This window comes from Etheostoma spectabile, chromosome 10 (assembly GCF_008692095.1).
Source record: "Etheostoma spectabile isolate EspeVRDwgs_2016 chromosome 10, UIUC_Espe_1.0, whole genome shotgun sequence".
Taxonomy (NCBI): domain Eukaryota; kingdom Metazoa; phylum Chordata; class Actinopteri; order Perciformes; family Percidae; genus Etheostoma; species Etheostoma spectabile.
The window spans coordinates 5,104,595-5,248,773 of record NC_045742.1 but is presented as its reverse complement, the minus strand read 5'-3'; the positions used below and the strand labels follow the sequence as shown (position 1 = coordinate 5,248,773).

General features: G+C 39.9%; 1 protein-coding gene and 3 long non-coding RNA genes across 7 annotated transcripts; 2 read left to right on the top strand and 2 right to left on the bottom strand.

The window, feature by feature from the left end:
- Positions 1-35,761: 35,761 nt before the first annotated feature.
- Positions 35,762-93,967, bottom strand: LOC116696851 (complexin-1). 4 transcript variants are annotated; one of them, XM_032528066.1, is made up of 4 exons: positions 93,665-93,967; positions 92,588-92,706; positions 44,857-45,032; positions 35,762-39,486 (listed from the first exon to the last, which is right to left on the bottom strand). In XM_032528066.1, exons 2-4 carry the CDS (start codon positions 92,616-92,618, stop codon positions 39,292-39,294), a joined length of 402 nt encoding a protein of 133 aa, XP_032383957.1. In that variant the 5' UTR covers positions 92,619-92,706; positions 93,665-93,967; the 3' UTR covers positions 35,762-39,291. The 4 variants fall into 4 exon arrangements, with proteins under 4 accessions (XP_032383957.1, XP_032383958.1, XP_032383960.1 ...); XM_032528067.1 differs by lacking the exon at positions 93,665-93,967 and adding an exon at positions 93,091-93,316; XM_032528069.1 differs by lacking the exon at positions 93,665-93,967 and adding an exon at positions 93,076-93,152.
- Positions 63,453-74,256, top strand: LOC116696853 (uncharacterized). Its single transcript, XR_004333847.1, has 3 exons — positions 63,453-63,533; positions 73,471-73,478; positions 74,247-74,256. It is a non-coding gene; the product is annotated as an uncharacterized LOC116696853 (long non-coding RNA).
- Positions 93,968-96,179: 2,212 nt separating the features above from the next.
- LOC116696852 (uncharacterized) lies at positions 96,180-103,158 on the bottom strand. The gene is made up of 3 exons (XR_004333846.1): positions 103,146-103,158; positions 99,657-99,663; positions 96,180-96,413 (listed from the first exon to the last, which is right to left on the bottom strand). It is a non-coding gene; the product is annotated as an uncharacterized LOC116696852 (long non-coding RNA).
- Positions 103,159-118,452: 15,294 nt separating this feature from the next.
- LOC116696957 (uncharacterized) lies at positions 118,453-130,900 on the top strand. The gene is made up of 3 exons (XR_004333870.1): positions 118,453-118,473; positions 123,849-123,855; positions 130,798-130,900. It is a non-coding gene; the product is annotated as an uncharacterized LOC116696957 (long non-coding RNA).
- Positions 130,901-144,179: the final 13,279 nt, after the last annotated feature.

The window sequence follows — 144,179 nt, the reverse complement described above, 5'->3', positions numbered from 1 at the left end:
GAAAACAACCATGGCACACAGCCTACTGTAGTGTTCAATTTCACACATAACATCCTCACTTGGAGCAAATAATCACTGTCCATCATTAAAGGGGTGAACATTTTTTGCATCAGCTGTGTGCTTTGGGCATCAAGTGGTGTTTCAGACTGGACGTGCTGCGATGATCGCTCAGTTCACAAGGACAAAACACACAGATCACTTTGGTCTTGTCAATGGAACCATTTGGCAACTTTTAAAAAGTAAACTTTCCATTCAGAATCTTATTGGCATCCATTTTGGCGTCTTGCGCTCGCCATCCACTCAAAACGCAACGTTACTACTCTTTGGCCGACTCACAAGCCCAAACGGCGTGTGTACGGTGTGCCTGTTGTTTTGTGTTAACGTTACTAGTTGTTGCAACAGTATGTGAAAAAACTACAAAGTTTGCTAGGCCAAAAAGAATGTTAATCTCGCGATAAAAAGAATTGACGCCATTAAAATGAGTTTACGCTGTTAATAAAACGTTCAACTGACAGCACCACTGAAAAGTAAATGTGGGCAAGGTGGATAAGGTGGCTAAGGTGGGTGCAAACTTTCATATAGTCTCACCTTGACGTAATTTATAGTTTTGTGCCAAGCTGGACACATGAAAGGACAGAAATGAAAGATGAAAAAATAAATGGTTTACTTTGTGGAAAATCTTTGCAATGGGACTTTAAGTTTGAAACATAGACCACACACAGATTCAAAGATAAGTAAAATATAATGAAAACATAAAACATATGCCCACCACACATAAAACTGTACAATAGGTGACAGCATAACATAAAACCTCTTGCCATCCTCACCCAACTCGTTAGTGTTTCAAATAACATCACCACCATTTGAATTGTCGATCGGATGCAAGTCCCCAAAATGTGAGGGAACACATTTGGTCCCCTCAATGCAGTGAATACACACACACACACACACACACACACACACACACACACACACACACACACACCCAACCACACACCCACACACACACCACACCACACACCACCCCACACCACCCCCTATTAACCATTTTTTGATTCCTCAGTGAATCATGACTAAACCCTCATGCCCTCCAACCCCCCCCCCGAAGTCTCACGGGCGAACCGAAGCCCTTGCAGTTGATCCCTTATCCTTATCTTAGAACCGACTTATCCACTAAGTGTGTGTGTGTGTGTGTGTGTGTGTGTGTGTAGTACTGCATTAAGTATTAGGTGCAGCAACATGTGCAAATGAATGTGCTCCAGCACATAGTGAATATGTATTCATTTGAGCAGAGCGTTTGTGGGGAAAGTCTTATTGTCTGCACTCCTTTGTCTGTGATAATGAGCAGTTTTGTTCTCGGTGTTTTTGTCATCGCTCCAGCCGTGTCTCTGTTCAACTCCCAGCAATTCATCAATATGAAGAAATGCTACCTAATAATTCATGTTTGGTGTCATTTCATCAAAAAACAGACAGTGGTGTGGATTGATTTGTCAGCGTTTACACTTTCAACATCACACACTCTTTGAGGTAATAAGTCCCAAAGTCTGTGTTTATTCATTTATATGAGTCTTGTTTTTACTATATCAGTGACCGTGACATGTCTAAACTCATCCAGGTCTGAAGACAACCAATGACTTCTACTACTAAGGGGTTCAGCATTAAGTAATAATGTCAAACCTATTACAAAATTGTTTGCCACAGACGTTTTCCTGATCAACTGACTGATGTTTGATGTGATTATTTTCATGAATAACACTATGGCAGAGATTTGAGTGTGATATTGAACAGTTTCTAATAAATTTAAAAAAAGGACCACCCCGAAAATATCACAGCAGTAGCTTCTCGGAGCCTGGTCATTCAGCCAACAAATTTCAGGAGTATTTACATGTTGTGGGCAGAAGCAGGCAGCTCTGCGGTGGAGAACACTCTCAACACGGAGGTGGCAGAAAGTAAGGGCACTATTTGGCAAGAACATAACGTCTCTGGGAATACTTAATGTTCCTCTACCAGAGTTTGGTTGAGAAGGACAGATGAGAAGATTTTTAGATCTGTTTTTCCCTGCAGCCATTAGCACACTAGATGAGCCAAATGTATTTTTAAGTGAATTTTCAACAAGGCAATGACTGTTCTTTACATAAGAGACAAAAATGTATTCAGATAAGATATAAGAGAAAAATAAGGTAATGTAAAATGACACATATACTGTATATACACATAGCCTTGAAAAGTTCTCAATAAATCAGAAAATTGCTTTTGCAAAAGATAAAAAAAATCATTGTTTATATCTAAGCAGAATTACTGTAACGTATTGTATCATTGCATTTATTGCAGCATTTCACAGCTTGCTTTGCGACAGTGGCAGGGACCTCTATAAGTGGTTGTTATTTGTTGGCTGGGGTAGGAAATAATTAACTTACAACTACATTTGTCATAGAGAAAATTGTGTTTTAATAGAAGTGTCTAAACAGACTGTACTCATGAACCATTCGAACAAGAAGCTACATAAAGTAATGAATGTAATATGTAAATAGTTTTTGCTGTATGCACCACAGTGACTGCTGCTGTATCGCTGTTGACCGCGTAGGAACAATGTCAGGGTGGATAGGTCCATCAAAAAAAAAACAGCAACCTAACCCTAACCCTAAGTTCCTGGGGAAAACATAAGACGTTCACCCAGGAAATGCAGGTTCCTTGGGAGTGTTTTAATCTAAACTACAACATTTTTCCTTAAGGTTTTGTTGCCTAAACCTAACTGTAATGTTGGCCAAAACAACTGGCAGCCGCCTACCATTAACCGGTTCTTGGCTAACTCAACTACCTAGTGCTGTTGATTTGGCAACATCTAATGGAGCTCTGTAGTCGGCGTCACTTGACCAGCCCGCAGTTGCCTATTTTTCTAAGATATCATACGTATTGATGTGCATGTATTTTTGCACAATATCCTACATGCTGTTCATGAGAATGCGTTGGTCGAAAAATAAAAAATAACTAATGGAACTGCTAAGAACTCACAAACATGCCACCTTTGATCAGGATTTACGTTGTAGTACATGGTTAGGAATCCTAGTTGTAATTTAAATTGATTATTTACGGTATTTCACAAGAATTTTTTTACCCTTTATAGTCTTTAAACAATCTTAAATTATATTTAACTTTTTATTATCTAATGCCAACTTAATAATTCATTGCCCATTAAGAAATTAGACCTTTTGACACTAGGCTACTTACTGGTTGGTAAATTAAAGAAGTGAAGGATGTTGTCTTAAACTTATTCATCAATTTCAGGAAATTAGTCTTTCCTCTTTTAAATCACTGAGGATAAAGTAAAAGCTCAATGTCATACATGAACATACAGATATTAATTATTCAGATGTTGCAACACAAATTCAATACAGAATAGACAGAACATGTATGTTTTAAGTTGATTTTTAACATAATTGTCCTTGTATGATGAAAGTGGTCTTCATGTGTCAGCAAGGCACCACACTGCTCCTCTGAAGCCTCCTCTCTGCACCGTTATCTCTTCTTGGGAGTAGACTGTTTTTCATTCAGGGTTTGTTGAATGTATAATAAATGAATTTCCCCTGAACAATCGCTTTTATCTGTATACACACGATCAGTGCAGACAGCATACCCCACTCACTGTTCTTCTTCTGCTTTTTTTTTTGTTGCTCCTACATTTACTCTGTCTCCTCCCACTCCGCCTCTTTTTTCTCTGCAGAGGGGAAACTGTAAAGCAGCCGCAGCTTCAAACACCATATTCAGTCTCAGGGACAAAGAGGAGGGTGGTTAAAGGGAAAAAAGAAAAAGAACAGTGCTCTTTAGTCAGGGGAAACTCAACTGAGAATGTACGTGACTTATATAAACATTCAACTGTACTGTTGTACATGTTATCACAATTACTGTAAATAGGTTTCAAACAGAGGACCTTAAAATTAAAACCTTGTTTCAAAAAACTGGTTCACACAATAAAAAAGAAAGAAAATAATGTTCTTTTCATCGGATTTCTATGAATTGGGTGAAATACTGGGTGGGTGGACCACTGTTTGTGGCCCAAAAATCGCAACAAAGAGATAACATGCAAAAAAAAAATAGATATGTATAGCATCTCTGTCAAGGTTTGGCACAACATAACAAACATAGACGCATGCACAAACACTAAACAGCACACGGCAAGTGGTGCTAAATGGTTAGAGCGTTGTGCAATAACAGCGTTTGACATGCTGCAGGGCTTGGGTGCTCGACAGAGGGTAATGGCTTTGTAGAGAATGTGGAGGTGCCATCGCTGGTAATCCCGTAAGGGAATTGGGGCCATTATGGAGATGTAGTCTGCAGCGCCCTATCCCAGCTCTGCAATGTGGAGAGTGACCTCCAAGCGCAGGCAAGGCAATTAAAAAGCAAATGAAATCCATGGAAGAGATCTGATTGGATTATTTTGGACATATCTGCACAGAGAATTCTTTGGCAGGATAAAATGAGGAGGGAGCTGTAGCTATGGCACATAGTGGGAAACCTATTTTTGCCCCAATTACCGCCGCTTTCCCTGCCTGTGTCTTTTACTACACAGACGGGAGGGAGTGCACCATAATATAGCACTCAGGGTAAACACAGACTTGTCGTTGTCTTGGCTCAGTAAGCTTTGGACCACTGCAACATCAAACCATCAATAGACTTCAAAGCTCTGTCGTCATCAGAGAGAGTTTCCTATCAGGTGTAGTGCCTCTGAAAGGCCCAGACATAGTAAACAGTTTCTTTGCATGTGTGTGCTCTCTAATGACCTTACCACAAATCTGTCCTCAGCTGTGCTAAAAAAATAAGGCTAAAAACAAAACATAAAAGCAAAAGGCTTTTCTACACGCAAACACAACCCTATACTAATAGCTCCTGTAACATTGGCAGAACATTCGGGGTCAACACCTGAAGCCTCCCTCCTGTTCTCTATCTGTAGCTTTTGGCATGTAGTTTTCCCATACTTAGTTTCCAGAGTTCATCTTTTGAATATGTATGGTCTATTTACTTAAAGGTATGTCTTCAGGGCATTTATTCAAAGCCCCACTGTACTTATAAGTCATGCATATAGAGATGTTCTTAACTTGGACAAACCTATTTGCATAGATTAAATGTCTTTATAAAGCATTGGGCTCCTATATACCAGCATGTGTTGCATTTCATTGGCTTGGTAGTAGTTTTCAATAAGCAGGAAGGTTGAGTGTGCTGGCAGTGAATAATGTAACATTTGAATGTTGATTAAAGTGGGTGTTTTCTATTTTACTATCAAATTAAGCAGTGGTTCAGACCCACACATCAACTATCTAATACAGTGAATTCTGCGTGAATGTCACAAGAGATATTGTTTACGTAGCTGATGAGCACCATATTTAACATGGCATCTCTATATTACTCTGTTGTTTGCACAAATGCATGTTTAGAATCTCAATTATGCTAAGGGAGGATGAGACCCCTATGAAGTGGTTAACGCATGATGCAACATTTGCAATATATAAGAAAGTCATACATAAGAAATTCTCTCCACCATCCAAATAGTTTTTAAACTAAAAAAAGATTTAGTTGGTTGGTGCATCTCACTCTACCGGTCTAGTGATTGAAACTGGTGTTGTTCCAGTGACAACTCATATTCGGTTACCTCCAGGCTGCAGCTGACCTTTAATTCAGTCAGTAGCAGAGTGACTATTTCTGTAAAGATCCCAAAAGAGCTTTCCTCAGAGACAGTAGCCATCAAGACTGAAGAAAATACAGTTAGAGAAGCCTTTAGTTCAGTTAGGGATTTGCTATATGTTGACATAAAGACAAAAAACAAACAAAAAAAAATCTTTCTTTTCATAAAGAGTCCACCACTTACGTGCCATTGAGTAGCCTAATTATTCTGGAAATAAAGCATGCCATTACCGTATAAGCCTGTAAATAAAGGGAGGGAAAACTGAACAAAAACAGCCAAGGGTGCCTCAGGCTTTCCAATGAACACAAAACTGGGGATTTCTTGAGGCGTAGGTGTAAGCCAGGCAGGGATCATGTATTTGACACTTGCCCAGAGGGGGGTTTGCCCTGAGGGAGGATGGTTATACATGTATTCACCCTGCCAGTGAAGCTCCTGGCTGGCTATCTACATCCCCAGACCAACCGCAGGAGCTGATGGTGACAATAATCAGTTGCATAAGAGAATTGGTCATTTCTTTTGGGTGGTGAAAATACATTTTGTTTCTACAGTTCTCTTCATATTGCCCTGGGAAGTAGATATGAGAAACAGATGAACTATGGTACCTCCCTTGTCACTTTTTTGGTGCATACATTTGAATTTGGAACCTCCCTTACTCATCGAGACAACCAAATATGAAACCTCACAATACGTTTTCATTTTTGATATTCATTACAGTAACTGCACAGCTGCAGAATCCATGAGACAATCTTCAGTCTAGAAATGATTAAAATGATAAATAACACTAAATGGATCACCTCTGGATGGAATTTCAATGTGATAAAATAAAAACACCAACAAAGAAGAAGGATTGGAGACACTGGAAAGAGGATCTGATAAGAATAGCATCAAAGCCTGTCTACGGAGAGCCTGTTCACTCCCTATTTAGACCTATTTTACAGAATTTGGTGGCAGTTCCACCAGAGTTCCACTGGAGGTGATCACAGGTGAATGCAAAAGGAATGGGACTCTATGAAGCTAGGTGGCTAAATTTGTCTCTCTTACCTAATTGCCGTTGATAATTCTCAGAATGGTTGTAGTTTTTGCAAGTTCAACATGGATTTTAGGTTGAAAGTTGAATGAATGAGTACTTCTGTTCTTTTGATTTCTTACAGGTTGAGTTGTTGTTGCCTCTAACACGCTAGCATTCTGCTAATGAATGCTGATTGGTAAGGGGAGGACTGATTACAACCAGAGATCCACGCTTGATGGCATCCGAAGTGGAGCCAGAATGTAGTAATGAATATTTTGTTGTGGTCTTTAAAACATTAGCAGACCTCTTTCTAGCACGTACAGTATATTGACAGGGAGAGCCTAACCTGTCAGCTGTGTTGTCAATGCCTCGAGAGAACAAAGGAAGTGATTTAGAGCTTGCCATAAAGCAGTATCTCCGGCTGTACAATGTTTATGATGTCATTGAGATTTAAAAAAGGCTTTTTAGAACAAAAAAGCCAATTCAAAAAACTCTTACATCCAGCAGTGTGTATTGCTTTAGCTTCCCCTTTCAAATGCAACATTCAGATTACTAGACAAAACAATTACATCCTGGATTTTGGGGGGTGTTAACTACATAGAGTCCCATTCATTCTGCACTCATCTGTGAGCGCCCCAAGCAGAACTCTGGTGGAACTGCAACCAGTTCAGAAACGGAAGTATTGAGAGAGTGGAACTTCTTTCCTTATTAGAAATTCTTTGATAGCATCTAGGCTTTGTTTTAATCTGAGTTTGTCAGTTTTCAGGAAAATGATAAATTGAAAACATCAGGAAGTGTGTTTGGTATGTTTCTCCTTAGATACTATAGCTTCTGTCACACTGTAAATGTTTGTTTTGAACGGGCTAAATGTATATTACAAAGCTTAACTGTAAACAAAACATTTGCCTTGTATTTCTTAAAAAAAGCTTAATAATGAATCAATCAAACAACTTTTGCAGCAGTGCAGGGAGGAACATCCTCTTCTATCACCTTCTGAATAAACACACACCGAGACCAACCCCACTCTGGCTACCAAGTTTTTCTTCAGTGAATGCATTTCTGCTGGTTTTATGTATTTTAAAACTGGAAAAACACATTTACAATCTCAGTTAACACGAATGGCAAGTATCCAATTGTAGAACTGTATGCTTCAAACTTTGATGTAAAGTGATTCTTGTTCTGCTAGAATTTGAGTCAGATGTTATAGACGACGGCTTACTGTACATTGTTGTCATCAGTGTAAATGGACCATGTCATGCTGTTCATGCAAGTATGATGAAAACTTGTTTTGACAATGTTATATTCTTGGTGATGAACTGGACAATTTCTCAGACCTTTTAATTTTTGCCTTACATCCGTGTTGTAAAACATGAAAAAGCAAATTTTCAGAACCAAAGCCCAATCTGTTTCTAATCCTTTACCAGTTGCTCTCTGCCAAAACATGGACATTGTCTAATCCATTTACATTGTATAAACTGAGAACATTAGAAGGTTCAGCTTAATTGTTTTCTTTGCAAATAATATAAACAACAAATGCTAGTGCAATGGTCCAATCCAGGCAGTGGATGAAAGACATCAGACTTTGACTGATGGAAACCATGCTTCACCTATTTTGGGGACTTTTAATCTGTTAAAAATGTTTCATGTTCCTCCTAAAATAAATAAACTATTTGAGAAACCATTGGATCATAGGGAAAATGCAATGCCTTTTCATGTATATTTTTGTATCTTAAAATACATTTAAATGTTCAGTAGTACAGGATAATCAAATATTATAAAATGTTTTCAAGTTTGACAGTCAGTTAGCTTTGTTAATTGGTAAAAACTATTTTGAAGAAGTCAGATGTAACAAAGGTTAGGTCTCCACCAAGCAAAGTAAGCAAATGCAAACCCTAAAATGTTGAAAAATAGCATAATACCTTCATATTCTATTGGGACTTATCTTCTCCTAAGTGTGTAGTAATACGGTGTAGGCTGGGAATCTGTGGACAACAAACATTTGCATAAATATAATAACAAAGAAACATAGCACGTTGTGTTTTGGGCCTAATAAGGAGAAGTCCTATTAAAACATATTTGCAACATAGTATGCCGTCAAACATGAAATATGTGATTCACATGAAGATATTACTGCAGTAAATTAGAATTTTAATTTAATAATTGAATGAATTAAATTTTGTTTGTGAATCCAACATTGCAACACAAACATCCTCTGACGTTAGGTAAAGAGAAAGACGAACAGAGATGGAGATTAAAACAGAAAAAGAAATTAAACAATTCATCAATTTCAATTCCAGGAATCCAATTATCTTTATTGGTAAATACTTATGATGCAAAATTAAGCTCTCCATCAAAATAATCAATTGACATTTTACTTGCCAAGTGCTATGGTTTATTGATGACAGAAATTAAAATGATGGATGTTTTAAACTGTAGTCCATTATGCTGTAACTGGTTTAACCTCTTTGGATTTCTATGCAGTATTCAGTTACTATAAATAAATAATTGGCTCCAATTTATTTTATATTTTTTCTACCTGGAAAGTAAATTTTGACATCCAGACATTTCAACACCTAATTAATTATTGAGTCATTGGTATTGATCGATATTCATATCAACCTCATCATTATTATATGCTATCAAATTAAGTAAATTATGGCCATTTTGTGCCATGAAATGGTAAAAATAGTACTTATGGCAGCTGGTCCTTTTTCCGAACTGCAACTTGCAAGATGGTTCCTGTCTGGTGTTATAAAGTCCCCCCAAACAACCTTCATGGGGCCCTGCCAGGTGAAAAGAACTATTAGATACTGAGTGAGATAAAGAAAAGCTAATTTGTATCATTGACTGTGATTTCTGTTTCACTCCTCTTGACAGCTGGATGAGAATTGAGAGGCAGAAGCCCATAAATCAATCCACCGGGGAGTGTGCCTCGAGACAATACTTTCATGGCACACTGCAAGCGCAATGCTAAATTGATTGGATAAGGACCAAGGCACAATGAAGAGTCAATGCTCTTAGTGTAGCCCGGAGTAGAGAACAATGCCAATGACACAAGCTTGTGCGAAACAAAATCCTTCCGAGGGAATGTAAGTCAACATCGAAGACTTTCACTTTCAAGTCTCAGATAACGAACACAGGGTGTAAGATAACAGGCCTCCTTCAGATAAAGCCTTTTAAGAACCACACTTCCAAGAGAAGCGGCTCATATTGAAAAAAAAAACAAAAAACTTTAATTATACTGATCTAATGGATGAGTTTGGAAATGCAATTTGTGAGGTTTTCTTGTGATTAGGAATCCAGTATCTCTTGACTGTAAGAGTTTATAATTAACTTTCAAATGCAAAGTAAAGATCTCATATCTATAAGACTACTAACCCATAATTACAATTACAAGATGCTAAGTCACAAATATGAGATATGGAAGTTGTAGTTACAATAAACAGTCTGTTTTTTTCTTCCATTGCTGAATCAAACTTGCTCTTGTCCGTGAGAGAGACCATATCCAAAATATTTTCTTTATCGGACATTAACTGCTGGCTCCAAATGAATCTAATTGTAAAAGCGGATGGAAAAAGTTTAAACTACAAAGTTGGGATGTCAAAAGCAAAAGACTTCTACTTAAATGTAAAATAAAAGCCAAACCTAAATGCTCTACACTTTCCTTTCAGAAACCTGTTGGAGATTGCAGTGTCCATTAATATTTAAGATATAAGTGTTGAAAGCACATCAAATGTAGGACAAAAAAGTAGGAGACTAGTAGAAATTGCATTGGACCAAAAATTGTGATTCCAGGTATTTCCTAATAAAAAAAAAGTAATATCTTTCTTCATTCTTTGTATCAGATCCCATGGGCAAAAGACTACAGTTCCCTTTTGAGTCCCAAGCTGGAAAGGTTAAAGAGCCTTTGCCTCAAAGGCCAATCCACCAGGGTGGCAGCCTGAAGGTTAGAGTAGCTTCTCAGTAGACCTATACACCAACTACTAATAAAACATATTCCAATTTCATTCATGGAACTCTTGTGAAAATGATTCTATTTTCTTGTGAGTATACACCATGTTTAGCACAGCAATGATTTGCCAGTGATGATAATACACTTTCTAATAAATTAGCAGCCAGGGAAAGACATCACCTAGAAGCACAACCACAGCCACAGATTGGACTGAACAGAGGCAAGACATCAACTAAATATGTCTGGCACAAGAGCACAAAAGCCAACTAACAGTGTGGATGTGAAAAGCATATTACTGTACAATCTGAACCAACATAATCAGAGTATTGGCAACAGTAGCACTGTTGAACATGAGTGGCCTTAAAGAGACCGCTTTTTTGTGTTGGATATATGTTATGTCGTAGCAGTGCCTGACCTTGAATTTGGAAAAATTGGGGATACAGTAGAGCGTTGAACCCATATGTTCCACTTACAATTCCATTGAGTTGCTTTAAAATCACTTTTCCACACTTTATGGCAATATCACATATATAAGATGGATCTGCTTGCTCAAACAATATATTAAACCTTGCCTTGTCTGTGTTGTGTGGAGTATTAAAATCCATCATGCATATTTTCTGGAAATATTCTAGCTCTCTTACACATTCTTTCCCCAAAAATTGACACTGGTATACTGTATGTGCTATCTGTCAAAACATTGGCATTGTGTGTAGAATTTAAAAATAAAAGTCTGTGGGTTTTAACCAAGTCTTAGTTTCATATTATGAGTTTTTACAAATAAGATCTACAGGTGTCTTGGGTACGGCTGAAGAGGTTAAAATAGATGTTTTTTAATGCAGGCAAGTAATTGAAGCTAATATGCCTGCCAGTGTACTTTTACATACAACTTGCAAGATTGAGAGCATCTATAAATGAGGGTTATATAACTCAAGACGTGTGTGGCTCCATTCCCTCTCCCATCCCTCAGTTCTTCTCTTTCCTGTTACTCCTCAGCTTCACCGTCTTTTCTGCCCTGAGGCCTTGTGATGACAGTCGACAGGCACCGTGGTGAAGCTGGCTGCCACGCTCGTTTTTATAAGTGTCAGGTGGTTGACTACAGGGACAGTGGGGTTTGACTAGCCATCTAGAACAACTTACATGTTACTGCTGCCTTCTGAAAGCCCACACATCTATGCAGTACTCTGTGAAAGTTTGTGGCAAGCTGCTCAATCAGATCGCAGAATTCGTACCCATGAGAGCTAATTTTGATTTATCTCTTTTCACACCTCATTACTTTTTTAAACTTCTATGCTCGAAGAGAGAAACTTATTTCTGCTTTCCTTTCAGTTGTTTTTGGATGGAAAGCAAAAAATAGTCCATCTTATCCTGGAGGCTATGCCAATTAGGAATTCAGGAAACTATCGAGGCAAACAGAAAAATTCTAAGACGTCTTGGGGTGTGAAGACCATCTACCTCGGCATGTTTCTAACACGGATGTCTCCTGGAGGCATGAAGATTGGCGTTCAAGTTGACTGTAAAATCTATATCTTGTCAGGCACAATTACACAGGTTGTGGTAAATTTAAAGGTGCGCTGCCACATATATTTCGTTACTTTGTTATAATGTCTGAAGATCTACCATGGACTCTGTAACGTTTTTTTGTGGAAAAAATGCCTTGGTTACCTTGTTTCAAGCCATTCTAGTGTGGTCCAGAAAGCCTGCAGGAAGACTTAGCTCCAATTGTTCCAGTTCTCATTAATATTTAATGAGCTATGCTGCTTGGCTCTGATTGGATAACAGCTAGTCAATGAGAGCCTGGCTATCAACATACTTTACCTAGCACAACTAGGCGAGCTCATGAATAGCAATGAGCTCAGGCAACATGACATCAGACTGACCAGCTTTTATAATTGGCCTGATATTTCCGCTTATTTCTTTTCAGTGGCTAGAGCTGACAGAGGAGGTAGCAGTTCATCTTCAAATTCACAACATAACACAAACACATATGGACCTGACAGATTTCAAAAAATGCAAGTAAAAATGTTTTTTTGTGGCAAGGCACCTTTAAGATGACCCATAAAGGACCAATTTTAGAACTAATATTTTAAGTTGTGACTGTCAAACATCAACAGATTGTCTTATCTGTTGTAGCCTTTTATCAGAATTTTCATCAATTCTTTCCTCATAAAGCTTCCTTGCAAATAGATTAAAACGATATTATTATTTACGGTTTTGTAAATAAAAATTTATGAAAAAGGAGGCGAGAATAATTTTAAAACTTTGTATACTATGTGTAATGTCTGTTGTAATAAAAAAATGAGAATCTTTGAGATATAGCAAAGGATGATGGCCTAGTTTGTTCCCCATGAAAGATACTGATTCAAGCTCCTAATATCAGAAGGCAATCATTGCATCTTCGTATAATATAGCATGCCATGAAAACTTCTGAAGCATTAAATTGAAACAGGGTTGAACCACATAATGGCCCAGATAAATCAATGGTGCCATTAAAACTGTGATGAAAGATGAAGAGATAATGTTATCCATGTGGAGTAAGGGTTGTTACTGAATGAAAACCCTTTTGCAGGTCACCCTACTTTGAAATCATCGATTTGTGCACCAAGCATTACCTGACAAATGCACCGATACAGTTTTGTTCTGCCGCTGAACAGCACCACTGCAACTGTTGGGAACTGAAGAAACAACACTGTTATTTTTTATTGGAAGCCAGAGCATTCAATTTGCAAAATCATAGTTTAGATTCAATTTTTGAATGTTTAATACCATTCGTTTAAAGTGCTCATATCATGCTCATTTTCAAGTTCATAATTATATTTAGAGGTTCTATCAGAATAGGTTTAACTGAGCGCTCGGTTCCTCAACCGGTACCGGTTTGTCCACAACGTGTTTTCTTTCATGAGTTGCAAGCATTAAATCGTCACCAACACGGTCATGCAGCACACCATTAGAAAGCTTAAAGTCTCATGATTCCATCGAGCCCACACACAAAGCATAAGGTGACTCACAACGGTCATAATCATGTTCTGAAGTAAAGAAAGACCGAAAGATTCGAGTATAAAATGACCGTGCATCCCTACCTGTCTCCTCGTGTCTTTAATCACAGCGGTGAAAGATCGCCAAAAACGTGGTATTCCTACTTCGTAAACACTCCAAGCTATTAGAATATCCAAGCCTTGTAATCCATAATTATCTGGTCCCCTCACAATCTGGTAGTTTCTGGCCAAGTTTCGACGTAGAGAAATCTAGATAGCTCATCATTTCTCGGTTTTGATTGTGTGTATCTTTTCCCCTGTGCGTCCCTGTGTGTCCCTCCGCACACGGTCGAAATCTCTGGCTTCTGCCCTTTCCACTGATATCTGTCCCCAGCCAATAGCATAAGCCTATCTCAAGAAATCCTTCAGACCAGCCAATCAAATCCCACATTCCCCATTGGGCCCACGTGGGAAAAACTGACAGCAGATCCGACCAGTTAGAGAAAGAGGTCATAAAACTGGCATATCAGCCAATCAGAAGACGAGTCGATTGATATCAAACATGGCCAACAAAAACTTTCCCTGAGAGGGTCTCCAGCCCATTCAAACCAAAAATATTGCCTTTTTATGGCATTTCACCATTTCATCAAATTATGATTACTTATTCCTATAAATCTATGTATGTACTTCTTTCAGGTATATGTGTGAGTGATGTAGATGTGTTTTTGTATTTCAGAAGTTTTGTATTTAGCACTTTTTTGGCTTTTTTAGAAATTAGAAATTAGACAAACGCACAGACATATCTGTAGAAAAACATTCATATAAAATCCATTTTATAAGTAATTTTCTTCTGGATTTTTTCTGTTCTAAGTTGAGACATGTGGCTAGGGTACTATTTTAGTATATAGCAGTTGTAATCTGCTTACAGTAGTGCTTTTTATTAATTTTTCAGATGATTTACTTGGACGGAAATAGAAATTCTGTGTTCTAACCTCTGTAGCTCTGTGTCAGTAAGGCCTAGTGTCACAATGCCACTAGAAACAACAAACTGAGAGTGTTAGCTTCACAATGAACTCAGGGTCATCACAGAGGGCCAAAGCATGTGGAAACAACAGCATGTTTTAGGGGGTAAAAATTTAGGCGAGAAAATCATATATTTTCAAGTGTATCTGAAGAGGTTGGTTTAATTTTCAAAAAACTAACTTTTTGTTATACTGCACATTGCTGCAGCTCCTATTTTCACCCTGGATGTTGAGCTCTCTGTTTTAGCTACAGAGTGAGGCATCTCTCTTCTGTTCTTTGTTGGGAGTCGCACATGCGCAGTAGCTAGCTAAGGACTACTAGCCAGTCAGAAGCAGAGGACGAGGGCGTGCCACGCTAGCAGCTAGGCGAGCAATATAATGTGTTACAAAGTGACGCATGTTCATCACGGAAGTAAAGGCTGGGCTACAATAGAGCTGTTTGTAAAAGTTTGTGAACAGTGTGTTCTGTTGGAATTTGGGCTTTTTAACTTTGTAAATCTATAACATGCAAAGAAAGATATATAAAACAATAAAAGAAAGGGGAAAAGCCAAAAAGCATAATATGAGTACTTTAATCAGTATCTATGCATGGCAACACCAGTACAGCTAAGGTTAATAGATGAGGTTAGGGAACATCAACCAGGGGCGTCGGACTGGGGAGAAAAGGGGACTGAGGCCCATAGACAATGTCTTTATACAGGGCCCAGCCTTTTGGGCTATGCCCCTGACATCAACACTAAGGTTTTGGAAAAGTTGCAGTTGTTGCCAAATGTAGTAATTATATATTACTGCTCTCAGCTATGATTCAAACTCACTTTTGTACACATGCATCCACAACCTTAACAATTTTTATATTCCCTACATAAAGTGTACATACATTTTAGCATTGGATGTAAATCACGTCCTGCAGAATCTGAACAGTCAATAGGATTGCACTTACAAATTCAATTGAAGTTTCTCAGGTTCCATGGCTAAGGGAGTGAACAGTGGCTGGTGATTGTCTGGCAATGGTCTGGCACCACGAAAGCTATTCAGTTTCAAAGAATCATTTTAGTGTACATTTTTGTTGAAGGAGATAATACATGTCTTTCGGCTCCAGATCAACTCTATGATGTATTTGTTAGGACGTCCATGTTCAAGCAGGGCCGTGTAGCCAGAACTATACTTACCCAGGCCGAGCAGAGGTATTGGAGGTTGTTTGAATGGCTGAAATTCCGCACTATTTTGCTGTTATTATTACCTTTATGCATCTTGCTGGACAGATTTTAATAACACAATTGCTTCAGTTGATTCTCTCATTGTCTTGACTGTTCCATTAGAGCTGTCAAAGACACAAACTCCACAGGGGAAACAACAACAACAAAAACAGCCAAAACACAACAATAGCTAACAAGGAAAAGTTGCCAAGGTCCGTACCTCAGGGACCTCATTGTGTCCTAAATCCCCCCCCCCCATTCCGCAAAATACAATGTCACCTCTTTCAGAGCACACTTTTCTTCTCCTCCAAATATGCAATTAACTGGGGTCATTCTCCATGGCCAGTGGTGTCAGTCAACAGTGCAGGTCTGCCACAAATAAATTAGTCCTTGTGGTACCTCCGCTCCCCACATCAAACAACACACAACTAATTGGACACTTGAAAGGCAATGAATGACAATGTAAGTTGAATGTTGTCTTTGGAACATAATTGGAATGCAAAAGAGAAGCCCCAGGAGAGCCATCTCCACCTAAGTGCTTTCCTGGTTTATTTATTAACCTTTATCGCTTCAACAGATGAAAAACATGAACTTCTTAGGTGACCTTTCAATGTTTTCGGGTTAACTATGCAGGAGGAAGTCGGGGGCAATAGAATTCACCAGCAGCTTTGAGAACGGCAATGAGAAGGTCACGAGTTGACTGTCAAAATGTCTGAAAGTTTTCCGCCGCCTGAGTGTCAGGTGTGAATAATGGCACGTCAGATATCCTTTCGCACATCGTTGCAGCTTTTTGGTTCCCAGCTCAAATTAATGAGCCTCGGCGCGAATAAAAGGCGGGAAAGATTGATGCACCGCTGTCCTTCATGAATCACTGCCTCCCATGCCTGAATGATAATCCTGCCCATCAAAACTGGACAACAGAGCAGCTGCACTCGGTTTGGAAATGAGATCTCCTTCTTTCATGCTGAGTCTTTGATGCCTGAACAACTTCCGAGTCTGTCTGTTGAAAGAAGTCAGACACACTTTTTTTTTAGAATGTAGGTTCTGCTGTTTTACTAATAACTGGGCATGACTGATTTTAGGGCAGACACATGCTATTTTAAATGGTATTGAGTTTGATGTGTTAAATGTTCAAAATACCTCTGCAATACTTTATTACAGACAGTGAAGCACCAGAGAGGCTGAGTGCAGCCTTGAGATTAGAGAAACATGCTTATGACTGAACCCCACTGACTTTTTGGATAAAACCAAAGAAGAATGTCTGTACTGTGAGGGCAGGCTGTTAAAAGAGTATTCTTTATGTATATAAGTGATATTGGATAGAGCACTACTTTATTGGACAATCAGGAAAAATGTACTGCTTCCAAAGTTTTGCATGCCTTATGCAATCTTGGCCTTGGTATCTTGGTATTTTTTACTTAAAATAGGAGTGATCACAGGAAAGCCCAGCTGAAAGGTTTGTCAGGACATCCTTTGTCCACCCTATTTTGAGTGAGTAAAAAATAAATAGCAAGCCCAGATTTTTTTGCATTCAGGACCTGCTTTTCTGTATTTTACGACTTGACTTGGGAAAGCAATGACTTCATCCAATCTCTGCCATTAAGGGTTACTTTTAAATTCAATTCAATTCAATTTTATTTATAGTATCAATTCATAACAAGAGTTATCTTGAGACACTTTACAGATAGAGTAGGTCTAGACCACACTATAATTTACAAGGACCCAACAGTTCTAGTAGTTTCCTCCAGAGCAAGCAACAGTGCGACAGTGGCGAGGAAAACCTCCCTTTTTCCGAAAATAAGAGAAAGACATTACATAATACCTGCACCCTAGGAACCCTTCCACAATGAGACAAGATATTTTAGGAGCCTTGGTACATTAATTTCCCATTTTCCTCTCAATCACATTGCCGTGTTTGTGTTTGGAGTGGGTATGCACCATAGGGAATCAATTAAATTATGCATGGGGACAAATTGATACTCTGAGCTAAAGGTGGTTCATTAATTTCTCTCCTCCATTTTCCTGTTATGATTCAGATGAATAATTGAAAATTCAATATTGTCATTGTCACCAAAAACGTCTCTGAGCGCAATGACAGTCCCTCATTTTAAGGCATTATAAGAATGTCATGGACAAAAATGGCTGGAAAGAATGACGATTGAGAGCAAGGGTGTCAAACTTAACTTCCCCAAGGGCCACACTATAAAATGAGAATCACATCAAGGGCCAGACTTAGAGTTTATTGCTTTTATGTCATGGGAAAATCAAATATTTTTAACTGTATTATTGCATGTCTCATATAGCCTTCTCACTCAAACAAAAATGTCAAAGAAAATGCCAAAACATTTGAAAAAAAGCATAAAAAAGTTTAAAAAGAAACGTGAAAAGTGACAAAAAGTAGGTGTATAGATAACTTAAATGTATATAGGGGCCGGGTCACAATTAGCAAGGGGCCGGATTTGGCCCGCAGGCCTTGAGTTTGACACGTGTGGTTTAGAGGATGGTTCCACAGTTCTGCTTTTATCCATCTCATCACAAATTCTTTCAAATTTTACATTTTAATTGCCACTGCCGTCGCCACTGTAGTGGGGATGCTGATCATTTTACAAAGATTTCCCACTGATGTTTCCAAGGCTTTTTCTTTGCATGTGTGCCTTGTGAGGGCTTTTGCCAGCCTCATAAAATGTGCATTCATTCTGTGCTGTTATGAGCTGTTATTTCATATCACTTCAGATATTCATCCGCTATTTGGAATAAATCATGTAAATTCACATTGTTGATTGTTCAGACACTGTGAAACTAACAAACAGGAAAGAATATATTCAAAAATTGACTGGTTTGTAAGAGAGATTTGACCCTTATATCATTTAACTCCATAACTTGGGACACCGGCACACTCCTAACTATATATTATCCATTTATTTGTTTAATGTATGAATTTAATAATTTTGAAAACGTTTAGGGGAGACATAATAGGTGAATAAGGAAAATATCTTAACTAATTTTTCCATGAAACGTCTCCAGTTGATTACTGACATATGTTTTTGCAATTAAACTTTTCTGAATAGATTTTTAATACAAATGGGGGGTTTTTTATCAAGGAACTTAAATTTTAAATTTTATCTAAGGGGGGCTAAGTTTTTAAAATAACAAAGTGTATAAAAAAAACCCCCTGAAGTGTTTTTTGAAGCCCCCCCCCCCCCCGAGGTGAAATAAACATTTTATGAAGCAATAAAACAAAACCTCAAAAAAAAAAAAAAAAAAATTTTATTAGTTTTGCCTCCCTTTAAAATGCGGAAACCCCCCAAAATTTTCTTCCTCTTTTTTTTCAAAAAACATTAGTAGGAAAAAGACGGGAAAGGGGGAAAAAAAAGCAAAGCAGGAAAGGGACGGTGGACTCAAACATGGCCGCTGAAAAGGGACTCCCCCTGCAAGGGGGCACGCTTTACGGGGAAAGCAAAGGTGCCCCAATTTTTTCCCATTTAACCAAAAATCTGAATCACATTTAAAAATACTTTGATCAAACCCCATGTAAGGACATATTACGCAAAACCCTGTGATAGCAAACAAGGCAAAGGGTTTCCCAAAAAGGAAAGAGTGGCATGGTCAGCGAGGGAGTCGTGACTCCGCACAATCCATCTTTTGGGGGTTTCCCAAATTTTCCCCACCCACGCAATTGACGTACGGGTATACATGGTCCGGGGTACCGGGATTTTTGATTTAAAGGCAAGCGTATGGATTTTTCTTCAGAAGCCACACAGGCCCTTTTAAACACTCCAACGTCGGTAAAAATTTTTTACCATCCATCCTGGGGGAGCTCAAGTATAAGTAGGCCAACATGTCTGACAGCGTGGTGAAAGACGTCCCTCTGCCTGCTGGTGATAATTCTCTGCATTTGGACTCCACTGCATTAGATATTAACTAGCTCTCTTTCGGCTCCATAGTCGTAGCTTTGATGCCAGGTCTGCTTAGCGTTTTGATGTCAGAACAGAGAAGCCTGCAAAAAGCATGGTTTGGCAGTACTGGTTGGTTCAGATGGTGGCTCAGGGGGAAAACTATGCCCGATGTGAAGACCCAGAAAAAATAACACTGATCAGTCTGTCTGCTTGATAACGTGAAGGAGATGGAATTTACTTTAACTTTACAGATGTCATTAGTTATTATTTTCATATTGTTTGTTGTTGTTCTCTGTGTCTCTCTCCCCCTCTCTCCCTCTTTCCCTCTGCGATGCGTCCCCTCACGCGCTGCACACACAGACACACACACACACACACACACACACAGAAGCAGGCAGGCAGACAGACATACAGACAGCAGTCCCTTCCAGCTTCTACCTCAGAAAGTTTTTCTTGGCTTGGGTGGAGGTGAGTGATGATGAACAAAGGACTAAGCAGCCGGTGCCTTGAGTTTACAGCTAATTGTTGGAAAGACAAAACAAATAGTTAACTTCTGTCTTGCTAACATGTATGAGCTACTAGCTAATGTAACAAGCTAGCTAAGGTTTAGCTGAGGAATCATGTCCCTACAGGCTATTGCACTGCACTTAATGGAGACATTTCAGGTGAACAGCTACAGTACAATCTGTATGTAATAACATCATTACAATCGCCACATTGATATGCATTTACTAATTAAAATGCGCACATTTGCATTTATTTGACAAGGCACTGCAGGTAAACAGGATAAACAAAACAAATAAAACATATTAGCACAAAACTTCCCCAGTTGATGAGTTGAGAGTCTTTCTCCCTTAACTGTTAGGTACGAGTGAGAGAGTCATGAGTGCCACTAGGCGTGCAGCCTGGACCGGGCACATATCAGTTAATGCTTGCTGGATTTTGCACACAAGCATACTTATCAGTCTGGGGGGAAGGAGTTTGCTCCAGCTTTTACCAGCTCTGTGGTCTCCCACGGTCAAATCTTTTCTCAGGTGGGGGCTCTGGTGGATCACTGCAGCACTTTATGTCTTCCTCTTGTTTAGATTTGTCCCGTGTTCTTGGCAGAGGGAGCAGATGTGATAGATAGATAGATAGATAGCAGGGCTGCCAACTTTTCCCCAAACCTTGGAGTGAGATTTGGGGGGGCCAACCCATATTTTGCCGCGTACAAAGCAATTTCTTTGGGTCTTTATCCTTTAGGGTTTAAATTGGGATTTGTTATATGTGGGGGGATGGGGCTCTCCCTAGGGGGGTCTGGGGGTATGCCCCCCCAGGAAAAAAATTTGAAAAATAAACCATTAAATGGCACTTTCTTGAGAGTGTTTTGCAAAAAAAATGGAGAAATCAAGTTTTACATGATATGTGCAAAACTGTAGGGTTAAGAGCCTTTGTGTTGTTGTAGTATCAACAGGTTTTAGGGCATTCAGCATTTACATTATTAACTTCTTATGATATAAGAACTGACCCACACAATGTGCCAAACATAATGAACCACATGAAGAGACAGCATATGTCATGGGTCTGTGGTGAACAGGTCCAGGGGTCCCTGGTGTAGGGACCAGGGACCCAAAGTTAAATTAATGTTGAGGGATCAACTAAGACCACTGAAATTCTAAAGAATGAGAACCACTGAGTTGCATAAATTCTAATCCTTTAACCTTTGTGCCAATGTTCAGTAATGTTTGGCTGTCATCCTCTGTGCCCCACTTACTGTTTTTACTTTTTTGTGAAAATAAAGACTATTTGTTCATTTTAAAAAACATCAAATTAATTATTTACAGTTACATTTAGAGATGCAGAGGTTAGAGATGCACAATAGTGGCCCAACGTTGCAGTATCGTATTTATATATATATATATATATATATATATATATATATATAGATATATAGATATATATATATATATATATAAGATATATAGATATATAGATATTATAGTATATATAGTATAGCTCAGATGTGTTTCACCAGATTTCTGCTCATATTTACAACTTTGTGCACATTCAAAATATAACTCCTCCCATCTCTGTTGTCCGAGATGTGGAGAGTTGTAATATAGTCTGCTGTGCATGTCATTCCTCCGGTGATATGGTGGATCTAATTCAGACCGTCTGACAGACGCAGAGGCCCATTTGGGTCTCTGGTCTCTGACAGAGTTTAGAGGTGTCCGTACGCTGCTCTTTATCGGAGGTCTACGCATGGATGCAACGCGTCACTGCCCACAGCAGAGCGAGTCCACTACAATGAACTGAAGTTGCTACACCAGCCGCGCTGCTCACCTCCATCTTTACAGAGAGAGTGGTCACAAAGCGACGGATGGTCTGTGATAATCAGAGCTCATACCTGAAGCGCCGGTCGGGTCTGTGATGCTCAGAGCTCATACCTGAAGCCGGGGAAATGCACCTGGGATGGCTCGTGAAAAAAATGTTCTCATTTTGCGACAATTTGAAAATTCCACAGACAGGGAGCGCTCTTGAACCCACTCACACTCTCTGAAAGCACAACTAGTCTATCACAAGTGGCTCAACAGGTAAAAACATAGATAAACTCATCTTTCATAAATTTGACCAACTGGGCTTACACTTCAGCGTAAGAAATCGGGGGTGTGGCGTGTGCGCGTGTGAAACCAGTCAAATGCGTGTGTCTCACGGCCAATGCGTGAGAGTTGGCAGCCCTGAGATAGATAGGTATATTGCCACTGATTAACACTTCTGGATTTAAGTGTTTAACTGTGTTCAGAAGTTCCATAAAGCCCAGTTTCCGCAATTCAGACTGTTGCTTTAAAACATCATATGACCCTACATGCAGTATAATGTTCTTCACAGTTGGGTGTGCTGCCACGATATCCAGGATTCTTTGGGTCCAGTCAGACACCATGTGTTCGGGAAAATAGAGCATTTTGGTGTTTTTACTGCTTTATAATCTTATACAGCAGAGTCACCCACAACCAGGGCTTGAGGCCCAGTTGTAAGCTGTCAGTCCTTACCCTGCTGTGTGACAATGAGAAGCAATCCCGGTCATCAGATGGATGTCCAGCATCCTGCAGGAGAGGAGCAAATCTCTCATCCAGTTGCACACTCAGTTGTTGGGGAGGCATTTTGTTACTAATTTTCCCTTTTGCAGCTGTCCACGGCTGTGTCCTACTAGGTACGGGGGTTGAAGAGGCGCTCTGCCCGGATGATAATGCAGGCCAGCCGGTCGTATCACAAATCTCAGGGCGCTGTGCCCTGCCCATAGGTCGTCCTCCCATTTCCCAGGAAAATGATTTAGTCTTAGGCTTCGCACCAGAAGAGTTCCAGGGAGGACTACCACTTGTTGATTTATTACCCGTTCCACAGCCCTCCTGTTTCTTTGTAGTCTTGTTGGTGCTAATTAGCCGTGTGTTAGCATGCTTTTGTCGATTGTTTTGGGTCCATGGTAAAGTGGTGTCATTTCCTCATGATCCATTCACTTCCACGTTCAATTTGAATCGGTGAACCTTGGTTTCCAGAAGTGCAATCTTCTGAAGGAGTTTGTAGTAGTCATTCACGGAGAAAGGAGGCATCTTGCTGCTAATTATCTTTAGCTACAGTCACTGTAGGACAGGCTTGAGCTATTGGTAATGTTAAAATATGGCAATAGCCTACTATGTCTACAAAAAATGTTTAGTCCTGTGATTTATAAGTTTCCAAGAGCCGCTGCTCATAGTTTCTCTCAGAGGAAAAGCAAGATTATCAGCAAAAATATGCAAGCAGAAGCAGGAGCAAGCAGCAAAGCGTCTGCACTGTAAGAAGCCTTAACTTCAACCTAAAACTGTCAATTGTGACCGTTGTAAATGCATCAATTTCCTATGATCCTATAATTCCTGTAGTCCTATAATTGAAACTTTATATAATTTGAAATATGGAAATCATTTGGATTATTTGCTTCTGAAACAGGTTTAATATTCTTAGTGGATTTTTTTTCTTGGTTTTAAGAAAAAAAAGGTTATAATGTTTCAGTTACTGACAGAAACAAGATAAAATGAGATGAGAGAATAAGAGAATGAGATAGCTTGTGTCAAGCTGGAATTTATATCAGATAATAATAAAGGCTTTCCAGACTTTTTAGTAGGCCAATTAAAGGCGACATTTAACAAAAGACCGAACTTAACAAATAATTTATAAAAGTATTTATTTTGCATTTATATGTTTGTAACATATCAGCCCTACGGTAGGTAAAGTCAAAATAATGCCTTTCCAAGTACTGTACAGTCACATTCCCACTTGAATAACTGGGCCAGCTTCCTCCTTCTCTTGTACAGTGATAATTCTTCTATCAGTGTGTGACAAGATAAAAAAAAAAAGTACTTGGCAGCTGTCACACATCATCAGGGAGGGGGAAACCAGTCATGGTAGGAGCCCATGATGGAAAATTAATGAGACCTTCCCTGAACGCCATCACAGTTTTGTCACAGCTGGACTCTGAGTGGTTCAGTGCCCTCATTGGGGAGATTTTTCCCTATAAATCTTGTTATTGTGCATTCATGGTTAACTATGGAAAACCACATGACTGCAGTTAGCCATGCTTCGGTTAGCTGAAGATAATTTAAATCACAGTGAAACAGTGTTCTGCTAGAGGAGCTGCTACTCTAATTTCATTCCAGAACATCCACCTACCCTTCTTACTTTAACAGGATAAACAGTTAATACAGAGCTATGCTTTAGTCTGCCTGACTGTGTCTCACCCTGGTGATTTGACTATACCAGTAATTTACTGGTGACTGAGAAACCGTACATGACCGGGGGGAAAGTACATGTGTGCCTTCCATGTTTCAGGATCTGTTCACTCCGCTGGTTCCCACAGAGGCCAGGGCAATGCCTTCTCTCTGCTGCCTTCAGGGCACCGGCAGACTCACTGCTCTGTATACAGATCCAAAGCTGGTGTAAAGAAGAGAAGACATTTCCTTCTGCACACTGAAACAAAATGCAAATAGGGACTTTGTCAATGATATCAAGAGAACTTGCACAGAACTTGCACAATAATAAAGAAAATAATCCTAAATACAAACTGATTCAAAATAAGAACATTGATTTGATCCTCATCAGCTCTTTCCTGCCAGCTTTTGTTGAATTTTGTGAATGCATGCCATATGACCAAATCTCCCCCATTCATTTAAAACATAAACAGGTTAGATTGTTTGCTCAGCTTTCAGAAATCGACGTCTTAAGTGAATAAGTCAATATACATGTTAACATTTCATGTTAACCATCTGAAATATTAGAAAATACAGCAGAGGAAGTATCTTGGATATGATCAGAAGCTCCAGAGCAGGTACTAATTTGAGCTGTATCAAGTATGAACTTTCATTTCAATCTTTTAGACACTGTGGCCAAAGTCCTTAAAATGCTGAGAAACATAATAAATGCTTCTGAAAAAAAAGAAACTACATAAATCTTGTGGACGGTTGTGTTATTGAATTCAATGATTTATTCTTTAACTTTTGAGAAGTCTGGTAAGATACTGTAAGGATGGGTTTCACAACCCTTCCAGCATTTAATTACACATCATTGTTAAACACTTGATTATAATCAAGATAATTATGGATGAAATGAATCTGAATATTTATAAGGCCTAAGAATAGGCCACCGTGGAAGGATACTGGTGTCAAGCAAGAACCAAATTACAGTTAAACGAGCAGGCTAATTAAATATCTAAGAGAAATGTCTTCATGAGGGTGCTTAAAAACTGCTACACTTCATTTTATGTTTAAATCAAAGTGTAGGCTATATGTATGTGCCTCACACTCTAAGGTATACTGCACTAATATTAAACAGAATAAGTTAGGATTATTCCTTAGAAAAGTTTGGGAACTAGGTTAACCCAAATTTGAGTCCACAGAGGATAACAACATATTGTAAGTCTCTTCAGAAAACAACAGCAGCAGATGATGATATTTCCAGCCCAGTCCCATGGCAGTTTGTGAAATGATCATGTTATTTAGTTTATTGAATTGTGTACAGGTCACATTGATGTTGTTATTTCCGTGTATTCAATTTTGAAGTAATGTATTCAATGGGAAACCTATTTCGTGATCACAGAACAATTACGGTGACGAGTCGTATTGAAAAGCTTAAAATCCGTGCAGGGAATTTTGCTCAAACAACACAGGACTTTTATCCCGGAGACTGGTGATCGTGTCCCGCGTGTTGCAGTTCCTTTTCGCGTTATTCTCTTCCTAACCCCAACCGTCCCGTTGTTGTCGATGGGTCCTGCGTGTGACAGTTCATTCCGTAGTTGTGTCCGGCGTGTGGCATTTCATTTCCCCGTTGTTGCGTCTCCCAGAGCAACTCAGCGTCATGGCAGTTCGTGAAATGGTCGCATTTGAAAATCAAGACATGTGCACGTAATAAACGAGAAAATCGTGACATGTACACAAATTAATAAATCAAAATAACATGACAATTTCACGAACTGACGTGAAACCGGGTTGGATATTTCTAGTGCACGTGGAAATGTGTATGAAAATCCTGGGATAAATCACCTGTGACCATGCAACAAGAATCCATCCATAACATGTCTAGACATGATAAATAGCAGCCAGAAGAAACACGATTTAATCAGCCTCATGGAGAAAACTTGGTGTCAGTCCACGACCAGGGACAGAGGCCCCCTCGAGGTTAATCTGAACTTTCAAAGAAATCCAATTAACATGGCAGCACCAAAGAGACAAACACTTGTGTGGCATCTTCTCTATAACACTGCTTGTGTACAAGAAAGAATAATGTCTCACCACGACACCTAAATAGGGACATAGGGCCCAGTTGCTGCAGGTGTTATAAAAGTCAGCGTATCTTTTTGTGCAGTAGAAATGTGGGGTCTGCACCGACACAAAGACTCTTTGTTTATCCACTTTGTTTGTTTGGATGGGGTCACATTGCCATCTGTCTCTCTGACAGAAAGGAAAAGATAAGACCACAGTGTAGGATCCACAATTGAATCGTAACACAATAAGAACTGAGTTGTACTATAATTAGATCTCAGATACCAAACCTCTGGTTACTTCCTCCCATGGGAAAAAACAAAATTGTAAACCTTCAAAATGTTTTTCTTTTATGACATCTTTTGATTATTGAACAGTACGTGTAAAGAACCTGATTCTAAAAGGATACAAAAATAGCTCACTAGTTGTTAAAATGTGCTCCCAAGGTGTATGAATTTTTTGTCACCTGTTTTGTTTTACTCCTCAGTACAACACAAATGTGTTGATGACTGTTCCGTTACTTTCTTTTGAAACCTTATGAAGGATGCAAAGAAGTCTACTACACAACAACACCATCACAAAAAGGGTACTATATATTAAATAGTCTATTTTGAAGGATATTTTGCTTTAGAAGTGCAACTTGCTAACCAGCAGACAAATCAAGCAAATATGCCAGACACACACACACACACGTACGCACGCACGCACGTACGCACGCACGCACGCACACGCACACACACACACGGTTGGCTTACTGAAACTTCATGAACTAATTGGAATGATAAAGGTGTAATGGTGTGGTCACACCGGGTCAAAGATGACTGCAGGAAGGAGAGGAAATAATAATGTGGACAGTTAGGTGGGGGTTCGCAGAGTTAAAAGAAGTGACATCACTTGTGTTTGTTGACCATACCTTCGTTGGGCCTTTTAACTATAAAGCAACAAGCTAGCCTCGAATAAGCTAATCTTTTCAACACAATTCCTTCAGTCACACATAATTAAATTTAATGAAATAAACGTAGTCCTCCCAAATCTGTTGTAAAGGACATTTTTGGGTATTTAGCGGCAGACTATGGTTGTCAAGTAATGGCTCGTCCGCAACTTCAAGATAAGATTTAATTGTTGCTGTTTAATAGCAATGCAGCTAGGTCTAGAAGGTTGGCCCAATGTTTCCGAATTGGAGTATTATTATTATTTTTTTAAGATTATTTTTTGGGCATTTTAGGCCTTTAATTGACAGGACAGATGAATATATGAAAGGGGAGAGAGAAGGGGAGTGACATGCAGCAAAGGGCCACAGGCCGGACTCGAACCCGGGCCAGCTGCGTCGAGGAGTAAACCTCTATATATGGGTACCCGCTCTACCAACTGAGCTATCTGGGTGCCCATTATTACTATTTTTAAATGGCATTTAAAATGATTAGAAACCATTCTTCTAACTACATTTTTCTGTGGAAATATTGCAGGGATTTGGCAAACTTTGAGGGGATTAGTCTTATTTATTTTCTGGAATCTAGTGTGACACGAGTCACAACTTCTGTACGCTCTTAGATACTCCCTGTGGTTTTTATGGGGACTGTAAGTGTGAAAGTGCCATGTCTTCCACCTTCCAATATCCCAATTACAACCCAGTTGGGCAAATGGTCCATAGCTGTTCTTACCTCCACCTCCACCACCCATGCTCAGCCCACATCAACAGCATGGCAGTTCACTGCTCACAGTCTACCTCAACCTCTCTGTTTCTATTTTTAGGTCCAATTTGAACTGTGAGAATGTCCGTTGTTGCCCTGCATCTGCTGAGAATATTGTATGTGTTTCAGTAACCAACATCTAATGCATTCAAGCAATAATATGCAGTTTCTGACTCACTGGCTTAATGAGCAGTCATAATAATTTTTGCATATTTGAATGTGTTTAATGAAAGGGCCATGCGTTGCCATGATGCCACCGCTCTAAGTTTGTATTTAATTAAAGAAAAGTCTTTATTGAGTCCTAATACAGCACAAACCTAAGGAGTGATGTAAGATTCACTGGTACTACTTGCTACTATTCATATGTTGTAGATCTGTGAACAGTGACTGATGAGACCTAACACTCAAATGATCTCTACTCATCTGCTCTATCATTTATGGGTCAAGAAATCCCCCCCAGTCCCCAGAAGATCCTCCTGAATGTCACCATAGCCATTTCCCCCACCTTTGTCAGTTGAGTCCATAAACATCCGTTTGGTGTCACAGATTTGGGATTGGCCCAAAAAAAAAAAAAAAATATATATATATATATCCTGTCGTCCCATTTTTATCTCCAAATGAAGTGTTTGCTAATTGTAAGCGGACGGTACTTGTCTATAAAGAGATGTTTGTCTTTTCAGACTTTAAAGATTTTCACATTACAAGTAAAATCAGATAATTTTATATTTAGTTAAAGGAGAACTTCTGTGTTTAGCTTCCAAGCTTTAATGATTCAGGTAATGCTTTTTTTATTGGTTGTACTGTAGAGCTGTCTGGAGATGTGCTTTGCATCATAAACAAGACTGCAGACTTTGAAAATGTTAATACTGAGATACCCCACAGCATACAAATGAATGAATGACTACTACATCTGAATGTTGAAAATCAGCATAGTTAACCATTTAAGGCCAAAATAAGGCACATTATGCTTAAAGTGCTCATATTATGCTCATTTTCAAGTTCAGATTTGTAATTAGAGGTTATAACAGAAAAGGTTTACATGGTTTAATTTTTAAAAAAACACAATATTTTTGTTGTACTGTGCATTGCTGCTGTTCTTCTTTTCACCCTGTGTGTTGAGCTCTGTTTTAGCAACAGAGTGAGGCATCTCTCTTCTGTTCCATCTTTGTTGGGAGTTGCACATGCGCAGTAGCTAGGTAAGGACTACTAGCCAGTCAGAAGCAGAACATGAGGACGTGCCACGCTAGCAGCTAGGGGAGCATTATAATGTGTGTTACGAGGTGATGTACGTTTGTCACGGAAATAAAGGCTGGACAACAATTGAGCGGTTTGGAGCAGTATGTGAACAGTGTTTTTGGTTTAAGATGGTAAATGTCAGGGAGGGGGGGGGGGTTTGGGCTTTTTCACTCTGTAAACCTTAAAACATGCACAAAAAAGATATATAAAACAACAAGGGAAAGGGAAAAAGCCAAAAAGCACAATATGACCACTTTAAAGTAATAGGTAATCTGCCTTTAAAGTACATGGATGTCTTACAATACCATGCATTGATAAGGATCTCACATTAATTGACATCCTCTTTTATCATGTTTTTTTTTGCCTGGTGCTTCTTACACAAAAGCCAGCATTTCAATTTCAAAGCTGCCCATTTACTTGAAGCAGTACAGGGACCCTCTGCATAAATCTTGGCCCATCTCTTGACGATGAAACAAATGAGTGTCTTAAATTAAATTTGAGACAATTAGGCTGCCTGCTACATGTAATTTGTTTTCTGGATGGATCAAACGGTCACAACTCAGGCCTGGATTAGAGGAAATGTGGGCGGAATAAGAGATGCAACAAGGGAACTTGGGCTGAGGAGTCCCAGATGTTTCATCAAACACTTTGGTAATAAGATATCACAGTGTTTCCAATGGCACCCAGCACCATCTGTATCTATGACTCACATTTCCTTCTTTTCTCTTTCGCCCTGTTCACTACTTGCACAAGGCCTTGATAGCCATAGAAAGCAGGATTTGTTTTACACAACTCTGTGTCACAGCTACTTCAGAGTCAAAATTCAGATGTCAGGCTCAGAGCATTACCCTCCGTTATCTAATTTCCATAGACGACTGGCAGTTCAATTTTGCAGTTCAGCAGAGCTTAATCCAAAGGAGCACTTTCTGGGAAATAAGGCTGCAGATTTAGCGCAGCAAAATGTGTTCTAATATTAAGTGTGTTGTGTTGGAAAGTAATTACAGCATGCTGAGAAATAGACTCAAACTGTGCTATGCTACTAGTAGGCCTGTTTATGAACAGATCATGTTAACTACAGTTTTATGAAGGGTGGCAACCAAGAGCTGAGAGACGGACAAGTAGCAAACACGTTAGAAAAATGTACGAGGGGAAGATTTTAAGTTCCCTGTGGAACTCATTAAGCATTAAGGTACCATGCATTTCTGACAGTAGAAGGCAGCTTATGGATGCTTAAAATATATTAAGGAATGACTATAATGTATACTGTTCAGAAGGAGAAAGTAGTTTTGGCAAATTTTTGACCTATTCTTCAGCAGTCAGTCGAGCTTCTAAGGACCGTGGACAACGCCAACCTCATTGGGATTGACCATCTTGTGACTTGGTGCAGTCAGAACAACTTGGAGCTGAACACAGTGGAAATGGTTGTGGATTTTAGGAAGAACACAGCCCCACCCGTCCCCCTTCAACCTGTGTGGTCGACACTATTGAGTTCTTCCACTTTTTGGGCTCCATCATCACCCAAGACGTGCTCCTGCGTTGGCTGGTTGCGCCATTTTAATGTCCAATAAATATCACCCACCACCACCACCACCACTAAACACTCAACAATCACACCTGGATACATGAAGACAGAAACCACTAAAAAGGCAATGAATCAAACACAATTTCAACAATATGGCATATAACGGTTGGTGCTCTAAATAGGATTACCACAAACAAACTGATATTCGGAGGCACATATGTTGAATGTGCACCACACCTGGTATAATTAAATGTAAGAAGATTTATTTTTTGGCAGACAGGAGAAGCAGCACATCAGAACAGTATGGGAGTGACAGCTTCCCTGAAGGAAAAGTTATTGAAGCGCAGCAGTATTTATAGACATGGCAAAAAAATTCTGTTTACTCCCTTCAAATCCTTAAGGAGGGGCATGCAGTATTCATTCTCCAGTTCTACATCTTGTATTTTTGGAGGACATTTTATGTATAATGCAAGGCTCCACATGCGATTAGACGGTTGAGATGTTGTGTGGCAACATCATCATGTGCCAGCTAGCACTTAACACTCTAAGGAGAAATGCTCACTAATTGAGGTCAAGAGTGCTCTTTAACCATTTAAAAAAAAAAAATCCTTTTTAGCCCATTCGTCTGCTCCTTTTCACACAATGAAATGGAGAAGTGTCCCATTGGAGTCCTGTGCTGAAATTAAATGCCTTATAATACATCAGACCTCTTGTCACTGAGCTGAATGGTAAAGCAGCTCCCTCGTCTGTCGCTGATACGGGAGGGGCAGGGCTATTTTATTCACTAAACGGACCTATTATAGCTTCATCAGAGCCGCTGCAGCTGCTGCAATCTCAGGTCAATAGACTTGTCAATCAGAGTTTCACCGGGATGCTGTGATTGGCTACACATCAAGGTCCCATGGACTTGAGCTGAAAGGTGGAGGAAGAGACTCTACTATCAGTCAAACTAATTACATTTCTCAAGCGTGTATTTGCATATAGTCAAAATATACAGAAGAGAGTCTGTGTGCATATGGTGTGTCAACTGGATGTATGAGAAAGTAAACAAAGCTCTTTTATGGTGGTTGCCTGTCTCTGAGCATTAGTCGGAATATGGAAATTCAGCACTGCTGGCCATGCACTGTTGGTCACACTGTACATTTCCATGTACATCTGAGACCCTATTGTGGTTCACACTGCTCTCACAAACAAAGCTATGTCATTTAAAAGCATACATGCTGACTTTGTTGTGTTTATGTGCAGTCTGTTGTCCTGAGAACTGTTTACTTTTAGTCATTTCGTCATCTTTTTTTAGAGACAGAGCTTTGCCAAAAATACACATGATCTCATTGATGAAGGCAGATGTCAATGGGTGGAGCAGCTTTACACAGCGTTACTGAAATGATAATGAACTAAATAAAAACACAACTTTCATGCAATTACACATAAAATTAGGAAACATTCATGTCATGTGTAATAACCTTATAAGATCAACAAGCACATTTTTGGACACTGCTTAGTGCCAACGGGGGTAGTAGTTGGGGAAGGTAGTTTGTCTTTTTATGTGTGCCAACAATTGTGTATCACATTCAAAATGGACACCAGAGAATGGAGTTCTTGTCGTAAAGCACCTTAACCCTAAAGCAAGACTACAGAAGAAGAAATGATACATTCAAGATCATAGGCAATAAAGCAGACCTCAGCTATTTTGGAAATATTCAGGAGTTTTGCCAGTAGCTTAGAGTGGCTAATTTTAGATGGCTATCTACTGACATTGTAGAGTTGTGTTTGGCAAGTGGGTTGAGTAAATTGTGTAAAAGAAGTGGGTGCAGCCACTGGGACACCACCCATTGGTTTGTGGACTACCCTATGCCTCGAGTTTTGCCGTCTTATTCTTTATTTCTTTAGCCATAACCTTATTTGACCTAATTTGAAAGAGAGGGTGGAGCTATGCTCAACATACCCTGCTTTATCATATACTTGACTGTAAATGGGACCATAATATACTAAATTACCACCATGTTGTATTGAAGACGAACTGCAACTGAGAGACCATAACCTCATTGTAAAAATGTTGGGTCATTTTCTCATAGAATTCTATACAATCATACTTTTTGGCAACCAGTGGAGTTGCCCATTGTTGGCCATTAGAAACGATACGAGTGTAAGGCAGTTCCTCATTGACTTCACTTTTCAGGATCAGAGGTTGTGGCTTGAAACCCACTCTCATCGTCTCTTAGTCCAATTAAATTGGATTATTTCTGCTTTCAAGGCAGTTCTGGAAAAAAAAAGGGCAGGGCAGGGCAGCACCGCAGTCGAAATGCCCTCAGTGTTCTTTAATATGCCACTATTGTCTGAGGGTTAGGTCTTCAGAAAATTACCATATTGTATATCAGCAGTCAACACAGCCTGTTGGTCACAGTAATTCTGTTCATGTTTTCTCATGAAGGAAAATATCTCCATCCATAGGAAGAAAACAATCCTTTTCCAGATTTGAGTTCCAGTCTGTGCACACTGGCTGGTTTATGGGTCTGGTGCCCAGTGGAGAGCAGTTAATTGACATTGACTGTTGCATGTCTACCAATAGAGCCAAGCCCCCCCCCTGCAGCCTGAGTGCTGCTCCGAAAGCACAGAGGCAGCTCAAGCTGAAAAGGCTACCTCAGAGCATAAATACTAATGGAATTGATTTATACCACCATTTCCTGCAGGGAGAAATCAGGAGCAGCCTGAAGTGGTGGAAACGCAGCAGCACGGTGCAACCCACAGAGGCTCTGCGCTTCTGTCACTGGATGACCAGTTGGTGCCATTATAAAGCTGCACTAGAAAGATGGCTTTGTGAATACAATGGCACACGAGACGACTGGAAGAAGAGAAACAAAAGGAAGATGTTGTTGGTGTGGATACATTTAATTTTCACCTCCAAAAAATGCTTGGTGAAAGGGCCGGTGAGGTATCCAAATGTAGTTTTGGATGGCAAAGAAAACTGTCACCTATGCAGTTTCACTTTTATTCTATTGTGTGTTACTAAATGCAGCTTGAGGAGAGTTAGTTATTCTGAGTCAAGCTTTATTACAGCTCATAGCTGACAGGCTAAACAGTAGCCACAAAGCAGCCATTTACAAGGCTAGTATCCACTACATTTTTAATGTACAGATCATGATCATTAAAATTTATATAACTTGCGTCCAAAAATGAACATAAGGAAAGAGAAGGTAAACATGGGAAATTAAAAGGATGACATAACCTGAATCCATGCAATGGCACTATTCGATATTTTCAAAATATGCTATTGTTGCATTATGAGATGTGTAGGATTACTTTATAGTGACTAGACATACGAAATCAATAATCATTTAGCCATTTTCCTTTTCTTTTGTGTTTTGTTTTGTTGAAGTAACCCTTAAAGCAGCATGGCAGAACGTAAGGATGAAAAGATCAGGGTGGCGGATTATGTTAAGACATTTTCGACTTTAGATCAAGATATTTTACTATTTTACTGAAGTTTTCCCACCTTAACCAAGTGTTTAAGTTTCCTACCATAACCATGTCTTGATTATACTGAAGCCGCACGTACCTAATCGTTTACTATACTTGTAAAAGTGGAACTATAAAATGCACAAGACAACTATCAGTCTTGCTTCTTTGACTTAGATCTAAGGAAATAGTCTTGAAATCTTGTTTATAACTTCATTTGCTGTTGTGGACTACACCAGGTACGCTTTTTATTCATGGGAAGCAAAGAGATTGTAGTTAACAGTCAAACTTAATACTACTGGTACCATGCTAATAATAACAACAACAACCCGTCCCTGGGATCTCTGTTGAGGAACTGGCAGAGCATAAATGACTCAACATCTGTTGCAACAGACAGTGAGAATGATTTTGTTTCCCCCTGCTCTGCAAACCACATGTGCTTATTGAAGTACGGCAGCAAAACACCATGTTGTCTGCTGTATCAGGGACATTAAAGTACTTATTTATGTACAAGCTGAACCACAAAATAAATGAATGTGTAGTTTTGCCTTTTTGTAAAGACACAGCCGCACCTATAATAAGATTAACATGGCAGCCAACCTTTAAAAGTGAAATGTACTGATGTATGAGTGGAAGGGATATAAATGACAACGTTGGCCCAGTACATGCTAAATGGGATGACAGCAACCTTTTCCATAGAACCCTGAGTTCAAATCCAAACCAATATTCTGACAAGTAATAAACCTGAAAATGTCGAAGCATCATAATCAAATAAATTTAGCTGTTATGCCAACCTCCTTTTTGTGCTGTAATTAAACCTAACTTTGAAGTCAGCGCTGTCCCTAATCCTTTCTTGGCATTTCTCCATTATTATTTAAATCATCATGTTTGATTTAAATGGTATGCCGATCACAGACCCACTTATGATGATCACACTGCGATGAGAGAGATGCTATTTGCATTGCTTCGACGTCCCTGTGGTGTGCTCACTGTGACACTTTCAAAAGTTTGAAAAACCCTCCAATCACGATTGGAACAACACAGTGCATTCTGTTTACAGCCCTTTTCGCTTTTATTGAATAGATGTTGAAATTCCTTCTGAGAGAAAATGCAACAGCCATGATAAGATGAAAAACAGGATTGACTAACAGAAAAAGCAACATGTGATATACTGTACATTGAAGGTCTTTGCACATATGCCATGCAATGGCACGTGATCCGTAACACACGTCTTAGTCCCACAAGTCAGCGATGATTTTGCCTCCCCAATCAGAAATACACTGTACGTCACTATGACTGCTTCCATGTATTGTTTTTTTTTTAATTTTACACAAAACTATTTAAATGCAGAAACACAAGACGATGAAAAATTATATGAAATCACTTTATTCTCAGAGTGTGCGGTGATTCCATTTTTGCAGGAAAGTTACAGACTGAAATATCTGTCTAAAATGGCATGCAGTGAGGCTAACAGGTGGAGCTCTGAAACACATAGAAGACACAAAACGATTATCAACAACCTTGCCTACGTCGCACACCATAAGCATGCATACATTTTGTCAACAAATAGGGAGATAGAGAGAGGAGGGAGAAGGGTGAGAAGATTTTGCAGTACAAAAGAATGCAAATTTCAAAAATACCAACCACCAGAGGACAGAAACAGGACTGGCTACAGACGCGAAACGAAAAATACAGCACAACAGTAGCATCTCTCAACACGTACAGAACAGAGGAAGACAGATGCAAAGAGAGAGAAACATCAGACAGTTACATTCAAGTCACATCAAAGGAGCAATTTTTTTTAAGTGTCATATTTTTCAGGCAGTTTTTTAAATCATTAATGGCTGTATGAGTGGCACAAATGAGTGACTTCAAACTGAAGTGGATTTCTGACAACTTGGCGAATACATATTGATGACGCATGACTTGGGCAGTTGGTTTGGGCAGTAGTCTATAGGCCATTTAGAGCTCAACCAATTGACATTTACAAGATAATGACGAATGGGTGCATGATGGTGTTAGTGGATGAGATGCAAAGGGTTAAGGGATTTCAGAGCACACCAGTTTGGAAAAGATTCACTGGTAGCCCGATGAACTGCTCACACTGATGATGTTTGGTGATGAACTTTTCGTTGCTGGGAAAGTCCTCTACTTGGGTTGACTGGGCAGTAATCATAGCTTTCTGGAATATTCTCGGGCCAAAGAAGAGTCATTTATAAATAAAACTTGGTGTACAGTATGCTTGCTATGCCACTGGCAATGGAATGGTTCAATTTAAGTCCAAGGCTAATAATGCTAAGAGAAGGCTAGTTATGGTTTAAACTTCTATTCAAACTCAAAGCTAAAATACCTGAGAATTTCAGAATAAATAACATGCAGTAAATAAATACAATGAAACCTCTTGACTGAGCCTACAACTACCAGCACTATTCTTTGGTTTGATTGGATAACTACTCTGATTATGGATTCATGTGTTGTTGATGCTTGGTTCCATAACTGCAAACAACTATTGGCTGCCAACTATATGCTAACACACTGAACGGAGGCTGGCAAAGGCAGTTTACTAGAACAAGAAAATCACAAGAAGTTCAATAAATGTGCTCTACGGGTGACCTCACTGTGCCCTCGGATGCTTTTTAATATTTTCAACATGATAACAGAGCTCACAAAGCGCTGGATTTACCTCGTCTATGCCACAAGAATGCACACGTTCAGAATGAATGGTATTTCATGCTAAGCTATAGCTCAATAAAAACAGGCAATGTGGCATTGAAGAAAACCTTGATGACTCTTACAGCTAATGTGCTCATGTGATTCACAAAAACATTTTCTGACAAATTGTATCACAACTTTGAACTGATCTCTGCTAATAGCACATTTATGCTTTCCCTTAAACTTTGAGTGGGATTTTCTTTTCTTTACACGGCAGCTATAAATAACTCTGCATTTAGTTGGTCTAGCCGTGAATCCTCATATGTATATTTCATTGTAGCGACTTTCAGGCTATAGCAACATCAAATGTAAGTTTCATCACGATACTTGTAGGATAACAAAGGCATCGACGGAGGCCGACTGTAAATATCCACGTTCATGAGTTACCAGCACAAGTCTGGTGGAATGTCGGAAATATCTGGAATGTTCTAACAAGACACTGTGGAATGAAGGGCATGAAACAAGACACATGGAGAAACCTTAGATTTCATCCTAATATGACCCCCCTTTAAATTTGCCCCATTGCATTTACAAGCAGGACAGATTGGACTCTACTGAGCAGGTAAACGTTTTCTCTTGTATGGTCATGGAGCTTTCATGTTTTTCTTCTAATTTCACATTAGCATGTATTGTCAATGTCTGCCTTTGAAAAACAGTTTGATTCGCCGTTTGGCTGGTGATATCGAACACAAACCCTGCTTGTGCTCAAATTCTGTAACACACGACTGAACATTTTTGACTACACAAAACAAATCCCCTCCCCCCATCCGTTCTCTTTTATAATCAATGATGTCTGACCTACAGTATACAAAGGCTTTACTGTCACTATGCAGACACGTCTGTGCCTTTAATGTTGACTAACACATTACTGTAAGGAGAACGTTTAGACACACAACACTGAAGATTGTCTGTTATTGCTGATTTAGGTTCAACCAACGGACACAGGACAACTTCATCTCGAACAATATATTGCACTATTGTCACTGTCTGTTCACATATAGCGTGTTCACAACATGGTTGTGTTTGTGAAGTTTTGTTATTCATTTTTTTTTCTTCTTACTAAAAACATTGATGGAAATGTCAACAAAAATCCAAATGAACTAACCTGGTCGAAGATTTACACATGCTACTGCCGAAGCAGAGCGAGCGACACCGGCCACAGAACGTAAAAAAACCGGAGTTTTCAAACAGAAAGTGAATTTATAGTAAGAATGTCATCGAACTGCTTTGAGACAAACGTCACGTATGGGAAACAGTCATAGTTTTCCCCGTGGAAGAACATTTCACACACAAAGTCAATGATCTCCAACTGGTGGACGAGATGTCAATTAAATAAAAATGGAAAACCAGTTATTGCCTCAAATATTATATGTATTTCGCTTTATCATAACAAATGCAATGGTATCCAAATGTGTACTTCACTTCACAAAAGTTAACTGCATGCTTATAAAAAGAAAAGTGAACAAAACAAAAATGTGTCATTTTAAATGAATTCCAGCACTTTCTGGTTTTGCAGGCGATGTTTTGACTCTACCAGCGCTCATATTACACGTTCACAATAAACCAAAGAGAACATAAAAGGGAACACTCTACAGGGTGAATCCTCACAACGGAAAACTAATAAGTATAGGTATTTATATACACTGCATGTATCAAATATTAGCAAGAACAGAACAGGAAAATTCAATCAAATTTTGATAGGATTTGGATCATTTCCTAAAAGTTAAAAATATGGCTTGTACTCTTAGTCATCTTGTTATATGTCATATTTCACTCATATATAATTCTCTCTTTTTTCATAACCAGAGGCTATTTACAAACAAAAAGGGTGAATGATGGGTGATATATGATTTCATTCTAAGTGCCTGACATTAAAAAAAACGTGGCATAAGACTTGCCTTGAAGTAAAGACATCAGATCTGTGTCGGTGTTACATATACATTTATAGTAGTATAAGTATATATCACCATCAGAGATCTGCTATTTTAAATCAAGGACAAAGTCACGCCAGGTTGCTCCATTACAGGAAACTTAGAAGTTGGGTTAAAGGGGCTGGAGGGTGGAGAAAAGTGTGATTGCAGGTTTAGGCGGGGCAGGGTGGTATACGGCAGTAGTCTTGGTTCGATGAACGTTACGCACGTTATGAAAGTTGATCAACAAAGTTAACCACATTTCACCCAACACTGTTACTTTTTATTGAACATATCCATGAGCGGGGTCGGGATGAATTTCATGACCGTATCCACGATGCTCTCCTCTTCCTCCTCGTCGCCGCAGCCGGTGGGAACCGCCTTCTTGGGACGGGTGAGGCTGCCCTCGGAGGCCTGCTCCATAGCAGCCGCTGCCTCGGCTTCCTTCTCCTCCTTCTTCTTGATGCCATACTACACAGGACGGACATAAAGAAAAACAGGCAAACGTATTAGGCCCCATTCATATTTATTGTTCGAGGGCTCACTGGTTTGAAGATAAATCTTTTTTTAAACAAATTCTAGGAGATTTAGGAAACACGCTCATGTCCATTCTTGCAAAGATGTAGATTTGATTTAGATTAAGACCACTTTCATTTCTGTCCACTCCCTATGAAACTAGAACCGAGAGGTAATTAGTTTAGCTTAGCATATCGACTGAAAGCAGGGGGAACTCCAGGAAGTCCCATCCCTTTCCATTAAACCACAGTCTTTCAGGAAAGGCTAACTGCCCCCCCCCCTACTTTTTAGTCTGTGAGCTAAGCTAGGCTAAACGTCTCTTTGCTCCTGCTGCATAATGTGCGCACACACATGAGAACTCTAAGTAAGTTCAATTTCCAAACTATTTCTTTCCGCACTTTTGCGCCGTCAAATGTACATTGTGTCCAGTAATGGGCTCTGGTTATGCTCCTACTGTGAAAGTGCAACATTTAGCCATCAGCTCTAACCATAACAGTATTTTCATTTGTTGCAATAAATGGTTAAATCTATGACAAAAATGTTCCTGTCTGAATTGATTTCTATGTTTAGAATAAAGGTGGGAAGAACTTTTCCCCTCACGTCAAAAAGGAAGCCTGGTGAGCCTGGTACTCACTCCCTGCTGAGAATACTGTGACTGACTTCAAAATGTGGCAATTTTTACTTTACTTAAAAAGTAGAGATGCGTGAGGCGTGAAATGATCATTTTATGCAATTGAGGTAAATTTGTTGAAAATGATGGGTACTTTTGCGAACTAATTCACATTTCTTCATTTGCATAAATTAGCTTCAGGCTGCTTCCTCATTAAGTTTAAGCACAATGCACTGCAGCTTTTTTGGGGTATTGCATTAACAGCAGTTACTATCGATTTCTTAAATTAGAGGTAGGCTTGGAGCTGAAGGGAAATGTTGTTTCCGTGCGTGTGTGTTTGGCAGTCCACATGGGAGTTTTAACTGCTGCTTTGTCTAATTTGACCTTTTTGGATATTTTATGGACCAATTACAGGCAGAGGCGCATAAGCCGAGCAATGTACAATGCTAACGATTAGCTTACAAAGCCCTGAGCCACAACAGACTTCAATTAAATCAAGACTGTGTTTAGAGGAGAACGAACACAAAAGTGCAATTTAAACATAGAAAGAATAACAACAGCTGGGAAATATGTTCAACGCCTTACTCATAGCTGTCTTGTGCAATTTGATAATCTCTCTGTAATACTCAGCTGGCAACACAGATTCACCTACAATAACAAGTGGACACATTACATCAGCTGAAGAAGCCTGTGTGAAATGATCCAAAGGTCTGGAAAAGCTACTAAATGGAACTTGTAGTTGAGATTGTTTTGTCAACTGCTACTTTCAAGTTGGGGCGACACAATGATGCAATGGTTGGCAAACCCGCTGGCCGCGCTTGGGGTCCTTCTTATGTGTGGAATTTGCATGTTCTTCCCGTGTTTACGTGGGTTATTCCCCAGTTTCTCAGATTTCCTTTAGGTTAATTATTGACTCTAATTTCCGTAGTGAATGAGCATGCATTGTAGTCTGTTTTCTTTATGTCAACACTGTGATGAACTGGTGATCTGTCCACGGTGTACCCCACCTCACCCAGAGTCAGCCCCCCACCCCCCACAATCCTATGATAGGATTCCTATTCTATTCCTATATAGGATGATTGGTTACAGATAATGGATGGACGGATGCTTCCAAGTTCAAGAACCAGTTCAAGAACAAACTTTCAATTTCAACTGCATCATGTAATCCCATTGATGCAGCAATATACAGTCTAAAGCAGAGGTCTTCAACAGGGGGTCCAAGGACCCCTAGGGGGTCCTCAGAGTTACTCCAGAGGGCCCACAAAGAGTTAAAAAAATAAAAATAATTCCTTAACAGGAATCCAACCTATTAATGTAAGCAAATATAAACCAGTCTATTTGTAAAAAAAAAAAAACACATTGATGATAGGGTTACTGGCCTATAGGTCAGGTAGTCATCCACAGATACAGTTATTCCTATCTAACGTTACTGTGTCACATTTAATAATAAATCATGATTCATAAAATCCTGCTAAGTTTTTTTATTTTAACAGCTTTGCATTCTTTGCACTAAAAAAGGTAGAAATAAAGTCTTTAGGCCACCCACATGGTTTTGTTGGCCCAGTTTAATATGCATTATATTGATATAATGCATGTAGTAGGCGGTCCCTGATCCGTCTCTCTCTCATTTCAGGGCTTGAAAAATGTTGAAAACCCCGGTCGAAAGAATCCCTCGCATGCTGATATTTTGGAGAAGGTTGTTGTACAATGACAACATGAAACAAACAAGTCTGGACAGGCTAAGACGATGTACCACTAATGATCCATGTCAGCTTACACACTGCTCCGATAATTGAACTTGAATCTTTTATTAATATGAACAGATGGGGAGTGGATGATATTAGTTCTTCAAGATCATTTCAGTGTCATTATCTTGATTGCATTTGTTTTGATGAAAATGTTCTGGATCTGGGTTTTACTGTTACCCAAAGTACAGTTGGAGTAGAATGACTACAGGTGGACTGCAGAGCGCAGGAAGGTCAACAGGCTGAGTGATGGTTGATCTTGAGGCAGAGATGTGGAAAATGAGCTGGACTCCTCCATGACCTCTCTGCTGCACTCCCCAGTGCCGGTTAATGTGATTCTGCAGCAATAAATATTTTAGGAAGGAAGACTAGTGTCGATTTCCGCTGTGAAGATGTTTTCATGGCGGGGGCAGTATAATCATCTGTGTGTGTCTTTTTAGAGTAAAGTGAAGAAATGGGGTTGCTGAGGGAAAAGTGTACAAACTAAGGTTTTTAAATATTTTGTTGCCATTATTCAAATTTGTTTGTCTTTTTATGTTTGCATCCAGCTCACTTATATCTGCTTTTTAAAAAAAAGAGAAGGGAAGGGAAATAGGAGTCATTCTTTAATGTGTACGTGGCTAAAGTCTGGAAATCATTTAAAAATAATATTTAAATTAAAGAATGTTTGTAATGGAAGACTTTCAAGGCTAAAACACACTGATAAATAATAGCGTCTGGCTGCTTCACTTCTGGTCTTATATTTTGCTTAACACTAAATTTGAAGGATTCCTTCTGCAGCCAGTGAGACCATTCGGGCTCCATCTTCTTTAAGTTCTATATCCCCCTGTCAGCTAATAACGCAGCTTTGTGATCTCAAAGGCAAATCGTTTTCCTCAAGAAAATAGTAAAAGCATTATATGCCAAACCAGTTCCTGCTATAAAACTATAGGGTCAACACTTAATCAGCAGGAATCTGCAGCAAAAAAAATCTATAAGTGAAAGACAATACAGATGAGCAGGTGAGTTTAGGGCGTGTCCAAATACACTTTGGTTAGTTTGACGTCTGAAAATAGGGTCAAAATGGTTGCACTTAATGTCTTCACTAAGTCATAGGTGTGTTCTGGGCGTAACATGCAATAAACCAATCAGAGTTTCATCCACCCTTCCCTTAAAAGCCAGGCGCATTTGTACCTTGGCGCATTGCTGTTATGATGATGCATTTGCACCGTGATGGTGCATTTGTTATTTAAACGACGTTGGGGGACGTGGGCGCTGGACGGGAAATTGACAACTGTGTCGGTCTTAAACTGTGTTGGGCTTTGCAAAGGGCCCATAATCTAATACTCTTCATCTTCATCTCTTCATCCTCTGCATGCTTATGGCTACATTGACAACAGACCATTAATAAGTCACATGACATGAATGTTTTTATCCTTTTTGTAGGAAATATTTATAGTATGTATGTAAATTAATGACTTATTATTTGACAGTGAAGATATTCCAACCCGGATGGAGACGGATATAATTTATCCATCTTTGGAATGACTTCTGTGAAAAAAACAACAACTTTGCACTAGATTTGATGAGTGGAATCATGTGTGTTAGTTTGATACCTAAGAAATGTTTCTTCCAGACTTTCTGACAGCAACAACATGGGTGTGATTGGTTGCTGGATATCTCCTCTGTATCTTCCTCTGCTGTCTTGTTTGTTCTCTGCTTTGCCCCCTCTGCTTTGTTCTCTTGCAATCTGTCTTAGTTGGTCTCTTTCTCACCCTCAGACTTGTTATAAAATTACAAAATCCTGCATCAGTTGAAAGGGAAGACAGTCATGCTTAGTCAGCCCGTCAGCACTCGCCATAATCAAACACTTTCCAAAGATATGCTGTCATATCGCTCCGTCTCCCTCGTCTCTATTCGTTCCAAAACCAAACTAAAGGTCCACTGGATGTCAGTTTGAGGATCAGTTCTGCATTTCAAAGATAACTTCACAAGGGCTACACATGGAACAGCTTTAAACCCAGCCTGAAAGCTCTCAAAGAGTGGTCAAGTCAAACATTCAATAAAGCATGTCGAAAGGAACACTTGACTGCATGCTACAGACACTTTTGACGCCAATCATTATTTTATATTATATTGTATTATACATTTCACTACAGATGAATTAAATAGTAAGCATGACTTTATCAAAGATTAGATAAGATAATATTGCAGAGACAAAAAAGGGGTCAGTCAGACAAAATAATCAGTTTGAAGCTTTTAAAATGGAATTCCATCACCAAGGAACCCTGTTTGAGTTAAAGGAACCACATACAGCGCAGGTGTGTTCATGAACCTGACCCATCTGCAACATATGGGATGCTCCTCACAGTACAGAGAACTGCTTTAGATTACCCAGGTTAACTGCGAACGTTCTCTCTGCAAAGACACGCTGCTGATGAGTCTTTAAAATAAAAAGTGGAATTTAATTAACCGCCACTGTATTATGGAACTGGCCAAAATGTTAGGGGTAAAAACTCGACATCTTAGCCAACAACATGGCTGCAAAACATGTCTTCCTGTAATGAACTCATCCTTCAAACACCCTTTAGTCGGATATTGTAGGGACATTTTTAAATAAAATCAATACTTTTCAGAAAGTTAAGATACACATATCTGCAAAAGTTTAAAAAAAATGTAATCCAGGCAACATTAAGGGTTCAGTACGCCATCAATCATACAAATAGAGATAACGGTGCACACTTTCAAGTCTCTCTACAAATGCATTCATGGTGTTATAATTGTGTGTTATGATTGTTTTTTTACATAAAAAGTGACATACATAGTTGTGTAAAGAATTAAAAGAGAGCTTGAAAAAGACATTCAAATCCTGTTTACTTTCACAGCTGGCCAATCACTAATTAAAGTGGGCATATTCGTCTGTTTGTCAGTTTTGGAAAGCCCGATTCAGATGCTGTCCAAAGATTCCACAAGCCAACAAGAATCTTTTACCTTATCTCTAATGCCCTGTCGAAGGTTTTCTCTCTCTGCCTCCATTTTTGCATATTTGGCCTTCCTCTCCTCCTCCTGTTGCCTCAGCGCCTCTTGCCTTTCTTCCTCTTTTTTTGCAGCATCGGGATCCTTCTCCTCTTCCCCACCGAGCATCTTGCCCATGTCTTTGGTGGCCCCTGTTGTTGGTGGTAGAGTGGAGAGAGAGAGAGAGAGAGAGAGAGAGAGAATAAAGAGAGAGAGAGAGAGAGAGAGAGTGAAAAGGGAGAAATAAAACAAATTGTCAGGCAAAAATCTTCAAACAAGTGATACCGGCAATTCACAGTAATTGCACATAATAGATTACAGTTATTGGCTGTTGCTAAGCATTTTGTGTGCACAGTTATACATGTAACATTTAGATGATTCAATAGACATTGCTTTGTATTTCAATCCATTTCGGGCCAGTGAAAGAGCACCACAATCTTCCCTCAAGTGAACCAAAGACAAAAGTGTCTTTGTGTCAAGTGTGACACAAATAGATGGAACAAGAGGTGAGGGCCACGAACAAGACTCTGAGATAAAAGACACTGCAATAAATTATTAGCAATTCTCTTGATTGCCTTTGTGCTGCTCACTTTGTCCTTTGATATCTCCAACAGGAATTTTAAGTGTCAACTTGGACTAAGGGTCAATCCCTGAGAACAAAAGTCTTTGAGTGCTGTTGAAAGAACCATAATAACCCCACACTGGGGGTCATTCTGCTACTACTCCCATCGTCTGTCTGTATGCGTTAGATAGGCTAAACAAGAGGTCAAGCAAATATACACTCAGTCTTATATTCTATTTATTACAATTCAGACTTGTAGCTTTGTACTGCTAATTATTTTGGAAATTAGGCATTTCCTATCATTGCTCTGACTCTTACTGGCTCTGGATCGGAACATCAGTTCATGTTTTAAGTGTAAATGGTATGGTCATTTTTCTGATGATGGCAAAAGACGGTCTAGAAAGATGCAAAATAGAAAAGTCAGTTTGATTAAGTCCTCTTCTTGACGAGGACTGGTTTAATGAAACACCTGCAGGCATTGGCAAAGCTGTCTCAGGCGCTGACACCATGCTGTACCTTGACTTCTTCTGTCTGTGTGGAGCATCTGGCGTGTGTTGCAGGCATCAAATGACATGCTTCACATGCCATCACACAGTCGGTGTGTTTTTGTCCTACTACCCCAGGATACCTAGGACCTGCCATGTCCAATGCGGATCCAGAAACAAGTACCCAAGGAAGGTTGTGGTGAAGACCAGAGTTCTCAGTCTGTTTTATAATTGCCTATCCTTAACCTTACACAATGTGTACAACCACAACCACTCCATAATGTTTGCTGCCATTCACTCTTGTGCAACACGAAAACAACATCCACAGAGAGAGACAGAGAGACATGGTCCTTCACAGAAAGCATTTTGTTTTGTCAGTTCATAAAGCAGAACCTTGTAGAGTTACTTTCTTGCAGTAACACTCATAAGAACTAGTCTTAGAGAATATTTCTGTCTGCTTTGCCCCACGGTCCAAACCGAACTGCTATATGGGCCTCCGAACTTTCCGCCTGATTTGTTGCTGGTAGCTTGAGGAGATTTCACAAATCTGGTATGGATAGCAAGCTGACACTGTTGCAGAAAATCCCGTCTCACATCAGGGATATCAGATTCTTCTATGTCCAAGCTGAACAGATCAACTTTTAAAAAATAAAACTGGTCAAACTTTGGCGTCTGACGATTCTCATTAAAATCACACGACATGATGACAAGAAAGTACCAAGGTATACTGTATCTCATGAAGTCCAAGATACATGTCATGATCTATTTTCCCATTCTCATTAGAAATGATGGCTACTAAAATGTAAATTATTGTAAGTACAGTGTATAAAATTAGGTTACAATATGTATATACACTAATGTACCATTTTTAACACATGATTAACTCAATCTGAATCTGTTTAATCTTGTTTAGTTAATTAGTACAATTGTTCTCTCATTAAAAGAGAAGTATTTTTCAGTATACATTAGCTGTCATATCAGACAGATACACCTCTTTTTTGGCGCCTACTCCTGATGTTTTTGACTTCTTTGCAACTGATGGCGTTTTATCTCTTGTATTTCACATGTTGAAGTGCCTCTGCCAAGCTTCCACATGACTAATCTTGATGCTCAGGGCTAATTAGCTCATCTGATTGTAACAAAGTTGCTGTGTAGAAGCGTGAGACAGTTGTCGTTCCCAAAAGCCTTGGTGTCGTCAAACGCTGCCAGCTGTGGAGTCTAGGAATAGTAAGCAGAGCGAAAAAAGCTCCAGAGGAAAAGCTGAAGTACTCAATTAGAAAGAACAATGAATAACTCTTCCCTCACCCCAATTAGAGCAATTCAGTACTTAAAATGGTAGACAAGGGCAACTGCAAATAAAAGGTTTTAACTGGAGTTCTAAAATCTCTTATGTGACAAAATCTAATCTAAATCTAAACCTATCAACCAGAACCATTCAACACTTTAAGTAATGTGCTGGTACATCCCAAAAATAGGACCCGATGGGAAGACAGTCGTGCTTAATAACATCCCATGCAATGGCTGAATGGACCAATGAATGGCAAGGAACCTAAAGAAGAGACTGATTGAACATCAGATGTCTGTGAACACCAGATCAAAACTAGTCAGGACATCAACTGGAAAGGGATCAATATTACTTTTTTACTTGCTTGTCTTTCACATGACTCAAGAAAAAAAGAGTCTACAGTCCTTCTAGCAGCTCTGTGATGCCGTAATGCTCATTGTAAAGAAACCCTATCCTTTAAATAAAAACTGAAACCAAAGTATAGGTTGATGGGGATACAAGTTGAGAATTTCACAAAAACTCACAAAGACAATGTCTACATTAAATTGCATGGTGATTACAGCAACAGTTGATTTGACATTTCCCTCTGAACTGTACATGTCAATCTGCTGGTGGTGCTAGAGAAAAACGTTAGAGGGTCACCAAAGTCATTATGATTCATCCTCTGGGTACCATAAATATCTGCACCAAAGTTCATGGCAATCCATTTAATAGTTGCCGAGGCATCTCACTAGTACAAAAAAATTCCAACCTCACATGAAATGAAAAAGAAAAAGTCAGGCTGAACAGGCTTCTGTGGATCCTCTGTGGATCACGAATGTCTGTAGAAAATGTCACGCCAATCTATCCATTGCCATCCTCAGAAGCACATCGCTAGGGTGGCTAAAAATGGTTTTAAGTAATTCTATTACCACACAGTGCAAACCTAACATGTGCAGCTTAAAAGGGACTTTTTTTTTTAGGTCAGCTGAGACCAAAGGGGTCATTTTAAAAGTAGTAGAAGGCTTTCTCTGCTTAGTTAGAATAAGAGTAGAAACTGAAAAGGAATCAGCGGGCACTTTGGAAGTTATGGATGATCAGGTCATGCTGTGGATTAGACTGGGCAGAGTTACATAAAAAGCTGGCTTTAGATTTCGAGAGCGTGTGAAAACACAAGGGGAGAGTGTCTGGAAGTATCTGTGGTGCTCTGTGTGTGTGGATGAGGCTCTGCTGGGTGTTAGGGAATGGGAAAAAAATGTACAGCTCTTAACTCTGTGCAAGTGTGTCACTGTAAGTGTGCACAGCCACTGTGGGCTGTCAGAGCAGAGAGTACAATGGAGTGTGTGTCCTCCAGGTGTGTTGTAGTGTTTCCACTAGTGTGTGTTTGTGTGTGCATGAGTTGCATGATTCATGCTGATGGACGGGTGAGACCACAAGAGAAGAGTCCCCTGTGGACAGAAAAAGAGAGAGAGGGCTGACATTGAAGATGGAGAAAAACAAGGACAGAGGAATGAGGTTAACTACTGTAGAATGAGAGTGAAAAAACATTACACATTAATTAGAAATTAGCGTAACTTTTACAATGATGGAAAAGAGCACTGAGGAAAAAAGAGAACAGGTGGTATTCAGGAAAGAGAAAAGAGGAATAATTCCATAGAAGAGTGAAGGGGAATGGTGATCGAAAGATAAACGAGAAATCCATATCAAGGAAAAGTCACGAGGAACAGCGAGAAGATACAAGGAAACAGGCAGATACAGAAAAATGAGACTGGAGGGCTAGAAAAAGAGAGACAGATTGAGAGAAAGAGAGAGAAAGAAATATGAAAAAAGGGAAAGGGTGTTGTGAGGATCAGACGGAAAACAGAAAAAAAGTGATAAAGCAAGAGAGAGGAAACAGCGGGAGCAGCTCAAGGACTCTGTGTCCCTGCCCTCCCATCTGTCATCAGTCCTCAGAGTTCCTGCGGCTGCCGACCAAGCGGTTCCCCACAGACCACACCAACCATCCAGACCATCATCATCAGTCTCCTGCCCGGGGTTGGGAGGAAAGTGGTTCCAAAACTAGATGACCACCAAGGGAGCCTTATCGTAAAGCAGAAACATTGGGACTGGGTACAGTGAGAGAGCATGCTCCAAATGTTAGACATGTCATTCTGTCTCTCTGTGTCCTCCGTGGGTTGTATCCCAAAACTCTAGTCATGTTACAGAACCACAGTGAAGGCAAGAAAGCTCTTCTTGACCTCTTTTAGCAAATTGTTTTAGTTTCACAGACATGCCATCCTCCTTGTTGTAACAACAACAAAAATGCATTTGCCATGTTGACCGGCCACAAATCGCCTACTGAGTATACTGCAGTATTTAAGAGTCTGCTGGTAATGGCATAACTAACCGTTAATTTAGTATGCAGTATGCAATACATTATTGAGTGTATAGTACCCAGTATGTAGTACGCAGTATGTTAGTATACAATTAAAAAAAAAAAAAAAACTGGTAAAGAAAATGAAGCAACTACAGAACCAACACTTGGTGGCGACCGAAACAGAGCTAAAAGCAGAGTGAATACAGGATATTGATGTTTAGGCTAAAAGGCGGAGAAAAACACAACTCTGATTAATGCTAATTTTGCTCTGTGTCTGCTGGATGTGTAAATAGATAATTGCTGAATGGTCTGCCATAACAACTTGCATCAATTTTGGGGTCTATCTTTACATTTGTAACAACGATGCTACAGATTTAACGTCATAATCTGATAAATCTCACACAATTAATTTTTATAATCACCTTGTGTGCAGTTAGGGTGTAGCTGAGGTACCAATCTGGTATCAGTGTGATGTTTCTAAAGTAAGGAAAACATGTTCACCGATCTCGCTTACTTTTTAAAGGTCACGTACACTCTCAGAAATAAAGGTACAGTGAGGGTGCAATTAAGTTTTTGAAGGTACAAATTTCACAAATTTAACATCAAAGGTACAAACATGTCTCCAGCTGAGTACAAATAAGTACATTTCCAAAGAAAATGGTACACAATGCATTATGCATGCTGAAAGGTACATATAGTTACCCTTTGAAAAGGTAAATTCTCATAAATAAAGTAATTGTGAAGGTACAATCTAGTAAATGTAACATTAAAGGTCCTATTGTGTTCCCAAGGTACTAAGAAGTACCTTAATGTCATAGTTGCATTGTGATGCTTTTATAGATCTGTGAGTTTCGACTCCTACACAGAGATTTATTTATGTCAGACCTTGAAAAGATGAGAAACAACTTTCGATAAAGCTGCACTGAGTCACTTTTCCCTATTTGTCTGTGCCGGTCCTTGACAACTATTGACTCAGTCAAGGGGAATCATTTGGTTTTTGGAAGACAATGTCCTTTGGGTAAAAGGAGAGGAGAAAGCCCTGCAGAAAATTGCTTCTCCATTGGGATGACCGAGGGTCGATTATTTTATAGCTGAATTCTGGCAAGTTTAATCTCTTCTAAAGTGTCTTTGAGCAAGAAAAAGAGCTCCTTTACTGTGAAAGGTGTAGTTTGCACTGACAAAAATCATCAAACATTCATTTCATTATTGGACTTTTGTTTGCATTTAGTCTAAAATCTAGGATTGAGGGATAAATAAACCAAAATTTACACTAAAAAAAAAAGTGACTTAAAGGCAGTGGATGTGTAGGTGCCAAACGGAGAGAGGCCCTCAGCAGCACAGCAAGTGGAAATACAGGAAGCATGTCAACAATTGAAGTATTTGGCAAATTGGAAAAAAACGGAATGATTTGTCATGTGTTGGAAAAGAAATGAAAAGAGGACACTAAGGAACCCAACCCTCCTCCACATCATACCTCAGGAAATCTCTGGGGTACAATGGGACATGGAGGCTTGAGGGACATCATTGCTGCGCTTTATCACCCGTTCGCAACAATTATCAGTGGAAGACAGCCTCACAGAGTCTGTCCTTGGCGATGAACGAGCAGGGACAGGAGATATTTATCACCTCTGAGGTAGGGACCAAGGACGAGGCAGACCATGCACACGCACACACACACACACACACACACACACACACACACACACACACACACGCACGCACACACAGGCACGCAAGCATGCATGCACGCAAGCACAGAGATCAGGTCACCAAAACACTTGGATCTGTTTGTTTATCTTAGCACTATGTGTGGACAAAGCACATTCAACTAGATTAATGACACTATCAATCATGAAAATAAGCAAATAAATGAAATGTACATTTGATTGAAAAAAATCTGAAACAAATTAATGATCAGAGCACTCAACATGATACAACCAATGTACCCAAGAACTATTTCTGATTGAGAAAGAATCCCAGTAAAAAATATCCTTAGTTATAAATCAAACCCATGAAAGATTTCATCAAAAAATTAAAATTCACCAAGTCAAAAATACACCAAAATGCAACAGGATGATATCACTTTAGCAGCCACTTTAATTACCACGCTCATTGGCTTACTATTTGAAAACTGGCTTTGTGTGGTATGTAGGTCTGATAGCTTCGTCTGGCTCTCCAGATAAGTACTACTGTATTTGTGTTGGAGCATGCTCTAACAACCCATGACAGCTCGGGGTGGCACGTTTGGTCGCGTGCCAGAGATCATGGAGAGCAATCGCAGAACTTCATAAGCAATTACTCAAGCGTCACTGCAATAATGAGTCACGGAGGGGACGCCGCGGCAGGCTAAACCCTCCATGGGCGACATGGAGAGCCATGGGGGAGATAAAACACAGACAACAGAGAGGAAGGTTTACTGCTGTACAATATGTCATTTACACTACACCTTTTGAGGAAAAGTGCCCACCATGGAATTTAAATATTTGGTTACACTTTTCTTGAAGATATCTACATAAGAGTGACCTGACACTGTCATGAACGTGTCATAAACATTATAAACAAGTAAAAAAAGTGACATAATGACTTAATGACATAACACTTCTTTTAGTAAGTGTCATTTGGATTTGTCATTACAACTTATGGTTAGGGTTAGGGTTAAGGTTCATGTGTCATGGCTGTGTCATAACTGTGTCATGTGTTCATGACAGTGTCATGTCACTCTTATGTAGATACCTTTAAGTAAAGTGTTACCAAATATTTTTTTTTCATATTACTTAGGTATAGTTTTATACAGTGTGAGGGAAAGAAACGTGTTAATTGCTTATTAGTTTTGGCATTAGACGTCGATATTTCATTTCGGTTATTCAGTTACTGATCCAACATAATCGTTGCTATGCTTTTAAGCTCTTTAACCTAATATTTGCCCTAATATACAAGTTTGGATGACAGGAAAGACATTTAAAGTTTACACTGTCACATTTCTGAGTTGTCTAGAACTGGTTTTTTTTGGTGATGTACGGGTCTCCTTTACTTTAATCAATATTTATTGGTTTAAGGAAACAATAAAAAAGCTAAAAAATAGGTTATTTCTTCTGTTCATCTGGGCAAACTGTTCTTTACACATTGTAATTTGTTGAAAATGCATGTCATACATTTCAGGTACATAAGTGTTACATGCAGAAACTACTAAACTAAAAAATACAAAGAACTAACTATTTGAGAGGTTATAGTGTTAAGACAATCACCATTATTTTTGCATTTGTATTTGTCTGCATGTGTGTGTGTGTGCTGTTGCAATTCCTGTGTGTGTGTAACAAGCATAGTGTGTGGCCGCTGTGCAGAAGCCTAGATGCATTTTACTCATGTGCTGTTAAATAACAATGAAATTCTTCGCTACTGACTTTAGACCAGGTGTTCGTTGGTCAATGGCGCGATCTCTTTCTGCTGCCGCAAGATAGCAATACGCCAAGAATGCACCTGAACACACCTCCCTGTAAGACCACAGCGGCCATGGGCGCAAAGATGGGCGCAGGTGCATTTGCTATTTAAACGACACGGGTGCTGGACGGGAAATTGACAACTGCCTCGGTCTTAAACTAGCAAAGACACTTGCGGCAGGTCTTGCGCTGCACCGGGTGCAGGATGGGGCCCATGAAGTGGCTTTGCTCTGTGCTAACGATATCAATTCAATGTCTCAGCTTTGGTCATCGCCCTGCTGAAGTGTCCTTAAGCAGGTTACTTAACACCTGAATGCTTCAAGGGCTCAGCTCTATAAAACACAGACCTGTTAGGGCTGACCCTGACCAACATGAAGACAGTCAGGGAAAGGAGATTGTTTGAAAATCCCGACCAGCTATGTCTGGTTTTTTGATCCCTGTGTGTGCTTACACTAAAAGAAAATACCTGAGAATAGCTCACTAAATGCATTTATGAGAGACAGAGGTATTAATGCAGACTTTAACATAATGAGTTGTGCAAAGTCTTTGTAAATTCAAGGACAAACATTTTGGTTTAATACGTACACAAGTATGAGATTCTCTTGTTTTAGTGGTTATTATTAAAACAGAAAACCTCAATCATCCCTGTTCTGATGAAAACAGTTGTTTTCCTTATCGGGATTTGAATATTATGTGTGTAAATGTGGATACAAGTCTTCCAATATGATGGGAACTACTTCCTTTCAGCTGTCACAGCCCCTCAGAGTTTAAAGCATGTGCATCTGCCGTGACAGTTCAATGAACTGCATCAGGCTAGAGATCTTTGATGGTGTATAACCTTGGAAGTAATTCACATGACATCAGTCTAAAAAACGCATGAGAAAACATAAATGGTGTCTTTCAGGTGTTCATTCTTGTTCTATTACAACCTTTTTAGCTTGTGTCTAATTCATTCTCTTTTAGATACCTTCATATTTTGTGTAATAATGTATTTAACTTAATGTTACTTCATGCTGTTACTTTGATACGTTCCTACCCTCACCTATGGTCATGAAGTCTGGGTCATGACCAAAAGAATGAGATCCCGGGTACAATCGACCGAAATGGGTTTCCTCAGGAGGGGGGCTGGCGTCTCCCTTAGAGACAGGGTGAGAAGCTCAGTCATCTGTGAGGAGCTCGGAGTAGAGCCGATGCTCCTTTGCGTCAAAAGGAGCCAGTTAAGGGGGTTCGGGCATCTGGTAAGGATGCCTCCTGGGCGCCTCCCTAGGGAGGTGTTCCAGGCACGTCTAGCTGGGAGGAGGCCTCGGGGAAGACCCAGGACTGGGTGGAGGGAATATGTCTTCAACCTGGCTTGGGAACGCCTCGGGATCCCCCATGTGGATCGGGAAAGGGAAGTTTGGGGTTTCCTATGCTGGAGCTGCTGCCCATGTGACCCGACAACGGATAAGCGGATGAAGATGGATGGATGGATGGCTAGATGGATGGATGGATGTTTTCATCCCACCTTTTTTATCTGCTCCACGTGTAAGACAAACAGTAGCTGTTTGCACCCACCAGACAAACCCCTGAAATATCTAATATCAAGTTCCTGTGGTTTATTATCCATGTTGTAACATATTATATCTACTACATTTGCTATTAGAATTCTTATAATTTTTAATTTTAAAAATATTTTGTTAGCATGCAAAACGTTACAGTACCTTCCAACTTTTAGCTGTAGTCTTTCAGTGCCACGTCATGCCCTAAAAGGGATATTCCTAAATTTAGTTTTTAGATATTCATTTACTATCTTAGTCATATATTAAGCTACTTTAGGGAACCCAAGACTTTTGCAACTTATTTCAAGCACCAAAATCATTAATTTTAGGCTTGTTTTCAAAAGAGATTTTAGAAATTTCAAAAAGCAAACAAACTTTTCAGCTTTATGGGCCAAATTATCTCTTTATTCATTGTTGTGGAACAAATTTGGGCCTCACTGTACAGAAAGCTGAGTTTGTTGTGAACATTTTGATGTGAAACACACATTAATATGCATATACCCTTTAAAAGTAGAATTTAAAAAGATATGCGAAAATGTCCTTTGACCTCAGAGGTTAAGTACACTGTTCATTGATTAAAGCTGTTATTATACCTGTCAGTGTTTTGCTGTGAATGAACAATGGACCTGTATAAAATCTAAATTAACTATCAGATGTAGTTTTTATACTTGTAGAAAATTAAGTTTTTTCTTTGAAGCTTTTTGTTTTATGACCAGTTGTGAATCAATCTAATAACTGAAATCCTGTTAGTTCACTCCCACTCACATTAAATAAGGCCTAATTATAGCTGGTTGTTGTGTGTTGCTGCTGTTGGCTTTGTTCTGCCAGGTAGGAGACCTGAAAGCAATTATGTCCGAGTCAGATGTGACAAAGATTTGTTAAACTCTTTGTAGAACTAAATAATTGCTTCTGATAATTGCCTTTGAGCAGATCATACACAAATGGCAAGTAAAAGAAATGAATAATTAGATCTGTCAACTAATTATTTAGAAAGCTATTCACTGATTTTATATACTGAACAAAATTATGAATGCAACTTTTGTTTTTGCCCCCATTTTTCATGAGCTGAACTCAAAGATCCAAAACTTTTTCTATGTTCAGAAAAGGCTTATTTCTCTCAACTATTGTTCACAAATCTGTCTAATCTGTCTTTTAGTGCAGAGCTTTTCAAAATATCTGTTATGCTAAAACTTTGTTATACATCAGTTTTTTTGCAGGGTGATTTACCTTATCGCACCTTTACCTAGTGATCTTCACACCCATTTTCATTTGACCTATTCATAGACTTCGTTCATACCGAGGTGTGACTTCTAACATCTTTGAATCCTAACATACCAGAGCCAATTAACAGATTCATTTATCTCCTGCTGGTATAGTTCTGTATGCTAATTAACATGCAAATAAGCATCAACTGTGCCTGAAGCTGAACTTTTCTAAAAGAAAATACAGTATAAACAGTATATCCCAGCTCTTGTGGATAATTGAGCAAAAGCAGCATGGAATATTGATACTTGACATGGATTGTGTATTCCTTTTTTTTTTCATGGCAATCAATTCAGCTGGGAAGATGAGTATTTGTGTGTAAGCAAAAGTGATATTGTATTCAGCATAGAACTGGTAGTTCTCAGACAAGAGGTCGTGAGCTTCAAACTGCATGGCTCGGAAAGGGGATTTTTTCTCACCGTCAAACAAGATCTATGTTTAGGGGAATCCATCAATACTAGATTTACATTTTCAGTAGTAGTATTTCCCACATGACTACAGATGCTAATGCGGCTCCCTCTTCAGCTCGGCAATAAAATTCCCCCATCACCCACGCAGCTAAAAGACTCTTTCACATTAATACAACAGTAGCATCTGACATGGTTCTCATTTTACACCGGCAAACTATCTGAAAAGCAATAATCCGATCATTGCCATGATGGCATCTGTGGGATAGGGATGTCAGCTAAAGGCTAAATGTGAGACAAAAGATTTCTTGATGTTCATTTAAAAAATGTATAAAACATCACTGGAAGTCATAAACCAAGCAGTGAGAGGTTTGGAATCTCAGCCTCCTGCATTTCTGGCTCGCCTAGCGGTCGAAAGAGAAAAGATAATCATAAGGTACAGAACTTTACAGGTAAGTATTTCAGTTTTGCATACTTGAGAATGGATAAACTACTTATGTTTTTAGAAGCTGAGTTGTTTTTGAAACGTGTTAGCCAAGGTAAACAGGAAGTCTAAATTGCATTTAAAATTGCAGTACGGACTTGCAGAAAGTCTTCTTTTCAAAGCTTGGAGCATCGTTGAGAGCGCTGCGATGCTGCTGTCACCTGAACTAGGCATTACCACGAAAATCCCCATGGAGCTAAGCTGGCTGAGATCCTCCTCGGGTAAGTATTCTCAGCATTATGCATGCCCATTGATCCCTAACACCCAAGATTCTGCTTCCCTCTCAACCCCCAGTTGTGCTTTTAGCTTCAATTTCGCCTCCTGCTTCTATGTTAATATCAAGAACTATGATTCAATCCTCTATGCCTCCTGATGGCTTTGGAAAGCCTTGGTGTATGAATTAGCTCGACGGATCTATGGCTTCCTGCTATGCATAATCAGCCTCGCCTCGTCCATCCCTGCCACTCTCTGTGTATACTCATCGATCACATGGGGGAAATCTGATTTCAATGATAACTAACACTATAACTCAAACATGAGATCGTGGCAACCTCCGTGCCATCCCCCGTGGCTCGGATTTGTGCGGCTTTGGAGTGTGTGAAATATGAAAATGCAATTCATGGCAATCTCTCTCACAGCATGAGCAGTCACGCAGGAGCAAAGACAGTGCGTACATACAGAGTAGCACAGTGGAGCGCTGCATGGCTCAGATTAGGTTGCAATTTCTAAATATGCATGCACAAGCGTGAAAAAGGCCTGCCATTCACATAAATTGTGTTTATCTGCAGTTAGACGGTCAAATGGCTTTACACACCCGCATTTTAACATGTTGATGTGATTTCATCACGTATGAGAAGTGATGCCACCAACGCATGGACATCCATATCAAAGACAAATACAGCTGTCAGGTACACTTAATGTAGGGCAGCAAAAAGCACAGCATTTTCTTTCAAATGTTAGTTAAAAGTATAAAGTTGTATGAAAAAGTGAACAAATGTCTACATTTGACCAAGTAATTTCTAGGTAGTTGAGTATTCGTAATACATATAGTACTTCACTACATTTCAGTAGGAACATTTGCTCCAGCTATGTATATTCGACATTAACAGTTAATGGGCCCTATCTTGCACCCAGCCCAGCCCAAGTGTCTTTGCTATTTAAGACCTACACAGTTGTTAATTTCCTAGCCCATGTCGTTTAAATAGAAAATGCCCCTGCGCCCATCTTTGCACCCTTGGCCGTGCTGGTCTTACAGGGAGGTGTGTTCAGGTGCATTCTTGGCGTATTGCTGTCTTGCGGCAGCAGAAAGTGATTGCGCCAATGACCAACAAACACCAGGTCTGAAGTCCATATCGCAGCATTTTATTGAATTTGCTTGTTACACACACACACACACACACACTCACACACACACACACACACACACACACACACACACACACACACGGGAAGTGCAGCAGCACACACACACACATGCGGAAGATTAAAAATAAAAATATTACGGTGCAATTTCGCCATCATAATAGCAATGCGCCAAGGTACAAACATGCCTGGCTTTTAAAGGGAATGGGAGATGACATTCTGATTGGTTTATTGCACGTTATGATTAATGAAGACACTAAGTACAACCCTTTTGAATCAAGCACCTGCTGCACAGACCGTTTTTTCCGCTGTCAAAATGGTAAAAGTGGATTTTGACACGCCCTGAACACACCTGCACCATGCGCTTCACACTGTGCATTTAGATATTTAAAATCAGGCCCAATGTTTGTAAGATAAAGAAGATCCAACACACAAACACATGGTGTTCTCATAACCAGATGAACAGTTGGGCGGTATATGATGCCGGTATAACGATCTCCACAGGGGCTATTATCCTGCCTAAAGAGTACTTGACCTATGCACTTTTGATACTTAAAATCCTTAACAAGAACCCATACTTTGTTCTGCACAAGCTTGAAAATGATAAACCCAAAATTTAAATGTTATTGCTCTTAAACCTTTTTAATTGCAGCGTGAATGTGGTCTTTTTTGAGAGCATTATTCTTTGGAGTTTACTATTAAAAAGTCAAGAAGTTCAACTAGTAATGCTTGATTAGAATTTGCAGAGGCACAAACGAAACCTATCTATTTTACATGCACTTAGACAAGGAAAGATGCAGTAAGAAAGAATCTTCACATAGACACTAGTGTCAACATGAGTCATCTCGTTACCTCCTTCTGTTTCAAGGCCTAAAAGTCCTTCTGTCTAGAAGTAAAGGGACGAGGGAACTTTAAATTTGCAAATCAAAATAGGATCATATCCTTTCCTTGAACTCACTTGCTATATCTGTTGTATTTTATGAAGAGACACCAGGTGTTCCTCATATTTTATACATTCAGCGAGACTTGGTGAACACAAAAGAAAGTTAAAAACATTCTACTTGAAAGCCAAAACCGTCCCTCATCCACAACTCTGACTGGCAGATGAGATGAATGCAGATTCACTGCAGTGTGTGGCCATCAAAATATTTTTATGCCTTGTCACAGAGCCAGCTGCAAAGTCTGATGTCAAGTTCCACTTCTGATTTATTAGAGCACAATGACAGTTGTACATCTGAATTCTCTCTCTGTCTCTCACACTCCTAAATTAAAGCCTGAATGGCTAAATATAATCAGATTATGTCATATAGTGACATTTTATCCTTCCTCCCCAGTGACAGCTATAGATTCCACCAACTCTGTGTCCCAGTTCCTTACAACATTCTAGATTGTAAGCCTGTAGTGTGTTCACATTGGAAAAGTGATAAGCTTAAGTGTATGAAAAGTTGTCAGTATGCAGATTCACTGGGCATTTAGACCAAAAAAAGAACTAATAAAACAAACCCTGCAGGGGGATGGTTTGGTTTGGTTGTGTGTAAGGTATCATTGAGAGAAATAAATACGATCTTGGAAAAAAAAAAGTTAGCGTAATAGATCCATAAGTGAGACTTGGTAGATGCATGGATGGATGCCTAAATCCAGCCCAGGAGTTAATAATAGACAGGATTTTATAGTGGCAATCCTTCTAGCTTCCATCTCAATGGTAAACAGACAAAACAAATATTTGAACCAGGTTTAACTACGTTTTCTTTTTGCCTCTACGCTGGCATGCAGTGGGTTGTAAGTCTGAATTTGCTTTTGAGTCGGCTGTTGATGGACGTCATGGTCATACAATGCACTGGGCAAAGGAAATAGAGAAGCTACTTACAGCTGCAAAGATCAAAAAAGAAAAGTATTAATGATTATTGTCATAAAAGAATATTATAAAAGAAAGTATTGTAAACAATGGGGGAGACAGCAATGATGTGTATGTTTCATTTCTGGTTAACATTGTGCACTAATTTCTTATTCGCAAAATATAGTACTTTACATTGTGTGAATTATATATAATGTAATGTAGTTATCTTATGTGTCTATTTCTGGAGGGAATATAGCATTTTGAATTTCACACCAAAACAAATGATACACCCTTTTTGGCTCACACTTTTCCCCAAAACCTCCTACTTGTCACCCTGTATGAGTGGCCAGTAGGCGTAGTTGAGAGGAATTCAACTATAAACAAGTAGAAAGGTGAGCAGTTTTTTGGTTATATTTTGGTGTTTACATTTTTTTTCAGGCTGTGCTGGATGACTCACCCGTGGAGGAAGGCTAAAAGCTGCAATTATTATCTCAGAAATACAAGTTAAAGCAGATACATTCAATGTTTGGTTTACAAAATGTCCGGTTTTGCCCTAAAACATGTCCTGACCTCCAATTTAAAAAAACATAACTCTGGCACATCCAACCAGTCGTGTCTGAAAAGTGTGACCGACTGCAGCAGAAATATCCCATCATGCCTTTCTTTTGACTGATTTTCAGTCATACCACACGCTCTGGCACACTTTCATGCGGGGGAAATGTTGGAGTATTTCGAGATGTCCTCTGATGTTCACCAGGCGACCAGACCCCTGCCTCTCCCTCAGCTCTTTGAAGTTTTTTCCCGGGCGAAAACAGAGAAGGAAAGTGTAAGAAGTGAGCTGAGAATCGAGGTCAGCGCTGGATTCGCTGCGAGTTTTCTGTGGCGGCAAGGCACTCTCTGAATTTCAAGAAATGTAATCCCCATGTGATAGAAAAGAGAAAAAAACAAGAGGGAGAAGGAAGGAAGGAACGAATGAACATAGGTGAGAATCAGAAAGACACCGGGAGAGACTGAAGGGGAGGATAAAAGAAAGAAAGGGGGAAAAGAAATTGGAAAATAGAGAGAGAAGAGTTGATTGTCCCTGAGGGAAAAAAGGAAGTAGAGTGTGACGGCAGGGTTTCTGATGCTGATTCATCCATGTCAGTGACCTTGGCTGGCAGAGGAAGGGGACCCACACAGAATAGCAATGTTTCCTCCTCTACAGTGGAGATGGGCCACACTTGGTGTTCTTAACCCTCATGTTGTCCTCTGGTCAAATTGACCCGTTTTCCTATATCAATGTTCTTTTTAATTCCCCAAAATGACATGATTGATTCCAAACAACGCTCTTTGGCAAGTCCAAATCTCTACTTGCATTGATGTTGGGGTGTCGTATTCAATTTTATAGTATTTGAAAAAGAAAATGTACGTGGTTTTAAAATAGTTTTGAGTAAAAGTTGACATAGTCCAGTCTGTGATTATCCATCAACCTCCATTCCTTTAATTTTAGTCTAAATAATTCCTAATTTCTGTTTTTCTAATACAAACATTTGGTTTAATTTCCTATAAATGAGGTTTATTGACCATAAATTCCAAAAATAACTGTAAAACTAAAGTTAACAAGTTAGTGTTAAAAGTGACAAACGTTGAAAAAAAAACGTCAAAAGTGTTGAAAAAAGGAACAAAAACGAAAAAGTTAACATCAATAGAAAGTGTTAATTATTAATTTTGACGGGAAGACAACACAAGGGTTAACCATGTTTGACAAAATCTGACAAATCATAGTTACTATAGGCTTCATGAAGGACCTGCTGGCTCTATCATGGAGGCCTGTTGGTGAATTAGCAAAACTATTTTTCCATAAATACTTTATACCCTCTGGCAGGACGTTGCAGTCCATAAGGACAACAACTTTTCAACATAAAAAGAGTTTCTTCCCCTCTGCATTCAGCCTTATCAACAAGGCACCGGATCCCCCCCAACACTGTCTCTTAACACCCCCCCCCAACCTTCAACCTGGACTATCCACCTGCCCATTGCACATGCTATGGTTGTTTTGCAAATTCTGCACTCAACCCATTCAGCCTCCTTTTATTTATGCTTAACAGCTAATTTGTATGCATTTGTTTCTGTATTTGTTTATTTTACATAAATGTTAGTGTTTTTTAATGTATGCACCAATTACCAATGCAAATTCCTTGTAAGTGCACTGTGGCAATCCACCTTTTCTGTTTCTGGTATGGTAAATGTCTAATATGGGAGATTTTCTGCTTCACAGTAAAAGGTGGTGCCATTAGGTCGCCTTTCTACTCCTGTCAGTAATGTTCATGTCTCCCCAGTTTGAATTTGGCCTGACATTTATATTTGGTTCAGCTATTTAGACTCTGGATGGATGTAGCTTTTAAAGAGACTACACTTCAGGTGCATTATTTGTGTAAAAGCAGTTGTTTTGGTGCACTTCCCTCCTGCTAAAAGCACACTGAATCACCCCCAACTCCAGGCCTGCTGCTCTTTTTCACACGTCTGACCTCGGAACAAAGGAAGGGGAGAAAATCTGATGATTTCAGTGAGTCTAAAATCCCAATCAGTCTAAAAAAAAAAAAAAAAAAAAAATCAGCTGTAGCAAAACCCATTTCAATTCGCTCCTCGGCTATAAGTGTATTGCTGATGTATCATGGGAGGCTGTCAAGGTAAGGTCAGTGAGGACGCTCTGATGTATTATTAGACAGAGAAGATGGATGCTGAAATTCTATTACTGGAAGGGAGAATCATTGATGTCGTTTATTATGCCCTCGTTATGAAGCTTGATGAAATTAGCACGTAGAAAAGGGAGGTTTTCTACATAAAGCCGTAGATTATGTGTTGGTGTATTTCAGTAAACCTGCGTCAGCCCAGTGGGAGAGTTCACAGAGAGGTTTTCTCTGCCAATAGACAACTTTCCACATATTAACTGTATTAACTGGGTTTTTCTTTTCTTTTAAGTAATCAGGGGCAAAAAGTGATACAGAAGAAGGGCAAACTAAGAGGGCTTTGGGGCTTTATTTTGAAATAAAGACTGGAGGAGAAAACTAGTGGAAGTACAAATAACAAGAGTCATAGACAAGCAATACAGAACATCACTATGTTACAGTAATGGTGTGCCATTTGTTCTGACAGTTGATCCTTTAAAGCAACACTAGGGAACCTTTCCTACTTCGGTCCCCCTACAGGCTGTAAGCGGAATTGTCCCATCATGTCTCATTAGAACTGCAGCTCCGCTACCCAATCTGTCAAACTTGCAAAGTGCGGTTATAGCCGCAGAGAGCAGCAAAGTCAATGAAGAATTGCGTTGTGGTGGGTCGGGCATCTCCCTAGGGAGGGGTTCTAGGCACGTCCAGCTGGGAGGAGACCTCAGGGAAGACCCAGGACTGGGTGGAGGGAATATATATCCAATCTGGCTTGGGAACGCCTCGGGATCCCCCAGTCGGAGCTGGTTAACGTTGCTCGGGAAAGGGAAGTCTGGGGTCCCCTGCTGGAGCTGCTGCACTCGCAACCCGATACCGGATAAGCGGACGAAGATGGATGGATGGATGGATGGATGGATGGATTGGTTCACCCTGTTATGAGTTGATGAATCACTAAAACGATTTTGGAAACATTATTTTAAGGTTGAACAAGTTCTCTAGTGTGGCTTTATCTAGTACAGAGGGTTCTCACGGAGAGCAGAATGATGGTTGAGGATAAAGAAAACAAAAATGGCCCGTTTTGAGACAGTAACTTTTAAATCCCTTTATTCAAACGTCTTTGTCTTGCTAAGTGCTCAGGATAAAAAAGACAAAGTGTCTCTAATTTCTTTATGCTAGAAAAGAAATATTTGTATAAAGCAAGCAGGGAGACAAATTAATTACTCCAAATTAACTTCAAACGCTTCCCATGCAGCCTGTCTGGTTGGCCTCATTAACATCAGTTGTCCATGATTTACTTACTGAATGCATTTTGTCCCTAACCATGATCTTTAAGTATGCCTCAAATACATGCCAGAGAAAAAAATAGATTTAAGAAATGGAAAAAGTTTCTATTCAGTGCTATCTGAGCTTCAGAGTGTGCAGTGTACGCGGGCTCGATGACCACAAAATGACCCCTAGGGGGCCTCAGAGTTGATGCAGAGGGGCCTCCAAATTCTTGTCAATTTTTGAAGTTTTTTCAAAATTTAAAAAGTTAACATGAATCCAACATATGACATGCTTACTGGCCTATTGGTAATCTAGTCACTAAGGCCACCACAGATAGTTAATCCTAACAATTCACTCTGCCACATGTAAGTCTGTATGTCAACATTAAAACATGCTAACAATTATTAGGCTGTTTGAATAGCTTAGTATTCTATGCAAAAGGTATGGATAAAGACTTTAGGCTGCCCTACACGTTACTGTAGGCCTAGTTTAATATGCAACTTTTATTTTTTATAATATATGTAGTAGGGGGTCCCTGCTCCGTCTCTCTTTCAGTTGAGGGGTCCTTGGCTAAAAAAAACGTTGAAGACGTCTATCCTACAGTAAGGGAACCTCACCTTGATTTCAACTCCTTAATGCTGCACTTATCAATATTTTTTTATAACCAGCCAACTGCAGTTTCCTTCAATACTGCAGGGCTTTTTTCAGCCTCTTTCAGCTCAGTTGGCTAGATTTTATGAAAATGTAAAACTAAAGCAAACTTGTGATATATCTCTTTAAACTTGTTCACGTTAGAGATATGATAACACACACCCACGTACATAAAAAACAACATACTGTATACACACATGCTGTCACATACAAACACGGCGGTCGGCTTCTCTTTCCTCCCTCGGTCCGAGTCGGTCCGCAGCACCAGTGAAGCCGGCGCTCGCTCAGGCTTTCTGTCAGACTCGAAGTCTGAGAGCCAGCGGCTGTGTATGACTCACAGTCAGCAAGATGCATTCACCGCCCGACGCTGCGCACATACTGTACCAACACGCAGCCAAATACACCGTGTAGGAACCAGTATGCTGATGCATGTGACAGGAGCAACTCACTTGGAAAATTAACCTTTATTCTTCGAGGTTGAACTGGGTGCTGGTCGGTGGCAGACTACGTTAGCGCTGGGAGGAGAAACTTGTGTGTGCCATGTTTTAGGAGGCTAACTGGACCTGGAGGGTGTCAGATGGGGAGTAAACTGATGTCAGAGCAGCTTAGATTGCTCAGCTGGCGGATGATAAAAGCCTGGCGAGGAACTCCAGCTTGGCCACCAGACTGTAAAAATTACTGTGTACAGTCAGAAGTCTGGAAAGTTACTTTTTATATCCAGCATAGTTTCTGTAGAAACCTAGTACTGACTAGATCTTCATAGCAGCACTTTTTAACAGTGATGGACCAATTTTTTTTAGAGTTAAGGTAAAAAGATATCAGAGTTAGCCAATCAGAGGCAGAGAAAGGGGGGTCTTTAAACATGTTTGCTTCCTACCTGTTTGCAAGTGTAGTAACAGCTACTATGAGCGATCTGAAATAAATACTTTCACCTAGAACACCTCAGGAATCATCTGGAGAAAACCAAAGGAAATAGTCCCACACAAACAAATGATCTATTGAAAGATAAACCTCAGCTTGGAGGTAAAGTGACAGTATATTTTCCTTAACTTGAATAAAGTCTGCCAGTTCACTGAAAATATCCTATTCTAATATTCTATTCTGTTTCCGAATCAGATGATCTTCTTTCATGTATTTTCTAAGTTCAAGATCAATTTGATCCATTCTGGAGCAGCATCATCTTTAGTTATTCTTTCATATTTCAAGATACTGAGACAATGCTTGGAAAAAGGTTTGCATTGGGAACAGGTAGAGTGATACTCTTGCTGCACTGGTACAGTTGTACACGTTCTTTTACGTTTACCGAGCTAAAACTTAAAGCCAAGTGTTAAGCAGACACTCCTTGAAATAACAGCATGCGTGAGAACCATGAAGCTATGAGTGGTTGGCCCTTTGCTTTAAAGATAACAGTGCAACAGCGGTTTTACATTAACACTCTGGGTGACTCCAGTTGTTGTGAACAAATCAGAGATGCTCTGAACCTGTTGACTCCAAAGTTAAGTCTCTTTCATGTGATGCCACACCGCAGCCGCTGCTGCTCAAGTGTCTCCCCTTGAGGGCGAAAAAAAAGGAGAAACTAATTAATCAACACTTCTCATGGCACATGATTTGATATCATCTCTTTTATCACCCCAGCTGGAATCATCAGTAATTAGCAGCTTTATCATTAGCATACCATCACCGCTGCATTGGAAATGAGCTTTTCTCATGTGCATTCTCCTCATCCAGCTTCTTACTCTTCATTACGCTGATTCAGCTAACCAACAGCTCATTGACACGCACAGAACACCAAGGAAACACACAACAGCCTTCAACCGCAAACTATTTTGAGTTTAGGACATAATTGAACTGTTGATGACATGACGTGATTGTATTAAGGTTTGGCTTCGCTCTCTCATCCCTTCCTTGTGTTCCCAGTTTCTCCCTTCCCTGCTGTTTCTGTCAGTCTTGTCTGTTTAGTCCTCTCTGTGTGCGTTTGTGTGGGCGTGTCCGATCCTGGCTCATCACCACCTGCAGCGCAATGCACCTGTGGCTCATCACTCTAGCAGTTAAATATACGCCGGTTCAGCTCTCACTCGTCGCCAGTTCATCAGTTTACCTCTCTTGGTATTTTGCGCCAACCACTCAGTATATTTTGTTGAGTATTTTTGTGACATTTACTAACAATCTGTTCTCCGTCTGTCACAGTTCATTCCGTGTGCAAATTCGATGCCTGCCTGCTTGCATGCCTGCCTGCCTGCCTGCCTGTAGACCCACCTGCCTGTTTGCTCTTTGCCCGCCAGCCTGTCTGTCCGCCCTGACACTATCGTCTGATTCGCTTCAAGCCTGGATTTCACCTCAACCTCCCCAACCCGTTGGCTGTCCCTGTGCACTCAAATCTATTTTACTCAACCGTTGGTGTTCACATCTGAATCCTTTCCTGTGGCTCATAACAGATTGTTATATTCTTTGCAATTTATGGCTATTGTTAATTCTAAACTTTGGAATTTTGTATGGACCTGTTACGACCAGGCCCGTTGTAAGATTGGGCGAAAAATAAAATGGATGAATTTGTAGGAACCAATGCCAAAAGGGAGAAGAGGTCACGGTAAAAAGAAAGAAAATTTAAATAACATATCAAAGTACAAAAGACAAAAAGAGCTATATGGGTGCTGCCTATATAAACAAAGTCATTTCTAACCTCAACTAAAAGAACACAGCACCCATTAGCTTACCAAATTGCAACACATGTTGAATGGAAACAAAAAGACTAGTAGCACAACAGGCTCGAATAAACTATTAACTCTTAACAGTTTGTACCAACAACTTTTAACAACAACACCTCAGTTACAACAACTCTAACAAAGGGTAGCTGGACAGACAGCATGGTGGACTGATTTCTACGTTCAGTCGCCATGAATCCAAGAGCCTTTTAAACTCTAGCTGGGCTGATTGCAGGAAGTTGATTGAAAGGATCCACACCAGCCGCACCAATCAACAGCAACGGACTGGAACAGGGAAGTGGCCGGAGCCATCACGCGGGCCAATCCTCTCCGGGCAACCACACAGCCAATTTGCACCCAAACATTTTGCACATGCTCTGGCTAGAAGCCTAAACTAACCTAAAAGGCAGGGGCCGTGACAGGACCTTATGTAAATGTCTCTGAACAGACTGCTGTTCAAAATCAAACGTACTGTCTAGGCATTAATATGTAAAGAAGGTGAAATGCTGACAATGAAACAGAAGTATTAGATTTCCTCAGACATTTAGCGGATGGCCCTCATGAAACCCTTCTGGTGCTGTGTGTTCAGTCAGACAACCATCCCTAAACAGTAATTACTCTTATTAAATATCAAATATAATATTTTTTTATGGTTATGGTGTATGTCTGAGTGTGCAGAATCAATATTTCATGTGTTGTCATCTGTAACTTTGGGCACTGAAGGGTAGACTGAACACCCGCTGTTGAGGTCATAAGTCAAATATAGAAACAGACTGATTAAAAAAAAAAAAAAAAAAGAAGATAATAAAAGAAGGGATTTTCATTATCCACTGTTCACAGTGTTGACACAGCTTTTGACTTACTGATATATTGGAACACAGCGTCATATTGAACATAATACCAAGAGGTTTAAATAGAGTATTGTTACTGAAACAAAATATTCTAAGCTTTAAAAATACTATGAAAGGCTTTCAAAAAAATTGAATATTGTTAATAAGTTATTAGTGCTCATTTAAAAAAAATGAATAGAAATCAGTTTTAGGAAATGTTGAGTCCAAATAAAGAAATAAAGAATACAAAAAATACAAATAGCAACACAAACAATTTGTAGATAAACTTATTCCTCAGTAAGACGCCATTAAATGTAAACTGTAATGAACCCTAACCCTACTCCTTGCAAGAGGGCAAACAACATATTTTGGAGACATTTGACTGAAAATTGGTTTAAACCAATCTGATCTTTGGGGTGATTTTGAGTGAAATTGTACAGTTTATGACGATTTCCATTGAAAATGGTTTTACAAATGGTTGTTGCACTCTCTGATTTGCTACAGCTACTGTATATGTCTTCATACACTAAGAAGAAAAGAGATCCTTTGTGCTCGAATGTTAATTGGTGATGGTGTATTATGTCCATTGTGTCCTTACTTTGTTGGAACATACATACATGCACATTCTCCAGTGTGAGACTGCAGCTTTGCCTGAACACTGCTGCTGTCGTCTCCATCAGTAGCTTAACCTCTGCTCAGGCAGCTGTGGGCTTTTGTCTGCTCGTTTGGCCTGTGGGACATGTTGCTTTGGAGCACTGTAGATATAGATTGAGAAGATATCTCCTCTCCAATGTCGTGGAAGACAAAAACTGCCACATATATTTGAACTGTGCACCACCCTGATAACAAAGCTGCCAATTCAGTCTCATAATCCTTCTGGCAATAGAAAGAGCAATTGTCCTTTTCAGCATGACCCTCAGGCTGCTATTGATTCTATCATTTCAACCACCAGGGAGTCAGCGGAGTAACACAACTTCAGCAATGTCACACTAACCGTACGTGTGATTGTATGTGAAGTGGAGGGACTGACCTTTACAGCAAACCGTTGTCTCCACTTCTCTTTTATAAAAATATGGACTCTATTCCTAGCTTTTGTTCTCTAGCAGTCTGGACAAAGTCAGGGCAGCGAGACTGTATTACATGTCTGACAGGAAGTCAACTTCCCCTGCCCTCGATTCTGACCCTCTCACCACAAGTGAATACATTACCAAACTGCACCACTGACCTGATGAAGGGCAGCTCCACCCTACACCATCTGCATTAGGATGCGTCCTACTGTTCAGCACAACAAACCAAGGACAGATTTGTTGCACAAATAACATCCACGCCTACAGTTTATTCTGATTTAACAATTTAACGTGCTAATTAGTGAGCTTCAGAGGTGCTGCTAGGAAGATCCTGTACACTTTGGCCAGAGCCAGGCTAGTTGCTTTCCAATGTTTCTAGTCTTTATGTTAAGCTAAGCTAACTGGCTGCTGTGGGTACCTTCATATTTAACACCTCGCGAGAGAGAGTAACAATCTTCTCATCTAACTCTCAGCAGAAAGAAAGTGCTGTACATGTTTTCCCAAAACGTTAAGCTTTAGAAGAATAGTGCAAATTAACATCAAATTTAAATGAAGTGTTTCAAGTATGCATACTGACTTATTTGTAACCTAACAGGTAATTTCCGATTTTGTTGTTAAAACTGTAACTTCAAAGGGATACTTCACTGATTGGCATTAAGCTTTGTATCAGTAGAAACCCAGTAGTATTTTCGAATAGTCCCTCATGTCCCTCTGAGACTAGATTTCTCTGTATTTTGGGTCTGTAAAAAAAACTCAGATGACGCAAAATTCATCATTTAGCATCGTCTGAGGCATTTTTGCTCAGCGGCTGTGGACTACAAGCCAGCTAGTTCCACATGTTTTTAACCCGCCCATAGGGTGTTGGACTCTGTAACTGAAACAAGCCAAAGAGTAGAGTCAGCCATCTTGGAGCTAAGCCACAGCTCTCTCTTTTCAACAGCAACCTGTTAAAACAGAATATGCAGGAACCTTCATTACAGACAGAATACTCGACACACTCCGCGAGCTTCGCCTGCTACAGAGACCTGCACCTCAGCCTGCGATGTTGCTCGATGCTGCTACCCGGGTAAGGGGTCATCGACGAGGGCAGGAGTTCCAGCTAGGTGGAAAGCTAACGCTAAATGGCCACATGCCTGATCCATCCTGGTTGCAAGTGTCCGATCATTAGACAACCATCTGCACTACATCCAACTTTAACAAAACTCCCAACGCAAGTTCAGAGACCGCTGTGTTTTTTTTTTTGTGGAAACATTGTAGCTGCCAGCAGAGACAGTTTTATAATTTAAGTTCATAGAAGAATAGTTTAATTTAATAAGTAATCATGTTTGTTACCCGTTTTTTCACTCCCCTGGAGTTAACGCGGCCATACGAGGTATGTGTAGTAATTTCTTGTGTGTAAATATCAGTGTAAAAGCATAACTGTGTGACGGTTTATTAACAGTCAATCTCTGTTGCTTATTTATTCATGTGTTCGCTGTGAGAATATTATTTTGTCATTTATGGGATTTCTATGTTGTATTTAGTTCTCACAGCATGTTTGATGGCATCGAGGAAGACATAATACGACCAATGAATGCCCGTGAACAAGAACGCCTTGTGTCCGTGTCTGTTAACTGGAGGGAGTTACAAACATGGCTGAACAACAGGGTACTATACCCCGCTGTCTAGCTGTTAGCCTTCCAAGCAGATGCTGTTACATCGGGTAAGACTGGTGCAGAAACGTGGTGCTTTTATCCAACTACTGCTAACCGCTGGTGGAGTAATCTGTTATTTGATGCCTTTTGGAGATTTTTCGATCTTATCTTGGCTTCTTTATGCACATTGATATACATTTTTACCTGGGGTGCCCAAAGTTTCGAGTCCCTCTGTAAGTGACCCAATTTAAAGAAACATCCATCTTTCCAACAGTGAAATTTCCCTTTAATAGCACTTAATTTTTTTCCTTGGTAAGGCTAAATAGGTCAAATAAAAAAAGCTTACACGCTTTACTTTTAAGGTTGGTGTCATGATTATTCAATCTGCATGAATTGCTAGTTTCATGTTTTGCTCTAACGAAGAGAAGAACATGTGGGCACCAGGGCTCGGAATGGACCATTTTACGAACGCCCCCCTCTGGAGTAGCCTACGAGGCATGACCCAGAAGTACTTTGAATTTCAAAGTCCAAGTAAGTAGTATATAATTTGGAAACACTTAACACTAAACTGAGATTTACATCCTACTTCCCTTTCACCTCTTATGTTCCTCATTTCAAGTTATCACAAGTTATTTTTATTTCAATCTTGCATCTCAGAAACAGGACATTCTACACACATGACAACAGGATTCCTATTTCCCAAGTCTGTTTTACATAGTGGTTTGATGTTCTAGACCTTCGGAGATGCTTGGAAATGTGGTGGTTATGTTGTATTTGCACCTTAATGTTATTTGGGATGGTCGTCAGTGATTCATTACACCAGCTGTGTGAGCAGACTAATTTCATGGCTCTCTCCCTCGCTGCCAGTGACACATTTAACCGTCCCCGAAATCAAGGCACTTGCCATCCAACTCACATCTGCAAACTAATTTAAAGCTCTATTGTGTCAGCTGGCTTCTTTTCAATGTCTGTTTTGTTTTTTGTTTTTTTTCCACACAGTTTCTCTTTTTTTCCCGTGGCTTGATATCTTACAGAGGACATATTTGCTCAGTTCTATAAACGGGCCTTCAGTGATTGAGCTTCCCCTTTTGTTTTATAGCTGTTCACACAGCAGGCGCATGCTGTTTAACTGAGAAAAAATGCTATTAGCAAAGACCCAATCCCTCACACTGTGGAAGCACGCAAGGTAGCTCACATATCAAAAATATAAGTAGGATCCCTTTCCTTCGCAATGAATTATTGAATTATTCTCGCGTGGATAAGAACAGCACAGGAGAATGTCTCTGTGAAACACTGGGAAGCGCAACCCGGTCTCACGCCAATTCGTGAAATGGTCAAGTTATTTTAATTAATTGATTTGTGTACATGTCACATTAATGTTGTTTATTTCGTGTAAAGGTCACAATTTTCGAATGTATGGAGTCAGAGTTGGTTAACGGACGTATTTAACTTGTGCCTAAGGAGCCCCCCCCCCCCCCCCCCCCCCCCCCCCCCAGGGTCAACTGAGAAAAAAACAACTAAACTGTGCGTACAGATTCATAATCCGTGCTCACGGTTGTATAAACATGAGCAAAATAGGAAAGGTATTCAGATTCAAACTTCTGGGATCAATTACTCTATAGCAACATGATATTAAATCACATATGAAGCATCTTTCCTAATGCAGTAAGGTTAACAATGACAACAAACGTCCTCCAACCAGCCGGCGGTGCTTGGGAATCGTCTATGAACGACAACACCGATACAAAAATATCTATTAATTTAATGATTAAATAAGGTAGTGTGTCCAAACTTACCTTAATTATAACTTGTCTCCTTCTAGTTTACTACAGCACTTACTGTTAAAACATAAGTTTGGAGACAAAGGATTTTCAGCTGACCCCAGGGGGGCTCCGTATGTGCCTGTATTAATGATTCTACCAGGGTTTATTTTTCGGATGCCTGCTGCAGCTCTTTAGGTGAAATGCTCCAGGAAGCTCTCCTTCATCAAGCTTTTTAGCAGTCAGCAAAAGTTCACACTCCCACCCACGGCAGCCTTTCTCAACACCCACATCTACCGAGCCGGCGTACCTACACAAAGGTTCACAGTGAGCACAGCAACGGGTGCAGCTCAGAGACCTGCAGCTGTAGCAGAGTTCCACTATTCATGTTTGGAAAGAAAAGAAGTCTGTGTTTCAAAGACCTACAGAAAAAGGGCAGATAGCTATGATCTATTACAAAACGTTCCTTTCTAAATTGCTTGTTGTGAAAAAAATAGGTTTCTGCTGTCACACAATTCAGCCTTAAAGTATTGATCTACTGCACCTCAGCGATAAATTGGAATGTTTCACAGTGCACGGTGTCAGACGCTTTTCCTGTCCAATATACTTGCTTCTTTTCTGTGTTTTTATGGCCACCTAAAGTATCCTGAATTAAATTTACTGTCCTTTCATTTAAGAGGACTCAGATGGGTGTTTTGAGGGTTTTGTTTTAACATCTGATATTACTTGGCTTATTTTCCATAAGTACACAGAACTTCAGTATAATATAGATGCAGCACAAGTAAAAGGGTTGCTACAATAAGACTGAAATAACATACGCGTCATTTTAATTAAAATTTTAATTTTGATTTCTGGTTGCAAATCCCACTTACCCACCCCAAGCCCAGACACATCCCAAAACAAAAAGCTTTACAAAAGATAAATGCTGCAGGAAAACTTTGTGTGTGTGGTGTGTGTGTGTGTGTGTGTGTGTGTGTGTGTGTGTGTGTGTGTGTGTGTGTGTGTGTGTGTGGTGTGTGTGTGTGTTGTGGTGTTGGTAGGTTCAAAAGTGCATGTGGGCTTCACCACACACCAGGGGATATATAAAAGCCCAGACTGGAGCCCGCTGTGGAAAGCATATTCAGCCTTTGAAAGCTTAGAATAAGGATTGGTGAGTTGCCAGGGTCATCACCTGAGCTAGAGAGTTTGCTGGGAGAAAGATAAATCGTGCCATGACTCAGCGCTGAAAGGATCTACCCGAAAGGCTCCAGCTACAGTAATCTCAAAACGACAACAAAAGAATGGCCAGGGGGGACTCCGCACTGAACTGCACTTAAATTCCCACTGAAAGCATTCAAATCGGCAAAAACGTCGACAGCTCATAGAACAGCAGCCTGGACTGATGTCAGGATGAAGTTGAGAAAAGTTACTTTGCGGCAGATGCTAGTTGTTTAAGCCCCTGCAGAGCTTCGTGATGCTGGCTAACAACTTCTGTTGTATCAGTAGTTGATGGTTCAGTTACCCCAAAATAGGTGATTTTGAGCCGGGTACAAAGCACCGCGAGCTGCCGGTCGTTTTTGTGGACATTTCATTTGAATTCATTCACTAAATCTAAGCGCTTTGCTGCGACAAAAAAGAAGCAAACTCCGCTCTCTGGCTTGAAAGTCCTCTATGTTAACTCCAACCCATCATCCCCTTACAGCATCCGTCAATGTAGTAAATACAGCAACAACAAAAACGTGGAAGACTTATGAATAACAGTGCTCAGTCTACCTTTTTGTAGCTTTTGGAACGGATGGTTCAAGAGAACAGACTGACCATCTGCATGATTTAGCAGCAGTTTACAGAATATACCTTTAACTACACAGGTATAAAGCCTGTAATCCGGTATCTCTCGTCCCCTCCTTGTCTGCTATATCTGCTATTTATTTTTCTAGGCTAACGCCAGACTATCAGCACAGTGCCCTCAATTAACCACCACAAGGGAAAAGGGACAGATTTCAAAGATCAGGTGAACAGTTTAAGCAATGTGATAAATAAATGAACAAGGTATTTAACTGTGCAGTATGTAGCCATAGCAACTGTTATTCTTGATTATGTTAAATTTCCAGTTAACTCTCACTGATGGAGACATGGGCCTAAACATGGATTAAATGTGCAACAGACATCTTAAAACATGCCTCTTCCTGAGTTTTTTCTTTCATTTTCTTGACTGTTTGTTGGGATTTCTCCCAACAAACAGTTTTTCCTTATCCGAACAATCATCTAAAGACAGAGGGTGTCATATTTTGTCAAAAATGTAAGCCACTTGGGGCAACATTGTGATTTGTGAAATCAGGTCTATATAAATAGAATGGACTTGACTTGACTTGCAGTTATGCAACACCAGTATGAACTGACAGCACATTTTGTGGCCAACGTTCGCTAACGTTGTCATTAAAAGCGAAAGCGCTGCTTTCTCAGCAAGTGCTGACAGTCTATAGTAGTTTTCCCCCTTGTCTGGCATTACCTTCATTCTCCTATGCCTCTTTCCACCAGGTATACATTAAAAGGTGTTTGATTTGGTATTTCAGTTGGTAAATCCAGCTTATTGAGTTTGGTTTTATTGACAAATCAAACTCCCATGCCAGCCAGATCAAAAACTGCTAATACCTGCACTACTTTGCTCTTTACTTTGAATGAAAAAACCTATCAGGAATGCAACACAGGAAATTGGACACCTTAGTTACAGTTTAAATGTGGCCTCCTCTAAATGTATTTACCTTGCTCACACATCTCAAGCTATCATTTCCTTATCCCCTGTGGTCATTTTCTACTTGTACTCATCCGCTTGTGTTGGTCTGTCCAGTGTAGCGAAGGAGGAATTTCCTTGCCACAGATGGTGGATGACACAGCCCTGATCTTATCAGCAGAGTCAGGGCAGTTTTGTGTGCACTCTACCCCCCACCTTAACCACCCTCCCCTTCGCCACACGACCGTCTTTCTTGGCAGCGCACCTCTATCAGTCCACAAACTATAACTCCACCAAACCATACGATATAGTGAGTGCAAACATTTTCAGCTTGGCTTGGCCCAGTTTGAATCAAACCACAGAAACCTTGGCAGCGTTTGGGACTAAGTACTGTTCAGAACACTCGGCATATGACAGCCAGCAGGACATGGAGCTTGGCCTGTACAGACTGCAAACAGGGAAAGCTGATAGCGAAGCATGTGGAGAAGCATGTAGAAACTCACTATCTGCAACAAAGGCATGAATACAGCAGCGATTCAATATATTAGTGAATATACTGATTGATTTGGGAATTCTGTGCAAAATATCGATTTCAATCTACACATTGCAAGTAAGTCATCAGCTCAGTCTTTAGGATCCAGAGTCCTGCTGGCTTTTGTTCCCTCTAATCAGGCAGTGAGTTACACCTGGGAGGCCAGGTGACTGCTGTTAACACTAATTAACTTGAGTTGTGGTTGTGTTCTTATCTGTAGAATTTACAGGGGGAGATTTCTCTTTTAAGCCAGAGGTAAATGTTACGTGTTTTGTCTCAATTTAGTGAAAACCAATTTTATAAATGGGATGATTTTCAGAGATGTTGAAAGATTTTGTATTTCATCCTGTTAAAGCCTTTCAGCTATAAAGGTGCGGTCATATGAGCAGCAGTCTCTGCAAATATTCACTTAGTTGCTTTTTCTCTGGATGGACGTATAACTGATTATTATTTTTATTATTATTGTTATTATTATTAAATCATGTATTATCTGTTTTGGTGGTCATTCCTTCATTAATACAAATAATCTTTAAGCAATTTAACACGAAAGGGTGTGATTTAACGTCATTATTAGTACGACAGTGATGTGGCTAGGAGGTTTGTAAACAGTGTAATTTTGTGATATATATATATATATATATATATATATATATATATATGCACAACGGTTGTTAAATTTAAATATACAAACTGTATTGATATTGTGGGGCAATTTGCTATCAAAATAAAAAAAAAAAAGCAACAGTGTCTGGTCCCTCCCTCTTTAGTCAGCCTGCCAATTTAAGCCAATAGGATCGTTCGAGATGAACTGCGCCTCGCCTGTAAAGTGGACGAGAGCAGGCGGCAGCAGCGGGGGGCGGTGACAGAAAGCTGCGGTAAAGTCGGACAGTTTCCAGCCGAGTCCAGCTCCTTCAGGCTGGACAGGAAGTGATGAAACACTGTGGTGCGATTCCGATTAATAAAATATAATCAGACCCACATACCAGCTGGTACACAGTCTCCAGTTGTTTTAGTTATGACAGAGTAGCTGGCAAAGTGCTCTACATGCGATCTGTTGATGCTGCTGATTTTAATTAACAACAGACTGGAGATGATCCGTGATCTGAACGGATTTAGTCTCTTTGACTTCTAAACTTAACTATCAGTCACACAACATGTGTTCTGGACAGAATAAGTCTTTAAATCAGACAAATAACAATTAAAATCCCTCCGATTCAAAAACAATAAAAAGTTTATATAAAACGTCATCATGTTGTAAACCTATCAGCTGTTAAATCAGCTGAGAAGCCGGCGTTTCCCAGCATGCTCTAGGTCCGCCTGGGACTGCCTGGCTCTTGCAGTCGGTGAAAAGCAACTGCGCCGCCTGCGTCTCAGAACTGCGGCCGCCTTGCTCTCGTGAGATTTCCGTTGCCCACGTGTGCATGACGTCCGAGCAAGTCGGGATCAAGTCGGACACAAATCTAACCGGCATGCAACGGGCGCCGATCGCCGGTGATCGATTCTGCGCAGACCTGGCTCATCTCGAACGAGCCTAATGTTAGCTTTATAGAGACTGTTTTTTTTTCTCTTCATTGACAGATTTAGCTACTACACGTCCACTTCAACTTCACGTGTAGCAGGCTGCTTTTCTTTGTATGTAGTTGGAGTAACCAACACTGTAACAACTCTAGTTTCAGATTTTGATTCCTCCAGAGTTTTCAGTAACAGGGAGGATAGAAGCGCCAGCCTTGGTGTGACTATGTGCTGATGTCTTTGATCCACAAGGCTATTAGTTCAACCTTGCGATGCATCCATACCCTCCCCATCCATTCAACCCACAGCAGCACCACAAACACCTCTGGATAAAAACAAGTGTGCAGGGTGAAGATATACACATGAAGACATATACCTCCAGTGTGTTCAGATTAATGATCCAGCAGACCAAATGGAGCCACACAGTTTAATGGACCTGGACATAAATGATGAGTTTGTTTTTCATGGAGAGGGTAGGACTGTGTTTGAATCTATGTCTATGTCTGCATATGCTAAATGTGGGTGGGTGCACCGTGCAACTTAAAGGGAATCACTCCTAATCCTCCGAGTATACGTTGATGACGCGGAGCGGACGGCCTTTTATTTGCCAAGGTGACATATTGAAGAGGGTGGCCATTTTGGATGTTGGTCAAGAAGATGCAGTGAAGATCAGCTGTTACTTTTTACCCTCGCCAGATAATTACATGTTCTCCCTGGGCAGAGCAGCGCAGCATGTTGCACCAGAGAGCCAAGTGGAAAATGAATGGTTATCTAAGAAAGACGTCACAAGGGTTTATTTTAGGCAACAGTGGTTCCTTTATATAATCTGCTCAAACTACAACTTTTGCATTAAGTGGGCATGAAGGACTTTAAATTCTCCACTAAATCTGCACTAAATCAATTTAAAATTAAAACATTGACCACCAAAATTTACATTGTCGCAGCAGGAAATGATTTTTATATTTCATTAGTCTTTACTTGGCTTGCCATTTAAGCAGGCTGATGTTTTAACCCTTATGTTGTCTTCCGTCAACCATTAAAACAAAATGTTTTTTCAACATTATTATCACTTTTTCCCACATTTATGTCACTTTTTCTTGTTGAAATTTGTTGAAAATTAACTGAAAACGGGTCAGTTTGACCCAAGGACAACATGAGGGGTTAAGTTCAAGCTAGCCAAACTAGCCTGTCGTTATTCAGGTAAGCTGGTGCTTTAAAGATCATAAATGAAAACACTTAACTTCAGAAATACATTTTCCGGTTATTTTGACTTGAGTTCTGTATTATCCTGCGTTTATGGTGTTAGTCCAGTTTAGTTTCTTCACAGATAATGTTGAGTGACTGCAGTTGGAGCACTTCCGAGCCTTGATGGGCACCACACTATACAAAAGATTAACATCTCTGAAAATGTGTTTCTTTAATGTTAACGTTTAAGTTTGCATTTATAGAAACTTAAAGAGAGAAGTCAAATATGACTCTAAAGGAGCACAATATCCAATCACACAGCTTTGAGTTATGTTTGTTGTACTGCTAACAACAAGCTAAAGCTACTGCTAGATATTTTAAACAGTTTACTTTCAGATTTTGATTCAGTTATAGATTAATTTTACATTTTTTTTGTGCAGAACTTTGTTCCAAATTGTAAAAACAAAGCTTTCTAAACTCTTTTCCACATATCAATAGCAGCCAAAGTTATTGAGTATTGCATTCTTCAAATAATACTAGACTGTTTTCCATACACCAGATGGAAAACATTGAATCATAAGAGGCTTTGGTGTTTCTTTGTCAAGAAATATTGAGGAGATTGATTGTTATTGCAAAAATCAAACTTTCTTATTCCCAGTGAGAACACAGTATAGCCTTTTAGTAACTTTCACAGTGGCTGAGCTGATTAACCCTTGTGTTGTCCTCCAGGGTCAAAAACGGACCAAAATTTGATATTTCCGTCCCTTTCTCAGAATTTGTTTTTTAATAGTTTACACTAACACCACCTTACTACCACTAGTTTTACACTACTTTTTGGAATTCATGGTCATAACCCTCATTAATATAGAATTATACCTAATATATCAGATAAAAAAGCAGAAATCATGAATTATTTTGACTAATAGTTAAGATCACAGGAACGCACAGATGAGTTTTGTCAGGAATGAAAGTGACCAGCTGTATTTGTGTTGTATGGAATCCAATCCATTTTTTTGTGGTAACTAAAAAAAAAAAACATATTTCAGATATAGACACATTTTTTGACCCGAGGACAACAGAAGAGTTACCGACTATATGTTGTGTATATTTTTCTACTTTCATTTGACCCAGAAGTTATACTAAACTAATTCTGTATTTTTTCTGTTTGACTCTCCTGACCCAAACTAAACATTTTTTTAAAGGATGTTGAATCGTCAAAAACGGGCAGTGGAGGTCGACACAGCGATTTTGCATAATGAAGGTGCAAACATTCGGGCCAAACAGATGACTCATTTTCTCACAGCACAGTCACTGCAGAGGTAGAGAGAGAAGAGAGAGAGAGAGAGAGAGAGGAGAGAGAGAGCCCATCTGTGGTGTGCATGTGTGCGACTAATGTGCTGCTCGGTGTCTCTAAACACAGTTGTGTTTTTGAATAAACGAGTGTGTTCATGTATGTTAAAGTGTACATGTTCATTTGTTCTTTTCATTTGCATTTGTCAACAAGTTTTTGTTTATGTGTTTTCATATTTGCCTGTGGTATCAACTTGGTGCCATACATGTGTATGTTTGCATGTGCATGTGTTTGAATTATGTCTCTAGTATTCTCTTGAGATTTTTTTATGATTGTGCCTGCACTTACACATCTGGAAAGGCATATGTTGTGTATGTGGGTTTTACAGAGCAGTACATTGATTTTTGAAACCTGATTTCACAATCTGCCCCGAGTTCATCTGCAGGGGTTGTTAAGGTAGTTAAGCAATGACGGTGACTTAGTGATTTCTTGGCAATGTGCTTAAAATCTTTGCAACTCAACATGTGTAGGAAAAAACAACAGTTTCTACTGCTTCTGCAGCGGCCATTGATAACATCATGCCACTTTGTGTGTGTGTCATGGCAGCCGGTGGCGTCTCTTTGCATCAGGATCCTCCAGGTGGCTCAGCAGGCCACAACACATCACTGATTCCTTCTGCCTTTAGCTCCGACAGCCCTGCCACTGCCACCTTGTGTGCGTATGCACGTCGAGTGTAGTGTAACCTCTGCAGAAAGTTCTGGATTGCTGCTGGCTTAACTGACCTGATGTCCGGGCAAATTATTTTTTGGTTTGTCCTCCATCTGTGTACTTGTGCAAAGTAAACCCTTTGTCTACAGTGCAATCTATGTACTAATTGAAACTATCACAGTAGAAAAACATCCTAAAACCAAATCCATTGAATACATTTGAGGATTCATTGATGCGCAACATCGACATATCAGATATAAAAAAAAATTGCATATGTGTTTATGAAGCTTTCAAATTAGAAATTTGGTCGTAGGTTTCCAAAGTTGCAAACTGATTAATGTCCGTCAATGATTATCACTTTGTCTTAGTAAAGAACACTTAAATACATTACATGCGTATATTGTACACTAATTACCACAGTAATGGACTGCCATCATTCGATTTGATCATACATTGTGACTAACAATTGAATGAACAGAAATATACTAGACATACATGAACTCTGAAGCCAGCAATCGACTTTTGGTAAAAGAAAACAAATACCTGCAGTTGTACAGATCTATTCTATAGTAGCAGGATGTTGGTCTGCTAAGTGCCAGTGATCTATTTGTCTGAGACAGGGAAGTGACTCATTTCAAACCGGCCTGAAACCTTGACAGCACTGCCATTAGCTTCTCCAGTCCATTAGCTGCTGTGCTCTGCATGTCCCACTGCAGTGGCAGACCTTTTGTGCTTGGCTTTTCCTCTCCTTTAATCTCAAAAGTGAAACTTTTAGTGGTTTGTTCAGATAGGGAGATAGGAGGCATCTGAGGGTTACTTGGGAAGTAATTCATTAAAAAGGAATCAACATGATGTTAAAGAGCACGGTTTTGGATACAGTTTTTTTAGGCAAAAACTAGGATTGAAACTAATGATAATCTAACTGACATTTCAGGTACACTCACTTGTGTTCCTTGTCCTGTTAGACTCTGTTGCTCCCAAATCTCAGCTATTCAATTGGTGAATGATACTATTCACAGCCGAAAAGACTGTTTTTTTTTATCTACCAAACTAAACCAAAGTTGTAAAAGAAAAAAAGAAAAAAACGTCTTATAATCCTTTCCTTTTCAGGTGCATTGCTACTTCCCACTTAATTCCACCCACCCAGCCAGCTGGATGTGGCTGGAAGGAGGCCAGCTGGTGTTGGTATAGATTCTTGGCATTGATCTCAGAATCAGAAATGTATGTGCTGTTCTGCCAACAAACCTGGAAGATACGACACCGTTTACTGTCCAAGCCATTTCAATTGTAAAAGGTTTTTTCCTCATTTTAACTTAAATCATTATAAACACACGACTGTGGACAAATCAACTGCTTATAGATGTGCGTACGGATTGTGTCAAAATACAACTCTTAACATTTTTTTTTTATTATATCTGAAAATGGTCAAATTAAAACTTGGATCATAAAATAATTACACTGGGTGGAATCAACCAAAAAATTTTTTTTGAAAAGAAGCATTCCAACACTTTCCAACAGAATATTGATCTGATCACTGCATGCAGGTATTGTTCAGTCACAACACACACACACACACACACACACACACACACACACACACACACACACAAACACACACAGAGTCCCAAGGCTACTCCATGGTGCTACGAAGTTATCCCTTTCACCACAGTGTATAGTTAAGTGTCATGCAGCCTCAACGTATGCTATTAACTCCGTTCTAGGTCAAAGCGTGAATCAGAACTAAACATCAGCTCTCATGCAGAACAGCTTCTCTAAGCTCCACAACTATGCAGGTAAAGTGGGAGGACACCTAGACCCCTACTATGATATATGCACTAGACTACACCCCTGTGTGAAACCATACAGTCACCTAAAATGTAATTTATTCTTTTCAAAGATTTGGTATTTTCGCTTCCCATGTGCCGAATACAGATTCAGCTATTTAAGGTAGCTATTCTAACTGATTCCATATGGAGAAAACTTCAGGGACTTTTCATGTGGGAACGAAAAGGTTTGAGTGACAGCTGCATCAGCCACATGGGGCTTCCCCACCCCCCACCCCCGGCAGGCTGTTGCAGGGCAGAAAACCCTCACAGGTTGGAGGATGTCAATCAACTACAATTTTTATATAAGAGAAATATAGTTCAGCTGATCATTTTAATGACTTAACCCTTGTGTTGTCTTCCTTTCCACCATGAAAAAAGCTCTTTTGTTGTTCCTTCTCAATGCTTTTCCGTTGCTTTTTTCACAGTATTTTTATTTATTTTTTTCATTGTGGTTTCTTTTTTTACAATTATTTTCATAGCTTTTGTCAAGCTTTCCTTCCGTGTTTTTATGACGTTTTTGACGCTTTCCCAAAGTTTTGAAATTTACTTCCAGTGTTTTTGACGTTTTTGTTGCTTTTTCAACACAAAAAATCACGCTTTTCCCAAAGTTTTGTCACATTTTTTAGACATTTTCGCCATCCCATATTTCTGGTGCAATTTTTTTTCTTTTTTAAATAGGTCAAATTTGACCCTAGGACAACATGAGGGTTAAGTTTGGCTTTTCTACTTTAACATTTTTTAAGATAGATTTTCATCAAACCGGTGGACTTGAGAAGTGTATAGGTACAGTACAGTAGACCCTTTAGCTGTTTTAGCATTATTTTTTACATTCAGACAAAAACATAAACATTAGACATTTTATTACCTGCTAATGAAAGGACTAGAGTAGGACATACTTCAGTCTTGACCTGGTTTATACACTACTGGGACACAAGATGCCTGGAGTGGATTCTGGTGTGTGAGAGTCAGGGTTCCAGCTGCATCTCATCTACCACAATCAACCTCTGCTTCACATCCCCGGTCATTCCTCCACAACGCGTCAAATCATAGTCAAGAAAACCCCAGTTAGTCTCGCTCCTGACAAACTGTGCTACTTGTTTTGTTATTTGGTATAGTTGACTGTTCTGATCCTTTTGCTTATGCCTCAGCTACCATTGGAACCTTGACTCCTGCTACCATGACACTCCTGCCACCCATTGACAACCCCCACTGGACCTGACCACTGCATTACTCTGATGAAACCCCTCCTGCCCGGAACCCCCCCAGACCTGTTCGCTTCCGTGGAAAACTGGACTTTTCCACCGTTCGGAAAAGTACTTTGAATAAACCTGTTAATTTACACTCTGGCTCTGCGTTGTATCTGCATTTGGGTTCTGCTCTTCATTCAAACGTAACAAGAACATCCCTGAAGGTTAGTCGCCGTCACTTCACCACGATTATAACACAAACAACACACACAGCGTGGCACAAAGACCTTCAGGGTGAGTTGCTGGACCATGATGACAAATAAGATATCAATAAATCAATCCTCTTCAGGATGACAATTAGTTTTTTAATATTCAGTAGAGTCAGGTGGCGGCCATGTGCTTGTGAAGAAAAGGTATCTGGGGTATGAGCTCTTTTCTTTTTTGATGGTGTCTGACAGCTCAGAGGTGTAATCCCTTTTCTTGTTAGATGGCAATGAGCCTTGTCTCCTGCCAATAGATTTCCACCTAATCATATTACCATATTGGGAACTTTGTATCCAAATTTCCATTGACTGGCCTATTTAAAAATGAGATATGTTACATATATTTGGCTTACTCTGCTGTTGGTTGATTAAAAACCTGCCAAGCATAGTGAGCATAAAGAGACTGCAAATGCATTTTGTTGTGCAATGACAATAAATAAACCTTGAACCCGGAGGCTGTCTCACTGGATTTAAGACTTTTTCTTGTGAATACAATTGACAAATGGGCACATAGGTAGCTCAGTTGGTAGAGCATGTGCCAACATGAAGAGTTTTATTCCTCAAGAACGGCCCAGGGTTTGAGTCCGACCGGCAGAGGTATCCTGCCTGTCGTCCCCCTCTCTCTCCCCTTTCTTGTCTGTCCTGGTGATTAAAGGCGAAAATTCCCCAAAACTAATCTAAAAAAAATATTCAGACACAATTTAACAATTCAATAATGAAAATGAAAAGTCTTCAACTCACAGTCAAATATTTTAATGCAGCTCGAGCCAAGTTGTGGTTCACTGAAGTTAAATGCCTTGTTTTTGTTTTTTCCGAAGGAAGGCTCTACTACTACCATGGAAATCCAGAGTTCTCGTGAGAGCACAATTTTAATTTGCTCAGCAAGTTATTTTGCCATCAAGTAATGCTGCTCATTAACTAGTCCCTTAGCCGAGCTGCAGCAATCACATTGGTGTCTCTGATATAGGCGGGCTAGAGGCCAGCTAAACGGATCACAACAGTTAGCTCCGCTGGTAGCTAGGCGTATAGGGCTTTGGATACGTGTGTGTGCTCTTGTGATTGGTCTCAGTGTTATCCAATTGCGTGTAGTGACATTTTCCAATGCAACTCTTCAAAATGGGCGACTTTCATTACTCAATCTCTCAGATTTGGGTCTGGATTTCCAGGCTCTACACTATAAATTTTGAAAAAAGAAAACTGTATGCCATGGAGAGGTGTCTGAAGAGGGCAGACATCTAAAGAGGGCAGACATCATTACTGCACATCAATTTATCAGGATTACATTGCCTCCCTTCTAGGCTCATTTCTCTGAAATTGGGTTCAAATAGGCCGAAATCTGCCATAAAACACAATTTTCTGTTGTGCCAAGTCAACTGAAAGCCAGTTAGGTGCAAAGAAACTCATTTGAATTTCTCACAGAGACTGCCCACCCATGCGCAAAGCTTTTATATGAAATCCAGCAGGAAGAGTGTGTCATATATAAATTACACATCATGTTATCAAAGCTTGTGGTTTAATTCTTGTAACGTGTGATATGTACGTTGGTGGCCTGAAATTAATAGGGCACACAAACAGCATTTTGCAAGAAATGTGGGGGGACAAAAGCAATATTTGAAACACAAAAGGACTCTGTTAAGTAGGTTAAGAACAGGGCTAAAGGGCATTAATAACATGTTGTAATATCACAGTCCCGCGGATGGCAGTGTGCTGCTGCATAAAAATCCCATTTCAGCTTCCCATGGAAATGTTTCCATTGTTTTAATGAAAGCTTAACGTAACAAGAAAAATGATGACGTTTTCACAATCAACTCTAGTAGCTGTACAAAGGCTGTGTGTGTGTGTGTGTAAATCTGTTCCACAGCTCTTTTAAAAAGACAGTCCATATCAGCCTCAATAGCACAGAGAATGGACAGAGCAAGATGAAGAGAGGGCATAGAGGGGGGAGAAAAAAAAGATGAAAAAGACAAAGAGAGGGAGTGGATGAGCAAAGAGGTAGGACGTGCAGCAGAGGGCATGCAAAAGCCACTGATTTATAAATGTAGGTTTTTGAGGGAGGGTATGTACATTATGTGGAAAATATTCACATCAGCTTGAAGAAGAATCAGATTTGAAAACAAAAAAGAAATTACAAATGGGTCCGTATTTCTCTCTTTGAATAGGTAAACAAATAACAGTCCATATACCCAGTGGGGATGTAAGTTCAGACAGGAGTAAAAAATCTCCATATAGCCTCCAGGGTTCTTCAGGTAATCCTAATTAATCCTTTAGGATAATTATGTTTCATCTCCTATGTGACCACACAACCACAGCCCAGGGAATTGCCTCATCCAGTATGCTGCATATTACATTCACAGTTTTTTCTCTATCAATATAAAGCACAGGACCCACATTAGTTTATCATATGCACTGTATGTGTGTACTGTAAAGGTACTACGCAGTAGGCACCTGGAGAGGTTTTACACTGTTCATCCCTTTACTATAACAGTAAAAAATTCCAGATCTGTCTCTGTTTAATCTGTGAGTAATATTATCCCATATCCAGATCAATTCCATATATCCATTTGGTCTGTTCTCCAAATATCATGGCAACTTATTCAAAGGACAGGTGTGGCCTCAAAGTTAGAGACATGGCTTGTAACTGATGGGTTCTCGGTTAAGAACATTTGAGGGACCCTTGAGCAAAACACTCAATCTCCATCCGGTGAAGCTGTTCAGTGCCAACAGATCATTGAGGGAAGCATCCATGCTCAATAAACACGTTGTGTGTTTATCTGTGCAGCAGTTTTGCTCAAAATGTGCACTTGCAAAAGCAGCAATACCTGGCATGGCTCTACTAATTCTTTCATTTTTCAAAGGATTCTTGAATGCATGTACTTTTCCTCCCCAAATAACACTTCTGTTTTGCACAGAAATATAAGCTATAAAAACAAGTCATCAAAAGGAATTCAAATCTGAAAATGATTGACAGCAGTGTGGCTTTTCTTTTTGTTTTATTTCCTCACTCTTCACACTTCCTGACTCCTTGTGTATGTGTGTGCATCCTGCCCAAATGGTCTGCAGTGCATCCACTGTTTTTATCCAGTGTTATTTTCTGTTGACTCACAGAAGTTTGTCTTCTTAGAGAATGTGTCCAGTGTGTGTCAAAGGCTCAACTGCAGGCTGCACAGTCCCCTGGCGTTCCCCTGCTGTGGTTTTCAACCGAGCGGGAGGTCTGTCACATCCCACTGATTACGACAGTGTGTGTTTGTGTGTGTATATGTGTGTGTATATATTTGTGTGTGTGCATATGCTTGGCTAAGTTTAAAGGTCCCATGGCAAGAAAATTTCACTGTATGCGTTTTTTTGACATTGACATGAATTCTGCCAGCCTGCCTATGGTCCCCCATCTCCTTCTTACTTGGGCACAAAAACCCACGTGCACACACACACACACGCAGCATCATCTCCGTCTCACTTGGGTACACACACAGATGCACGCACGCACGCACGCACGCAGACACACACAGCATCATCTAATGCCAGCTAAAGCCGACTAATAAGGCCCACCCTTGTCCCTGTCTGTTTGTCACACACTACCGCTCTCTCTCTCTTTCTCTCTTTCTCTCTCTCTCTCTCTCTCTTTCTCTCTTGTCACACACAAGCAAATATTGAATCACACACACACACACACACATCTACAAAACCAAACACGTACAGGGCCAGTCTCCCCTATGGCTGCCTGATCAGGGTCTCCTTGCCTCGCCTCGCCCTTTAGATAATCATTGAAGGAGGGAGGGAGGGAGGAAAAAAAGGAAAGGAAAATTTAAGGATGGTAGGGCAAGGGGGGGATAGAGAGGGATGGAGTAACGGTAAAGAGGTGGAGAGCTGTGTTGGTAGGGAGGGGAGTGATGAACAGAGAGCAAAAGATGGAGGAATAGATGTAGTACAAAACATAACTAAAGATAAGGAAGGTTAGAGGGAGGAGTTGAGGATATAATGATGAATGAAGGGATGATAGAAGTAGGGGAGGAGAAAGAGAGAAAGAGAGGCGGCAGAGGGCAGAAAACATCTCCCATTAAATGGAGTTTAGAGCTTCTGCCAGTCCAGAGTGCAGTGCAACTTTACAACCTCTGCCATCAGCCGCTGATGATCTAACACCCAGTCTAAAAGATCAATTTGTCACTTTTCATCTACACCACTTACCACCTCATTCTCCTCCTCCTCTTCTTCCTCCTCCTCCTCCTCCTCCTCCTCCTCCTCCTCCTCGACTGAGGGCAAAGATGCCAGAGGAAGAGGAGGGGGAGGAAGAAGGAGGAGGAGTTGGAGCTGCAGTTTCATCGAGAGAAAGAGGTGAGAAAGCTGACTTTTATTTAGGAGATGTTTTTAGATGATGTCATCCACTCGCCCCGCTCATGGTTTCCCGGTCGTGCAATAAAAGACCTATACGCACTGACAAACACAAAGAAATTGCTTTAACTGCCCGGCAGACTGCATCTCTCCATTTGTCCTTGCTTTTCTCCCTACATGTCACTGATAAGTTATGACCATTCTAAATCTCTGGTTTAAGGACTACAAAGGTCTTCTTATTACAAGTCCCTGCAGATTAAAGAATCAGACAGGTCTTTAGATATGCTTCAAACTTTTTTTTAAATCTGCAAACAATATATTTTATATTGTTGCAGTCCATTTTCCATGTCATCGCCTTGGTGACTGGTGATAACTGATGGGGAGAAAATGATAAGATTCCAAACAAACTGCAGATGTGTTTACATTTTTGTAATTTTGGTTATATTTTAAGTTATAGGCCCTCCATTCTCACACAGGTGTTTTCTCTTTGGTTCTGACAGATCAGACCTCTGCTTAGTTTGAAGTTGGCCATGCAGTAGCTATGCTGGGAATTGTGTGAGGTCACCAAAATTCAAATGCTAAAAACCCATGTGTGGGGGTGTGTCAAGGGTTTTTGAGTGTTCACCAAAGTAGATTACCTGTCTCAAGAACATTTCCAGACCCTGCCAGTTGATTTTAACATATTGTGAACAATGAAATGAATGAAAACCAACAGCTGCATGAAGGGTAGGCTTGATTGGAAAGTATAATGTGTAAAGTCTATTGCCAAACAGGTGGTGCAAGAAGCTCAGTGACAGAGTGACAGCACGCGGTGCAAGTTGGTGAACTGTCAACAACAAGATTTTTGCTAACAAAAATAAGTAATAACATTATTGCTGCCACGCCAGCCAGCAGTGTTTTATTTCCTCGTTGTTGCGTCCCCCAGGGTCCGCGGATCATGTCTCAGCGCGAGCTGCTGTCACCGTCCCGCGCGTTTCAGTTACCACGTTGTTGCGTCCCTGAGAGAAGCCCAGCGTCATGGCAGTTTGTGAAATGTTCACGTATGGTCACGTTCAAAAATCGTGACCTGTACACGAAATAAACGACATTTACGTGACCTGCGCACAAATCCATAAATCCAAATAACGTGACCATTTCACAAACTGGGGTGAGACCGGGTTGGGTATGCGTAGCTACATGTATATTTTGCAGTTAAACTAAACCCGTATGATTGGCTTACAGAAATGGCAATAAACCAGAGCATGTTTTTCTCCCATTCAAGAATATTGTGTTGACCCTCCTCCGCTGCGCTGTGGAGGAGGGTCTGGCAATGTTAAACCAATGGCGAACCAGATAAAACCACCAGCATGTTCTTTTCTAATATCGCGGACTGTTAACCGACTCTTAACGCTCTCCTCAGATGCGCCATTCTTCTGAGAGTTTTCCGTGACATGAAAAACTTTGGGGACTTGAGATTTATGACTTGCTTTTCAAAGGCTGAAAGGGCATGGATGACAAAGAGGAGCCCTTTCTTGGTGCCACGCGAGACGACCTTGCCCTTAACTGCACAAAGCCGACAGAATAGAAATCATAGCTTAGATGGGAGCAGATGGAGTGTGAGTTTCTCCTCAGAACGCACAGAGAGAGAGAGAAGTGAGATAATAGCCCACAGCTAATCCACTGAACTCCGAAAACTCATTACTCCTTAAGTCGAAAACAAAAAAACCTTTCTCCCCAAGACGGAAAGAAATACTCTGCTTAAGGTCTTGGCACAAACTGCCTGGTTTTCCTCATGTGTAAAATTTCTTTTATGCACAGTTGAGCGGATTTGACTCTGTCTTTATTCACGAGGAGCTTTGTGCGAGCCTAGTGATGGGCACCTGCGCTAACACACCCACCAGCAGTGAACCACACACACGCACATCTGAATACATGATGAACACACAGCTACTGTACCTGACACAAACAAAACAAACACAGCCACAGAGACCAGCAGCCTTAAAGCAACATACCATGTTGTAAACTCAACTACGGAACATGTAGACACTTTTGCTCACCATTTTTTTTGAATTTTATGTCATTGGACATATTCTTCCCTCCATTTCTGGTTACTATTGGTTTCCATTCATTTTTATATGATGCACAAATGTATTAGCAGACTCCTGACACTTGCTTTTGTTGTGTACTCCATCACAATGAATATCAAGTGACTGCATGGAACCATAGATCATTTTGTGTGTTTTTGAGTGCAATTCCAAATTTGCAGCATACTTGACTGTATGTACAAGAGAAGAAGAGTTGCAATAAGGCATACCTTGTCCTGTGAAAATGTAAATATTGCAAAAGGGAGTAGGTGGTACAATGCAGCAGGGTTGTGTATCACTGAAATAATGAGAAACGCCTGCCCAACTGGCAACATGACAGCTTCACCCAAAAATCTTTTTTTACAAGTAGGTTTACAACAGGAGTCCCAACGTAGACAGCACTTATTATAAAATAACATAAGTATAACACCAATCACAGACACACATTTCTGTGTCCAGAGGAAGATGGAGCTTCCCATTCAGCAAGTGTTTAATGAAGTGGCTAGGGCTGTGCAATTAATCCAATTTTGATCGCAATTTCGAATTTGGCTCCTTACAATCAGAAAAACAATGTAATTGATCAAATCGATTATTTTGCACATTACGTTTTTGCAAATAAACTCTCATTTTGTCTAGTATTCTGAATGACACTTTCGCCCCTCCCAAAAGCTAAACTCACTCAGCCAATGGTCAGCGAGCTCCTGTCAATGAAATCTGGTGGCAATTATGAAGCAGGGCGAGTGAAGATGGCAGAAGTGCCATAAATGCAACATCTTTCAAAAAGTCAATGAGTAACCATGGTAAATAATCAGGATTTCAATATTGACCAAATAATTGCAATTACAATTTTTTCCATAATTGATCAGCCCAGACATGTTCACCCCATGATTTAACATCTATACCTGTGGCACTGTACAGATTTGCTGCGTCATGACCTCAGATCCTACACCTCCTCCAGTAAAACAGTGACGACTGCATGTACATGCCACAATAAGTCATGTAATAAACAAAAGGCGATCAAGCAGTGTGTATGTGAGTGTGTATGTGTAGCAATTTGTTGAGTTAGTGCACAGGCTGTAGTGCAATGTCAATAAACTGAATGTCAAAGTTATCCATGAACCAATAAGGGCTAATTTAAATCAAAGTGATGACAGATCTGGGGTAATTTGTTTATGTCACCAGGTAACTGTCAATCAAATATAATCAAACCACACAGTTTAGGACTGGTAAACACCTGATAAATAATACCTAAAGATGTTTTTTGTATTGTTTAACATGTTTATTTAGTCATTAATGTGTTGCTATAGTGAAATACTGAAAAAAGGGGGTTTCCGGGGCTTTAATCCTTATATATACAGAAAGTATTTTCAGTGCAGATACATCACAGTCTGAGCTGCTCCCGACGGTTCCAACAACAGCAGACCAGGGTTAGATTTGTGCTCTGAGGGCTCGCTACGGAAAAATCTGAAGCGGCGCCTCTGCTGTGTTCAAACCACTGAGGTCCTTTCACCTTCCACTGCACCATCTGCATATTCACTAGGGGTGGGAATCACCAGACGCCTCCCGATTATATCATCACAATACTTTGGCCACGACACGATATCATTGCGATTTTCAACATATTGCAATACTCTGCTATATATTGCAATTTATTACCCTTTTTCCAACTTCTAATTTCAAAATGATGTTGCAAAATGGGATTGCCAAGCAGACCAAGTGACCAACACATTTATAATAAAAGATCGATACTTGGCGCGTGTTTATCGACACAGTATTTCAACTGAAAATATTGTAATACTATGCTGTATCGCTATTTTCCACCATCCCTAATATTCCAACATAACAACAAGTTCATATTCCTTAAAATTACATTACTCCGTTAATCTCATGTCCGGGGAGTTGTTGCAGCAACAGCAATTAGAAAATCATTCACATGCCTGCATGCTGGAATGAAATCTTTGCAGATTAGATTCAGAATTAATTATCTTTTTCCCCCTTCAGGTGGAAAATGTGTACTCAGCATGTCGAGATAAGACGCGCAGCAGCGTCCAGTCATGAGGCGCCACTTAGAGTCTGGTTAATGGTAAGACTGAGCAACAGTAAGACCTGCTTAAACACCGTTTGGTAAACAGGTTGCGCTCACTGGAAATTGAAGTGCCCTTTGGCCACAGTGGTTTAGTCTACATTACAAATCACCAGCCTGTTACAGTAAGCTGTCCTTAGTGTGCCTCAGGGGCCAACTACACCATGTGTGCAGCAAGACAGCAGCAGATGTGAAAAAAAGCATTCAGGGAAAGGAAGACAAAAAAAGAAAGGAAACATCAACTGTCTTCCTCTACTGCAGATGACTGAAGGGAATAACAATGTGGGAATTTGTGCATCAATACGTGAAATTGGGAAGGCACTGAATATTATAAAGTCTGACAGAAGTTTGCAGGGAAATACAACTAAAGGAAAAGCACATCACACCCTCGCACTCGCACATGTATACGCATTCTGCATTCACACTGGGGTACACAATTGGGGGGGGGGGGGGGTAAAAGGTCCGTCTTACCTCCCAACGCTTGTTTCATAACGAAATTCATGATGATGGCTTTTAATTCCCTGCCTTGCTTGTCCGAGCGATGTTACATTCAATTGTGACGGAAAAGTAGAAGTCCTTTGTAGCCAGATCTGGAAAATAAAATTTAAAAAAAAAATCACAATCCTTACATGTCTAAACAAGACAGCAAAAGCAATGAGCAATGCAACATAGTATGCAGGAAGATTGGTCATGACTTTACATGTGATAAGATAAGGAGGTCACGCACTTTACAAGACTACAGACACACTCCCCATTAAATATGTAAAGAAGGTTGTGGGAATATTAAACATTAATTTCTCTACATTTAGCTCCAATTACAGCTTGCACGAAGTCAAACAGCCACATGTAGGCTTACAGAATCTGTATTTGTGTGTTGGACACGTTTCTACAATGCGCCAACTGAAGGACAACAAGGTCAATGGTTCAAACCCTGCCGGGGACGGAGAATCACCAGACACCTCGGATCTACACACCAAATCAGCAGCTATGGCTTAGCGTTTCCTCGCAAATGTGACGCCTTTTGGAGTGTGTTGTGAGCCTGTTTCCTGTCAGGCACTGTCAAGCGTGCGTGTCACGGCAATCGGTGATAACCTCTATATGGCCGCAGCCAAGCGAGTTTGGAGAAAGTGCACGGTGCAAGCCCTCAGCTTGGCAGGACGGTCTGTTGTCAAGCATGCGGACGAGGGACTGAAACCACCGCTGTGTTTTTTTTCCTGATCATGTGGTAAAACTTTCCATCCTCCATTGGAGGTGCATTGGCATCAAAAAAAGCCGCTCAACTGTATAGTGCGTTAATTAGACAGCTCTGCACACGGATGCATGCATGTGTACAGCTAACATAAGCAGTGGACGCGCAGTAAATGTGTTCAAAATCGACCTGATTGTGCATCCGCGTGCAAAGAGACAGAGATGGTGTAACAAAAAGCGGGAATATACACATGCACTTCCTTGTTTGATCGGAGCCTGGTTTCAGCACCACGCCATGGATAGCTCCCCTCAAACCGTTGAATTGCATTGAAGTAACAGCAGCATCAAGCATCGCTTTACCTCCGTCCGGCGACTGGATGAAATCCTCCTCACACACTCACACACACCAAACACGGGATCAGAGAGCAGACAGAGCTTCGGCTTCAGCACTCTCCGGATCCAAGTTATCCTGCAGCAGCACAAGCTGATCTAACTGCTCGTCCCTTGCATCTCTGGCTCCCGGGGCTGGAAAAAAAAAGGACGTCCTTGGTGTCTCCTCCTGCTTGCTGCTTCGTCTTCCTGCTCACACACTCACTTACACAAACACACACACACACACGCGCGCGTAGAGAGAAAGAGGAGGAGTAGAAAGGATGGTGGTGGTGCCCTTCACACCGTCATGGGAAAGAGCGACTGAATCACGTAGCGGGGGTGGAGAGAGAAACGTCCCACTAACGTCTTCCTGACCGATAGACAGAGATCAATTATTCAGCCCTCACGCTGGCTGGCTGCTCCGTCCTACAGTCCCCCCCTTCTCTACAACTGGGAGAGGACTCAGCTTACACTTAAACGGTACTGCATGTAACAGAAATAAGATGTGTACGGGGGATATGTGTAATAGCTGGATGTCCTTTTGCTTGTCTGCACTGTCTCGTGTAATATTTTGTGGTTTGTATTGGTTGTGATGTGAAAAATCACAAAATGTTCCAATGGGGTTCTGTTCATGTTACCATGGCTGTGCTATTTCCTACATCAAGGGCTATTGTAACTTATGATATTTGACTTGTTACATTATGATCTTCTTCCAGACATCAGGACAACTGTGTAAGAGCAGGGGTAGACTGGAAAAAAAGCCCCTTCTCCTGATACCTGTGGTGCTTCCCCGCTGTTGAGATTGGTGGGTCAAAAATAAAGCATGGAGGTATCCTGTTATGGTCAAGCACTAAGATGCCTGTGGAAGCCACTGAGGCTAATGCTACATGCAGACATTTCCAGCTGAAACACACAGCAAAGCAAAGCTATTAACCCTTTCACTTGGATTTCACAGCTATGTGTCAGGGTGGGCTGTACTCAGCTCGCTGCATCACTGCAGCACGGAAGAAAAATGAATAGGACACAGTATACTACTTAATGTATGGCTGTGAAACATTTCTTCAATGTAAATGGACTGTATTTACATAGCGCTTTTCTAGTCTTAATGACTCAAAGTGCTATTACATAGAACCATTCACACCCTGTAGCCAAGGTGCCACCTGCTCAAGGTGCCACCTGCTCATCAGAGCAACAGTCACACACATTTACACAGCATCGGGAGCAATTTGTTCAGTGTCTTTGTGCAGTGTCTTGCCCGATGACACTTTGACATGGGACTGCAGGGATCCAGGGATCAAACCACAGACCGTTTGGTAGATGACCACTCTACCACCTGAGTCACAGTCCCCAATGTGTCCTAGTGCTCTCACACTGATTACACGAGTCTTGTGTCCCTGGTAATATTTCCATCAGGAGAGATTTACCAAATGAGCCTAATTTCATGGGAAAGTTGTACATTTAATAATAGTATTTATTTGTATTAATCTGTGTCTATTTCTTTGTCTAGGCCTACATTTAAAAAACATGAATGTAGACAAACAGGGATGTTTAACCATCATATGAAGTCCAACTCTGATTGAATAATCTTGCCAAAATCTATAGCATGAGCTTTACTGAAATCTCAGTTTGCCATAAGTAGTAGTACACAGTCTGTGACACAGTTGAACATATATTCAGTGGAAACTGACTCATGTTGGATTATGCAAGTTTTTAGGAGAAAGCTTGCCATATAAACTGTAGCAATATGTGCTTACAATATGTGTGCATTTACCAGACAGGGGAATCTAAAATAACATGCTATTGAGTTGCGTTGTAGGAAATATAGAATGTAACATTGTTTGACCCATAATATTGTCTGAAAGTTATGATATCTTGTTTTCAGTTGCATCAGTTTTGATCTGTCTCTTGTAAGACTTCCAACATTGCAATACTAAATTGATATGAGTACCCCTTTAACACCCTAAAAGTGAGCACAAAGTAATAGTTATGGTGGTGATTTTATTGTTTGTTAAAAAAAGTGAAACATTTTTCACAATACAGAGCCCTCACGTTTCGCAAGATGTTACAAAATCCTGCACTTTTCTAGCTCAGTCAGTAGAGAGTTGGGTTGGGAACCCAAGGGTTGATGGTTCAATCCCTGTACGGACCAAAGTAGGGTGGTGGACTGGTAGCTGGAGAGGTGCCAGTTCACCTCCTGGGCACTGCCAAGGTTGCTCTTGAGCAAGGCACCAAACCCCCAACTGCTCGTGACGCCTTTCCATGGGCAGCCCCCCCCACTCTGACATCTCTCCATAAGTGCATGTATAGGTCCTCAGCAATTTCCCCTTGTGGGACTAATAAAGACTAAACATTATCATTGTACATTACATTATCATTATAAATGAACCAGAGTTAAAGCTATGGTAAGTAGTTTCTGTCGCCCCCCCATGAGGAATTGTAAGTAATGGCAACAACACTGTCTGCGCATCCATATGATACAGACCTTCGTGACCGCGCACCAAGGAGGACACAGATGATTAAAAAAACATGATGGACTCTTCAGAAGAGCTTATTAGCTTCGCTCAAGTTTCTGCGCGTGCAAGTCGCCGGACGCCACAATCTTCTGAACACGGCCATGCTGATATATATTGAGAGAGTTCTGTGGAGCTGATAGTATTAATCAGCTTTGTAGCAACCCATTTCACAATGGCTTGAATTTAACGGACGTTCATTAATATCAAAAAGTTACGCTCTAAAGCTCTAATAGATGAGAGATATGTTGACCCATGATGCAAAGGTTTTTCTTATTCTAACATCCCGGGCAGGAAAGGAAAGCAGTTCCCTCACAGTCAAAACGATCGTTCAAAGTGTCTGGATGCTTAGCAAAAGTGAGAAGATTCTCGTTTTCACTCTTAACACATTTAAGGAGGTTGACCATTAGAGTCTCAACTGTGACCATACCTCACCACACAAGGTCTAATGATGAAGGTGTTACCAGGTCTTCACAGGTTTACGATAACTATTGTGACAATGTGAGGAAGTGTGAGATGAGATGGATCAGAAGAAAGTGATAGAAGAAAAAACTCAACTGAAACATTTTGTATTTACATTTTATATTTTCATATACAAACTTTGACAACAATGGAAAAAAATACTGATCATAGTCAACACTCTCAGGAAAATCTCAGGGAGAACACAGCAGTGGGCCTTAAATGTACAAGTAATGTGTAACCTGCATTCACTGTGCAAGCAACCTGACTGATACTGTATGTCACTTCTTCTCTGAACTATAAGGTGCTAAGTAGGTTGTTTTTTTTTCTTTGTGTAGAGTTGAGCAGATTTCCGTTTTTCTAGTCACCCAGCTTGATGGGCAAATAATGAGCCTGCACCGACTTGTGGAACGTTTTGTTCATAATCTGAATACCTGAATCTGACTGAGAGCACATGCACATTTAACCCTCTTTTTGTCCTTGGGTCAAATTTGACCCCTTTTAAAAAATGTCTATATCTGAAACATGGGTTTCTTTTTAACAAAAATACCACTAAAAATGGATTGGATTCCATTCAACGCTCTTTGCAAATACAATTGATCACTTTCATTCCTGACTAAACTCATCTGTTCGTTCCTCTGATCTTAACTATTAGTCAAAATAATTCATAATTTCTGCTTTTTCAACTCAAATATTAGGTATAATTTTATAGGAATGATGGTTATAACAATGTATTCCAAAATGTACAGTAAAACTAGTGGTAGTAAGGGGGTGTTAATAAAAAACTAAAAAAACATTTGAAAAAAAGGGACGAAAACGTCAAATATTTGTCCGTTTTTGACCCGGGAGGACAACACAAGTGTTCATTATTTTCTCTGCTGATTCCATTTAAAATGTTCATTTTTGGTTTGTGCAGTTTTTATGGAACCTAGCCTGGCTTAGCTCAAATACTGGATGTTTTCAATGAGATCGGTGCAAGCTCTACTCAAAGGGAGAGACATTTCTTTGACCTCCGTCGGCTCTATATTGAAATTTGCCCCAGCACCCTTAAATCTGTCTGCACTCTTAATCCAGCTCCACATTTGTGAGACACTTTGTACATATTCTGGATCTACTTGTTTCACCTGCTACAATTAAGAGTTATATCACATTTCAAACACAGCACACCATCGTTATGGCTGCTGCATTTCAACAAATGGGGAAAGAAAGGGGGCCATGCCATGAGGGATACAGATACTCTGCGCTGTAAGCTTGAACCTTGTAGATGTAAAATAACTTTGAGCTGGTTTGCAGGGAGGATTTAACCTGTTAGGCTGATCATTTCAGTGACACCAAACACACCCCTCTCTCATTTCATTTTATCCATTCATTTGAGGAATATCAGTGTTGAACATCGTGGCAACAATGAGGCTTCCTCAATTTCCCCACCAGTGTATTTTCACCAAATAATGTGGCTCAAGCAAGATAAAGTTAAGTCAATTCAAACGTTATTTTGCTTGTTTTCTATGTGTGCAGCTTCACTCATCCCTGTCAGTATAATATGATGTAAGAAAAACAAAGGGTATTACCTGCATTGAGCTACTGCTTTTCAGTTTTTGGCATCAGAGGGCAATAAACTTTAACTAAATACACCCATCTTACTCTTAAAAAAAAGGCAGGACTGCAACAGAGCAGGGATGCAGTAGGTTAACACTCGTGTGTGGTTTCAACATTAGAGCACATTTTTGCACATGCAGTCATAAATGTATTTATTTCCTCACTTCAATTGTAAGGACGTGAAGGGAATCCTAAGAACAAACTATAAAATATCTAAATATTGCCGATCCAGAGAAGAGCTGGATTCACCAATGCTAAAGCTTTTCCTTCCTTCTTCACGTCCCTTTGGTTTCTTTTCACATGAAGACCAGCTGGGAAGATTAACACGAGCACACTGTGCATGTCTTGCTGATGTCACCTTACAGGATTTCTGGTAGTGCTTGAACTTTTCTTTTTTACACAGACTTGCTGAGTGCAGCTTTCACACACAGGCCATGCACCTTGTCTTTTTGTGGTCAGTTTATTCTTTACAGTTGCATAATCATTACCGTTGTATTGCACTCCTTTTGCTGGGCACTTAAACTCCAGATCAGATTGCAGTTTAGGATATATGCAATAAGTAAGCAAGTGATATGCTAAATGAGGGTTGAAAGTCATGAGATGTAGCTGAAAGTTTCAGAAAAAAAAGGGTATAGTATGAAGATCTTGTGATATGGTATGTTTGCCAAAATGATGGTTAAAATGCTCCTATCATAGCTGATAAAAATGTAATTTGAATGTGCTCTCCGTTCATCTCCAAGCATCAGCTGTCAGACTACAGTATTGCTACTACAGGGTTCGCCCAGGGTGGCTATGGCCAAGCAGAGGTCATTTGAGCCCACCCACTAGCCTCCTTCAGCCCCTGAGATGCCTATTGATCAGACACTGAAATCGATCCTAAGTCACATTTAGTGATTTTTTTAGTCATTTCTGTGGTTGCTTGTGTTGCATCGCCAATTGGCATCAACTTTGTCTGATTTGGTGAAGCAGGTTTGCTGACAAAGAGGTAATTGTTTCAAATAATTTCTCTCAATTTTCTTTTTTCCTTTTTTCCCCCTTGTTCTTGTGTGAGTGTAGATGGCTTTTGCAAGATTTTGTTTAGTAGTACTTAGTATTTACATTACATGAATCGACAGTGACTTATCCATCACTACTGAGTAAATCTAATTTAGAGCTTGCATGCCTGTTTCTAAATACACTGTTCAGGTCACAATTTCCTGTTAAGGGACAGAGGTTTCATCATTTTTATGTAGTATATCATGGATGGTATCCTAAAAACACTTGTCTGCAGTATTAGTTTCCCAGCAGTTCCTTCACTAGAAATGGAAATGATATTCCATGAAGAAACAACTAACTGCATACAGACACCTTGATCACTTAGAGGTTGGACACTCAAACACTCATACTTCAAATCTTACTTTTAATTAAAATCAAACCTTTAACCTGATGCAATGTCCCTGAGACCTCAGTTAAAAGGAGCAAATCCTCCTGGGCACGCTTTTGTTGAAAGGATGGAGCACAAGAGCACATGCCATCATCCCCTCTCTCTCACACACCACACACACACGCACAAGCTGAGGTGTGCGTTTAAGTGGCGAGATGACCTGTGAACCAACTTGTGAAGCCTGCAGGAAGCCGTTGACGTACTGCATGTATTCCCTTGTGCGGTTGCTGATAAGTGCTCAGCCCAAGATTTCCCAAGAGAATATAGATGGATAACCTTATGGGGACCTAATGTCCACCCCCAGATAGGTGATGAGTCCTCACAATATGACTGTGGGGACAGGTTTTGCCCTCATACTATGGTTACTTAAATTTCACACAGATAAACAGTGCTCAGCAGATTGAAAAAAATCAGTTGAAAATCATACAATTACATGGAGCTGCAAGTCCTCCACTAAAGGGATTAGTCAATATACAGGAGCTGAAAACTTTACCAAAGATAATAATTACCATAAACATTTCTACGTTGTTCCCTTTGGTGTTGTTGCTTTTTTTATTATGTGGAGACCTTGAGTAATTGAAGCTTTATTAGTATGCATTCACAGTGACTGAGCTTGCATTATTAAATTGCTCACAATGAAGTGCTGCCTTGAAGTTTTGGATTATTTTTCCACAAGTAAAATTGTTCAACTGGGCAATCACATGCCACCCAAAGGCCTCGTTGAAATATAGACATCCCAGTTTTCAGAAAACAATCTAATCCATGGTTAGGTACTATGTCCTCCAGCTCAGCAGACTCAAAAGTCTCTCTGAGCTTCCATATTTATAGTGGAGGATGAAGTACGAAGCCAAGAAGATCAGAACAGATACGTAGTCTGGTGGCTTTGCAGTTGAGTCCCAGGAGCCGAGGTAGCCATGTGGGTATGCAGCCTGCAGAGAGAGGATGGATCATTGATATGGAAGAGAACAAGTCTGAAAACATCAAATGTATCACCATTTCCTGTATTATTATCAGGTTTCTTGAATTTACACAAGCTCGTTTTAGGTTACCCTTATTAGAGAGCTACAGCAGCTCAACCTTTTGGTGGCGTGAGTCAATAAGTCAACCTTAGCAATCACTCAACTCAAGCAATTGAAATCAGTTGGAATCGAGTCTAAAAATGTCTCCATCACATCTAAAGTCTGACAGCTCAATATAGCCAAAAGGAAAGCTACAGAAAGAGAGACAAATGCGCTCACAGTTCCTTTGCAATGAATCGGTACATGCCCCTAAATTTCAAAGGGAACGGATGATTTGTCCACTGCAGGGTCATTTTCACCTTGATTATGGCAGCGGGACAGAAAGTACAACCTGGTAAGGTCTCTCACCCTAGTTAATATTGCACCTTAAGGGGTGACTCTTTCATTTCAGCATTCTGCAAAATTTATATTACCATTGGAAGCGGCAAACTGAGGTATTTGCCAATGCTTTATAGTAATGCGTTGTAGGCCACAGAACAGCCATCTTGCCATGCGACATAATCATATCCGGTGGTGTTTTCTTGCTGATTGTAGCAGCTGCAATCTAAATTGCAAACTCTGAGCATTTGTCACGACCCATTACGTTACACCCGTTTGGTGTCTGATATATTTATACCTACTGCATGATGGAAAAAGCTCTCATAAGACGGAACTATTCAACAACATGTAATACTTTTGTACCGGCAGGGAGGACTTATACATTTTCACAGTTTCATTTTATCAGTTTTCTGCTTTTTTGCTATGCAGCTCGAGTACTGATCAATGTAAAACAGTTTAACACCAGAATAAAACCAAACAAGATAATCCACTGGAATAAGGTAAAGATATTTTTACCACTCGTTATTTCCAAGGCCCTGCATACCCACACAGGTGTTTTCAGTTATTTTGGCTGATTAGACCTTGTTAGGTGAATCTATGTTTGGAATTGTGTAAGCGCACAAAAGTCCAAGCACCAAAACTGGAAAAAAAATGTCTTCTGATTATGATGCAGGGGAGCTGAAATACATTTCTTCAAAAGCTGTGTGACGGAGAAGCTCACATCGTTAGAAAGGCTGAAGATTTTGACACATCAACAGCCAAAAAAGAGTAACTGCCAGAGAACAGTGATGTCTGATCAGCCAATCACAGTCAGCTGTGTTTCACACCGTGTCCAGTGGCTGACTGCTTGCACTCAACCCCTGTATTGCTGAGATTTGTACAAATGTGTGTCACAAAACAACGTTTTCTTTTGAATTCACAACCTCAACCACATGTTTAGAACAGCAATCATTGTAAAATATCTGCCTGTCGCTGGCACAATATGGGAACAAATGTCTTGGAGAAATGTAGTTTTTCTCTCAATTGAATTTAGATTGCAGTTCAGTTGTAAGAAAGTCATTTTTAGGAGACTTTTTTAGGATTGGTGTGAGAGGGACAACGGTTGTAAACCTGTTGATGTAAACTGTGTTGAAAAGTGAGAACTGTGGGAATAACAGCAGCTGCACCACTATAAACTTTAAACTATCAGTAATATGCAATAAAGCACAACACTTGCATCGTTGTAACATCGGTGTGTAGGGCCTTTCAGTTCTGATGTCAGGCAGGAAATACTCAGCATTTATCCCTATTAAAGATGCCTCACATCAGGGTTGACTGGGACACACTTGAGGACACGTCTCCAGCAGACTGGTCTCCACTGGTTTTGTGTGTAAAGCAGGGCTGTCGTCAAGACCACCTTAGTCAAGTCCAAGACAAGTCCAAGACCAGGACTAGTCGAGTCCAAGTCAAGACCAAGTCCAAAGAGGTTCGAGTTGAAGACAAAACCGAGTCCAAAAAGGTTTGAGTCCGAGTCGAGACCAAGTCCAGGACAGAAAAAAGGTCTTATGCCCGATAGTATCAAGACAATAATTTTGGGTTTCACTTTCCCTCCAATATTATTACCAACATAATAAAGACACCTGGACTCGGTCAAGACCAAAAGCCATATTGGGCAAGACCAGTGTCCGAGACCGAGACAAGTCCGAGACCATAGAAAAACGGTCTTGAGTCCGGACTCAAGTCCAAAACTGGATTCAAGTGCTACAGCCCTGTTGTTGAGCATCTTCCGCTTTATTCTGTAGGTTTTTCAGCACTGTTCTGTGGCTTCTTTCTATTTCCTTCTCACGCTGTTGTATTCAAAATGTCTCCTTCATGTTAAACTCGCTACACAAATCTATCGGGATATGAACCTCTTCTGAGGTCAGCTTGAGCAAAGAAGCTCAGTGACACAGAAAGCAGCGTATTCTGTTAGCTGCACTTCATCTATCATGTTCAATGTCTCCCCCGTCGTCTGCCATTATTATTCCAGGGTCATACAACGGAGCACAGTGTTGCACATTGGCAAAATGATAATTGATTTCACTATCAAATTACGATAGATATGTATAGATGATCTTAGTAATACGTATTTGTTCATTTCTTTTGCAATTTTTTTTCTCGGCGACACAGCCAAAGCTCCTAATGAGGAGGAAATGAATCATATGTAATAATGTTCCATGGAGGGAAATGGGCTGCTGATATGAATCTTGGTTATGATGGAGAATGGGTTCAGCGCTGAACCGACAGACATATGGTGATGCATTATGACGGGGAGGGAAAGTGTCGGCTTAAATGAGAGGATACAACATCACAGTGATCAAAGTGGATTTACATATTATGTGTAATGCTGACAGGCAACCTTCTTTGAAAATTACCAGTATTTAAAAAGTACATGCAAAACGATTTTTACTAAAGAAGGCATACATTACATATCCCTGCCTTACTCTTGTTAGCCCGCTGTGTTTTGAATAGTGACAGTGGAATATAAATTATTATTTTTGATCATTTCATTTACAAATGATTACATTTCTTCATTAATAAATGAAAATCGACACTTGTTGATTCTTTTTATCAATGTTTTTATCATTTTCTTACTTTTTTGTCTTTTTTTTCAATACTTTTGATGCTTTTTTTAATGCTTGTCTATTTTTAACAAATGTAACACTACGTAACACTAACTTATTAACTTTATTTTAATAGTTATTTTTGGTCAATAAACCTCATTTTTAGGATAAATGTTTGAGTTACAAAAGCAAATGTGCTGTATTTATATAGCGCTTTTCTAGTCTTAACGACTACTCAAAGCACTTTTTACATTATACAGGATACATTCACCATTCCTACACTGTGGCCGAGGCTGCCGCACAAGGTGCCACCTGCTCATCAGATAAACACTCACACACATTCACACTCCGATGCGCAGCACCGGGGGCAACTCGGGGTTCAGTGTGTTGCCCAAGGACACTTCGACATAGGACTGCAGGGCCGGGGATCGAACCACCAACCTTCCGATTGGGAGGCAACCGCTCTACCACTGAGCCACAGCAGAAAGTAAGAATTATTTAGACCAAAATAGAAGGACAGTACGTTGATGAAAAATCACAGACTGGAATATATCAACTTTTACGCAATACTATTTCAAAACCGCTTCAATTTTTTTTTCAAGTGCTATAAAATTCAATAAGACACCCCAAAATTAATGAACGTAGAGATTTGTACTTGCCAAAGAGCGTTGTGTGGAATCAGTCACAGTATTTGGGGTAATTACAACTGGCTAATTAGAAAGAACATTGATATAGGAAAACGGGTCAATTTGACCCGAGGACGACATGAGGGTTAAGGGATGAAAAATATCTTGGGTAATAAAATGGTCCATGAAGGTGAGGAAAACAAGCTAACAAGACATGCAAAACATGCATGTTATTTATGACTTTGCTTATATAGCTTGTAACAAATAAAATATATTGGGAACTATTTTAAACACAGTTCCTCCCCTTTCAGCCTGAAACGTTGGGTTCTTTAAAGACTTTGAACTACCTTGGCTGCACAGCATGAGTTTGTAATGACTGAGCCCCACTGGCACGTCTTTGGGGTTTAGGAGGTTAAATAATGGCACTTGGACACAGAGTAACAGTAGTCCATTCCCACCCTGTGATCACATCCCTCCACCATTAAAGAGAAATGCTCTTTCCTCTGTGCTGTTAAGAGTTTTTTAAAACTACTTTCTAGCATTATTACTTTCAAACTTTATTGAGACTAGTTCTGAACCAAGAGAACAAGTACATAATTATATTGATATCTCTATGGCCACAAGGAGAACCCCCCTCACTCTCTTGCTCCCCTCCGCCTGGTAACAACCACAGACTTGAGAAAAATTTGATAATAAAAAAACTGTTTTGCCCTTGAGGGTTGAGCGTGGTGTGTGGCGCGAGGTTGATGTTTATTAGAAGTGCATGAGGGGTGTGTAATTGGCTCCTGAAGTGAAAGAGAGAGTTAGGTAAAAATCCAATGCTCTTGTGGGAGTCTCTGAATAGGTCCTTTTGTTGGAGTAAGTCTGCAGTTTCTGTGGGCTGCATGAGAATAGTTTCTGCAGGGAGCTTCCACAGAATTCGGCTGTTGACATGGGTGGAACTGTTGCTTGTTGATTTAAGTTCTTAGTGAAGTAAATCATCAATTTATGTAGAAATTATCGTGAGCGGAAAGGAGGAAGTGAGGTGGCAAAATATAGGAACACCAAGGAGGCAAGTTGGGGGGATGGGTGGGTAAAACCAACACTTTCACTAAGGAAACCAGGGTTTAGGTCAACTGCCATTTTCAAATGACCCATGTTTTACGGACCTTAGTCCGTGTTGTCCCGTTACGTCTTCATTTTAGTAGTTTTACATGACGAATTAAGCCAATCTCTGATGGTTTACTTAACCAAAGTATTTTTGTTGCCTAAACTTATCTAGTTCCGTTTCAAGTTCACTACCTCTTTAGGCTGAATTCACAATGTTTAACTTCCAGATGTCCATTAGCTTTTTATGCTAACTATGGTTAACTGCTCCTCAGATCTCTGCAGGGTAAATCCAGACAGCTAGCTAGACTATCTGTCCAATCAGAGTTTTCTCTTGCACGACTAAAACAACTTTTCAACGTACACATGTTCCAACAAAACAAGTTCCTTCCCAAGGCTATTTTGCAGAGGCACCGTGGCGCCGCTAGCAGCTTAGCACTGGCCAAGACGATTGTGATTGGTTTAAAGAAATGCCAATAAACCAGATAATGTTTTTCTCCCATTCTGGAATGCTGTGTGGACTAGCCAGACCTTTGTCTGCAGCGCTGTGGAAAAAGGCAATGGCAATGCGAGACTACTACCTTTTAAAACTGTGCTCGTTACCTTAAATAGAACCATCACCTGATTATAGTCACATGATTAAACAGCCACCGTGCGGCAGTAAATAGAACGATCATACGTGTCTATTTAGGAGTCTATGGAAATCGAGCTATAAAGTTGTTATGGTAGGAGGATGTGTTGGTGTCAAGGTGACAGAAGGCTAAACAAGATTGAACGAGCAGGTCGTCCACTCATGACAGGGTTGGCTGTTCAGTTCCTAGCTTCTCCTGTTTTTGAGGGTGTGATAGAAGTAATGGAGAATGGTGCTGCAGAGACAGACTGACCAGGTTAATTATAACAAAAATATAGCCTACTGAGTTTTCTTTGCAGAACCACATAGTTTCCTCCTGGCCCGGCATGGATCTAGAATGGTATGCTATAATGGTAATTTCCAAGCCTATTTTCATTAGATGCCGTGGCTTAATTGTCTGAGGAAGTTCACTAAAACAGGAAGATAAAATAGCAAATAGGAATGAAAGAAAACGCATGATGTACATGTATGGGACGATGAACCAAAAAAATGACAAAAAAACTGTAGAGTTAAAAGTAGCCACAATATAAATAACTTAAGTCATCATTTGGACTGCATTAGAAATAAGAGGCTGCTGCAAGTTGGATTGTAAGTGATAAACTTTAAACTATGCCATTTATTCTCTCTTCAGCTTTTACAAGTCTGAGACTCTCATGGAAAAAAGTTCTCACCTGGTGGCTCTCCCAAAAGCAGGCTGCAGATGATAAAAAGGCAATCAGACCTGGGATCAGTGCTCTGAGGAGGTTTTTAAACTTCTTGATTGCAGGAACATTTCCTCCACTCCTCATGCATGCCAGTGGGAAGCCAAAGAGGCAGTCGCTGCACTGCAGTCAATCTCAGCAGGATATGGAGCCACTGATGGTGAAAGTAAAACGTTTGATCGGGATTGAAGAGGACAGAAATAGTCCTGGCGTGCATGAAAAAAAAGCCAAACTGGCAAATATATAAACTTTACTTAAAGGTATCTACATAAGAGTGACATGACACTGTCATGAACACATGGCACTGTCATGACACCGTCATGAGACATTAACTCTAACCCTAAGTTGTCATGACAAAACCAAATGACAATTACTAAAATAAGCGCAATGACAATTACTAAAAGAAGAGCTATGTCATGAAAGTTTATGAATTGTTAATAATGTTTATGGCACGTTCATGACACTATCATGTCACTCTTACGTAGATACCGTCAAGTAAAGAATAACCAAACTTTGTATATAAACTTTTATAAGGTGCTTTTAGAGGAATAGAAATGTAGCCACGGCAAAGATTAAACACAAACCAAACACGTAAAATCTTCCAGTCTTCCAGACTCTCAACTTCAGGGGGTAAAAAAATATAAAAGGACAGTGTGTGAGAAAGCGTAGTATCAGTTTCACAAGTTTAAAAGAGACTTCCATTCAAACCGCAGCCCCCAAGAAAGCCTTCACCTCGGATACCAAATAACCAGTTACCCCGTGATGCATGGAGGTGCCTTTGTCCCCAAGCCAGGTTAATTAAAATAATCGATCTGGAACACAGTGGAGGTTTGCCTTTGTTTGCACGCTATGTCCTCATATTGCATTAATAGAGATGATTAATATTTAACGGCAGCTTGGGCGGCCTTTAGAGGAACTTGTGTGGGCCACAGGTGTGCCAGGGAAAGTCAGAGGTGTTGAATAGCTTTACTTTATTATAAAGTTTGAGAGAAATGTCTAAATTTAGTTAATAAAACAAAAGTTCTTAAAGGTCATCACCGACTTTCTAAAATTTTGAGTCGTTAAAAGTTTCTAAACCATGGATTTCAGTTGCTGTTTGAGGACATGAATGCAGCCTGATGCAACATTTAATGAAAATCATGTCCATCCATCCATCCACATCTGCTTGTCCGGTATCATGTCGCGGGGGCAGCAGCTCCAGCAGGGAACCCCAAACTTCCCTTTCCCGAGCCATATAGACCAGCTCCAACTGGGGGGATCCTGAGGTGTTCCCAGGCCAGGTTGGAGATATAATCCCTCCACCTAGTCCTGGGTCTTCCCCAAGGCCTCCTCCCAGCAGGACATGCCTGGAACACCTCCCTTTGGAGGCGCCCAGGAGGCATCCTTACCAGATGCCCGAACCACCTTTGGCTCCTTTCGATGCAAAAAATATGTCAATACCACAATTTGCAACCCTCACAGTACATAGAGCGGTAAAATACACATCTTGGTCCTTGGTGAGGATGCAAAGTATGGAGCAGATAATATTGGACAGTGCCTCATGTTCTGAAGGTGTGTGAATACATTTACACCTGCAAGCTTGACATTTGGAGTGCAGACATCTGATGAAGAGTGCAGCACTTACAGCATCACCTCGCAGATGCTAATAATACCGTACACTCTGGCTCGGCTTTCTTCCTTCATGCATTTGTCAGACCCATCTCATGATGCAAAACATCTAGGCATGAACATCTGCTCGACCAAATGGAACACTGAGCCAGAAACACAATGTGCAGACAGTAAATGGGCACATCAATTTAACCAAATTATGTCAAGCTTGAACATTAAGCAAGGGTGTGATGAAAAACACTGAACAAGGATGGAAAACATTAGTTATCTATAAACACGTTTTCAATTTATAAGATAAACTCAAAGTTGGAAATGAACAACTTCATCCTGACATTTAGTTACACAACATAAAGCCATAGAATATTAAAATCACAGATACGCATGGGTCATGTACTACTTTTCTGTACGTTTGCTTGCTTTTCTACTTGCTATTAGAGGGGAATCAGTGAAGAGGACAATTGTCATTGGAAAATGTGCATGTGTAAAAACTCCAGAAAATTAGTTATTGAAGCAAAAATAACTTTAAGTTAATAAACCTTTCATATTCTTTTGATTTTACACTTCTCTTTGTTTTTGATAAATAAGCTTATCCCTGTGACAATGTAATCACTGCCAATTGAAATATGTAGCCTACATTGTAAAAATTTTAAAACAAAAAATGATGGTGGCCAGGCAGCTACAAACATGCTAGGAGATTTGCTTGTTAGCAATAGTAATCTTGCTAACAAGCATTAGCATTAGCAGGATGTCCACCAACACCGACAAATACTGTCGTACACACACACACACACAGAGGGGAGGCAGGAATGCTGTCTTGTCAGATTCATTAGGAACCTTAAGGTCACGGAGGCCATCATCACAGCCTTTATTTGATTTGGGCAGAAGGGCCAAATCTTGTTATGCCTCCTAATGAGCAGAAAGGACCCACAACCCACAGAGATAGTAAAGGCCTGTCTAGCACCTTGTGTTGCTGACATTTTTGTCCCTGCTCAGGCTTCAGAGGAAGGGACAAGGGCAAGGTTGGGGACAGGATAGCATGCAGGGACGCTCTCACCCGAGCCGCCTCGGAGGATGCGTCTTCCTCTGCTTGTTTTTTTTTTTATCAGTGGTGAGACAACCAGCAGACAACGAGTGCAAGCTGCTAATGAGGGCAAAGCTCGTTCAATGTGACTCTCAGATCAATGCGAAGGTTGCTGTCGTTACCAGAGCATACACCAACAGTGAGTGAGAGGAATGTGATGTCAAGGCAAATGAAAATGATTTGTCTTCACACTGGAAAAGATCCCATCCATTTTCAAAAGACCAAAGCAAGAAGTTAGTAACTTAGTAAGTTTATTGGCCCCGTAAGGGAAATTAGGTTGAAGTGGCAATCACAAAGCATTTTTGACAACAAAAGACAAGCAAACAGAACAACAATTAACACAATTTTGGACATATAGACTGGGTCCAGACCGGCTGGGAAAAGGACAAAAACAAAGTTAGTAAACCTAGTTACTGTACAGGAATGTGATTTATTAAGAAATAACCTATTCTCAACTTTTACTCAACATTACACTACCAATGCAGAATATCTGTAGAATAGTAGTATTTGTATCACACCAGCGTTGGGAGCTCACCCAGACTCTCCCAGTTTTTATTATTTAAACTGCTTAAATTTAAATTGGTAACAAGTTTGCTTGCAACCTTGGATTGTTTTTAATATCATGTTTTTTTGTTTTTTACAGATAAAAGGTACAACTGCCTACAGTGCTGCAGAGTGGTGAATAGGCATCCTGATTAGCATTTGAATGTCCTTTACAATATGAAAGAACTGAATATCTTGCATTGTCGGGGTGGCTAATGTATGCCATTAGTGCTGAAACAAAGAGAACAAGATCAAATGAGATGAAACACTTAAAACTGAAAACAGATCAACTGAAAAAGGAGAAAATGCCACAAACACTGCAGCTTGTATGACTGAATGAAAAAATAAAATTAATATGCTTTGGGTTTTGAATATTTGCAACATCAAAATGATGGAAGAAGAGTAGTCTGAAGAGATTGACTTAAGCATTGTTGATTTTGGTCTTTCCATGTGTTTTGTTGAACAAGTAAAGCACAGGCAAGTAAATTTGAAAAAGTAAAATATCATACAATGGCAGTCTTATCTTTATATCAAACCCAATAAGAGCATTTCATAAATTAGCGCTCCTAGCGGTTGCAGGAAATGCATCCCGTGTGAAAGTCCCGTGTTTGTTTGACCCATGACGCTCTTATACTCGGTCACCTTAGTTCCTGCTTTGTTCCCGTCACAACTACAGCCACCAGAAGGCGCAGTCACTTTAATGTAAATATAAGTTGTAATTGATGTTTGAACAAACAACTTATGTGGGCATTTTTCAGTGGAGGACAGTCCCATAGCAGCAGGAGACAACCAGTCCAATCCCAGTAAACGGACTGGAGTAACAGCTATGCATCTTGATTCCATCTACAAAGGTTGATGGAGCTGCATCGCTGAATGATTGTGAGACTCTTGTAATATGTTGGTTTGTATGTTACCTTCCATCAGCAATACCCAAACGTCTGGACACAGCAGTCTCAATTTGTAAACTTCTGACCCAACATGGCTGCATTATGCTATGATATACTGTAGGTATCAATACAATAATCAACTGCATCAATCTGTTGTTCCTGCTAGGTGTGTCCTGTTTGACCTTTGAGACTCTAACGTTAACTTGTTATTCTATGTCATCTACCGCAGGAGGTCTTTGTCGAGACATTTTCACTCCCATCTCGAAAAATACGGACGCTTGGTCAGGTGCCTTTATTGTCTCCATGTAACACTTGCTTGGTAGGGACTATTGGCGTCCCTTTTGACGCTGTTAGGTTAGGAAGAGCTTGTGGGTGGGCTTCCGGTTCTATGATTCACGTGAACAGGACGGTTGGGTTTAGGGAAAGGTCGTGGGTGGGCTTACGGTTCCATCACACACACGGGTATAACGGGCCGGTTAAAGAAGAAAGCGGCTTCCCTGACACGCGGCAATAACGGGACGGTTAAGGACACACGCGTGACACAAACCCCGCTCTCCTGGGTGAAAGTCCTGTGTTTGACCCATCCACCACCCGGATCAACCTCCCTACACGGAATTTCCTCCTTACATACTACTCGCTTAACCCCGTCTAGCTGCTGCTCTCCCCAGTACGCTCCACACACATACTGAAGGGTGTCTTTTTCGTTGCATCAGACGCGGACAGCCACTGTCCAACAGTCTGCATTTTACGCATTCGGAGTGAGAGCGGGTTGTCTTTGGGTGTCATCCTGTAAACGTGTAACTTACAAATTGGATTTTTTTCAAGTATGTACAGTATGTATTAAGTTTTACAGTGTGAAAATGTAAAATCTTGGTCCTGCAAACTCTATCTGTGTGATTAGGTTTTGTGTTAGAATGTCAGTGATAAATGGGTAAAAATGAAGCTGTTGCCAATAATTATTTCAACACTTAATACATTTTATTTAACAGCGCCTTTCTGAACACTCAAGGTTGCTTTACAGACAACAAAAGACAGAATACAGGGAACAGAAAAGTGTAAGGAGTTATAACAAAACAAAAAAAAAAAAAAAAAAAAAAAAAAAAAAAAAAAAAAAACGGAACAGTTTATTTACAGAAAAGCAAGTTGGAACAGATGGGTTTTTAGTCTAGTTTTGAACAGGGGGAGAGAGTTGATATTGCGGAGGTCAGGTGGGAGTGAGTTCCAGAGCTGGGGAGCAGAGAGGCTGAAGGCTCTGGTCCCCATGGTGACAAGTCGGGCTGAGGGGGACAGTGAGGTGGATGGAGGAAGAAGATCTGAGGGAGCGGGAGGGGACGGCGATGTGTAGGAGTTCTGATAGATATGGAGGAGCAAGGTTATGGATGGCTTTGAAAGTATGGAGAAGGATTTTAAATTGTATTCTGAATTGAACTGGAAGCCAATGGAGCTGCTGAAGAACCGGGGTTATATGCTGGAAAGAGGGGGTTCTGGTGCTGACACCAGCTGCTGAGTTCTGAACACTTCCTTCCTTCCTTCCCACATTAATGGCAGATCTTTCTTTATCTAAACAATAATAATACACATGCATATTTCATTAAAGTCTATGCATGTATTGAAAAGTTTCATCACAAGGGGAGTGACACATATTTGTGAAGAAGGATGTTATGTATTTTTCCCATTGCCTCTAGTAGAAAGTTAAACTATATAGAGATGTTCCCATGGGGATGCACACCATTTCATCTTCTAAATACGATGAGATATTTAAAGCCTGTATGTTACTTCCTTAAGAAGCAATGCAGTTGTAATACGTCTCTTTGCGACTAACAGCAAAAGTTAGAGGTTTATTTTAAAACTGGTTTTGTGCAAGTTATATGATATGTATACAAGGATATGTAGAAGCAACATTGAAAATAACATACTGTTAATATGTTACAAAGGATCAAGATTCCAAAAGAGGATGTTTTGGATGTTGGTCAATTCAGTAACATTTCCAAGAAATGTTAACAGCTCGCCAAGATCTTTTTTTGAAGTCCCCTCCTGGAACTTTAAAAAAATATATTATTACCTATTGAAATCATATTAATTGAATATGGGATTGTAACATATGATCAATAGATGAGTTATGGATGTCCAAAAAAAAATCATAAAAATCTTAATAAAGATAAATTACTGACCTAAATTACTTTTCTGAACATATTTAAGGTTTTCTAAACAAAACAGAATGTGATCACCTCTTACCACTGACAGATGGACATGACAGGCTTTACACACAGTATGTGGATTGCAACTGAACTAATTGAACACATTCCCTGTTAGTTTGAATTTGTTCATACTCGACTTTTTGACCGCCCAGGTCCTATACACCCCTATATATATATACATATCTGCATGTTTTTGACTGACCTCATGCTGCAAACTGTAAATTGGCTTGATGGCCTTTTTTCTGTTTTTGAGTTGACTTTCTCAGTATGTGACAGCTTGATCCTCTTTTCCTCTTTTCAAACTGTAGGTCACTGTAAAGTTTTGTATAACATAAGTAAATGATAGCTCAAGCTATAGGGTTTAACCCTCATGTTGTCTTTGGGTCAAATTGTCCCGTTTTCAGAAAAAAAACAACTCTTTGTCACAAAAAAATGGGCTGTCGAAATAAGCGGAAAATATCAACATTAAAAAGATCAAAAACTTTGGAAAAAACTCCAAAAACATAAATAAAAGCACCAGCTACATTAAAAAAGTGGCACAAATGTTGGAAGAATAATATCATGGTATCATGTAAAATCATGGTCGATGGGAAGACAACACAAGGGTTATGTCAACCAGTGTAATTAAGTGTAATGTATGTAATAATGTGTGCAATTATTTCTGTATGCAGAGAATCTATAAGTGATCATTTGCATAATTACAAGAAGAATAGGAATATTTGAATGTATAGCTTGTATGTCTATGGGAATTTATTTTGTTATGTTATTGCTTGCTTTCTTTTATCTTGGTAATTTCTTCATGGTGGTTCTTGTGGGATGATACCAAGGAAACAAATGCGCAAAAAACCCACTGGAAACACAATTGTAAATTTGCACAGCACTGAGTTGTGCTGATGTGCTAAACCCCACACATTTAGTCCCCAGTGGGCAACAAAAGCTAAGCATTATTATTATGGAAATACTAATTCACGCTGCCTGTCTGGGGCACGAGCAGCAGTGGCTGCTCTCCCAGCTCTCTCAGGCTAATGTGAGATTACACAGGCATGTGCAAGCATCGTGGTCATATCTAAGCCCTCTAAACCCTTGAATGGACTCAGTTATGCCTTCATCAAAATGAGTGAATCAGAATGTATTTCAAGTATTGCCCCAAGACTCTTTCTCCCCCAAGAAACAGACAGTTAAGTCTCTATACAATAAAATGGTCAGAGATGAGCAAATTAAAACCAGCCAGAAGCCAAAAGATGGTAGGAGAAAAGTTATATTGGTTGGTTCTTGGTTCATACAAATGTAATGATCTGATGATATGTTTAGCTTCATTAAATGTTGTCTCAGCCAGCCAACTGCTTAGTTGATTAGGATTTTCTTTTCTTTCTCAGCACAGATTAAAAAAAAATTAATTCAGAGATAAATGAATATCCCATGTGTGTTGTGAGCATACAGAGTCTACACTGGACAGCAGACAATACATTTTCTCCATGTAAATACTGTCAATCCTCTAAATAGATTATTTCAGCAAAGATAAAAACCATGAGACCAGATAATGAAGAAGAATGTATTCCTTCTCACTGGCTTTCTGTGTCTCTGACATTAGAACTGGTACTCTCATCAGGCTTGCCATATTCCATCTATAAGAGGAACTTGACTTTAATATGAACATTTTACTTTGAAGTTGTGTGAGCTTTCATATTCTACTTTCATGAGTTCATTTGAACTTGAATTTCAAAATCTGTTTTGTACTGTAGGTTTGCACAAACCCACCATTGAAGTCACCAAGATCAGTATTTTCCCAAGGTTTAGCTTACGTAATAAAAGTGAGACGTATTAGGGCCAATGTATGTAATAAAAAAAATAACAGAGCCGGTGGTGGGCGGCATTAATTCAAAAAAAACCTTAATTTCAAATTTTCCTGAATTATTATCCTCAGTACAAGTGACCCCATCAAAAAAATAAAGTCACATAAAGATTTCTTTGAGGGCACTTACATGGCTACATTTACATTGCTACCTTTTGGTTTAAAAACAAACATTTTTCTACGTTTGCACCTCGTATTCACAAAGCTCTGGCGTTTCAATGCCCCTAAACATATTTGAAGACACTTCCTGTTTTGGTTTGGAATATCAAGTGTTGTGTTGCAGTCTCAAAACTCTTAAAAACCAAAACGTAGCACTGTAAATGAAGCCTGCGTTTTCTGTTTTTTTCCCCGGTCTTTGTGTGGGGCCATTGGGAATAGGTAAACCATTCTGTTTATTTTTAATTCAATTTATATGTTAACCATTTACCTCACATATTGTTTTGAATTATGTATTATGTGTTGCTGGAAAATTATTAAATGTTATACAATATATGTAGTACGGGGTCCCTGCTCAGTCTCTTTTTCAGCTAGGGGTCTTTGGGCTAAAAACGTTGAAGACCCCTGATTTAAAGGATGATAACACTCAGATTCATAGACATTGATGTTGTGAGCACACATCGCTGGTCGTCTGTGACAACACATCCTCATCTCTCTCTCTCCTTCACTTGCTGTCTGTCAGCTGCTCATTGTTTGCTTTTTTCTAAATATTAGAAAGCAGAACCAAAAAAACTCCAAGATGTCATAACTTTGATGTTGCTCCTATTTCTGAGACCAAATATCGGCGAGTGTCAGAGATACTATCCAATAAACAAGTGACCGTTTCGATTGCGTGATATTTGTTGACAGTGTTTGGTGCGTTTGACAAAGTGCAGTGTGAAATCAAACTCAACCAAATGAAAAAGGCAACAATGTTGCAACTTCACCCCCACATCGCACCGAGTCCACCGAACTATAGGTGTGAAATATATATATATAGGCTCTTAGTTCCTGATCCTGTGCACATCTGACTTTACAATTCGTTTTTTCTTATAGTTTCCTTCTGTTTATTTTAATGTGGCAACAAGCCATTCCGTTATGGAATAAATTATTTGTATTCATAATTCTAGAGCAAAACATGCAATAATACATAGAAAAGTATTGGGGCAATGACAGCCCACAGTAGCAGGATACACGGTACTGGGGCTGCACTAGAGATGATTCCTGAGGTCTGACATCGTGCCATGTATGAAACAAGGAAAAGGAAGGATTGGAGTGTTGTGATTGTTGCAGGTAAAAACCATGTCATGTTTGCACATGAGCAACCTCGCCATCAGTCCTCTGCCCCATGTGGTGTCAGTCACAGTCAGATGAATACATATCACATAACCTCACACACAAAGAAGAAAAAAACCATTAAAACAGCTCATGTCATGGGAAATGACAGAGACTGGGAAGAGAGAGAAAACCAGCAATCTCCCTCTTTCCATTTCTCTCTCTAATGCAGTTGTTTTCCTTGAAGGCTGTGTGGTTTGCTTGCACATGAGATGAAAAGCCCATAGCCATGTGTATATTGAAGGACATTTCTTTGTCCGGTATCCCCTCATTTTGTACTGAACAGAGCTAGTTCATTTCGGAATAAATCATTTTGAGGAATATTACCCCAGTACAATAAAACTCAACAATAAAAAGTGTCATTACCCTGCTATCTTGCAGCAGTTTGGCAATCGTGTCATAGCAGTGCTGCAATTGGTTATGAATTCCTTAGATGGTTCTCTTTGGTGTAAGATATGTGGTATAATAGATATAACAAGATTCCTGCCAAAATGTTAAAATAATGCATGTAATCATCTTGAACTAGCTAAGTTGCTCCGGGCACATAGAAAAGAATCTTTAAATGTTTTTTACTTCAATGCCTATTCATTCTGTCATGTCAATATGGGCATTCTGTGACGCTTTGAAGGAAAACAGAATGAAACGAGGTTTCACTTTTTCTTCTTTTGCTGTGGTGTGCGATGAAAAGAACAACATGGACTGAATCCTGGTGGCCAGTCGCCTTTCTGGGACAGATGCCATGCAGCTGTGCAAACCTATCGCCAGACAAGAGCATTGATATTGGACAATTCTGCCAAACCCCTGATTGAGTGGGATTCCCATCCAATCCAAACATAGGGCATGGCAACAGTATGTTCACTGTTAGAAAGGGATGATTGCTGCAGTTACAAATGTCGGTTCCAGTTCTCCTAAACGTCTCTTGTGTAAAAGTCAGACTCACTTTGACATACTATGACATGCACCGGCATGTCATGAATGGGTTTTTCCCTTCCCTCCTGGTATCACATCATATCTGCCTTGCGTATTTAATGCTCTATCTGGCCCAATTTACTAGTCCCATCTCTGGTCCTGAGGGTGTATCTTCAGAATCCTTCTGCTTTCTTGGCATCACCCCCCTTGCTGGCAAAGTGAAGTGAGCTTTATGATCAAATTCTTTTTCAAGCAACACTAGATTGCATGCATAGGCAGCAATTATAAACAGTAATCAAGTTTGAATGCCAATTGTCGTGCAGGAGGCAGTGATGCAGAGAAAAGTAAAGGTGAGGAGATGGGCCTGTATAGTGTTTACCGTCAAAAAAATGCCATTCTGGGGTGCAATACAGACTCATCATGTGAAGGAGGTGGTTTAAGTTCCAAACAGAAATAAGAAGGGTGTACTCAAAAATGGATCTGATCCAAAAGCCCAGTTCAGACCAAATATTCATGATGAGACAAGTTGAAACTTGCAGCTACTTTCAACGCGCCGGTCTGCAATGCTCTAAAACCTGCCAGTTCCCACCAATGCGACAAGACGGTGAATTATCTCCATGGCAACAATTCATTGTTCTTCCATTGTAATTTTTGACTTTCAGGCTTTTTTTTGTAGCTGGATATATCATTTGTTGTGTCTAAATATGAATGGAAATAACGTCAGTGATAGTAAGATACTTGCTCGACCATACACCGTGCTCGCGGGTGGTCGTTTTAAAAGTTATGAAATGGATTACGGATCATATTATTTCTATGGGCTGTAGCTGACTTTACAAGCTGACTTTGCTATTGGCTGTTTAAAAGGGTGACGTCCCTGACATTCTAAAACCAGCCACTGTGACTTGACCAGCTGAGTCACAGGCGACGCCATCAGCCAGCTTGGGTCGAGCTGACACAGACTTTTCTCTGCAACGTTTATAACAACCATAAAATGGTTGTGTCTCGTTGCGAATCTGTGGTCTGAACTGGGCTTATGACTCATTCATAAGCTTTTGTTTGTAGTACATTTGTAGTTGAGTGACACTGACCAATCACGTTTGAGATGGCTTTGGTTGCATGCAGGTAAACAGTGAAGAGCAAAAGAGGCGATGGTTTCACTATTGTCTTTTCTTATTGTATTTATCAGCTTTCATTAGATTAGATTAGATTAGGTAATACTTTATTCATCCCACAGCGGGGAAATTCCCTTGTTCTGTTATAGAGGGCGTTGTCTCTGAACTCCAACTCCATTCTTTCATCTCAAGTTGCTTATCAGACTGAAAACAATGACCGGCGCACGGAAGAGGAAGTCTTGGCCTAAATATCTGATGGCAACGCCGAAAACCCCCATTAACATTGACTATTGTCCCCAGCGGCTAAATCTTCATCGGACTGAGAGCCAATGGGTTCCGAGATTGGTCCCTTTTAGTTTGTAAATGCAACTGATCCATGCGTTTGTGTTGATTTAAGAACATTTGTAAGATAGCTATAAAAGGTGTTTTGTTGTAACTAACCTGCCAAAGTACACAATATTCATCTTCTGGTGTTTTTAGCAGTTACCAAATACCTTCAGGTGCCATGCATGGGACAGATTTGCATATAGACTGGGAAAACCAAGATTGCCAATCAAATTTCTGATCTGGCTAATGTACTGAACAAAGCTAGTTCATTTCAGAATAAATCGTTTTGAGGAATGTAGCCCCAGTACAATAAATCCCAACAATAAAAAGTGTCATTTCCCTGCTATCTTGCAGCAGTTTGGTAGTCATGCCATGGCTGTGCTGCAATTGATCATGCGTTTCTGAGCTGGTTGTCTTTGGCATAATATATGTGGGATAATATACGTATATAGAAAACCAAGATTGACAGTCAGATTTCTGATCTGGCTAATAGTAAAAAAAACATGTAGATTTTATCCAGATATGACACATTTAACATGACAAGATGTAAACAGGGCCATGTTTTCTTTTAAAATGGATGTTGCTAATCTAATAGAGTCAATACATGTAATGTATGTCAGATCAGATCAGTTGAATACATCTTTGTGGTCTTTTTTATAAGCTGTTTTTTTTCTGACATCCAGTCTGTTGCATGTAGAAAACGGGCATTCCTGTAATATCAGCAGGCAGCAAACTAAAGTCACTTGCTGTGTGCTGTCAGTTTGAGTATTCAGAGCATCTTGAGTATTGGAGGCACCCTGAACTCTTAGTGCCACGGGCAAGTCCAACACTCCTCAAACACACTGATCTCTCGCTCTGGCTTTGAGAGATGACATTCCATCGCTGAAGTGAAAGCAAAGTCACAAAGAAGTTCTGTGAAGACATGCAGGCTTGTTTCTTTAAACTCACTGTACTAAATCTCACTATAATCTTATGGGAATAACGGCCTTTTGAACAAGACGTGACCTTTTTCAGTAACGAGTAATCTAATTGACAAGTGCATAATTACTGACGATTGGCTGAGGTTGAGTAAAATGTCATGGTAAGCCAATCAGAGATAGAGTTGGGCGGGTGTTCAAAACACGCATAGTAGGACACACAACGAAAAACACAAGCAGGTCAGTCAACGAGAGACAGGTAAGGAGAGCTCAAATGAGGGGCAATAAATATTAAAAGTTCCAAAACGTCTATTGTGTTATTTGTATTGATCCACTACACATACATCTAATTATAATATCTACATACATGGCATCTGATTGGAGGCTAGTCTCACTTTGTACCAGCCACATTAACATTATTAATAATGTATTGTATTAAGTGTCCATTTCTTTACAGTAATCAGATTTATCATATCATCTGTCATCATGCCAATGGCACAACGTTTGACGTCATGTCATCCTATAATAGGACAAAATGAGATGAGATTGAATTTATCACAGTGATGACAGCCTTGTCGTTATGGCAATGACAGGGAGACTCATGTAATTCAAGGGAACAATTGGATTACATTACAGTAGAGCATATGTGTTTTGTTTCAATTTGTTCAAGTTATATGTGATTAATACATATGCATACAATAATGCAGCACAGGAGCATGAACATTATGTCATATACCCTACTGGTTGATCAGTAATTAGCATTAACATTAAGATTATCCTCATCTCGCAATTCCTCTTGAGTCCTGATTACAAGTTCACTTCCAAAACTCCTTTACTTACTACGTTAACCTTTTTTTTCCAAATCTTTCCAAGTCCTGATTATTCAACATTAATATCTATTTTGCCTTCAGTAAACAGCACCAAAACCCTCGAGACATGATGATTGAACGCTGTGCCTCCCATGGCCTCAGCAAAAGCTTGTTCTTTTAAGAAAGATTAACTAAGAACATTATTTTATTTACACCAGAGGCGTGTGAAGGGGCCACGTCGGAAAGGATAGAACGAGATCTGAGCCATGATGGTCAGCCACGTGCTTCAGCCTTGGAAAAAACACTTCCATTCAATTTCAAGTTGTTAAGATTCTTTGGAAGTGAGTACAAAGTTTTGTTATTCAAATTCCATTAAAATCTTCTCAATGGGTGCTTAGTTACAGTCAGTGACAAATGGCTAAATTACACTAATCATGAAATTTAAATTCAGTATTAAATCAGAAATTTGACAAAGGAGAGTGGTTTGACAATTTCCATCGGAATAACCCCAAAGATTTCTTTCCTTTGCATGTCAGGTCTAATCAATGTCTTAGGAGTTTGAATACTGCTACTACCACTACTAGTTTGAAGTAAAGTAATTTATGCACGCTCATAATTTGGAGCAGAAGTCCAACTCCTTCCATTAGACTCCATTACATCATTTAGCCCACATTATGTGATCAAGCGACACATACTCCCATTTGCATTCTAATCATGTTTTATTCCTCGGCACACTGAAAAAGTGTATTTTTTTGTCTGCAGGATGTGGTGACAGAACATTTTGTTGGCAGAACATCCACTGATTTGCATTTTAATTAGTACTTTAACAAAACGGCAATAGTCTCAAAACTGTTATTGCCAGTTTCGCCTGCACACTTGGTTTGCGCTTAATGGCAACACACATTCTGGACAAAACTTTGAGATTCTGGCATTCATGATAGTTTCCAGTTAAGTTCAGGTTGCATAAACCAGTTTCCCAACAAGCACATAATAACATAGGACTTTCTTTTTAATAAATACATCTCACATGCAACATGCATTTAGAATAATACATAACTAGAAATTGCAATTATTGCAATGCCCAGAAGAACAGTTACGGGATCCAGGAAACCGGCATTTCTATTTTTTGCTCATTGCAACCTGTATTGAAAAAGAAGTTTTTAATTTTGGGTCTGTACTGGTCGTCATATTACATCATTCCTGGCCACGAAAAATACTAGTTTCTGATTGGCTGGCAGGTCTCTCATAACAGCATGTCAAAACAGTTCCAACACTATTCTGAATCTGTGTGTAAGGTGTATTAGTCTGCAAATAACCATAGCAACAATACTATTGCTAAATGTATTGTTACCAGGCAATGACTCTCTAAAACAGAATTAAACTTTGAGAAAAGGATGATGATTACTTGGCCTCAGACTTGGAGGTGCTGACCAGACTAGTCTAGTACTGATGAAGGTCAATGCAAATTCTTTCGGGAAGACTTCTAAAAGATTCAATCACCCCTCTCTTCTTAAATTGATCAGCTGGGTGGAGGCCGTGAATAAGCCATGAATTTCATAAGCCAATCAGAGCATTCCATCTCTGCTTTAAATCCGTTTCTCTGGAGGCGACCTCTAGCTCACCCAGTGAGAGCTGCTTTGCTGCGTGTCATCCCTCATCTCTCTCTCTCTCCCTCTTTCATGCCTATCAATTGTAATAAAGGGAAAAAGACTCAAAAAATGATGCCTAAAAAAAAAATCTGTTTCTTTCTCTGTTGCTGTCGGCATCCACCTCCAGTCACGGTCACCTCTTTCTCCGGCTAACCGCTACCGCCGACTCCTTCGGTCTGGTCTTCAGGCTCCTCCACCACCACCAGTATCTAGACTCCATCGGGGGGATAAGTCTTGTTTCTTTACCCCTTTAAAACATTATGTTATAACAGTGGAGTCTAATCTCCAAAGACTGCACATATCATATTATGCACATGTACAATAAATCTTTGCATATCTGCAACAAAGTCTCCCCTGATTGAAATGCCGTGTGACCTTTGGACCTGTACTACTTCACCAAAAAACGTGTTATCAAAACTTCCATATTTCTATTTCTAAGGCCTTTAATCCCAGATATGAAACACTGAATTATTGCAGTTTATGCATGCAAATAATCACATTTTAAAGGCAAGGCAAGGCAGCTTTATTTGTATAGCACATTTCAGCAACAGGGCAATTCAAAGTGCTTTACACAAAATCAGTTAAACAGATAAAACACAAGTATAAAGCAGAATTTAAGCAAAAATGCCCCCATGAATGGTTATGAAACCATTCTATGAACTATAATTTCAATCACCTTTTGCAGACTGAGAACTTCCAGGTTTTATTTTACCATCTACAAAGTTGTTTGGCTTCTCCTTCAGTAGTCAACAAACCATAGATCTCAGCTGCTGACGGAAACACAGAGACGCTTTAAAGTCAAAATCCCTCGATGCAAACTCGCTCCAGCCGTCTCTAGGCAGTCCCTCTCCTCACAGACACCACTTAGACCAGAGCTGCACTTCAAGTATCACATTTCAATGCAGAAGAAATCAGCCAATCATCACCCAGACGGATTAGTGTCACTTAAGGAAAGCTGCCGATCTTATCACAATCTAAAATGATGTTAAAGTGATCCGTATTTTACAGCCTGGTGCCGTAACATTTTAAGTAAAGTGTGTGCAGTTCTTCTCAGTAAAAGAAGTTGCTGCAAAGTTAACTTTTGAGGCTTAATGACCTGCTTCCTGTACGTGCTATTTGGCTTTCCTAACAATGCCAAATACATCTTCTCATTCTTAATGGAGGAAAAAAAAACTATTGGCAGAAAAACAATAAGGTTAGAGCATTTGACACAAGCTACAATATGTCATTAGGGACAACTCTACATAATCTGTATTGAATGCTCCTGCTTGTTTCCCCTACTCCATCAGTGTCAAATTCCTTCACAATTATAGACCTGCAAATCCCCTGCTGTTCAGAGCTGCCATTTCCATTAGGTCAACAGTCAATGCATCGACTAATCGTTTGTCATATTCCCTATTGTGTTTTAAAGATGGAAATAAACTCAGAGACCTTTGTCTTGGAAAAGCTCACAAATAACCCGAGTCTTCAGCCATGATTTGCATGAACTTGGCTTTATTTACAGATCTTTGAGTGGGTTTAAAGAACTTTTTTTCTCAGCATCGTTCTCATTTATGTTTACAATACATGTTCCATGAGGGATGGCTGATGCCATGTTGGTTTTGATCTGATACAATGAAATGACAGGTGAATGAACAGGTGTTGCAGATATTTGATTTGCAAAATCTTTGACTGTACTTTCAGAAAGACAAAAGCAGAAATGCAGCTCTTTACAGTAGCAGCTGAAAGCTAACATCAACTTGCATGCAGTGCTGCTTGCTGCTCGGTGGTCTCTGTTTCGGTATGTTTAAGGAAGGGGCTGTAGCAGACAGCCGTCTTGCAAATATCACAGATGGCAAAAAGAAATTTAACAGCTGACAAAAATTAGCAAATTCTGCTATCTCTTTACTCAGCCATTGTTGATGCCATTACAGTAGATTACCAATTATCATGTAATGTAGCACAATATTTAGAATCTTTATCTTTGATATTCACATCAAAAGCAGTACTTTAAAAAGATGGAGGTATGGGTCAGTCAGTATTTCAGTCTAAATATCCTTAACAGAAATCATAGTATGTAGATTGTGAAGGCAGCCCAATATTGTAGTAATTACATCCATTTGGGACAATTTTGCACCACAATATTTACATCCAGTGGCCTGCCGATACAGGAAATAGTGTGCCTTTAATGTTGCAAGATGAAAGCACAGGTAAAGGTGGTAGATGGGCATGTAGCACATCCAGTTTTTTTAGAGCCAACCATGCCTGAACCATATGTTACATTGTCCCTAAGACCAAAACAGACTGAATTAAAAAATGCTAAAGCTGCAGAGTTGATTCTCTTTTGGTTTGTCAAAGCACATTACACAGTCATGTGATTATCTATTGATATAGAAATAATGATTAGTGAAGTTTTAGACTAGTCCTTAGTTGGCTGGTAACCTTCTGAAGCTGAGGTGTCCCGGGGACAGTGAATCACCAACCTTTGTGCTGTGGGAAAAGGTTTGGCCTCACTGCGTCATTCGGTTTTCAACTTCTCCCGTACACAAAAAAGAGAAACACTATACCAAGCCACAGCGGGGGAGGAGTGCTTCACCAGTCACAGGGAATAGTTCAAAGCTCTGCTCCGAAACAAAAGCATTCTGGGGGTTGTGAAGCTCAAGTGCTACAGAATACAGCAGAAACTTGATGGCAGCGATGGCATCTGCTGATTCACACAGCTGCAATGTGTCTACATCAGTGGAACATGGTTGTATGTGTGTGTGTGTGTGTGTGTGTGTGTGTGTGTGTGTGTGTGTTTCCCTCTCGCCTTCTTTGTTTCTCTCAGTTTAGCTCGGTGTGATTTAGCCTACAGACATGAATACAACACAGTCCATTTTACCAAACACCCATCACAATTATGAAAAGAATGAATATCTTCACCTTTGCTCAATCTGATGCCTGTAAGATAGAGTGTAGTTGTGAACATGTTCTGTGTGTGTGTTTTTACTCTATCTTCACTACAAATGGGGATTTATAAGAGTTGTGTGGGAGTTCAAATCGAATCGATTTCTGTGTTTGGGTTGTGTGGGGCATAAAGGCGGCACACGGTGCTCATGTCTCCCAGGTTCCTCCTGCATCAGATCTTAACATATTTTCCATCTGGTGTCTATATACATTAACATGTGTTAAAATGGAAGGGTCCAGAGTAGAGCTACTAAATTAATTCCAGGAATGAAAAATTTATCTTACGAAGTTTAAGAAAATTAAGTTTACCGACTCACATTTAGGAGACATACATAAGTGATAAGATTCAGGTGTATAAGCTTGTACAGGGAATATATGATGTAACAGTTGAGCTTTTCTTTCAGTTTTGGAGCAATAGGTATGAGACGAGAGGGAATTCTTTAAAACTTTTCCCTAGTTTTTTTGCCTGTGTGAAAGGAGAAATAAATAATAAATCATAGAGCCTGCTTCCAGAAGAAGTTGTGCGTTATCCTCTTTAATTTATTCATTTTAAGAATAGGTTGGATGCATTTTGTCAAAAAGTGTAATGTATAATTATAAAGATTGTCAGTAATGTACAGAATGTAACCTATTTATGAAATGTTATAAAAGAAATGTGTCATTAAATTGATGTGTTTTATGAAAATGATATGTTGGGATGTTTGTTTTGTGTTGCTTGAGTCTGGAATAAAGGATTTTATAACCTGTACCACAATTATGTTCAATAAATTGCAACATTTTGAAAATTGGGGACAAAAAAGCAGGTCTGAAATAAAAAAAGCAGAGATGGTATAGTCTCAGGTTGCCTTAGGGTTAGGCGTGGTGGTGCAGGAGGTAGGAGAGAGGGAATGTGTTGGTGATTTTGAAATAAATCACGTGGGATTGGACTTGTTTATGTGATATGATTGTATTTGAGGTAAGTGTATGAGTGTATCTTGCATCACTTACATTGTTACACAAATTACAATGATTACAGACACAATATTTACATTATCTGTATAGTGTGTATTTACTTTCTGCCCATGTACTGTATGTGCTTTTGACCAGCCATGTGTCTGGTCTAACTCAGAGCCCCCAACTGCTTCTGTCACTTTGTTGTAAACCACAGTCAATAAGGGCAAAATCTCAACACCCCAAACAATTGTGGCCTTACAGCTGTGACAAATATCCCATCAGCCATGTCTGGCTCCATCACTCAGCTCCTCAGAATACTATCTTAACGTCTTGGTTAGAAACACAGCTTGTTAAAAAAAAAAAATAATAATAATAATCAACTGTGCATTTATTCTACATCACAGTTCAACTTCTCCAAATTGAGATTACTGACACAATTTAATTTAATCCTATCCTTAATTTGAAAAGAATATCTTCAATAAATGTCCTCTTTTAAGATTTTTTTCCTGATGCTTTCAACATTATATCACTGTCCTTTTTACTAAACCGACCCACTGGTCAATATCCACTGCAGATATGTTTGGCCCTTCCCTGAGAGTGTTCATAAGGCATACAGGTTAAAAAAAAAATGGATGTGATTGAAAGTGTGCACGCTCATTGTTGCGTGCAGAAATGGTCCAAACAGCCCTGATGAAGTATTGACTTTTTTGGTGCATACTGGGTAATGAAGATAACTTTTAGTATTGACAGAATACGTAAACAATCCTTTTGGAAACTGCTTGACTGCCTCTGCTGCTCTGCTCGTCTCCTACAACGTTTTAATGGCCGCCGGTAAATATAAATGTAAGCAAGCCAAATTTCCTACAGTGACATTAGGAAGCAGTGAGCAGGAACAAATCAATTTGGAGCACGCAGCGCTTCAAATCACAAATTGTACAAAACAAGGGTGAATAATGATTTTTGGAAAAATGACTTCAAAATTCTAGCCGTGTATGCTTCTCGCTAATGCGTCTGGTGTTCTGTGGATGTCACTGGTAAGGTCCTCTGCTTCATCTTAAACCACAAGTGAGCCATCACACTGTGTTTTACTCCTTCAGTAAATCAATCAGCTGATTTCAGGGACATTTTTTCTTTCTGATTGCCTCGCTAATGCTGAATTAATGCCATTGTAATAACTTGGGAGATATCAGGGATTGTTCTAAGATGGTTACCCGATTGTAAGCTGTGTCGTCACACCATATAAACGTAAAAGTAGCCTAAATTTTCCAGCTAGGCTAGATATTAGCTACATAGATAAGATCATTTTGTATTAGCAGAATCTATTGTATTAAATGACTTAATGGCATTAATTGTAATGTTGCAAGTAGTGTTGGCTTTCCAGGTTTTTCGGTGAGACTTTTCTTCCCTGAAAAGCGACTCATAAAGATATTTGTACAATCAGGAATTAGGGCCCATATTTATGTTTTATTATTAGACGTGGGCGACCCTAGAGGTCAAGGAATTATGACGGGAGCAAAGCAGGAAGCATAAGAGCGTCAAATTCTGCGTATGACATCCCCATTCTTTATCGATGCTACAGTGCTCTGATTTGTCAACCAGGGAAACAGTCATAAATGGGCTAATGTTTTACTGTCAGCCATTTTCAAATGCATACCATAGTATTTTAGATTTTAAAAGCTTTCCTTCTGATTCTGCTGCACTGGTGCGTGTGATAACGTGAAGGTGTAGAAGTTTCAGATCTCTGCATGTTTTGTTGTAATTTGAGTACATTGGTAGCACGATGTGTTGATTTTTGATGGCCATCTAGTGTTTTTCTGATGAGCACAGACTGAGACGTGGCTTCTGGCTATGCATACAGATAAGGTGATTTTGTATCTGGCTCAGATCACTAAGACAGTATCCTCTATAGGTCAGAATCATCGTGTGATGGTCAAAAGGTCAGTATAATTTAAATCCTCCCTTGGGCAAGACACAACATGCTCCTGTAAAGTGGACTTGATTGGACAACAGAAAACATTTATGTTGGGAAATCTGTGGAATTCAAAGCAGAATTTTTTTATTAAATAAAAAACATATAGTTTTAGTATAGTAGTTCCTTTTAAAGCATGCTTCACCTACATCACATTCTCTATAGTTTAGGGCTGATAAGCAATTTGGAAGATATCTTTTTTCCTTTTTTCATCTGAGATGAGGACATATAAGATGTTTAAGAGAAGTTTAAAAGAAGTTGCCCTTGTATCTAAACACTCAGGATGTAACAAGGGCAGATGTGAAACCACACTACACATAACACAACTGGCACCATACTATTTGAAATATGCATTGATAAGTGCCTCTTCACTGCTTCAAAACATGTGGTTCAAAGGTAGAAAACATCACTGTGTTCTCATTCATTGTAACTGATGTTAGGACAATAAACAGCTTGTATATCTCAGTTTTATCCAGAACATCCCAGAAGATTAGGGAGCAAAGTACGTCGGCGAAGTCTCCATTTTTCTGTGTTTGAGACTAATCTGGAGAGAAAGAAAGACAGAGTGCTTGAGATGTGTTTGCCTATTTGTCTATTTATCTGTGTGTGCAAGCATCTATGTTTTTCCGTGTGACTATCTGAGCTTTTACATTTGCCAGTGCATGTATGCGTGTAGATAGGATGAGAAGCCACAGCATAGCTTACACAGAAAACAGCGCCCTAACACAATTGTCAAGAGAAAGACAGACTAAAAACTTTAAGTTCATGCACAAATTTCTCAAAATGTACATTTAGTCAATTGTCAGGGTTTGTGATTAAAATGTGTTTGTACAGGTTCATATTCTCACAAGGCGGCCTATACAACCTGAAGTAGCAACAGCAAACTCATAGTACAAACGGTGATTATAATATGAAAGGACAGCATAAACCTTTTCTAAAATGCTGCATCAGTGCAGGCTGGCAACAAAACACAATACCAGTAAAGTAAATGGCTGAGGACACAATTCATCGTAAGTGGGATACATAACATTTTAAAAGAAACTGCAGAAAAAGCTGTTACAACAAGTAACTTCACTGATTTTAGGCATCGATCGTTTACAGGTGTTGGGGAGGACTATATACGGGGATTAAAGCTTTTTGAGTCTGCGGAGGGAGCTGTGTGCCTCAAGTGATGTCACTTAAGTCTGCATCAGTTAGGGCCAAATACTACAAGTTAAAATGACAAAAAATCTTGGGGGGGGGGTGTGTAGTTTGAAAGGAGTGAGCATAACCTAAAAAAATTTCTTCAAATGAATGCATCTTGTGTATATATAAACACACACTACACACCTGTATAATAAATGTATATTGTTTATTTGTATGAGTAAGCGCATTGTGAGCAAAGCATATACAATCCAAAGCAAAACTCCTCGTATGTGTCCTCATACCTGGCAAATAAAGCTGGTTCTGATTCTGATCTTGGATAACATCTAGTTCTTTTAAGATAGACATGGTAGCTAGTTGGCACACTAGCCAGCTACTCAGTCTGATGATGATTTAGCCTCTGAGGGCAACGGCCAATACTTCCGGTGTTCCAGTGTCGCCAGAGGATGTCCGGGTTAAGACTTCCTCTTCCATGCGCCGGTCATTGTTCACAGTTAGGAAATACTTTAAGATAACAGGTATCTGCATGTGAATTAGGCTTGAACAAATTTTGGACAATAATCAAATTGCTATTTTTTTCTGACAATATTGCGACATAAAATGCGATTATGTTTTAAGCTCATTATCTGCTGTATTATTTAACAAAAACAGACAAATGATTGTATCAAAATTAAATGGATTAAACAATAACTGTCCTACAGTTATCATATTGATTAAATTAGGTGATGCATGAATTTATGTGAATGACGTTATTTATACATTTCTTTAATCCCACTGACTGATTTGTTGAACGTCCAGCCTTGTAATACAATGGCATGTAACAGTTACCATGACAACATAAAGCACTGACAAATAAGCCTGGTGTAAACATTAATATTTAAGTCAGTAAGAAATCACACCTACTAGAGAGCAGATTAGCACTTTTTAAACACTGTGTGGGAACCTTACTGGACAGTCTTTAAATACAGTATGTACAGTATATGTGCATAATGAGTATGGCAATGCCAGCCATGCGGCTGGACCACGTCAGTTGAAGCAGCGGAAGAAAGTTTCTGTGTTATGTCACCTTCGGAATGGCGATCTGGCTAAAATAAGTCCGAAGGGTATGTGGTACCACTTATCCAGGGTATTAATAAAGCTGTCATCCCAGGCTTGGTCACAGTACTGATGTGCATCCTTTCTTTCGCAATAAACCTTTAATGCTTGAGTAATTTCTGCGTACTGTTACTGAAGTATGTTCATGTGGAGTTATGAGGTCAGTGGTCCCTGTCGGGTGGCACTTGGCTTACTTGACAGTTGACACCCTGGTGTTTGGCTCTTTAGCCATGCAACTATCGTACCTGGCTTTGTGGTGTTTTTTTAGGTGGTGATACAGGTTAGTGGTGTTGCCACGTGAGGGAGCAACATTGGCAAGGCACGTTTTGCACAATACGTGACGGTTTTGCGGCAACTTCCTCAGCAGACTGTTTTACTCCTGCGTGTCACATGACCATGGTGTAACTGCAGCCTCTGCAATTAGAAAATCTAATTTTAACTTATCGCAATTTAATTGCAAATGGAGTTACTTGTTCAGCCCTAATGTGAATGCAGATAAATTACCAAAATAAGCTGATAAACACAAAACGGTTGTCAGACAATAGCTGGTGGGTGGTAGTAGCTTAGTCCGTAGTTGGGTTGGGAACTAGAGGGCGCTGGTTCAAGTCCCCATATAGATCAAAGTATGGTGTGGACTGGTAGTGGAGAGGTGCCAGTTTACCTTGACATTTCAAGGGGCCTTGAGCAGGCACTGATCCCAAACTTTGGGCACCTTTCATGGCAGCCCCCCCCCACCCCCCCCCCCCACACACACCACACACACACTTTGACATCTCCCCATTTAGTGCATGTCTAGGTACTGAGCATGTGGTGTAATTCAGGTCTGTGTGTAATAACAACAGTGTAAATTGTAATTTCCCCTTGCGGGACTAATAAAGTATACATTACATTACATTATGTAGGCAAATGTGTTTTGCCTCTTTTGCCCTCCACACAGACTGTTTACCTGCATGCAACCAAAGCCTGCTCAAATGTGATTGGTCAACATACTACTCAGACTACAAACGGAAAATCACACGATTTGATACCAAAACTCTACCAAAAGCCCATTGCGTTACATCATTCACCCCATTTACACACACAGTCATACACCGGTGGCCAAGGCTACTATACAAGGGGCCACCTGCTCATCACATAACGCACATTCAATATCTTGCTCAGTATCTTGCCCAAGGCCACTTCGACATGTAGTCTGCAGGAGCCAGGGATCGAACCACCAGACAACAGCTCTACCTCCTGAGCCACGGCCATTCGGATATCTGTTTAAAGAGATTAACTGGATACTGACTCCACTGCTTCAAAGTTTGGTCAAAGTAGAAAAGTTAAAAGTGGACTTCACTACGTCACTCCTAAATCTTCGTACTTACCGGAAGCTCTAACGGGTGTTTACATCTGCTAATTCTTCTAATAAGAGGGTGTCATGTACTGTATGTGTGTGTTTGTGTGTGTGTGAATGCCTGTATGTGTGCATGCTTGGCTGTGTTTGGGCAGTTCATACAGTGTGTCTGGAAGAACTGGCAGTGGGTAATTAGCTGCACATATTTAGCTGCGGTGCTTTCCATGTCCGCCTTTAGGTGTCAGCTGGAGATAGCAGCCGTCTTTATGTGTGATGGATGTTGTAATTACAGCTGGGCTGGCGACTAAAATTGGGAATAAAGTGTAGTTTGGCCCAATCATCAGACCCTTTTTACCAGGACCCAGGTCTCTCTGCCAACAGTAGCAAGACATTTCAAAACTTTAATATGTTTTGGGATTAGCGGGTTTTGTTTGTGACATCTTTACTTTTCAGACTCAAGTCCCAAGGAGCTTGAGATAACTTTGTAACTCCAACACTTTGGGTCCTGGGATAAATTGCCTCTGGGCGCAGCTTCGCAGATGCTGCAGATGTATGGCCTGCCTCAGAATCTGTCACTTTAATTTAACTAGATCAAAGGATAGGCTCTGTGAATAATGCACTGCAGCGTGGGGGGGCAGGATAACTCCTGATAGCTGCATTTTGGGGAACCTGCAGAGAGAGAGAAACTCTGAGACGGAGAGATAGAGACTGACAGAAAGAGCGATGCGGGAAAACACTGGGAATTCCTCGGCTTAATTGCATGGTTGTTTGAAATCCCCTAGTTCCTCACTAAGTGAATTGTATCTAAAATAATGGAGAAGAAAAAAATGTTCTGCCTACGTGGCTGAAATTGGATAATTTTCTGCTGACAAAAAATGTTTCTACTTCAAGTAAGGGGATTGTTGTTGTAGCATCTCAACTAATGGTGACAAACTGTTCCGAAGGCTTGTTCGGTTTCTTGGTGGGAAATAATAGACATCTACACACATGCTGCCCAACAGCAGTAGGGGTGTGAATGTCCAGGCACCTCACGATCCCGTTCCTACCGTGGCCTACAACGCAATTATAAAACAGTTATGAATGCATCAAACATTTGAAATTTTAAACAATGTACATTGTGCCGATGAAAGGATCCAGCGAGTGTCGCGTCAAAGATGTCCGAGCAGTTTGACGCAGCGACACTACAGTATGGAGATCAGCTGAGAATCCCGCCTTTACTGAGGGGTTAAAATCTACAGTGGGAAAAAAAAATAGAGAAAAGCAACTGGTACCAGTGAGTGAGTTCAGTGAAGTCGTGCTGAACCATGCAGTGGAACTAAGGCGTAAGACCACTGCACCAGAATGATGCCCCATGACTGTGTACTTCACACTTTGTAGGCTATAAGTGACTTTCAGTTTGTGTTGATTTCAGCAGCCCCTGTGGATAAACCACACTTGCTGTCGTCAAGTCAATGTCTAGGATTTAGCGTTACGGGGTGGTCATATAGTTGCGATAAATGCTTTGCTCTGACGGAAAGTCGTTTATTTACAAGAAGAGAATATGTTAACGATGCATCGTAGCATTTCAAGTGACGCATACTTAGCCCAATTTGGCTGTATTGTGAGCTCAACCATTATCCCTGTCACTAACCAATCCAACAAGAGTTTGTTGTAGGAACCAACGTAATAATAATTTAGATTTAGTACAGCACATTTCATTCATTAACCCAGTGATGCATACGGTAACTTAGCCTACGTTGGCTGTATTATGAGTTTAACCGTGATCACTGTCACAAGCAGGGCCGGCCTGTGGCTTAGGCAGTATGGGCAAATGCTTAGGGCGCAAACCACCAGGGGGCACCCGGCCTGTGCTGTACCTATAACGTCACCTTAATTTAAAAGAAATAAGCCCGACTTCTTTTACCTGCATCTTAATCTCATAATGTCAAAGCGTCCTAAACTGTCTGGTGCCCAGGGGAGGAAAAAAAGAAAAGAAGAGGAGGAAAATCGTGACAAAGACAGAGGTAATGTTACAGTAAAGGTGATGATGATAATGATATTATTTTGCTGTTGCAGAACAATGATCGATAATGGCATTAGCCGTTAGCATGACATAGTTGGCTAATCAATAAATAGCGAGCGCTATCTGTTAGTTTTAACATCAGTTAATGTTATGGAAGGGCCCAGTTGTTGGAAAATAGTGATTTAAATGCCCCCCCTCTTGCCATCCTCAGGCAAATGTGTATATATTAGATTTATTAAGCAGATATTATAATGCATTGACATGGTTATTTTACCTTTTCCCAGGTGGTAATAGTCGTTCAAAATACTATACATTTTTCATACTTAGCCTAGCTATTAGTTGTTTTATAGCTCATATTATCTTAAGTGTGTTCATCATGTTAAACTATGTTAGTGTTAAAGTGTACATCATTAATGTTACAGCAAAGTTAGCATTCTCACATGCTATATTATTCTGTAGTTTACCGATCCATTGCATTATTCTAATTAGCATTTCACTGTAATAACAATAAGTTACAGTAATAATTTTTCTAATCCAAAATTTCATTGTATATTATAAACAACAGTGTACATCATGCATGCATCTCTTTTTTGTTTATATTATTTATTTAATTTTACTTTATTCTGAAATAATGTGTTTATTATTAGACTAGGGTCACATATTCCTCTTCTGTCTTCAGATGCACTGCTGAGGTTTCTCAGTCAAACCCCTGCAAATCATCTCACCTCAGCAGCACACCCAGCACTGAAGAAGGCAGCATCAAGTGCCCCTCCTGTTGCTCCAGTAACCCGGCTGACTGGCCACATCCTTTAACTGGTAAGGTCACTTGTTTAAACTTTTTGGTAGTATTTAATTTAATACTTTCTACTAAGCTATTTATATTGTCTTTCAGATATTGAGTTCATTTGTTTTGTTTCTTTAATATTTATTTTTTTAATGTGAATATTGTTTTATGTAAATAAAAAATGTCCAAGACAAAGCTTTTTAGTTTCTTGTGAGTATATGTACACTAGCAGACATGCAAGTACTGTACAGTGATGCAAGGGGGCGCCACCTAAAATCTTGCCTAGGGCACCAAATTGTTTAGGGCCGGGCCTGGTCACAAGCCAATCCAATAAGAGTTTGTTGTAACCAACGTAACAATAATTTAGATTTATGTAGCACATTTCATTCATTAACCCAAGGACGCTTTACACAAGTACAAGGGGACAAGAGAAAAGGAAACAGTAGGTCAACACTTACACCGACTAAAAGGAATCCACCAGCCGCGCTCAATGGAAGTAGATCGTAATTTAATGTTGGCTGCTGATGTTACGTACAACCGCTTTGTGTATTGTAAAGTTATTTTATGAATCTGACTATGTACAAAGTAATCTGTTTGAAATGCACCTCAGTCTCTGTTCTGACTGCACCTTATTCTCTGCCCCACTTTTATTTTTAAATATGGATTTTTATACTTTTTCCCAACTGCATGTATGTAGTATCTAGATATTTATATTTTTTAAGGTTTTTTTTTAGACTAGGTACATTTATATTTATCACTCTACATGCCCCTACACCCATATAAGCGTTTATTTATTTTTATTCATATAACTAATATCTTGACTTTTCCACGATGTTTTTAACTGTTTCTGTGCTGTATTTTTTTTAAGCTGCAAACTTTGCACGTAATTTTGTGCTACAGTGTACTGTGGTATGACAATAAAGAACTGTTGAATCTTGAACTAGATATATAACACACCTGAGGGCCAATTCTGTCAGTCTTGTTTGCTGTTACAGATCATTTATGATCATAGAATGGAAAAATACAGTTTCCTGTATGTCTTCTCATGTCTTTTTTTCAGCAGGTGTTGAAGAAACCAGAGGCTCTTGTGAAGCTAAAAAGTTTGTTTAGTGTGTTACGTGACTTTGTTCCTGACAGAAAAGATTTTTAATAAAAACAGTGTTTGGATTGAACTCTCCCTGTCGACCATCTGTGTGTCCCTGAACCTGCAGAAATATTAGTTTGTTTTTCTAATATAAGCGTAGCAAATGTAAATCCTCCCCGACACACCTTCTGTATACAGCTCTGGGTTTGATTCACAGAGAGGAAAACAGCTTGTCTGGTTTTGACAAAAAACAAAAAGCTCTTTCCAAGCAATTCTCAAATAACTTTTTTTTTCTCTTTTTCCTCTGACCCTTGTGTTGTCTTCCCGTCAACCATGAAAAACAAACTTTTTTTCAACACTATCATCGCTTTTTCCGACATTTTTGTCACTTTTTCAATGTTGTGGGAGCTTCTTTTTTGCTCTTGTCCAAAGTTATTTGATATTTCTAATGTTGACATTTTCAGCGCTTGTTTGACGACCCATTTTTTTGTGATAAAAAATTAAAAACAGGTTAAATTTGACCTGAGGACAACATGAGGGTTAAATTTGAGCAAATCGGTTTCACAAAAAAAGGGTGAAGAGCTGCTGCCAAGGTTTTATTACCCACAAAGATATGTATTCTCCACATTGTTAATCATTAAATTGCTCACTTAACTCATCTGTAAAGTAAAAAAAATGACAGCATGAGGGTTTCTTCACAAGCTCTCCACCAATGCTTCATTATGGAAATAATTGGCTGGCTAATAAGTCGGCAGACAGATGTAAATGAAAAAACACAAGAATTGGACCTAACCAATGAAGAAGTAAGAGTAATAGGAATACTGAAATTTGCCTCTTGATCATTTGGACTCTGGATTTCTTTGCCTGTGTGGACTGCCTCGTAAACTCGCAAGCTTTTGTCTCTTCATTTGGTCAGTAATAATATGAACGGTCTGCCAAGCTGCAATCGGGTCATATCCCTCTTGCCCCGTTTGCACCAACTTTTTTTGTTCTTTTGGTAGCATTTTAGGCCTTTATTTGATAGGACAGCCTATATATGAAAGGCTAGAGAGAGGTGGATTGACAAAGGGCCACAGGTCGGAACCGAACCCACTGCTGCTGCGGCGAGGACTAACCTTTGCATTTGGGGGCTAGCTCTACCGGGTGAGTTACTTCGGTGCCTCCAACTGTGACAGGGGCAGCTGTGGCTCAGTGGTAGAGCGGTTGCCTGCCAATCGGAAGGTTGGTGGATCGATCCCTGTAGTCCCATGTCGAAGTGTCCTTAGGCAAGACACTGAACCCCGAGTTGCCCCCGGTGCTGCGCATCGGAGTGTGAGTGTGTGCGAGTGTTTATCTGATGAGCAGGTGGCACCTTGTACGGCAGCCTCGGCCACAATGTATGAATGTGTGTGAATGGTGAATGTGTGATGTAGCGGCGCTTTGAGTAGTCGCTATATAAATTCAGCAAATTTATATTATTTCTGAAATTAGGTTTTTATACAACAATATTACCACATATCCAATAAATGCTAACTTTATTTTTAACAGCCGAAAACATTTGACAGTGCTGTCTGAAACAATTTACTGCACTCTTCACTTAACTACTCATCAGTTTTCCAGCGATAGTTTCTCTGTCTCGGAGGTTGATTTCTCGGCTTACTGAGCAGCTCTACTGGAACTACGTGACTAATGTGCAGCTTAATCAAGGCACTGGTTTGAAAGGTCATCTAATGAGTCGGAGTGAAGATCATATGTTAGCCTTTATCCCTCGCTGTGGGGTATGGTGGTGAGCTGGGAACACCTGCCGCCTCCTGTCAAAACATTAGCTCACGGTAATTGCCTAAAGTGATCTCCTCGTTTTACCAAATCGACTGTGTGCCACTAGGAGACGTAGTGAAGATCTCACCCAGATGATTTATTAATAAAGACTGCACACTGTATATAATCGTATTCTAAAGCAGAATTAAGAAGCTCCTAAATGGTCTTATGACAACTGTTATTATACATTTGGAGCTAAAATTGGTAGTAAAAGTATTAGCATGCGTTGCAGGGAAAGAAATTGCAAGAAATTAAGTTTTTATTTACTAATTTATATATATATACTAATTTATGTACTAATTTCCTAAAGGAAATGCATTTGGTGATGCATCTAATACCACATTAAGTTTTCTAATGAACATGATAAATCAGAAAAAAAATTATTTTCTTTCTTCAGTCTTTAAGAACATGTAATATATCTTGGACCGGTTATATGTTATGATGGTTTCCAAAATGTTTAGACAGTTGCATAACTAGGTATATTCTCATTAGCAATCCTCATTCTGCATAAAGATTTTAAAGATTTTCCCGGAGGAGGATATGAAATTAGGACTTTTAATGGGTGTGAAGCTGCATGCCCAAAGAGTTTGGCTTGTCTTATTTGCAAGACATGGGATTCTCCTACTGTCTTAAGTTGTAGTGTACAAAAATAATATTAAATTTGCAAATTACTGGAGCCTTTCAATGGGAACTGGGTCCATAAGCACAAGCTAGGTTTAGGCAGGTGCTAACCAAAAAGCCAAATAGAATAGACTTTATTGTTATAAAACAAAATTGGATGCAGTCATTTCAGTGAAAGTATGCGCAAAAGCGCAAAATAGATGCATGAGTAAATAAAAGTGCATCTAAAATTGACTATCAAAATACATAAAAGAGATAGAAGCTATAGCTTGATTTACTTTTTCCTGAGAATGTTCATCACTATTTAGTCTTCATACTATGCTTTCTCTCAGTTTTAACATATGTTTGGTGAACTGAAGAATCCACCAGCCACATTATTGGCACCAGTGGCAGCAACAGCAGTACTATAAAAACCCTTCCTGCGTTCTGACTCCTGAGTGAACGGGCATTGCAACAGATTGCGTTTTTTACGTTCCCATGAATCATGATCGCATTGGGCTGCAGTGACTCTCATCAGCCAAACCACACGCTTTCCAGCCCGCTACGCTGCCAGAATTTAAAGCCAAGGCTTTTTATGAGACATCCTCAATTGAGACAAGACCCAAACACACCATGTTGTAGTCTATATTGCAATTCTGTCTGATGATCACTGGATTGTAAAAAGTCAAAGATCACCTGCACACAGCCGTCCTCATCCAAAAACAACAACAATGTAGGTTGATTGTGCAAGCAGCTCATAACAATTTGTATTTGCATTTGTTATTAGGCGGCAAACTTTTATGGTCGTAGTTATTATGGCAAGAACAAACCAGGAAGTGAGCACCGAATTCCACAAAAGGAGGCAGGTGGGGGTGGTGGATGGGTCAAACAAACGGGACATTCAATTATGGCATCAGAACTTGCGTCCTCTTTTTTCTGTTCTGTTCAAATGTGTTTTATTAGGATTTTCAAATTCAACAGACATCTGCCATTAATGTGATTCATTCCCACTCTTAGTTATCTTATAATTTTAATTTAGCCAAATTAATTTCTATTGAGGCTTCCTCCTCCACTGGCTTCCCTTCTCGTCTTATCGTCTCTTCCTTTTCCCTATTTCATCTCCCTCACTCTGCTGTCCTCTGCTCCCCTCTTCTCACTTTTTGTCCACTCCTTCCATCTTACTAATGCATCGCTTCTTCTCCTGTATCCTTTTGTGTCCATCTCTTTTTCTCATTTATACTCTTCCTTGTTGCAGACACTGACTCCTGTGGATACCAAAAGGTCAGTGAATGTGGGACAATTAAATGCACACACGCGCACCCGTTTTCAAAACACCATAACTTTATAACGAGGAGACACGTACACACACACACACACACTACACACACAACACACACACACACACACACACACACACACCACACACACACACACACACACACACACAACACACACACAGTCCAGCAGGTGATACTAACTCAAACCCAGCATGCGAAGGCTGACAGTTTTTAAAAGAAGAAATCACAATAGGTGTCTTGTAATGGTGCTGTATACATCCACATGGCAGGCCCACAGTTTCACATATACTACGATCCATGGACTTCGACATTTAATTCACACTTAAAACTACTACAAATTTAAAAGTAATTGGTGCATTTTTTGAGGAAAACGTAATTGAGATGGCAGTATATGTGTCAACTTTACTCATATACAGGTAACCGGTTTCTTATAGCGCATGTCCATTAATGGTACCTGCTCGACTCACCTTGACTGGGCGCGACCACGGTGCCCCGTCCTCCTGTTTCTATTGGAGATTAGTACTGCCTCACGCATGAGGCAAGCGTGGCTGGTAGAGTCGAGGCGAGTCCAATAGGTATCATGCAGTGGAAAAATGCAATTACTTTGACATATATTCCATATGATTTCTATATAAAAAATATACAGATGCCCAATTTAAAAAGAAATGCCTGGTTCTCTTTGCAATTGAGGTGAACATTAGCTAAGGAATATACAATTACTGGAAATTATAACAAACATTGGCAAATGGAAATACCCTGAATTTAAAATGGAGGATGTCTAACTTCCCTAAGGGGGCTTTTAGTCTCACAGTAGGCCGTCTGCTCATTACGGCTCATTTTATATTCTTCACCCCTGTCGGATTTTCTGACAGCACACCAGTGGATCATGTTGTGTTCATATGGTAGAGGTTGCATGTGCTGTATGTTACCTCCAATAAATCTCCCATTTCCAGTTGATGTGATGTCTGTGTTTTAATTTCAACTGATGCATTCAAGTAATTGAATCCATTTTCATCAGACTCAAAATAAGCCATTTTTTTTTACATGAAAAAGAGAAAAGCACCAATTGTCCAGATGAACTGCAACAATTTATGTAGACAAATACTCAAAAACACACAAAAACCCAGACATTGTTGGTTTCAACATTGTGTCTTTGCCTTTTCTTTAGCCTCCTGGAAAGTTTACATTTTTTAGGTGAAAGATGTTCATTAATCAATGACCACAAAATGTAACTGGCTTCTTGAAAACCCACCAGGAAAGAGAAGTTGGTGCGTCGTGTCTGAATTTCTATTGAGATTTGAGGCCATATAATTGCATGCAGTAAATCAAGTATAAAATATTTAGTTACACAATTTGATTGTGTGAACAGTTACGTGTTTGACCACTACTGTATGCACAATGTGAGATGTGGATGCTCTGTTGTCTCACCAGTGAGAAAGTGAGAGGTTTTTCTTTCTTTTCACACAGTTGCCAATTAAACACCACCCCCCTGCACCAAGTCTGTCTCGCTTCTCTCTTCTGCACTGTGACGTAAAACTTTGATCCTCCTGAGAATTAAAGGCAAGGCAGCTTTATTTGTGGAGCACATTTCAGCAACAGGGCAATTCAAAGTGCTTTACACAAAATCAGTTAAACAGACAAAACACAAGTATCCTCAAACATTAATTAAATAAATAAATAAAATAAATTCATAAAATAGACAAAACACACGTGTAAACTTGAGACTACCTTCACACTAAGTAGTCAATGTTAGTGTTACCTTTTCGTGTTCACCGTCAGTGTCACTACCCTTCACGACTCGTCTCCTTGGACTCTTCTTCACACTAATTAAGCCAATGTAGTGCATTGTATTTTTTTGACACTACACATTCACACTTTTTCTTTAAAGTGCTACCCTTCGAGTCTGTCTTTCTCTGTCTTTCTCTGTTTTTCTCTGTATAAAACCATAAACCCTAACCCACTTGAGACTACTTTCACACTAAGTAGTCAATGTTAGTGCTACCTTTCGTATTAAACCTCGGTGCTCCAGTCTGCCATGAAGTCCAATCCCATCCTGGACCTCAAACTCCTTTTGCAAGTAAGCAGGCACATGCCTCACTACACACTTCATACTTGAGCCCATATCATGTAAGTAAAAGGAGATTATTATTTGCATTGGAGGTAGTTATAAAGTAAAGTAAACTCTCAATACTACCTGTTAAGTAGTATTGTGTCACTGCCAGACCACGTAGAAATCACCAAGCACACACTGTATATTGACTCTTGATTTGATCTGTATTTTTGTTGATTTTTCACTGTATTTTGTAAGTTTATATTTTGTGTTATTACTGTGTGACTCCATGTTGTCTTGCATGTTTATGCTTTATCTTGGCCAGGTCGTCATTGCAAAGAAGAATTTGTTTGCTCTCAATCAACTTACCTGTTTAAACACAAAAGGAACACAGGAGGGCAACTTCCTACCTAAAAGTGTATTGCTTGGTCTAGCACCAAACAGCAGACCGACACAGTTATTGGTTTTGGGGAAATAATGGAGCATTTAGAGCCTGATGTTCTTTTAATAAGGTGATAATACATCAAGGTTGTGTTTACTGCTTGTTCTGCTGTCCCAAGTGGCCAAAATAATTTAATTGATTGATGCTGCTGTAAAATGCAAATATGAAATCTTTTGGGGGTAAAACATACACAAGCTAGTTCGTAAGCTCTGTATCCATGAGGCTCCACAGTTTCCTACATCCTTTTTTCTACAAGACTTGGCTGGAAAAACTATATTCAAAGGCAGCTTAGCTGTCACTGTAGCCCAGCAGCCTTGAGGCACCCTGTTGTATCGTATGTGGATTCTACTTTTTGAGCAACACAGTGTACGAGGTCTTGTTGGAGAAACTCTTTGATGGAAGCCTTGTTGTCACAAAGCCATAACAACCTGCAGGCCTCCATGCCTCATTGAAAGCCACGTGCCACTATAGTCTGTTGCTCCCTGTGTGAGACGGACACTGTGTTGTCATTAGCAAAGAATGACAGGGATCTGTTCTCAAGGCAAACACCCAGTCTTGTTTAATTCAAAGCCCTTCCGCAGAATGTTGGCTCGAAGTCGGAGGGCTCTCACAAGCTTTAAAAGTCATCCAGAAAGCTTTCATGTCAGCGCTCATCATCTCAGCCATGTTTAGTAATTGCCCACTGACGAGATTTGCAACGTTCCTGGCAATCCTCTTTGGTCATCGGGTTATGCCCTAGACCAGACCTGGGCATTTTTCCGGCCCTTTGTGCGTCCCAGTCCGGCCCGCGTGTTGCCAATCATAAATTACAAAATAAATTAAAAATAATCTATGTCAGTGTGCAATAAAACGGTGCTGCTTTTGTTTTGAAAAGCGTTATTTGTATTACTTCCGTGTGGACGTATGCACGTGCGTGATTGTGAGTGAAGGTGAACAGCGGCAATCACAAATTACAAAATAATTTGAAAAACATCTATGTCGTGCGTGCAATACAACTGTCCTGCTTTTATTTTGAAAAGTGTTATTTATGGACGTATGTCCGTGCGTAACCTGTGAGTGAAGGTGCACAGCGACGAGTGATGCCCGGTTACCCCCCCGAGATGTCCGCTCACGCTAAAAAAAGAAAAGTTGATGATGAATGCCGTGTTTTCAACAAGACATGGACTGCCAAGTATTTCTTTACAGAAATTAGAGGTAAAGCCGTGTGCTTAATCTGTGGTGCACAGGTTGCTGTGTTTAAAGATTATAATTTGAATCGTCGCTACACAACAAGCACGAGGATAAATACCGGAATCTGTCTGATGACGCTCAAGGGAGGCTGATGGTTGATGGTAAAACTGCAAACCCAACTAGGACTTTTTACCAAACTTCACACCCCCAGAGATGCAGTTTCAATCACCAATTCAATGATTGTTTTTTTTTTCTTATTTTAATTTCATTTTAATTTCACATAGCCTAATAAATATTTAAGGATTAAGAGTTTAAATAAAACCATCAAAAGCAATCTGCTTTTGTAAAAAGTTAAGTTAGGTTAATTGAAATTTATCATTACGGTACATCAAAAATAATACTGAGCAAAATTTAATTGAAATATTGTCGATGTGGCCCTCCAGCAGTGCTCGGGTTGCTCATGCGGCCCTCTGTAAAAATTAATTGCCCACCCCTGCCCTAGACAGTCAGATGCAGAAGATGTGGTAAGGGCAAAGTGTTATTTGCTGTTTTCATGACTGATGCGGATGGCCACCCTCTTTGCAGTCACACACACACACACACACCACACACACACACACACACACACACACACACACACACACACACACACACACACACCAACACACACACACAATGGCTGTGCTGTATTATTTGTCAATGTTATAGTGTTTGTGGCACAGACGGAGAGAACTAAAATACACAGCGGATGAGAGAAAGAGACTGTGTGTGACGGTATATATTTCTATTTTAGATCTTTGAGAGTGAGGATGTTTTTGGAAAGTGAAGATTCTCACTGTCTGATTCTCACAGTCAGACTTTGGTCAAGGTTTAAGTTATGGTCAGGTTTAGAGAAGACCAAACCATTTGGTTAAAAGCAGACAGAGGGGCTGTGGGGACCACAATGTGTTCATACATTGTGGGGACTCACATACCTGGTACACTCACAGACCTGGTCCCCGCGAGGCTAACCATGTATTTTGGGGCTAATATTTCTTGGTTTATCGTAAAATTAGGCTCAGGTTAGGTAGTTTTAGGATTGTGATTAATGTAGTGGTCATGGTTAAGGTATGAGGTAGCCTCCTGAAAATGAATGTAAGTTAATTTATTGTCTTCACACATTCCCTATTAATACATTTCTTCTCTTATAAGCAGCATACTCTTGCAGAACATTACCTCAGTATAGCTCCGAGGAGTTGATTGGATTATTGATCAATACCGATGACATCAATAACAGGCTTGTGTCCGGAGATTTCTGGCCTTTGAAAGCTCAGTGATTGCTACATTTCACAATGGAGGAAAGACCTTCCTGTGAGCGACATGAGACATCGCATTCCAGTGCTGCACTGATGTTGCATTGACCAATGAAAACACACTTAACTTGTTAAATAGTTATTAGGCTTGGCCTACTTATAATGTTACTGTTTTTAACTTGTTATAGACACACACATACAGTACTAACATCCATGTTTAACTATACAGAGTATATTTTCTTTTGTGTTGAATTTCTGATTGGCCGGGCCAGCTGTGAATGTGGGCGGGCCCGGGCCCCGTTCAGGCCCCCCCACAGATCTGTGTCTGTGTACTGCTGCAAAAAAGGCAACACCATAGAACATCTTTGCTAAGACCACTCATTTTAAGCTAAATGTTAATAGGTTCATACAAAAGGTCTCAATGCTAAA

What these genes read in the sequence shown, in the direction of transcription:
- LOC116696851 (XM_032528066.1), bottom strand. Translation starts at nt 92,618, where the DNA reads ATGAATTTCGTTATGAAACAAGCGTTGGGAG. An exon ending in TATGAAACAAGCGTTGGGAG is followed by an intron (nt 45,033 to 92,587) that starts GTAAGACGGACC and finishes CACCAACAACAG; the next exon opens with GGGCCACCAAAGACATGGGC. An exon ending in GACAGGGCATTAGAGATAAG is followed by an intron (nt 39,487 to 44,856) that starts GTAAAAGATTCT and finishes CGTCCTGTGTAG; the next exon opens with TATGGCATCAAGAAGAAGGA.